This window comes from Leptodactylus fuscus, chromosome 9 (genome assembly GCF_031893055.1).
Source record: "Leptodactylus fuscus isolate aLepFus1 chromosome 9, aLepFus1.hap2, whole genome shotgun sequence".
Lineage (NCBI taxonomy): Eukaryota > Metazoa > Chordata > Amphibia > Anura > Leptodactylidae > Leptodactylus > Leptodactylus fuscus.
Window position 1 is genome coordinate 26229376 of NC_134273.1, and position 139323 is coordinate 26368698.

General features: G+C 43.6%; 1 protein-coding gene across 1 annotated transcript; it reads right to left on the reverse strand.

The window, feature by feature from the left end:
* Positions 1 to 4602: 4602 nt before the first annotated feature.
* XPR1 (xenotropic and polytropic retrovirus receptor 1) lies at positions 4603 to 104380 on the reverse strand. The gene is made up of 15 exons (XM_075287907.1): positions 103735 to 104380; positions 82696 to 82747; positions 20718 to 20819; positions 20327 to 20550; positions 18954 to 19103; positions 17618 to 17701; positions 15009 to 15090; positions 14730 to 14917; positions 13211 to 13390; positions 12373 to 12535; positions 11352 to 11546; positions 9592 to 9758; positions 9371 to 9510; positions 7473 to 7694; positions 4603 to 7381 (listed from the first exon to the last, which is right to left on the reverse strand). The coding sequence occupies exons 1-15, from the start codon at positions 103801 to 103803 to the stop codon at positions 7321 to 7323; spliced, it is 2079 nt and encodes a 692-aa protein (XP_075144008.1). The 5' UTR covers positions 103804 to 104380; the 3' UTR covers positions 4603 to 7320.
* Positions 104381 to 139323: the final 34943 nt, after the last annotated feature.

The window sequence follows — 139323 nt, forward strand, 5'->3', positions numbered from 1 at the left end:
TTATGGTCAATGGGGTCTCCATGGGATCCATTGGTGTCTCTTTTTTTCCGCATATTCCATTCTTGTGGACCCGCGATGGACCAGAAGAAGAGATCAAACAAAGCAGATGTGAACGTGGCCAGACTGATGGGAGATCCCACATAAGGACCCCATGTATAATAGGGTTATATTGTACATCAGAGATCTTCTTCAGGTCCTTCATGTACAAAGTTTCCATATACATAATAACAATGCCAGCTTGCAACAGAAGCAGCAGATTAATATGCAGAGGAGCCATAGGGAAGACAGATGTCCGGCTGACAAGCGAACGGCAGGGATTTTAGCATGTCCAGCTGCCATATTTTACTTGTCAATCTTTCTCATCATCACAGCAGCTACATGATTAATAATATTAGGGAATTGTAGTTCATGCAGACCTGGCCATAGATGTGAATGATACAGGGGAAAGGAAGGATCAGCACTGTGCTGGGAGGGCAGTGGGGCATCGGAGGGGCAGGGGAGTGGGATTTACGTTTTTACCACCTTAAGGCATAAATACTCGATTCTTTCATTACAAAATGTAACCAGGAGATTGGTCGGCATTTGTAATACCTGGACCGCACCAGAACCTTCTGTGACAGCAGAATTCTATTATATTGGGTTACAAAAAGCCCTAAAGTCCATCAATAACAAGCAGAAGTGTCACTTTGTTACTGGCACAGACTCGACTCAATTCATCATAAAGCAGAAAGACATTCACTGCTGCCCCCTGCTGGATGACACAGATCCCTGAACCAACATCCTACCATCCGGACACATTTTGGGTTTCCCATAGTTTGCTGCCTCAGTTTTTAGATCTATTAGTCAGATGTTTCTATAGTTACTGACGTATAGATTTTATACATTGTTATGACAAATCTAGAAAGTTTATGTAAAGACTCAATATTTCCTGCGCTGACCCTTATTTTTCAGCAATCTTCCCCGGTATGCTGGATCTGGGCCAAACCCTGACGGACGGTCACCCATTGACTAACCAGTGCTTGGAGGTTATTTGACTTTCTGTTTTTGTTTCTCCAATTTTTTTGAGGATTGACCACAAGTTCTCAACATATCAATGTTATTCTCACCGAACCACTTCGTTATGACTTTTCCCTTGTGACATATCGCTCCATCATGATGGATACAGCATTGTTCATCACCACATTGGATGGTTGGGACAAGCCCACTACCCCGGATAAGAAGCCGCCCCACACATGAACGGTCTCAGGTTGGCAATGACAGGGCTCATGAGAGCGCTCGGTGTTTCTTCTCCGTATAATCATTCATAGTATTACTGTCATTTTTCTAATAGGATGGAGAATGTTACCACTTCTGCACAAGTCAGAAAACATGGCTGATTGGCGTGATACATATAGCGTTCAGCAAGAATACCAGATATTTTCAGTGTATTTAAAAACTGGTATATATATATATATATATATATATATATATATATATATATATATATATACACACACACACACACACACACACAGATAAATTCCTCTACCTGCAGCCATAACTAGGCCAGTACATAGGATTTTCAATACTTAGTACAAAGTGTAGAAATCTCTATGCAGAGAGCTCCCCCTAGTGGAGGCTGTAAGAAAATCCCTTGAATTATTGTACCTGGAAGCAGAAGTTTAGTCCAAGGTCCTTTTCTCCCCTGGGCTCCATACAAGTCACATGGTTATTGTACGCCATCTATGGGGTGCAGTCTGCAATTTTCCCTAATAAGATATATATAACTAGGATTCCTATAGACAGAGGCGGCACAGAGATACTTCTACAGAAATATTGGGAGTGTTCTGTGTATGAGAACCGATGTGGTAGGAGACTTGATATGATAATACATGGAGAAATGTAGAAGTTGTTCACTTCCAAAAACTTCTGCATTAACCGAGAAAATGCTGGTGCAAGTAACTGCTAGAGAATAAATGGGCCTGTACATGAACAGTGAAGGACCATATCTTAGGTCGTGTATATTGTCATGTTGCCCATATGGGAGTGTTAGAGATCTGAGGACATGTGCGGTGAGATGTGAGGTTTAGCATTTTGCAGAAATTAGTATAGGCCAGAATAAAAGTCCTGGAGCTAGCACTGCACTCGACAGGCCTCTAAGGTTAAGATCACACAGAACTTCTTGCTGGTATATTCTTGAGGTTTGCAAACCCAATTGAAATGAATGAAAGTAGAATTCAACTACAGGCAAAAACAAGCATCATGATGCCCATTGGACCGAATGGGAGAGTTGGGAAGAATTTTTTGAGGCCGATTCTGCCTCCAAATCTGCTTGAAAAAAAAAAAAAAACTCTGTGTGAACTTACCCTAATGGAAAGTTGTCAGGTGAAAGTGATAAAGTTCCAGTAGGTTCTATAGCAGACGATTGCCAGCTTCTTCTTACCTTGTACACGACGGGAGAATATGTTATTTTATATCAGATATACAATGAGTTTGTTTCTTCTAACAACTATAACTGGGTTTTTTTTAAGACTTCTCCAACATAACATCAAAAACACTTACAAGATACCTAAACAGACCTGAATGGATGAAAAAAAAACAACAACAAAACAACACTTCTTCCCCATCTCCGCACCCGTCACCTGATCCCCTTTCACACCCTGCACTTTTATGTCTATTTCTCTCATATCCCTGCAGGGCAGCCTCTCCTCTGCTCAGACACCAGCTTCAATTTTAGATTTCTCAATACTCTGCTCTCAATCCCATGATTCCTCAGCACAGCATCATATAAGCAGCAAGAGCCAGAACCATCTCTACCTGCTGGAAGGACAATGGACTTATTCCTCACTCCATATTCTCCAAAATAATAGCTGTACAGTAAGGAAGGCTGAACTCTCTTATAACTGTGTGACAGGGGACTGTCTAATGATCAGCAGTATCTGTGATATGACCATGTGTCTTCCCTGTGGACAGCCAGTGTGGAGCAGTCTATGCAAGATCATCATAAAGGAAGTTCTACTGTGGCTTTTGGAGAGAACCCCAAGACATATAACATACAGCAGGGTACATTAAGATCATCTAGGTGAAGAGAAGGAGTCTATAGCAATTACTAAAGTAGCTAGTACTAACTAAATTCTATAAAGCTCTTTAGTAATTTTTTCCTTCATTATGTATCTACTCACCTGACTGTCACAGTAACGAGAGGTGACAAAGTGATAAAAGTGTTTCCCAATGACAAATCTAAGAGCTGTAACAACTCGGTCCTAGTAGTTCCTAACGCTCTAGGTCTCCATGGAGCGCTCATATTACCCTCATGTGAAGTGCGAGGTGCAGCACAGTATATGATCATTTATTCAGGGGTACATCAAGGTATTTTTCTAGAGTATATTTTGTATGTATTAGATCCAAATGATTCCATAAAATGTCTCATCTTTTATCTTTATCGGTAACATCTGGTTCACACATTAGACTTTCTGCGACAAATTCAGCCTCAGAATTTCTGCTTTAGGAATTTAAAGCAGTTTTTTCTTTTTTCGCCTGAGAAAAACTGCTGTGGAATTTGACAAATTCCGCAACAAATTTCCATTTCAATGGGAGTTCTCAGGTCAAAGCTGCCTGAAGAATAAAGGGGCATTCACACTATCGCCGCTGTCCTGCATGTATGACTTTGTGTCTGTGCAAAAAAAAAAAAAAAACAAAAACGTTTCCAGGCAGAGAGGCTGCATATGGACACCAGCAGTTACCTTTAAAAACCCATACAAATGAACGGGTTTTAAAGCTGACCATTAGCAAGCTGACCCCTGCCCAGTATCCCCGGGGTTTAGGACGGAAACCCTGGGGCGGACAGCGGCAGTAGTGTGAACACCCCCTAAGCAGGACACTTTTGTAAGATGGGGTAAAAAATAAATAAATCATCTACAGCAGAGCAGAGTCCATGTCATAGTCAATGCAATCTGCCCCTGAGGTGCTGAACATATACACCAACAGCCCCAAAAGGGACAGGTTTTATGCCCAAACACATTGTGAGAAGTAGCCGAGACTACAACTTCAATCTCACTTTATATTAGTTGTTATATAAAGGAATATGTATGTAACAACAAGGTATCACTTATCAACTTGAAAGGGGATTATAATTAGAGTGGGGGTCCTACCAACCAGTGGGAATATGTACTACCACCCTATGGAACTGATGGCGAGAGGATTTTCCTTGACTTGATATTGTCACTCCTTAGGGAGAGACCACCGTGTAGGTGTGTGGAGTCTTATAAAGCCATTTTCGCTCCACTGTGGGGGATTATGGGAAGAATATGCAAGTATGTTTCCCAGGATGTAAATAGGGAAACACTGCCCCTGTATGCTGTCCTCTATTGGAAGCAAGGGAGCGGCTTCCAATAGAGGGCATCATACAAAGGCAGTGTTTCCCTAACATATTTGCATGGAGCAGAAGTTTGCATGTTCATCCGCTATATACAACAGGGGAATCAGGACCCCTGTTCCCATGACCAATTGGGGGTCCTAGCTATTCGGCAATTATTCTCTACCTAGTAGTTAGAAATAACTTATGACTCAATTCCAATTCATTAAAAATGAAATAAATATATAAAATTGACACAGACAACACAGTAATTTCTTTTATCTTTTACCAAAAAAGACAAAAAAAAAATAAACACATAAAGCCACATAAATTTGATTTATACAATCTACAAACCAGAAGCACTTTGTGCCAAATGTTCCTACTGACCAGAAAGTACTCCACAGTATTAAAAAAAAAAAAAAAAGAAAAAAAAAAAAAGTACTCTTAATATCCATCAAAGGGAACAAAAATCTATCAGCACAGCCACAGAGAAGAGCAAGCAAGGACTGTCCCGTGTTCTTCAGAACAGGGTGGGAGAAAAGAAAGATGGAGGGTAGGGAGGCATGGCAAGGAGAAAGGTGGAAGAAAACAAGATGGGAGGAGATGTGGGGTGCGGGGACACGACATAGGAATGCACCAGAGAGGACAAGTCACAGTGCTGATACTGAAGACATCTATAGCAGGAGAGAGCTTCACAGTGGGGACAGAGAGCTGGAGAGGGGAGCAGGGAGGGACGGAGTGTGCTTTCATTCCCCTTTATTCCCTGACGTTCCACGTTCCTCTTCCAGACACGATTCCCTTGCTGCACGGACTTACATCACATCTTACACGAGAAGAACACATTGGTTACATCACAGCTACCAAGCATGAGCTAGGCCTGTGCCTGAGTCAGGGAGGGAGCTCCTTATAACGTTGACCAGAAGAGCCAGTAGTCCGTTCTCTCTCTCCGGATGTGTGCGACCAGTCCTGTCGCAAATCATGAAGCGCATCCACCACAGCACCGCCAAGGCCGAGAGCAAATATCCCAAAAGGTGCAGCCGGATGTTGAGTGGCAAGGTGGCCATCTTCCCCAACGGGCCGGCTATCCATCCAGGTATTCCTCCAATTCTAGCAGTATTTTCCAAGTAAACAGTAGTAATATTTTAGGGAATGTAACCAACAAAGCCTGAGAGGGCAATGTTCTTATACAATATAGAAATCTGGCAGTAAAGTAAGGAGTCCAGATCCTTGCATAAAACAACAAACCACGCGGCTGCCGTTCAATACAGTTGAATGACATATCGTCCTGGGTAAGAAGTTATATACTCGACGCAGAATAATCGATTACTTCTGTCGTTTATAGTGATTTCAATGGGACGAGATTCCCAATCCTTCTGAATGGATCATTTCCACAATGAACAGTCGTAAACAGGAAGGGCTGCTAAGAGTAACAGCCCCCTCTCCCTATACTCAGCGCCTGAGCTCCTTTCCTAAAAAAAAAAAAAATGAAAAAAAAAATACAAATTTTCCCTCCGTGACCTGGAAGGGAGAAACGAAGCATGCGCACGGACGAGAGAAGCCAAGCTGAACAGCAATGCACATATACAGCTACAGCAAGACAAAGCAGCGGTCACAACCCTCAGTATCTCTCAGCGCTACTCCCCCCATAGAGGAAGGAGAAGAGCAGAGAGAGGCAGACTCTTGTAGAGGTAAAATTGTCACCAAGCAGAGGTCTAGATCAAAAGATTGTCCTTGCACTAACTGGAGAAAGCAAAAAGGGTATGAGAGGGGGCAGCATTGTCAAACTTCCGAACCTGTCTCATGGAGAAGGTGAGAATGAACTCTTGAAAGCCAAGCGCTTGTTCCTACAATTGATGCATTTTTATTTATTTTTTTTACATTTCGCTGCCCCCTGCCAAAATAACTGCATTGTGCATTCACTGCAGTGCTAGATAAGGAGGGGGATGGGGTTTAAGACTGGTTCCCTATTGTCAGCCCTTGTGGGGAGGTCTGCTGGCAAATGTGGGTAGAACCCAGAAGGCAGCAATGAAACAGTTGACAGCAGTAAGAGCCTGCACGAACAGAAGTCACAGAAAATACTTGAGACATGCTTTGCATTTCAATATGCATTGCTTGCATGTCACTTGTCTGGCAGTAATAGAGAAGAACGGACTCTGCTCTAGGAGACCTGTAATCCATCCCCTCCCCCGGCTTTAGTTACTCAGCAGCAAAATAGTTAGGCACACTTCCCTAAGTGCAGGCTGTTGAGGCTATGAAAGGGAGCGCTCGGCTCTTACAAAGAGCAGAATACAGGCCCCATGGCAGGTCTGGCTTCTGTCGGATGAACACCACTAGGATTGCATGGCGGATCTGAACATGTCCAGCAGAATAGATCAAGAAATGGAAATAGAAGGTTGAAGAGAGCAACGGAAAAAAAACAACTTTGGTTTAAAACAATGGACTGATGACGGCTTAAGTTCTGTCACTCCCCCAGCCCCTTATTTTGGGACCCCTTCCAGCACTGCTGGGGGGGTGGGAACACAAAATATCAATGACGGCAAACAAACATGAATGGGGGGTGAAGGAAGGTACAATGAAGAGGAGGGGGATGTAAGACAAAGATGACCGGCTGTGACTAGAACAACAATTCCAGCACAGGTTGCTGTATGTGGCACCACAGCGAAAGAAATAAAAATCTCAAGTCTTTTGAAGTCAGGCAAGCAATAAGATTGGAGATTGGTGGAGAGGCGTTTTCGGCCCCCCCACCAACTCTTGACAGTCCTTTCCAGCTTGGTACACTTGGGTATAGAAAGGTCTGTCCTTGGCTTCTTTTGTTACCTCTGTCCATGAATTGTGGTGGGATCAAAATCTCGTAATGGGTTTAGTGGGCGTGCAGGAGGCCAGCCCCGTAATGAGGGGTACAAGAAGAGAATAAAAAGAAGCCCGAAAGTGGGGATGAAAGCCTGAAAGAGATGGTTGAAGAGTGGATTTTGGAAGCAGTAACTGCTTCATGTGTTGGCCTCATCGTCGGTGTCATCAATCAGGACCTTGGCATCTCGGCCCTTACTCCTAGGAGACACAAGAGGAAGAAGTTATCATATCGTTTCATCCGAATCCCCTCATAAAATGAGACAGCCATGACAGCTGTTGTTTCACTCACTGGGAGGACAGGCGAGGTCGACGCAAGGATATGCTCTGGCTTCGTTTCCAGGTCTTGCTCTTGGCTCGGTTCTTCACGCCGTCCTCTTGATCCATCATCTGCTCCAGCAGTGTTTGGTCGTCGGCATTCATAGGGGCCACAGAAATGTCTCGTACGGCTCGGAACTCACCACAGTTATTCAGATGCTCGTTCTCCAGTCGAAAGAAGTTCCATACAAAGCGACTAGGGGACAGAGAAAGGATGGGAAGACTCAGGTCACCATTAAAAAAACTGGACAACCACTCTAAATCCACAGCACCACCACCCACCCCATCTTGCTGCCAATGTGAATAGAGACATGGTCCATTGTCACCTCTTCTATTCACAATGGATGAATGATGGGGGTCCCTGACCCACATATTATTGAGATGGTAGGGCTTGCATCTATATATCCTGTGGACATGCCATAAATGACTGTGATGTCAATACATCATTCAATCTGTGCACCTCCTGCCTCTTCTCTACACCAATGATTGATGGCCGCCTAGGTAGAGGATACAGGCAGATACATCAGCGGCCATAAATCACTGGTCATGGAGGTGCGGGGAGTGTTAGGCTCATGGATAAAGTGTGCTCAGAACTGATCCCGCTGTAATAATTCTTATGCTGTTATGCAAATGGACAAGATTTTTTATTTTTTTTGCAAAGTTTGTTGACAGATATACACTCACCGGCCACTTTATTAGGTACGCCATGCTAGTAACGGGTTGGACCCCCTTTTGCCTTCAGAACTGCCTCAATTCTTCGTGGCATAGATTCAACAAGGTGCTGGAAGCATTCCTCAGAGATTTTGGTCCATATTGACATGATGGCATCACACAGTTGCCGCAGATTTGTCGGCTGCACATCCATGATGCGAATCTCCCGTTCCACCACATCCCAAAGATGCTCTATTGGATTGAGATCTGGTGACTGTGGAGGCCATTGGAGTACAGTGAACTCATTGTCATGTTCAAGAAAACTCAGGTAGGCTTTGGCGTTGCAACGATGCTCAATTGGTACCAAGGGGCCCAAAGAGTGCCAAGAAAATATCCCCCACACCATGACACCACCACCACCAGCCTGAACCGTTGATACAAGGCAGGATGGATCCATGCTTTCATGTTGTTGACGCCAAATTCTGACCCTACCATCCGAATGTCGCAGCAGAAATCGAGATTCATCAGACCAGGCAACGTTTTTCCAATCTTCAATTGTCCAATTTCGATGAGCTTGTGCAAATTGTAGCCTCAGTTTCCTGTTCTTAGCTGAAAGGAGTGGCACCCGGTGTGGTCTTCTGCTGCTGTAGCCCATCTGCCTCAAAGTTCGACGTACTGTGCGTTCAGAGATGCTCTTCTGGCTACCTTGGTTGTAACGGGTGGCTATTTGAGTCACTGTTGCCTTTCTATCAGCTCGAACCAGTCTGGCCATTCTCCTCTGGCATCAACAACGCATTTCCGCCCACAGAACTGCCGCTCACTGGATGTTTTTTCTTTTTCGGACCATTCTCTGTAAACCCTAGAGATGGTTGTGCGTGAAAATCCCAGTAGATCAGCAGTTTCTGAAATACTCAGACCAGCCCTTCTGGCACCAACAACCATGCCACGTTCAAAGGCACTCAAATCACCTTTCTTCCCCATACTGATGCTCGGTTTGAACTGCAGGAGATTGTCTTGACCATGTCTACATGCCTAAATGCACTGAGTTGCCGCCATGTGATTGGCTGATTAGAAATTAAGTGTTAACGAGCAGTTGGACAGGTGTACCTAATAAAGTGGCCGGTGAGTGTAAGTCAATGAAGATGAGTAAGATATACTTTATATCCCTCCATAATGGCCTGACGCTGCTCTAAACTGCCACAAACAAGAAATGGTTCTTACCGGAAGACTTCCAGAGGAGCCAGAACGGTGGATATAATATCTGAAGCATTGTCATGAAGATTTAACTGGGTCAGAGAGATCTGTATGGTCCACGCAAAGCGGAGAATAACGTCTTGAATGATCGCACAGTAGTAATACGCCTGGACAAAAACAAAGAGTCGATTTAATGAATGGAAAAGACATCATGAGACAAGGAAATGCGATAGTCACAGAGCTCGTACCTTCTGGGGGTACACAATCTCTTCTCGCAGGAAGGTGTTCTCCCCTGCGTTGCGGTCAAATAGACCCCAATCCATTTTCAGATCCCATATTAGAGTATAGCAAGAACTGATGAAGTAACTGATGATCCACAGGTAGAAAAACACCTGAGCGTCCGAGTGATTCAGAGCTATGGAAAAAATACAACATAGTTTATGTTAATCTCCAATACATTATAGTAGTCTAAGTGATAGAAATGTGAGTATCAAATGTCAGGATCAGGAAGTCCCTGGAGCTTTCTACAGCGAGGGAGGAACTAGCTGAAGGGTTTTAGTACCTATCAGTTTTAGGCTATTCAGTGAGTTTGGTAAAAGTCAGAGATATCAATTCAGAGGGTTCCAGCTGAGCAGGGAGTGAATGGAGGGCTTGGCAGGCACAGGCACCACAGCTTCAATCACATGGGGCACTTGAGGATGGCTACAAGGTCTTTGAAGTGAAACCACCAAAGTTTAACCTCAGTGCATAGAAGATTCAGAAGATGTTTTACGTTGGGAGCCCATGATCTCAGACCTCTGAAGTCCCTGAACAGTTTCACAATTGTAAAGGCCATTTCCACTGCTGGGTCTTCAAGGGCTATACAAAGCAAGGCAGTGGGGGGCAGTGTTTGTGCACACTGTCTTCTGATATATCACTTTACCACTTTTTGTTTTTCTTGCAAATATTCCTTTACAGTGCCTGTCACATCAATAACCCTTTATCTATAAGGGCGCACCATCATACTTTGATCACTAGAGGGCGGTATCCTACCAATGTTTGTGCAGTTTATACGCGTGTACCTCTGGTGCTTGTACCGCTTTACAGCCTCAGTATATGAACCTATTCTACTATAACTCAGGAGACTTTCTATACAGTTATGTACACCATTGCAAGACGTAGTAAGTGAAAACTGAATTACTAAGATTTCTGCCCTGGTTACTAATACACAATGGTGTGAGTGTTACGGGTTCACTTTCTTTTTCTTGTAACTTTGCATAGAATGTACTGGAGATACAGAAATTATTGTAAATAATGAATGACATGCTAAAGTAAAGATGTAGATTATTTTTTGTCCAGTGGCAAATAGTATAAATGCTGATTTAATTAGAGAATTTGAGAATGCATTTTTATGTCTAAAATGGTAGCGCTGTTGTGGTTATTAACCCCTAAGCTACATAGAATATAGTAATAACTAGAGATTTGGTGCGCTTAACCCCTTGGTTTTCGGCCGCTTACACGCTTCCTATGGCGGCGAGGTATTCGATTGAATACTACTCGCTCATCTCTAGTAATAACCGACCTGCATACCACCACCCAATAGATCAAGCTGAGGTTCTATCCCACCGCTTAAAGGCAACAGTTTTCAAAAATGGCAGACTAAGCCACCCCATTATATTGACTTGCTCATTATATTACTAGCCTCCCCTACAACAGTATGTGAGGGGTTTAGAACAGACTTTGTCAGACTCTCTTTAAAACTTGCACTGGACAGGAAGCAGAAACCTAAGCTGCTGTTTGGCTGGGGTCCTGGCACTTTCACTATCTACAAAAGGAACAAGGTCACAGTTCCGTTATTGAAAGATGTGTCCCGCACTTGTCCTGTGTATGAGTGCCGGACCCTTCATTGACATCAGCTCAGCTTTACTAGCGGATACCAACACGGGATCGGTTTTCCTTGCCCTGCCTAGTAATATTTATAACAGTAGAGAAGTGGTGAACTCCTATATAATAACAAGGTGACATTTACCTTTGTGTGTTTGGTAGAGAGCAGCAAACGTCACCATGAAGAAGGTAGTGGAATACTTCCCGGCATTCACCAGATGCGGGAAAGCTCTCTTGGTATCTCTGTAACGTCGCAGGCACTGGATAAAGCGCAGCCAGGCAGGGATACACTGAACCACAGCACGAACGCCATACGAATAGGTGTTACACGTTTGGGAGGCTGTTAATAAGGAGAAGAAAAAAAAGGTTTTACACGTTTAACAATGCTTAATATCCAAGATATATGCAAACTGCTGAGTATTTTATAGAGGATATCCCTACACTGAGCATTCATCACCTATGCATGGGTTAATAGATAGATCTCTGCCCCCGGGATATCCAATGTACACTAGAACAAAGGTCCTGAGCCCCTAGTTCACTTTGGACTGTATGACCACAGTGAGGAGATCTTTTAATAGGGTAGTGGTTGAGCCTAGATCTTGCCTCTCTATTCAGTCTGTATGGGGCTGGAGGAAACAGCTGAGCACTGTATACGCTGTTGAGGCCGACCGCTTCATAGACTTTGAATAGTATGGCAGGGTGCATGCTCAACCACTGCTGCATTCACAGTTCTCCTCAATGTGGTTCTGCAGAGACAAGAAGAGTCTTAGGAGTCCAGTTCTAGTGATCACTGGGGTTCCTGTAGACATTTATTACCCTGTGAGTAGGTGATACATGTCTATTGAGAGACAACCCCTTAAGTGCAAAGGAGAATGACTTTTGTGTTGCATCCCTCTCAGACAGCACAGAACTTCCTAGAATTAGAGATGAGCAAACACTATTCGAAACAGCCGTTTCGAGTAGCACGCTCTCATAGAAATGAATGGCCGCTTCCATAGTGTTCGCTCATCTCTGCCTAGAATAACGACGACTGATGTCTCTGGTCTGAAAAGTATTTATAGCACCGCTTAGATTCCCCTTCTTTAGAGTCAGCCTGTCCATCTCTTACCCCACCGGAAACCCCTCTAATGTAATCTCCCCATTTTGGATTGACAGCTTTGCTTTACCTGAAGTGATGAGTCCCTGTGGATTATCCCATTGCAGTTCAAAGCTGTAGAAGCAGATCATAAACTCCAGGTCCATGAGGATCACAGCCAAACTATTCAGCTGATCAGCGAGCCAGAAATCGGCAAAGCCCACCTTGTGGAAAGGGGCGGTGAACACACGAAACTAGGCGAAATGGAGAAAAATATACTTTATTAAACTAAGCAATTAAAAGAGTGGTGATATATGTAGACCAAGGTTTAGAGGGAACCAGTGCAAAGATTGGCAGGATGTCTACGTTGTCAGAATACAATGAGCAGCATGAGAGAACCAGATTTGCAAACAATCTGATATCAGTGGGATCATGGACGACTGGAGGGCACTAGCACCATCCTAAAGTGTATGGCCCTATGCTTAAGGTATAACTGTGGTACAAGGTTTGCTGAACATCATATGGTTAAGATCTCCAATTTATCACAAAGCCTATTTTTATTGCATCAGAGTAGGGCTGACAAACTGATCATAGATCAATAAGAGAGAGTAAATCTGGCCATGTGTTTTAAACAGCTGTCAGATGAAAAGTAGTTCAGCCGAAACTATTCCTCCCAACTATTCCCATACACACGCACTCCCTGAAATAATTGTGTGCAAGATAGATAGATAGATAGATAGATAGATAGATAGATAGATAGATAGATAGATAGATAGATAGATAGATAGATCTCCTATCTATCTCTATAGGATTGGACATGTTAAGATTCAACATACCCAATCCTTTTTTGCCACTAAATCTGTCATCAGGGCAGTGATGTCCCATCTAAATCTATATTATAGATCCTTGTGTGTGGAAAAGTAACTTACCAATAATTTAAGAAGCCAGAAGCGAGACTTGTAGTAGAAGGTTTTAGTGGGATTAATGAGGAAGAGCAGCATGAAGCCGTACAGGACCAGTGGATTCACCTGCATTGGCAACGAGATATGATGTCCGAAGACACAGGCGAAAAGGCTGAGGCACCACAGCATCCCAAGGAACCCTGCGAGCTGAAGGACACACAAGAACAAGGCTTAGGGAATAGCATATTCAACAGAAAAAAAACCTGCAAATAAAGGTCTAGTTAACAGCGGTCATATGAAAAATCCCAAGATTTAGTCATACATAAAGTCAGGTGCGACATCTTGCAAAATAATGTCAGTGTACAAAAGGACATATAGAGTGGGGAACCCTCACAGACTAACAGGGAACCCTTACAGCAGGGGTGCCCAATACGTCGATCGTGATCTACTGGTAGATCGCAAAGGATGTATGGGTCGATCGCGGATGCAGGGAGGGATCCCCGATGTCTGCTTCTTCAGAGTGCAGGCTGAGAATCATCTCTGGACACTGGCAGGCTGGGGCTGTGGCAGCCCCGCCTGCCAGTGTCTGTAGATGACTCTCAGCCTGCGCTGTGAAGAAGCAGACAGCAGGGATCCCTGGGCGGCCACAGAACGCCGCTGTCTTACTCTCGCGATCCGCACGGCCCCGCCCACATGCCCGGTCCTGCCCACAGACACGCCCGCCCCGCCCACAAGCCCATCCATAGACCCACCCCAGCCCCGCCCAAGTAGATCTTTTGCCTTGGTCAGCTAAAAAGTAGCTCACACACTGAAAAAGTGTGAGCACCCCTGCCTTAGAGGCTACACGAAGTACATTTCTTCCTATAGGTGATACATGTCTATTGAGAGACAATCCCTATACCTTTTATATTCCAGTCCCAGAGATGTCATCTTGTATGATGACATAACATATTACCAACGCATCTCAGAAATGGCCATTTTCCAGAAGGTGACTACTATCGTAGAGCTAATAATCTACAAATGTGTACAGACCACAGATGGCGTATACAGCCGCATTGCTATATAGCATCACACCCTGCACTCACATCATTGCTTTACATTAGGGACAGAAGTGGTCATACAGAAAGTACTGTGAAATTACTTCCTATATGTCCTATCTGTTCTATACAGTCAGCGACACGTCTGGAACATACAACAGGGAGAGACGAAAATGTCAAGAAATGTTACTGCCCGCCATGTCCCACCGTCCGTCATGAGAATTCTATGTCATGGTAAAGGGTAAAGTGAAATCAATGAGAACAGATTTCCAAGGATATGAGGCCACTTGAAGACTTGGCGATTTTCCGTTTTTCACTAATAATTTCACATCCGGTTCTGTCCGAGCAAGGTCAGACCGAACCAAATGAACACTTTTTCTGAACCCCATACGAAACAAATCTTCAGAAGTTCGCCCATCCTTAGAACTGACCTATCCTAAGGATGAGCCACGAATGTTAAAACCCCATAAAACAGTTAGACTGTGAACAGCAATAATATAGCTACTTACCTCAAATAGGTGCTGATGTGAGAGGTTGTTACGTGGGTTTAGCTCAAATATGAGGACGTGGTTGACCCCAGCTTGTCTCCAGCCATACGTGTTGATACCAAGGAGAAAAAGGAACTCCACTAGCAGAAAGCCGCCCCTGTAGATCCTCACCAAGGGCCACACCTCACCAACCTTATAATCCTCATAAACTGGGAGAAGAGAAATGATAGAGCAAATTATACAGAGTGTAAGCCGCATTGTATCAAACACATTCACTGTATATCACATTCATGCACTCACCTGTATACACAACTGCACAGTTCAAGACAATAAATATACCACAATATAGTCCCACTCTGAATGTTGTCCAGGCCGGGGCGGGCTGTGGAAATGAAGAGACTATCATCAGTGCTCATGTAGACACAAGGAGACAACATCACATAGGAAGAAAGTTATACTAGGATACATAAACTAGAGACAGGAAAGCCCCGAGAATGAGAACTTTACAAATCTCATCTGCGCTCTGCGGAAAGTCAATCTAAGCTACTTAATATTAATGTAGATTTTACCCTTTATAATGTATAGGATGAAATCCATGGCAATCTGCTCTATAGATAAAAGCTGCAGATTTCAGGCAGATACTTTACAAAGTTCTGCAAAGCTAGATCTGCAGCGTCCGTCTATATGTCCTGTGAGGATAGATCTTTATGGTGAGAATTTACCTGAATTTTTTTTTATTTTTTTTATTTTTTTAATCACTATACAAGACATCCCCAGGCACTTGGATTTTCTTACCTTCTCCTACAAGAAATCAGTCACATATAATTTCTTCATTGTTTTTAAGCACTAGCTGAAGAAAATGAACACTTACTTTTGGGTCTTATAGGAAGTGAACCCAGGGGTTCTGGGCTGCTTGTGACCCCGGGTCACAGGACTGCAACCAATAATGGTCCCCAGAATTGTTCTGCCTCCTCCTCAGTATTCTTAGGGCTCGTTCACAGGAAGCCAGTGGGGCAGAATTTGGACGCAGAATCCACCTCCATACAATAGTGGTCTATATAGACTGCTAGCGTTCGTTTGTCTGCTAGCGGTTTTTTGCCGCTAGCGCAAAAAAGAAGTGACATGACCTTTCTTGAGGCAATCAGGAAATCAATGCAAGTGAATGGGAGGCGGGAAAACCACTAGCGGTTTTTGGCAAAAATGGCCTCAAAAAACCGCCAGGCATTTTATCAAGGTCCATTAACTGTGCTGGAGGGAAAAACCGGCTAGCGGTTTTTCTCAGGACCAAATTCTGCCACGCTCTATTCATGTGTGAACTAGCCCTTAGGTAGTTACCTCTGCTATGGGGGCTGGCAGATTTTAGTAACGCAAGCCCCACCCTACAGGTGAACAGGAAACAGGAGGGAGGTGGCAGGGCGACTGGTCAGGGATCAGTTCCAGTCACCTAATCCAGGGTCAGAACCAGCCTGAGACTCCTGGGTACGCTACCATAAAGAACTGGAAGAACTCCCTAGAGAACTCCTTTAGTGTTTTGCACCTATATTTTTGTAGTGTTTTTACCTGAGCCCTTTAAAAGAAACCTGTGAAAAAAAAGCCCAGAAATCCCAACACCAGACCCAGAGAAAACTGCTTTTAGTCATATCACATCTGCACCTTGTAAAGGGAGCAATCTGGATCACCAGGGGCGGCTCTGTTGCTCCAAACTGCTGACCTCCACACTGCTCAAATACACCCTTCCTCCCCCTTTCCTTCTTTGAGCAACAGGGGCAGGGATCTATGCCGAAATCCAATTATACATAAAAAAAAAAAAAAAAAAAAAAAAGCTGCGCTGTGCGTTTCTGATTCAGGTTTGGTTGTGTCACTGCTGCAGATTTTGCCCTCTGTATTACAAAGAGTAAAAGCTGCAGTGAATTTCCGAGGCAAAATTGGAAAGCGGCAAAGATGATTTGTTTTCTACAACAAACAGAGAATATTTTCCCAGAATTCCACTTGTGAATATATTACTTTATGATTTATTAATCCAGTCTTACTGTTCAGAGTCACATTCTAATATGCAGGCTCCATGTAAATCCATTTATAACAATGTCGCATTGCAGAGTAAAGCTATATGCACATATATATGCAGACTATAGGCACAGGTGATGTTTTTGGTTTATTTTATTAATAAAGGACAGCTAAATGTCATCCTATTACTACACTATTAGCTGCAGAGCTCTGTAGCTCAGCACATTCAAGAGCTAGGGCTTCCCCTTCTCACTTACCACTGATTGACTGCCTTCTCCCTATGTACAGCACTGGGGGGGGGGGGGAAGCTGTCAATCAGCAGCCGGTGGGGGAGTGAAGCAAATAGCTCATGTATTAGCCTGAGACCACAGCGTGCTGCAACTAATAATGTTAGTCTGCTCTGACACCACCGTAGTCACACACATAAGACATACTACTAAAACCAGCAGGCCTGTCACTTGTACACGCTGCTTTTACTCAGAGCAGGCAGCATGAAGTTGGAGACAGCTACACTTTCAGAAGGTTTTCCAGGACTTGTTAACTGCTCTGCCAGTAGGGGTCTGACACTTGGGAACCCAAAAATCAGATGTTTGAAGTTGTAGTAGCGCTCCGAGGGCAACTTCTGCTTCATATGTCACGTGATGTCACGTTTATCTCATTCATATTAAAGGGCTGAACTGCAATACCAAGCACAGTTGCTATACAAATGTATTACAATGTGCTTTAGAAATAGTGAAGAGGCTGCAGCGGTCATGAATCTGCCTGGAAAACCCCTTTAAGCCTTATGTATTTTTTCCTAAGACATATAAATTAGACGCCATCTAAGTGACTTTTCCCTAGAGAGTAAAGTTATGGAAGACATTGTAAACTCAGGGGATGATATGGAGAAGTACAAGATGACTTACTTGGGCTGCTCCGAGTGGAGGGACGCGCAGACGTTTCATAGCTTTCTGTCTATCTCCATCTTCTAGCTCGTTGGTCACTACAGCCTGAGAAGAAACATGAATATTAAAAGTGGCTAAAAAGCTGAAATATTTTATACACTCTTCTATCTACAAACCAGTAACACATGAAGCATCACAGATCTACGTGTACTTTAGAAGGTTGTGCAGCGAGAAGACAAAATGGACTCGGGAACCCATTCTAGTGATAATTTCTTACATTGGGCACAAGGTGATCAGAAATTTATTAGCTGCCCTGTGATTTGGTGAGAAAAGGTTTATCTTAATGGGACCCTTAGGGTGATTTGGGGCACTGATCCACCCACAGCTCCTCATGGACCAGGGGTATCTTTAGAAGTCTTCTCCGCACCGCCGTTCGGTAGAAATCCCGATTTTCTTTGGTATGCAAATGAGTTCTCTCACAGCACTGGGGGTGGTCCCCAGCACTCAAACAGCACTGGAGGCATCAACATTGCTGCGAGAGAACTGTCCAGCGACGCCTCCATCTTCTTCTGGAATGCCCTCTCCCTGTGTCTTCTTCCGTCCTGGGTTTCAATCTTCAAGGCCTCTGGCAGAGCCGACTGCGCATGCCCGTGGCCACAAGAAAATGGCCGCATACACAGTAGGTATCCAATGATAGGATCCCTTTAATTTTACCTACAGATGAATCAAATGAGTGCTCCAGGTATCGGCGCTGCTCTTCAGTGAAGCCAGAGAAGTACACCCCAGCTTCACTGCGCATACACATGAGGAGTAATCCCCTGGCTTCATTCATGGGGGTTACAGCCTATAGGTGAGTAGAATGTTTTTGTTTTTTTTAATGCGGTGGCCGATTGCTTTATAACAGGGCTTATATAGACACTACACCCTTTGTCCATAAGGACCTGTGAGTGGTTTAATATCCCAAATTGCCCTGACAAGTTCACATTAACAATAAAACATAAGGGCCCGTTCACGCGGAGTAAATGCGCGTGTATTTTGGCAAAATACATGTGTAAAAAAAACACGTCAAAATACACGTGTAAAATGTCATTGAAGTCAATGGGAGTCTTATTTTTACACGTGCATTTTGCCAAAATACACGCGTGTTTACTTCGTGTGAACAGGCCCTTAAGAGTGTTAAATCTAGCAGTATGAGTACAGTACTGACGTATGATGCTGGTTATAGGAGATTCTTATGTTTTTTTGTCACTAACGATTAAGCACTGTGATGCAACGTATATGGCCCTCCAATCCCAGTATCGCAAAAGTTGTTTATCACCAGTTTTAGGCCTGTCGGTTAATGGTTTTTTAGAAATACCTCTGTCTCGGAGATCAACTGATTGATCTTTTTGCAGGTGTAGAATGGCGCCACTTCCACGTGAGCCACTCTCCAGTCTGCACCACGACCGGTGTCCAGGATCTTGTCATGTTTCTTTAGAATTTTGCGGAACCCTGTAAAGTTGAGATTCTAGAAGCAAAAGAAAAAAAAAAAGACCAGTATAATACATGAAATTAATAAAGACAGGTTATAGCGCTTTCTTCTTTTTAATAGGGGAATCCAGCACTACTATTGATGAGCTATCCAACTTTTTGTTATTATGCTATCTGCCAGCAGCAGACTTTACTCCATAAACACTGCCACACCTGTCTACAGATTGGGTGTGGTATTGCAGCACAACCAGATTCACCTCAATGGTGGTCTCACCAGGACTAACTAGACTGGAGTGGTGCAGCTTCTGGAACAAAATCGCCATCTTTTTAGAATCTGGTACAGCCCCTTTAAATAGCAGGGAGGCTTCAATTGTTAAATGGAAGACCTCGAAAATTACTGGTTAAAGGGGATGTCACATTGTACATGCAGGAGAGATGAGAACACTGATAAATAGTTTTATAGGAAAATATTCTTTCTACCTTGTACTACATTAAAGGAGTTATTACCCTATCCTTAAGATAAGTTATCAAAATTAGATCTGCGGGGGTCCCAGGTGACTGACCAGAGATAGCTGTCAATTATTAAGTATGGCCGCCCACTGGGCTACTAAGTGTCAAAAGGAGCAGGAATTAAAATTAGAGGTGCTGCCCACTTTCTATTAGTGATGGCCTATCTATATTAGATCTGTGTACAATACTTGGGACTCCCGCAGATCAGCTGCCATGGGACAGAACACCACCCAGTAATGTTGACATGTTGAGAGTCACACTGCTTACTTGCTATACAAAGTGCAGAGCGGGCTTCAGGTACATCAGCGCCGCCCAACAGACTTCAATGGGACAGCATTGCCGCACCTAAAGCCGTACAGTGAGTGAGAAATACAACCCCCGACAGGTAAAGACGACTGTGAGCTGTGCTGTCCCCAAAAAGCTGATCTGCATAGGGGTCCCAGGTGACGAACCCTCGCAGATGTTGTATTGATGGCCTATCCTACGATTAGGCCAGCAATAATAGTCAGTAACCACTTTAACTTAAATTCCTGCTCTTTTGATGCTTAGGAGTCCAGTGGGCGGTCCCACAGCTTGACTGAGAGCTATCCCTGTATGACTATCATACTACAAAAGCTCTCCAGCACTGCACTGACTACCAATTGGACTACTAAGAACTTTCCGCTTTAGTCAGGGGTCATGAGATCACATCAGGCCTTCTCCGTTCTACATGAGATAAGCCGTTGTTTCGATTTGGCGGCCATTTTGTACCTGGTAATTCTGCAGTAAGATTAGGCTGAGATAGAACTCGCTGAAAGCCAGTTTCAGGTCCCTAATGTTTCTGTGCTGGACTCTCTCCTCATGTGAGAGGGTGAATACGGCCTTTCTCCGCTGCCTGAGGGCCGGCAGTCGGCTGCTCTCCCTTTGTGCATCCAGTGATGACTGCAGTTCATTCTGTAAGGTCGCTGAGCGTCGCTGAGCTTCCGCCAACTTTTCTGCAAACAAACATAAAATAGTCACTGAAAATAATTCATCGCAAAGGGTTAATATCTGACTTAGAGATACGCAAGCAGTAGCGCAGGAAACTTGTAATAAAAAGGTCTTGGTGGTCAATATATTCCTTGGCTCGGACCCAATCTGCCAGGTATCGCCGTCCAGTTACCTGAATAAAATGTGTTGATTTTGGCAAGTTCCTTCTCACACGTCTGGAAGAATTTCTCTTCAAACTTGGCAAAATAACGTTTCACGGTGTCCTCGTCTGTAACTGCAAGACAAAATGGTGGAGGCCGGGAATGTCAGAGCGAGGTGATCAGTCAGCAGAACTGGAATAATACTTCAGCAGTGTCAGCACACTATTAAAAAGAATACCCATTAAAATCACCAATGTACGCAGGACTTTAGGAGATGTCCCTGGGACGACGAAACACATTTAGAATTGTAAAAAGAGGCGCCAAAGAAAAAACCTTTGATAGAACGCAGAGAAGATTTAAAATAAATAAAACAAAACCAATTATTATTAAAAAAAAAAAAAAAATCATTGACCGATTCCCAGTCTGATGGTGCCCCTCAAAGACTTCCCAATTCCTAGGAAGAGACCATTCAACGAAAACACTACCCGCAGCAGCGCCCCACATCAACTAGTAACGGGCCAAGTGGTATTGTCTGTGCTCCGACAGCAAAGAGGAAGCCAAGACTGATGGGAACCCGGGAAACCGAACCCAAGTGATGGGGATCTGAGAAGTTGCAAACTCTTTTGCCAAAAATTTCTCCCTGCCGGACAACCCCTTTAACATCTAACTGAAGCAGGAAAAGGTTTTGTCTCATTATGCCAATTCCTTTCCTTAACAGAGCACATGGGAAGGGGAGCCATCTGCTCAGAAGCCCTGACCCCTCCCCCCTGACTACATGTCTGTAGTCTGCTGCTGTATATTATCCATAATCAGATTGTAAGGTCATAGTTATTTTTGAATTTGTGTCCGGCCTGACAAAAGAGCGGCTAAATATGGAGTCAGCCCTACAACTGTGTACCCATGTGCGCGGCTCGGTTGGTGTAGGGTTCGGTGAAAATCACAGTGCGCCATCTGCTCCATTTGTACTGACCCGTACATTGACAACAGTCTTGTGCGTGAAGCCTTAAAGGAAATCTATTTAAAGTGCCTTCTATGATGGCTCCTAGAGGTAGTCACCGAGCAGACCTGACTGGTTATACAGGGATATGAAGATGGAGTATAAATCACTAAATAACTAGGCAGACTTGATATTCAGGAATTGTCATCCATATTGGATAACGCTCAGATTTCCAAGGAACAAGGGGCAACACGGTGGCTCAGTGGTTAGCACTGCAGCCTTGCAGCGTTGGAGTCCTGGGTTTGAATCCCACCAGGAACAACATCTGCAAGGAGTTTGTATGTTCTCCCCGTGTTTGTGTGGGTTTCCTCCCATTCTGCAAAGACATACTTGTAGAAAAAAAAAATTACATTGTGATCCCTATATGGGGCTCACAATCTACACAAAAAAAAAAAGTTTCCAAGGAACATAGTGAGTGAACTATAGAGAATAGAGGACTCATTAACTACGACTAGTACCAAGAGAACACGTGGGGTCTAGTAACCCAGTACTAAAGAGGCGGCATGTAAGTGCACAAGTATACCCTACATAATCACGGCTGCGATCGCGCTCCATCCATCACGCACCGCTGCCGTCTGCCACATTAGACAAGTGCGATTCTCACATGCGATGTGCTTGTGATCACAGCAGCCATGTCCTTCAGGCTGGTGCTCGAGGACCATCACAAATCACAGGTGAAATTATCTCCACAACCCCATAAAATATATCTACGAGAGCGCCAATGCTAGATGCATATCTCTGCCAACTCTGTCATGACTAGCGCTACTACTACTAGAGATGTCATGTTTCCTAGCAGCGCTGCAAGGCCATATAATAAAGGCTGGGGGTTCATGAAGGATGGACGGCCTTGAATATAGACATGTGCAGCATAACAATGGGGGGGGGGGGGGGGAGATAAAAATTTGGGTTCAAGAGCAACTAGATTGGCACATTCATATACATCGTAGCGCGTTATCAAGTAAAATAGGTTTTAAAGGATTTTTTTCACGGATAGTTTATTCTTAGGATGGATCATCAATATCTCATGTGACCAATGAACGCAACATCACTGGACTGTGCACCAAGTCCACTCATACAGCTGAACTGCGGGGGTGTCACGTGTTGGAAATGCACTGACCATTACTGAAATCTAGTAGGCTCAATGCCAAAGGTTAAAAGGGTTGTCCGGACTCCACCAGGCTAGCAACGAACAGAAAGCGGTCCTCCATTCAAGGGGTTATCTAGTTTTTTAAAATATATGGACAAACAACAGGATGCATCAATGCAAAACACTACCTAATATAAATCCTATTTAAATTCAGCACCATTTATCTGATTTATTTTCAGATCAATGACCTTAGTTGTGGCATTTCACTACCCCTCCCTGTTTGCAGTTCAACCAGCATATAAATCATCACAGCGGCAGGTGAGCTCAGATGTGGGAGTGATTGAATACCTGTGAGGAGAAGTGAGGGGTACATAGAGGGAGAGCAGGCAGAGGAGTAGTGGGAAATGTAGTTTATCTACAGTGATACACGGAGCAGCAAGTAGAATGAAGCCAAGGAAAGGCTTTTTAAAGGAACAGCGAGTATTTAGCACTGCTGTGGATGTATTTGCAGATAATTTTTGGAAGATGGATAAATTAAAGTATCCCATTGATTTTAATAGACATTGAGTAATACTTAATTTTCCCTGTGGTGGCGCTGCAAAGCACAGGTGATCACTTGGAAGTTCCCGCAGTAAGATGCCTTGTGATCGGCCTATTCAACAAAGTAGTTTAAAAATTAAAAAATGATCAAAACTGCTTTGCCACAGATGTAAAAAGTCTCTAAGCGCTTGTTCACACGGTGCAAGAGAGGGCAGATTTTGGCGCTGAATCCACGTCATAATCCGCCCCCTCACAATAGTGGTCTATGTAGACCGTTAGCTTACTTTTTACACTTGCATGTTGCCACTCACAGTAAAAAAAAGAAGTGAGCTGCCCTTTCTTCAGGCGGATTCAGCGGCTGATTCAGCCCTGGCGTCCACCTCGCAGCAGCACCCTCAGGACTAGGCCCATTCATTTCGGCCTACTCCGGAGCGGGAAGCCACGACTGTCGGAAGCCGAATCAGGACCAAAATACGCTATACTGCACCCCGTGTGAACGGGGCCTGAGGGCACGGCTGTACTAATGGCATTCACAGGCACTGTAAACATCAGATAAATGTCAGCCAAACCCGTCTACCATGTAATGTGTATGGGTCCTGCCAATTCTTCCCCCATAGCAGATGGCAGGACAGAAAGGATTGGTGCTTGTCTGACAGCAACCTGCTCTCCTCCACCTAGTGGCTGCACTAACACGCTTTGTCAGGCCAAACATGTATGTAAGGGACGGGGGTTAGGAATTATCTAAAGCAAATGGTCAAGTTTACTCTAGAGTCCAGTCCAGAGGCATCACGGAAACCCAACCAGGGGCAAAAATACCCTGGTAAGGAAGGAGACCACAATCCTTCATGCAACTTTATTCTGTATCCTTAGGACTTATTATTTGGCAGAGTTGCCCAAGGAATTCCAGGGGTGCCCCGAGTCAGAAAAGGTTGGGAGACAGCTCTGATGGATAGCCTCAGTAACTATGAACGGTCTGACACTGACTTACAGAGTAGCTCCCTATTGGTGGCACTAGAGAGGCAGCTTCTTCCTTCTGTAGGATGAGAAGAAAAAAAAATCTGTTTCCATATCAGAAAATAAATCACTGTCGCTGCACCAGGATCCCATTGTCATCACCAAGTGAGACGTTATTGGAGACATTTTATAAGTGCACCTCCCGTTCATTATTGTGGAAGTATAAAAGCTGCTAACCGTACCGTATTCCCCCGGAAATAACTGCAATCTCCTGAATATTTAGGAATAATCTGCTAACAATGCATCAGCAAAAGGAAGTGTCCCTATGTTCTAGTATTGTCGGGAGTAATGGGATTGTTCAGGAGTGTATAGGGACGTGGTAACTCCCAGTTAAGGCAGATCACATGGGTACATCTAAGATCCCTATGGTCATCATTTTTGGTACGGTCCATAGAAAAATAACTGTAGACACAGCCAGAGAGTTGAGGTGTTAGAGTAGAACGGGTCCAAGAAGATGGACGTCTAGTTAATGTTCCCCTTTAAGAAAACCGCACACTTCGGCATTAATGAATAGACAGAGAAGATGTATAACTGCAGCGGCAGTGGATGGATAATCCCCCTCCCCACCGACTAGCCCCGTAACACATGCCGCAGCTCACCAGCCGCTCTTTTATTGCTTTTTTAATATCCGGATGAGTCCATGGCTGCTCGCGATTATAATATACTGAAATAACAAGTGTACTCACAGGAACAGCGCTCGATAATTGGTCAGCCGGGCCCCGCCAAGCGGGAGGAGCTGGGGATCATGGGAGCGACCTCCATTAGGTCTCACATTGGGGGATCCAATTATCCACAAAGAGAAGGGAAATGACAGAATAATGTTCTGGCCACCATAGTATAGTGACACTGAAACAAACGCTACAAGCCTCAGAGAGTGTAAAAAACAAAACCTGCCAATGTCTGAAAGAAATCAATTACATTTCTATCCACGAGGACCTGTTACCATCAGAGCGAGCCAGGACCGTATAATAATCTGATCAATAGGCGGCCATCACATCACTGGCCATAGCAGAGAGGTGGAGGGGGGAGGGGATGTATCTTCACGAGTACTTTCGGAGGGTGGGGGTGCATACAATACAGTATATACTGGACATAGAGGAAGGTAGAAAATGACTAAGTACAAAAACATTACGCTAAATGCACCAAAAAAAAACACCTCAATTTTAGCTGCGGTTTGAGGTATCGTTTCTGGAGTCAATTCCAGTAAGCAAATACATCAAAAAGGAACAATCCATCCACTAACCTAAATTCTGGAAATTGATTTTTCACACCATTCTAAAGACTTGCCAAAAAAATTTCTGCTATGAATTTGCTCCCGATGATTTCCTCTGAATGCGGTAATATGCGTCCGACTATCTGCCGCTGTTTCTTTGTAAAGACGTCACTTTTTTTTCCCCCAGCGAGATGAATTTAAAATCTGCAATCCATGTGGATTACACAATGAAATCGCATATTCCAAGCGAAAATCTGTCGTGTGAACATGTTCTTACATTCCCTATTCCTTTTGAATTTATTTCTGGTTTTGTTTTAAGAATGTTTCCCACAAAACTGCATGTGTGATTGAAGACTAATAAATTAAAGGTGTTTTCCAGACTAAAAATATTGATGACGTATCCTAAGGACAGGCCACCAATAGGAGACTGGTGTGGGACCACTCCGTTCTCTGTGCAATGGCCAAACTTCTACAACTTAGCTTGTATTCTAGTGAATGGGAACGGAGCTGGACAATATGTAGAGAACAGCCCTGTCTGCTTCCTGCTCCATTCTCTGTGTATCAGCTGATCAATGGGGTGTCTGGTGTCAGACCCCCACAAATCTGATACTTAGGACACATCATGAACATTTATAGCCTTTAACAGTTTCTAATTTGCTTCTAGAAGGGAAAATGACTTATGGGGGGAATGGGACAGGAAAGTGCAAGAAATGTCATATTATAACCCCCCCCCCCCCCTTCCAAAAAAAATAAAAAAAATTACCGTATTCAGTTATTGAAACCCCTGCCGCCAGTCTCCATTTACCGGCCTGCAGTGATGGCATGGTGCACATGTGCAGGTGGTCACTACAACCAATGACAGGTCTCAACAATGATTCTAACATGGACAACACGTGATCGCTCAGGGCCAGTGATGGGTACAGCAGTCACGTGTGCACGTACAGCACGCCATCCCTGCAGCAGACCCGCTTTGACCATGGGAAGGGCGATGAATTGAACAACTAAAACAAATCCCGAGACTTTCATCCTAATGGTACATTCATTATCGAGGTCTTTACTGCTTTTGGAGAACAATAAGGTCTAACCGAAAATTTTTGGCCAGAGGCTAATTCTATTGGCGTAAATGTCACGATGTTGAACTCATTGATGCCGCCTTTTACAAAACCCCCTTTCTTTAGATTCCTCTTACTAAGGGTTTGCACACGAGAAATTATGCATGGGGAAAAAGAACAGAATCTTCTCTTCCATGTTCTATCATAATAGCCGTAACCTTTCATTTCTCATTGTGGCTTCTATTATTCCAAAAATATCCAGACTCCTACGTAAGTTCACACCCCAAGTATCTAAACCCTTAATATACAGAAACAAAACCCCATGAGGCCCTGGTTATTTAGCACTCCGGTGATTGACATTTGCAAATTACTCCCTTTCTTCAGAGGAAACCTGGGGAGAACTTTAAAGTTCACTTTGTTAATGGTCAGAGAAAAAGAGCCGGTTTGGCAAAAACAGTAGCAACGTCTGGCAGCGGCCGGGAGACGAATTCCAGGCCACCTACGTCCATCGTCCGAGGTTTCTGGGCTCGGTCTGAAAGAGTCAGACAAGACATGAGCCGGAACCTGGTGCAGATTGGATTACTTCTATGGACAGGATACCATTAGACAGGTAATGGAAAGGATCAGAGGACTAACCACTTCCTGAGCCCATGAGAGCGCTGAATGCTTTTACAATGAGATTTGGGTACAACATTGTTAGAAGGTTCTTATGCTAATAGAATTAGTAAATGAAGAAATATGAAGCCAAGTCAATAGAACCGGAGAGGCTTTCACTTCATCCTGAGGATTAAACACACTCAATACCCCGAGAACAAGTGTAAGAACAGAAATAACAGCAAGTGCCGAACAGTTCCATCATACGTTACAGCAAACACCACCAAGGACCAAATGTACCTGACCTTTCGGGATCAGACGTTGTGCGTATGAGGAATGAGGAGCAGCACTATTTCTGGCCACTATAGGAATAGTATCCTGAAAATGTTATCCGTTTCCCCCTGGCCAGGCCCTCTCTCTGATTCTCAGCTACTAGGTAGGCGCTATGCCGCCTCCTACAAACACAACTCACTTCTCATGGAGCCCAATATACAGATGTTCTGAAAAAGTGCTTGGGGTGAGATAGAAACTAACTATTAGCTGCAGCTTCTGTGTTTCCTTCTGTCTCACTTGATCCCTCCTCCCCCTTCTTTGACTACTATGGAGAGCTGTGATTTGATGCTTCATTTAGCTGCAGTCTCGCTTGGGTCTTCCACAATGGAGTTCAGCAGAGATTTCAGAGTGAATGTCAGTTTAGTAGAAAAGGAAGCCTGATAAATGGAGGAAGAAACACTTTTCCCTCGTAACATATATTACAAATTTTCTCAATCACTTTGAAGAAGATTTAGTAACCATTGAATCCAATAAAAATGCACAAAGTTTTTGTAGTTGTTCTTACAAGGATTTCATTTAATTGTAAGAAGTCTTGTAAGGAGTCACCTGGGTCAAAAGATGTTTTCCCCTTCTGAATCGGTTCCTGCATTGGCCAGTTATCACAGTTTTTCTCATTATGTAAATAAATGAGCTCTTTGGAGCAATTAGGGCGATATCCTTGCACCAAAGAGGCGGGCGAGCCTACTACGTTCCTAGGATTGACATGACCAGGCAGTGTATACCTAACCTTGCCTAGCCCTCAGCTCTGTTGCACTTGGCCTGACTCATATTCTTGGTGTATATGCTGTACCGCTGTGATACTTGCCTGGTCCGAGCAGCAGGGAATCAGTGGTGCTTTGTAGCATTTTTATTTATTTTTATATGTCTTGCTGAACAGCATTTAATAAGAGCACATATCCCCTGAAAACCCCTGTGACCCTAAACCAACAAATAATGACATAAAAGAATTCAATAACGCCAAAGGCCATAAAATGAGATTGATTATTTTTTTACAGCAGTCTGGACTATATAGCCTGCTGGCCCTCCACATAGCTAGTGAATACAATCTGTATAAAAATTGCTTTTATGTGAGTTTGGTCCAATCTACACTTGCAAACCTTATAGCTCCGAGAGAGAGGGTTGTTACCTGGCTTTCCCCGAGCCATCAGTTTTCTGCTCCAATGATGGCATAGAAAATCAGAAATGGGAATTAAAATGTGAACAGAGCCAATAAAACCTGAGTAAGCGCTCCTGTGGGTGTTGTAATGGTGGCCGATCTGGTAGAAGAGCCCAATACAGGGGGCTTCTGCCCTAGAAATTATGCCTGCCAAAGGGTTAACAAAGGAAAACAGACAATAGGGTTATGTGGTCCTTGTAGTTGCTAAAACAAAGAATAAATATGTTTGTATGTCTTTGCTGTATGTTGGATAGTCTATAGTTATGTGGATAATGGGGGAGAACACAACTGGTAAAATGGTAATAACTAACAATGAGCATCCCATAAACCTGCTGAACAAAAAAGTGTAAGACTCACATCTGTGTTTGGGGACTCCCCGAACTGTAACCTATCTGCATAAATAAAAGTGGTTACCTAAGGAGACCCGTGGATCCCATAGACTATAATGGGGTCCATGTGGTTTCTGCATGAAAAATGAGGAGAGAAAAGCGCTACTTGTAAGACTTCTCTCTGCGGGGAACCGAATGGCCCGAACACAGATGTGAACCGGACCCAAGATAGTTCATTTATATACACAGCATATTATATAACACTGGGTTATTGCACAGTCCCAGCAAGCAACCAAATTATGAAGCACTATTAGGTTGGTTTATAACGTCTTGTGCACCAGAAAAAAAGCTGCTGAATTTTTGCACCCCAGATATTACTTTGCTTATGGAACAGGGCCTTTGGTCCCATCAAATTTATCATAATTTATGGGAAAATATTACGAGAAACCTATTTATATTACATAGCGCCAAAGAGGCTCAGAATGTAAATTCCCTATAAGTATGCCTTGGGAGTGTGGGAGGAAACCCACACAATCACAGAGAATGCTGGCATAGGATTCCTCTGCATGGAGCTTATACAAACTGCTGGGAAGATTTCTGTTTAGGGACGAGGATCTTAGAGAACGAGTCCAATTTATCAAGTCATAAATGAGGAGCAAACTCCAGTGGGGCAGGGATTATGGAAAATGCCCGTCTTGACCAATCCGACCCTACATCCACTTCACCTACAAATGCCCCGACTAACATAATGAAGTACAGTAGATCACTGAAGGCTTGTCTGTCAGTAGATCCGGCCTCGTGGACATTATTTTGCAGGATAAAATATCATTAGTTCTGCACACTGCGAGGACATCAGAGGGAACCTGCTGCGAGGGGGCCATAAATCGCCAATTTAATGGTGTAACTGCTATTAGTTTAAGAAGTGTACCGTCCAGATTAAGCACTCATTATAAGTATCTGATGGAACGGGGAGAGCGTTCTCGCTCTGTACTTGGATTGAAGCCGCCGGCCTCTCTCTCCATCAGGTACCAATGTGATGGAAGGTGCTCGGCAGTCGGCAGCCTCGGGCCACGGAGGTAATTATCATCACAGCAGACGTGGTCTCGAGAATATTGGAAAATGAAAATGTGCTCTTTTTATTAAAGAAATAGGGAATGCGGTGGGAGCGCTGACTGATGACCGAGGTGGATGATTTACCGGGGCAAGGACACAAAGCCAAGCAGGCGTTTGTTCAGGGCGAGCAGGGAATCATTAGCACTACAGAGGTCCCTCGGGATAATGTCGAGTTTATAGGCAGAACAGCTGAGATTTAGCCAGCTATTAACTCGATGGATGGAACGCAGACTGAACCCCATCAATGTGGAATCTCCCAAACACCGAGACCAACACAGACAACCTGTAGTCTGGGATGAACAGCTCGTGCTTACAGATTGGGTTAACCAGGGCACCAAGCTTGACGGTTTGTAAGAAAATTAGTTGGAAATATGAGACTCTCCAATGATGCCATAAGAAGAGTGGTGTAATGCCGCCATGTGCACTACCTCTCCCAGCAGGCGCAGCCACCAGATCACCTTTACTATATGCTGTGTGGGTCCTGTTACTCCTCGCTGCTGTGCACTTCCTTGTGGCACTTAAAGGGCCAGCGCATGTCTCAGTAAACTTTCCCCTCTATAGGTACAAAGGTCTGCTTCACCTTCCGTGCCCTGCCTGAGCAAAGGTTCCTAGCTCATTCAGTTCCCGCCATATGGTGCACCCATTGCTGACTGCCTTTCTTTGTATCAGATTTTGTCCGTGTTTGCTGAGCTATATACACCTTGGATTAGCTGTTTCTGACCCACACAAATGTATTGCCCCGGGTGTTGGCCCCTGGCCAGCCATCACTTATGCCAGGACCACTCAAAGAGATAGCAACTTGGTGCTCTCCCTGTAGCAAAGTCCTCATCCCTGTGTAAGGGTTAAAAGGTAACAAGGAAAACACTTATGACTGGTTACCATCTGCATTTGGACCATTCCGTTCCCCTCTCCACAAAAAATGCAGAGAGAAGAGGGGCCACACGGTGGCTCAGTGGTTAGCACTGCAGCCTTGCAGCACTGGAGTCCTGGTGTTCAAATCCCGCCAAGGGCATAAAACCATCTGCAAGGAGTTTGTATGTTCTCCCCGTGTTTGCATGGATTTCCATTCCATATTAAAAAAAAAAAAAGACATACTGATAGGGAAAAAATGTACATTGTGAGCCCTATGTGGGGTTCACAATCTACATTAAAAAAAAAAAAAAAAAAAAAAAAAAAAATGCAGAGAGAAGAGTCCTGTAAGTAGCAGTTTTGTCTCTGCATTTTTCGTGTGGAAACTGAGCAGAAACCACACGGACCCCATTACAGTCTATGGGACCCCCCGTTTTTCTAAGGTAACCACTTTTTTATGCTGATTAGATTTCTGTTCGGGGAATCCCAAAGCGGACTCCCTGAACGCAAATGTGAACCAGACCTTAGAAGTGGCCCAAAGCCAAATTGGCTAGCCTAGTGGCCTGTAACTTCATACATTTCTTCCGGCTTCTGAGGTTTTCACCAATGTTCCAAAAATATACTCACAGGTTAAATTGGAATTTAGATAGCAAGTCCCAATGGGGAGAGGGACAAACTCTGTACAACACTGTGGAATAGGTTGATGCTATATATAAAATGTATATAGTAAACAAAAGACTGGATCTAAAACTACCCAAGACTGTAAGCACTAAAGGATGTAGGTTAGCCATTGCCGTGCTGGTTACATATCTATCCTCCTGCAAAGAAAGCACAACTGGTAAGCAGTCGCTGAAGTGTTGTCACTGTGTCAACAGGACTCCCTTTTTGCTGCATTGTATCGTGTGCAGGAGAGGCGACCAATCACAGCACTCACTGCTTGCGGTTACCATGTCACCCCAGAAACCTCTTGATTGTCACACAAAGGAAACCCCCCCCACCCTCAACCATATAACATTCTGCAATCAGAGCAGGCGACATTACAGACACCCCCACGCCCAGTATGAGCACTATCAGCTACCTGCTGTCACCTAGCAGTGGTGGGGCCGAGCATCTATAATCTACAAGCTAGCCAAGCGGGAAGGTGTTGATAGACTAATGCTTAGCAGGTCTCAGAGAAAAGACACGTGTCAATTGAGAAACCCAGCAGGATTCCAAATACGAGGAGATTAAATGGGAAAAAAATAAAAAAAATAAATCTTCAAGGTCACAGACCGTAGACTAGAAATCTACAATGATAGAGATTTGTAGGGATAGAAGTAATATATAAATGCCATGTATGGGGTTAAAATGCATTGTCTATGGGAATGATTGTGCCAATACACTGGCCCATCCTTGGTGCTTAAAACGTACGAAGCCCCGGCAGTCAATGGATCGGTCTGATGCGTCTTGGATCATGGCTAGTCTTAGGTTAAGCAGACCCGATATATCAGATTCTACTAGAAAGAGGTACAAGGTGGGAGGGGGTTCTAGGCACGGAGGTGACCCAACAACAAAAAAGCGTCAGCGGAAAAGGGTTAATAGACAAACTAGGATCAAGCTGAGAAGAGGTTAATGAAGTTGTGAGAAAAATGATAAAGAGCAGGCAACCTCCCCCCTCCCCCGAGTAAGCGGCAATCAGAGTTCTTATGCACATTATATGCAGCCGGGAGGGATTGGGGGGGGGGGGATTGTGAGATGGAATCTGTGACCCCACTGACACATTTCAAGCGTGTTTAAAATGGCAGCAAATAGCTGCTTTAGAGAAAATTGTATTTTTTGTTCCATAGAAAGACAGAAGGGAGCGGGGAAGGGGGGGGGGAGATTGTGCGTTGGAGTGAGTGGAAGCGATAATGCACAATCGCTAATCCTACAGCAGCACCTGCCAAACCCATCATGGTTTTTGTCTTTATAGAAACCATTACACCGTCCCCTGGAGAAGAGATTTCAGGACACTGAAGTGGAGCGAATCAGTGACCAGAAGCAGAAGTATACCGCCAAGGATGTGCAAGACAACCCCCCACCAACGAGAACCTGTGAGCATCAGCCATAACATTAAGAACAGCTGCAATCAGGTTACAGGTGAAAGAAGGTGTTAAAATTAATTTATTTCACTTGTAAAATTAAGTTAAATTACCAAAAATACCATCAAAACGCCAAGACATTTTTTCTGATGTAGTTTTAATTGTGGCAGCCTGCACTGTGTGAATACAAGTCAATAGTCGGTGCGAAGTTGATGTGTCGAAAGCAGAAAAATGGCCAAATTATTTCGGGGCAATTCGCACAATTGTGAGATTCACCAGAATTGTGAAATCGACGACAGCCCTGTGCCATAGTCTGATATACTGCATGCAGGCTTTACTCTCCCACCAAAAGCAATGGACAACAGTTTCTGTATGTGGCAGTGTATTCAACTTTCTTTGCTTCTTTCCAATTTAAAAAAAAAAACAAAAAAAAAAAACAAAAACGCCCACACACTTTTTTTTATTTTATTTTTAGGCAAAATTGCTCAACCCTAAGGCACGCAGAAAGATCAGAAGGGCCGAACTGTGTCAGAAAGACTGTGGAAAAATATAGAAGTCGAAAGTTTGAGTTGGAAGAACAATTGTGCAATTTAATTCAATATTTCAAAAACTTAGGATTGTGATTTTCATCAGAATTGTGAAATGGGTTTTAGCCCTGCCCTGGAGTCTAATATATTCCATGTAGCCACAGTTTCATCGCTGTAGTCAGCAGTTGTGCGGTAGGATAAGGAAACTGCATCAGGTATATCCAACTCCTTCTCCTGTCCCTGTGCTAAACTTTTAGTTTCTACAAAAACTTTGACAAAAAAAATATCTGATTTCATTTTAGGTAAAATTGACATACGAGGATGCAGGAAACTTTGGCAAGGGCCAAACTGGAGACAACTGGGTCAGAGTGTGGAAAAATCTAGGAGTCAAACGTTGAAATTTTTGATTTACCAATTCCACAGTCCTGCCCGGATATCCAGTATTTTCATTGTGGTGTTTCTCTGTTATTCCTCCTAGAATCTAATGGCCAAGGCCGGGGGTTTACATTTGCTCGGGAGTCTCTGTATAGTCCGTCGCAGAAATGGATGAAAATCGCCGGACAATTAAGTGCAAATCTGATTTTTTTTGTATCCGAAACCTGAAACATCCCATTATAGTCAATGGGGTCCATTGGGCAGCGTTGATGTCTGTTTTTGTGGTCCGTGTGCGTATTGTTCTGGTCTTCCAGAGCAGACACCTGGGCGCAGTGTGTGTGTGTGTGTGTGTGTGTGTGTGTGTGTGTGTGTGTGTGTGTGTGTGTGTGTATGTGTGTATATGTATATATATATATATATATATATATATATATTCATTTTAATAACTAAAAGACAATAGTCAATATTTATTTGACCACTAAACACAGAGGCTCGTGCAGAGCAGTCTGGCATTGATCCGACCATTATTTCTTGGCCCAATAAACCCTAAAGTAATTTTCCCAGGAGCTGCTGAGATGGAAATAAAATCTCGTCTTCTTTGATATAACGGGTAGTATGATATTTTTTAAACATACAATTTCTACAAAAATAAAGCCGGCGAGTAACGCACTGCACTGCACATAGGAATATAGGCGGAGGCCTTCCCTTACTGGTTTCCTGTTAAATAAACAGCGGCGCTGTAGACCAGATTGTACAGACGCTGACAGCCGGGCAAATGAACACATCTGTTGCTGCAGCCCCGCAATGTATACAAGACGTCTCCTATTAAAGGGAATCCGTCATGTATCGTGCATCAAATTAGCCAGGTACAAAAGCCAATTACCCTTCACCCCCTAGTACCGAATCGCTGTCCTCGCCCCCGTCTATCTATTAAAATAAGCGTAGAAGCCGAATTGTGGAGGTACGCGGCAGAAATAGCAACTAATTAGATATAAAGCGGGGGAAGGGAATGGACCATGACAGTAACTAAGGAAGGAAATGAGAACATTATTATTACTGAAATTCTAACGTTATGACCAAGTGAGCTATACGCTGTAATGCAGAAGATCCTATATACAGGGAATAGCCAGACCAGTCGTAGTGGAGAGCAAAAGGTGCCGCCACAATAGGGCTTAAATAATACGCACAAATTGTGTAGTTTGTTTTCCAAAGGGTAAACACACAATCTCCGGCATGAAAATTCAATTTTTTTAATTTTTAAATTGTATTTATTTTAAACAGCACGCCTGGGATCTTTGAATTTTTTTTATTTTTTTTGGTTAAATGCAAAATGTGAATGCATTTGGTAAAATATAATTTATGGTGCTATTGTTCCTTACAGCAGGTTAGCCTTCAGCAAGTCCAAAGTGGCTAACCCGTTGTGTGTATACTACGCATCTCCGACCTTACACACGCATTTCAGAAAAAAAAAAAAAAGAAACACTAGTGATTTATGGGATAAAACCACCACAACGTACCCCAAAAATTGTTTTTTATTTAGCCAGGAAGGGGGGTGGATACACAGAAAAATAAATGCTGTAAAAGATGCTGTTGAAACGCTATGCCAACACAGACATAACCAGCCATGCCAGGCCATACCTCCCCAACTACAAGCCATGGTGCCTATCATATATTTGGCAGAATTTGTGCTATTTTTCCACCTTACTCATATTAATGGATTAATCCGATTTCGACTTCTGCAATAACACAACAGTCTTTACTAAAAGGCATGGAGACGAGCGAGGACGTGACAAGCGAGGACTGTACAACAAGCACAAACTTGCATAGGAATAAAAATGAAAAGCAAACGGCAATTATATGGGAAGACCTTGAAGAGCTGAAGGGAGAGCGAGGTTAAAAGCATGAGGACGGTGAGGGCAATGACTGCAGGCTGCGCCGAGGTTACCGCCAGACCTTCCATCTACATATATAATGTATGGAAATCGAAGAAACAAAATCTACAGAGACGGAGAAGTACCAGATACCTGAGACATTACAGAACCATACTGGTACAGCCATGTCGGTAAATTTACTTGTACGTCATATTCTTTCCCATCAAATAATAGAAATGCAATAATTTTAATTTAAATTTTTATTTTTTTTTTGGGGGGGCACCAAATTTTTTCTGTCTTTTGAGTCAAAAAAGATTTAAAAGGAAAGAGAAATAGAGTAAGATTTTACATTTCTCCTTCCTGCATCAAAAACAGCAGTGGGTGGCGCTGATCCAAAAAATTGCAATGTTTTATAGGTTTACACTGCAGATATTTTTATAATTTTTAAAATAAAAATATTGGTGGTGGATCCAATATGGAGGGCAGACCCACAGATTTCCAGGGCCTATTTGAATGTGGATAACCAGCTCTTCGTATGGACTAAGCTACATGTGGCCACCTGTGCAAACTCCACTGCAAAAACGGACAAGAAGCCCCCTTCCCCATGATTAAGGTCTCAAAAATTGCAGGGGGGGTGGGGGGGAATAAAAGTGAACAAGTGAACCAGCAATTATACTTCTCAATGAAAGCAATTTGAAGGTAGATTTTAGCACAAGTGAGGGTGCAGGCCACTAAGGCGATTTTGAGACATGTTGTGGAATTTGCGTCCAGATTCTGCATTGTGGAAAGTCTGCTGCGATATTTTTTTTTTTTTCCTTATGAGTCTCATTCGCTGCAAAAAAATTAATAAAAATAAATTAGAGATGAGCAAATATATTCGATCGAATACCTCCGCCGCATAGCTCCCAGCACCAGGGAAGGTGGGAGGGCCAGTAAAAATTTGATGCCCCGGAAGTGTTTTTGCAGCGGGAGCTATGTGGCGGAGGTATTTATACTCGTTCATCTCTAATAATAATCCAATGCTGTGTTTATTAGCCACATATTTCACCCTTTGCAATGTATAGGGAGTAAATAACAGCAAAAAAAAAAAATGCACGTAAAATGCGGATTTTGACGCAAATTCTGCTGCAAATCTGCAACAGATGTTTTCCCTTTTCAGCTTACATCATCCATCAGTGTAAATGGACAGTGCTACGGTATATGAGGCAAGGCTACACCACGGAAAGAGAGATCACATTCATCGCGGCGAATACACCATCCGTTATATCATTCATCGGATCTGTCAGATTCCTCGAGTCCAGACGCTAAAAATATTTTTTCCCAATATTATCTCAATAGAAAGATGAAATAACCCGTTCAGCAAAAAAGCGAGCGCCTGAAAGAGAAAATATATCAAAGCGGAATGATTAAAACAATATGGCATAAATAATTAACGGATGGAAAGGCGCTCGCCGCCGCTAAAAGGAAAAGCTGTTTGCTTTGATGGACATTTGAGTTTCGGTCGCCGGGAAGGTGAGGAGAATTTCAATTAATTTTTTTTTTCCTTTGTACCAAAATGATAAATGAGAAAAGATTGCACCAGCTGTGCCGGGGTTAAATGTTACATTTAGAAAGCGATATTGTTAAATGGTTAGCCGGAGTATATCGCCACGCGGTCATTCCCACCAGATCCTTCACAATCCAAAAGGACAATTACGGACTGTATGAGTAAAGACATATTATATAGTAGAGCGTAAGAGACACCCAACACTTCATATAGACTGATGGGCGCCCCTGCCAAATCATTACATGAAGGGACTTCGAGGGCTCTAGTGAGCGTCACATCAACGAAAACCAAAATATGTATCCAAAACACTCACATACGGTAATCCAATTGTCTTCAGTGGGACACACCGCCATCTTCTCATCTTGTTGAGGTTTCGGCTTTGAAAATCATTGTGACTGGGTAGTCACATGCAGACAAACCCCAATGGGGTTCACCCTCACCAATTTATCCCATGTAACCCACAGTTATAGCCCAAGATTTCTGTTGCAGGTTCCAAAGCAGATGTCTCAGATATGGATTTCTCCCAACTTACAGTCGTTTCACATTCAACATTTTTCAGAAAAACTAAAATCATTTTTCAGCAGTTTCTTGAGCCAAGGCCAGAACTGGGTCTGATTTTGACCCAACGAACAAGAAATTTTCCAAGACTTACATACTGATGGAGATGTGATCCATAGGGGATTGAAGAGGCCTCCGCACTCACCTGAACACCTTGACCTCTTCAATTAGCTGATCTGTACATGTGCCAAGAACAGTGCCATACATCTCATATAAGTTCACTTGAAGGGTGACTGGATTTGTGCTGTAGCATGTGACTGATGAATGTGACATCGTCAGCACAAGGAACAGGCCGCAGCCTTTTCAAACAGCTGGTCAGAGAGGGTCCCTGGTCACATATTGATAACTTACCCGAAGGAGAATGGACATGTCATGTTTGGTGCAAATTATTCCTAACATCACTTGCACCCCTTTTGCTAATCTCATTTCTCATATGTTAAAGAGGTTCTTCAGGAACTATTTTTCTTGACTGGCTTCCTCCAGGGGTTTTCAGATAAGATAAGATAATCCTTTAATAGCCCCACCATGGGGAAATTGTGTGTTACAGCAGCATGGATAATACAGTAATATATTTCAAGAACACATACAAGCTCAGAATAGCAAATGGAGAAGATACTAAGAGTCATAGAAATCAAAAAGAAAGACTTCAGGATTATTTAGTTCTCTGTGTGGAGTGATCTTCGCTTAGCCTGATGTAGATTATACAGCCTGGTCGCAGTTGGGAGGAAGGATCTCCGATGGCTCCTTCTCATGATTGGAATGAAGCAGTCGGCCACTGTATGAGACTGTAATAGCACTGGCGCAGTGCTATTACAGTCTCATACATGGGATGGTTGTTATTATGGAGCTCACCACGGACAGTATCCTTCTGTCACCCACCATCTGTACTGGGTCCAGTGGGCTCCCCAACACAGAGTTGACCCTTCTAACCAGCCTGTCAAGTCTATTTCTGTCCCTGGCTGGTATGCTACTACCCCAGCAGGAACCCTGAAGAATATGGCTGACGCTACCACAGAGTTGAAAAAGGCCCTAAGCGATGGCCCCTGGACTCCACAGGCCCTCAGCCTCCTGAGCAGGTAGAGTCTGCTGTGACCCTTTCTGTGCAGCTCCTCTGGGTGATCAGCCCAGTCCAGCTTATTATTGAGGAGCACACCCAGTTACTTATAGGTCTTGACTACGTCATGCCTGATCCCTGGATGTCCACGGGATTCGGAGCACTTCTCCACTTACTAAAGTCCACCACCATCTCCTTGGTCTACCTAGCATTAATCCTGAGGTGGTTCCGCTGACTCCATTCTACAAAGATGCTGTACCCAAGGGTTCCAAGCTGGTTCAGACCCCAGGTCAAGTGGTCGGACCAGCACCCAAGCTCTGGGTCACCCCGCCTTGTCTCCCATTTTCACAACCTTGCAATAAAGCCAGCCCCCATAGCACAGGTAACTAGAGCGAGAGAAGGTGACGTGACCCTGGTCCTGGATCCGATCAGATAACCCTTAGGTATATCTTCTAAAAGGCCCTTTAAGAGAAATAATACTGTAATTCCCTCTTTCCGGAGCAGCACATTCACTGCCTTCGTATCAGGCCACATACGCTTTCTGAAATGTGTGAACAGAACAATGATCTGCAGGCTTCCCGGCAGCTATGACAACACGTGCCAAGATTCAGCTGGTCTCAACTAGACGGCATCAAGTCCAGCTCACCGGACAAGCCCCAGCCCTGGTATGGCGGATGCAGAGACAACAGATGACATGAGGAATACTGAAGCCCCCTCCTCTCTCCACATAAGAGCAAGCCTAATTGCCGAGATCAATGCACAAGTGCTTGCCGCAGTTTGGTGGGCGCGTGCTCCTGCATCTCTAAACGTATTCCATATTGACTGGCTGACTGGCCATGGGCGCTGATGATAATTACTGAAAATCTGCCACCTGGGGCAAGATGGAAAGAATAAACCTTCACATGATGTAGTCAGGACCTGTGGAAATATTGACGCTTGTTTCCATCCAACACTAATAATTCAGCAATGTGATGATAATATTAGTATAAGGGGTAGAGGAATGCTGGGAAAATCAGGGGCAAGATGGTCTACCCATAGGACGGCTCATCAATATCAGATTGGGAGGGGGAGGGGGGGGATCGAACCCCCGGCAGCCCCAGTGCTGAGCAGATTGAAGGGTCTGAGGCAGAGCCATACATTGTATAGTCAGGCATCTGGTACTCCAGCTCTTCCCCAAAGATGTCAAGGCACAATTGACCCCAATTTTGAGGAGACTTCTTAGAAGGATTTCCAGACTCAAGTATAACCAGTCTACAATTGGATTTGTATAATCTAGTCCATAATCATAAATTTCAGGCAAACTGTAGTGTCCTTCAAGGGGATCACTTACGGAGAGAGAACCATGTGTGTAGTGGAATGGACGGAAATACAATAGATAGCTTCCCCCATACACAGGCACTCTCAACTAAGACAAGTGGGAGTGCGGTCAAAATGGGGTGATCGCTTATCTCCTCAAAACCTAAAGAATTGGGCATCAGATACGTCCTCCGCTCTCCCATCATCTGAGTGATAGTTATCCAGAGCATCAGTCACAAAGACAGAGGACCATTTGATTCAGGTGACCCTACCTGCGGGGCTGGGTGGATAAGCGTCTCTACTATTCATAATATACCCCTGCGTCTCAGCCCAATACTTTGATATATGAACTAAATACATTTCTAGAAGAGGACAATGCTCAGATAAGAATTAGGTGAGGTTCCCAGATAAGACTTTTCTCAATCTGCCGAATAGACTCCGGGACAAGAGACAGCCGTGAGCAGTCGGGTGTATAATCGCATTAGGTCTCTGCTGGTGTTATACGCTTGCTCTTCTTACCATTATGACCAAAGAGGTGATACAAGGTCACTCGGGTAATTTATTGCTCTTCCTAAATCTGACATCTCTATTGGAGCTGATCTGCGCTCCCAGTAAAGCAGCGGGTCAGCATTGCGGCCTGCTCCCTGTACAGGCTGTCCTCAATAGGGCGATGAGTAATCTACAATCCGCAACACATACATAATAACGGGAACGCTCCTAAATTCCATGGAGGCTCTAATTTTAGTTTCCTTCTTCCTATGGTTAAAAGAAAAGAAAAAAAAAAACTCACATGGAGAAGGCAGATTTCCTGAATGAAGAGCATTACTAAATAGAGGTTATTCATCGCACAATAGGGGGGGGACAAGGACAGTGGAATAAGTAAAATTCGTGAGAAAACTCTTTCATCCCCGTACAGAATGAAGTATGCGGCACAGCCACTCACTGAAACCGAATTGTGGAATGGTAGGCAATCCATGTGCCTATATATTGCTCCATGACACAGTACCCCGTCCCTAAAAGTCATTATGTAATACAGCATGTGATTCTGCATTTATCCGAGGTGAGGTCACTGAATTTTTTAGGAAATAAAGGGTAAAATCAAAAGAAATTATGGAACCAAAGACTTCTACAGGAGCCACTCTCAGATTCCATGTAAGTCACAATAGTGTTCAGGGACTCAGTCTCCCATTGTACTTAAAGGGGCTCTATAATTGGGAAATGTTTAGCTAAGCACATCCTTGCATAGCCTCTATAAAAACTATTCCACACCTATCTTTTGTATGTAAATTGCCTTAGTAGTTTTTGAATAAGTCCGTTTGTATCCATATGCTAATTCGCCTTCTCCGTGCACCTGGAAGTGTCTGTGTGCACTGTCCGCTCTATGTGTATGAGTGCAGAGAGGCTGCTGTGCTGAGGACTCAAAAACTACTGAGGCAATTTACATACAAAAGGTACATGTGGAATAGCCTTTCTGAAGGGCATGCAAGTATGTGCTTAGCTAAAAATGACTTTTCCCAATGATACAGCCCCTTTAAATATACAGAGAGCTCCACCAATTTCGGGCAGGAACTGGGTGGCTCCATTATAATCTATGGGGTCTGCGGGATCCCGTGGGTAACCACTTTTTAAGCGGATAGAGTTTCTGCGGACCTAAAGAACGGAAACCCAAACGCTAGTGTGAACCTAGCGAAACAGCAATGTGCGCGTTATCAAAAATGAATAGCGGACCATACAAAAATCTATTTATTTTTGGGCCATATGCCCAAAGTGGATCAATTTTTTTTATTCTTTTTTATTTATTTTTTTTTTTACACTTTTTTCTCCATCTCCTATACTTTTCTGGTTTGTGGGTCTGTGAAAAAAAAAAAAAAAAAAAAAAAGAGAGATAAAGATAGAATTTATATGGTGTCTGCAATTTTCACATACCCATAGAGTTTTGAGCTCCATGGTACACGAAATGGACCAAAATAAGGCCTGGCATTCTTTTTTCCCTAAAGACATGAGATTTTAACATTTAACCTATGAGGCCCCCATGCACTACAATCTGGTCTGAAGACTGGGACTCCTTACATCACAGCCAACTGTGTTTGAGAAGGAAAATCCCTTTAATGCGTTGACTGCATTTTCCAGTCTGTGTTGCCCCACATGAAGTAGCAGAGGAGTAAGTTGATGCTCCTGAGCTACAATGTAAAATCTGTAACTGCGACTCCACTTACCAAAGGTTATTTATAATGCTGGTGGGTTCTTAATTTGCAGAGAGTCCATTGGACCCCCTGAGGCTCCAGGGCCTGGTAGCAATTGCTACCTTTAGACTTCCTAAAGATAAGCCCCTATGCAGCGAATCATCTGGCTGACTGTTTTTCCTACACCAGTCTCAATATAAAGATCGCTGTAGTAAAACCTGCCACAATTATTAGGAGGCGCATGCGCTCTGGGTATCTTCAGAAAAACAAATGGCTGACAGCTATGAGCCCAAACATGGTGTGAATGGAGCGACTGTCTCAAATAAATGTAAATGATCGGTCTATGCACAGATACACACTTCGCTTGACACAAGGGAGCTGAAATAATCGATGTGCAAAGGTGAAAGGGTTAACCGTCATCAGCATCAGGACCTATAGAGCTAAAGTGCAGGCTTCTGCCGGGAGACACGGATTCAGACACCGCCGAGAAAAATAATCCTCACAATTTGTTGCTCATTTTCCATCCTAGTGAAATTGATTTTTCCTGAGAAAGTATTCAGCCTGGAACAGCTGCGCCCGCGTAAAAATACAAATCAATGCTAAGCAGATACAGGTCTGGGACCCAGAAATAGCAGGCCGGGGTGCTGGGCAAGAAATGCATTAGTAATGCCGAGTCCAGGTCTGTGCCACATGAGGAGGCTGCCAGGACAGACGAAGCTTCAGATACTGCGGGAGCGGGGTCTGTGCCAGGTTTCTGCAACATTTTGGCTCTTTCTGCTACTTCAAGCATGAAATATGCTAAACAATGAATACAGAATTCCTGTATACCTGCATCGACAAAATCATAGCCTGCGAGGAAATTTACCAAAGGTGCCCACATAACCCATCTACACGGCAGTAAATAATGTTCCAGAACCACACACAGTGTTATTGCCCAGCTCCAGTACAATTTCTATGCTCCATGTTAAAAGGGAACCTGTTGGCTGGAAAACGCAGTGCAATCTGCAGGCAGCATGTTATAGAGCAGGAGGCGGTCTATGAGGGAATGGATTGACAGCCTCTCCTCTACGACTGTGCATACAGAGGTAGATGTCAATCACTGACTGGACTGCTTCCACCTTCACAGCAACGGAAGAGCAAGAACAGGTATATCAATATACATTAAACTGAATATTTCCCCACAAACCTATATATCACTCTTCTCAACTCCACCTTGTCCATGACAGCGAGGTGGATGGCACAAGTTAGGGTGGATGGGGGAAGGGAATAAATTTATGCCTAAAATACAATTTGGGCAACAAAAATTGCAACAGATAACTGTTATACATATACATAATACACCGGTCCCATGGAGTCCAAAAAAGACTTTAGCTTCATTCTAAAAGAAACCTTAAAGGAGTCGTGCCAAGTCTTCAAGTTATTCTTCTATTTATTCTTATCCAGCCACAGTAACCCACACCAATCACATGAATGGAGATCCTTTATATTACACTGGCATGTCTGCTGCCATCTCTATAGGATTGGGCAGATGGCTGCCACTCCGTTAGGACGGGGTGAAAAATGATCCCCATTTTGATCCCTTCCTAGGGTCCCAATGGTTGGACGCTGACCGATCAGACACTTGTCTGTTCTGTGGATAGGTAATGAGTAGGAAATTTGTTCAAGATTTGAGATGATAGGGTTCCTGCTCACACACTTTATTGGGACACACCAATAGAACTTTCTGGCAGCATGTGTGATTAAAAAGTAAGGTACAATGTCAGATTTGTATGTACTATCGCAAAGGCACTCGTGCAAAAAGAACTGATAAATTGATAAAACTGATAACCTTTTATTCCACAATATGCGGAAATCTTGAGCAGTCGCCACGAAGCCCGGGAAGTCCTGACGATACTAGGAAGAAATGGCAGCCTATATGCAGCACCTTGTCAGCTTGTTAGGAAGGGCTGGCCTGAGATATTGGCTGATTATTTCACAGCAGATACAGTAGCAGTGCTGGATAAACTGTGAAAGATCAGCGCTGGGACAGCTGAAGAAGACGCCTCGATGATGTGACAAGTTGTAGAAGATCAGCTGATGAAAAGCAATGGAGCACAGTGACACCGCACCGGGAGGATCAACAGAATAGTGCTGCAATGTAGCGTCCAAATCCACGGCCGGAGCGAGCGGTGCGTAAAGAGCAAGCAGAACAGATGAAGCAATATGGTGGTTACAGGGTTTACAATAGGACATGAGGATTACTTACCAGTCTCTCAGAAGGATCTCTAGACTATATGCTAATGGTACAATGCCCGCTGGTCAGAGGTCTTACAAATCAGGGCTGTAGTGTTGGTGTGGCCATTTTATCAAAGACAGACTAAGGCTGAGGCCCCACGTTGCGGAAACGCAGCTTTTTTGTTGCATATTTTGCTGCGGTTTTTTGAGCTAAAGGCAAAAATGGCTGTGAAAGGAATGGGAAATCTAGAGGAAGTTCTTACACTTCACCCGTCTGCTCAATCCACTTCTGGTTTAGGCTCAAAAAACTGCAGTAAAATCTGCAACAAAAAAGCAGTGTTTCCACAACATGGACACTTAGCCTTAAAGTGGTTTTCCAGACACAATTCTATTATTTATTTATTTTTTTTAAAGGTCTGTTAGTGTTATTAATGGGTTAAAAGTGCACCATATACTTTTAGCAGTGTTTTGAGTGGTTTCTAGGTGTCTGTGGTATGTTCTGCATTTGTTTACATGTGTACCTTCCAGTGTACCTGTCGTGCTTACCTCCTTGTCACTGCCCCCCCCCCCTCTCTCATTTTATTACACTCCCCCTCCATGTCTCACTAGCTAAACTACAGAGTTGAGGGGATATAGTCACTCCATAGGGAGAGACCCCTCAACCCTGTCTAAGCCTCTCACCTCTGCCAGGTCAGTCCTCTCTGCGCCAAGCTGATGAGATGCAAATACATTGAAACAGCTGTCCTTGGCTGAGAGACTGTATCTGGTAAAATCCCAACATCATTGCAAACAAAGGCCTCTGAGAAGGTCGGCATGATGTTAAAGGGAGCGCCCTCTATTGGATGTCTTGATTAAGACTCTGTCTTCCTAATTACATTATGGAAGACAGACTTGCACATTCTCAGTGAGCGCCCTCTATTGGTGTGCATACTTGAGGCACTGGCATCCTAATTACATCATGGAAGTCAGATTTGCATATTCTTCCTATGTAGCTAAACTACACTAAGCTATCCCATCCTAGCTATGCTAAGCTAGCTATCCTGCTCACCGATAACCCGGAGACGCTGCGCACAGACCGGAATGAACTGTGAGGCATGCGCAGTAGATGGATTTGCCAACTCTACTGCGCATGTCTAGAACTCACCTGCACCACCAAATCATATATTGAGATAAGACACAGTAAAGTGTAATCCTGCTGTCAAGAAAACCAACATCAATTCTGCAGGCGAATGAGCTTTTCAGGACTCCCCAGACGAGGCCGTGGCTACTCAGGGCACCTCAGACAAGGCCGTGGCTACTCAGGGCACCCCAGGCCCCAATGTGAAGCTCACAAAGGCAAACGTGGTTGTTGTGGCAGACAGGATTCCCAGTTGTTGACTACTATTACTATAACCGGAGGGTTTGACTAAAGACCAAGACATTCTCATTAGGAGCGTACATGATGACAATGACTTTCCCATGGGAAACCGATTACATGTCCCCTTGTGGATAATGCTTAAAAAGAACACTCCAGAATCGGAAAGTCAGTCTAATTGTGGTCGCAACTTTATGGCTTCAAAACAAAATAAAAAAATCTCCGTCCTAAACATGAGACTTTGGGACTTTGTGGAGAAGACGCTGAGATGTCACCTCATTAAAGAGGACCTTTCTCCTATCAGGACATGTCTGGTTGAATAAACACCGGAATTCCTCATAAAGCAACAATTCTGGAACATCTTTTCTTAGTACATTGGAGAACTCTGTGCTGTCCCCTCTGTTACTCATCCTGGAAATGTATAAATAAATGGAGACCACAAGAAACAGGATTTGCTTGGCGAGCTGCACGTGCCAGTTCTTCTTTCCCACTTGAGATGGGAGGTAGGAGTCATCATGTCCATCCGTCATACGGCCTGTGCGCAGCTCAGTCCCATTCAAGTGAATAGCTGATCGGCCCAGAGCCTGCCTGTCAAATCTTTAAAACTGATGACCTATCCTAAATGATCTAGTCTAAAACCCCTTTAAAGGCCTGTATGCTGTTCAACAGGCCACAAGAAGAGGGTGGTTGTCACTGGACAATCCTTTTAAGTTATTTAGTTTGTTTTCTTGGCCACAAGCTGTAGGTGTTAATGATCTATTAGACTTCTTATTCCTTAAGGTTGGGGGGGGGTTTAACCCCTTCAGTGTCCTCTCCCTGAATCGCACACATACTAATCTAACCTGGTTATGTATTCCAAGTAAACAGGACACAGCAGCAGGGTCTGAATGTGGGGAAGAACAGTAAATGTAGCTAACCTTTTCCTTCCCTGGCTCCAGAGTCCACAGAGCAATGATAACAGCTGCAGGTCACGGCCTGAGTCAGCACATCAGACGGGTTTGGATTATTTTCATATGGACACGTTCTGCATTGCTTCACCATATTATTCATAGCAACAGTGGGTATCTGGGTCAGCAGGTTCATGTTCACATGAATATAGGTACTGTGTGGTTATAGGTGCGATTTAAGGTCAGTTACATAGGGCTGCAATACAAGCAGTGACGTGTCCTACAAACCAAGCCAGGGCTATCTTAAAGACGCATCTTAAGTACCGTATATACTCGAGTATAAGATGAGTTTTTCAGCACAGTTTTTTTGCAGAAAAAGCCCCCCTCGGCTTATACTCAAGTCAAGCAAAAAAATATATATAATTTTTTTTATTATTATTATTATTATTATTTCTTTTTGGAAACATAAAATAAAAGTTCTAAATCCCTCCTTTCCCTAGAATACATATAAAAGTAGAAAATGACTGTGAAACACAAACACATTAGGTATCCCTGTGTCTGACAGTGCCCGGTCTACTGAGTACAGGGGATCTACAGTGCTCCTGTTCCGTCAGAAAGGGGTTAATAGGAGCACTGCAGATACCCTATAGTCAGCCAGGCTGAACTCCAAGCGGGAGAAAAAAAGTCCTCAAGCTCAGGGAAGGGGCAGACGGACAACCAAACACCCCCTCCCCTTCCCCAGCAACTACTGCACCCAAAAACTCCGACCATTTTAATTTTTGAAATTTTCCAGTAGCTGCTGCTGCTGCTGCCGCCGCCCCCAGCCCCCCCCCCCCCCCCCCCCCCCCCCCCCCGGCTTATACTCGAGTCAATAAGTTTTCCCATTTTTATGTGGTAAAATTAGGGGCCTCGGCTTATACTCGAGTACATACGGTACTTTGTATGGGGGGGGGGGGGGGTTCCCCTTCTATTTAAGAACACCTGTTCATGGGCTTTTTCAAGGAGGTTGTCAAGTATATACAAGTATATAAGGTTGATGTGAAGGTTAGAATCACACTAGCATTGGCTGTCCATTGTTCTGGTCCTCTGACCAGAACAAAGTACAGGCAGACTTGTAAAATAAAAGTTACATATACGGAGCTATGATAAAAAGATAAAAGCATGAAGGAGTTTTTGCCCAGAGATCTCAAGTGGACATTGGACTCAGAAACAAATGTGAATGCAGGCTTAGGCTCCTTTCAGACGACCATACTTAGCTCACCGGTATGTAACTCCCTTAATCATGGGATGTACGGAGGTCACAGTCATAAAAGTAGTAGGGCTCGCTCTCACGGGGGGCGGATTTTGGCACAGAGCGTGACGCGGGGAGCCGCGTCACTCTGGGGTCAAAACTCGCCTGCCACGACCGTCGCGGTTTCCCCCTCCAGAGTAGGCTCAAATGAATGGACCGACTCCGGAAGTTGCTGCCGCCAGGCAGAAGCCACAGTTCGGAGAGCCGCGGAATCCACCTGAATAAAGGGCAGCTGCTTCTTTTTTCCGCTAGTGGAAAAAAGAACGCTAGAGGTCTCCATAGACCACCATTGTATGGAGACGGATTTTGTGGCGAAATCCACTGTCAAAATCCGCCTCCTTGCCCTCATTATGAACTAGCCCTTACTGCTCTGTACTTAGTGCCAAGGTCAGGATTAGATCACATCCTGGGAAATCAGGAAAACCATTCCTAAGACTTGACATGAAAATGAAAGACGTGATGGACAATATTTTCTTTGTTATATTAGCTACAAAAAATGACACAAATGGTTCTCCAACTTGGCCTAAATCTTTATGATAACTATTAAGGTTGGTTGTGTCTTTTATAAGGAATTGGACCTTATTGCTCCCAGGCCCATTCTTACCAGGTCTCCACTGGTCTCAAACTCTCAGGCTAGGTTCACATCTGTGTTCAGTTTTCCTTTCGGGGTGTCCGCTTGGGTGGATCTCCTTGACTATAATGGAGTCTGTTGGGTGTCCAGTAGTGGTGGCGGACCATCAAGCTATCCGTGCAAGACATTTTCATTCGCTGATTTTATGCAGACACTGCAATGGAATCTCCTGCAGAGACTCAAATGCAAATGTGAATGTAGCCTTAGACTATCCAGTCCAGGGGTCCTCAAACTACAGCCTGTAGGCCACTTGCGGCCTGCCGAGGACATTTATCCACCGAGGACATTGCGTGTCCCGCACGCAATCGCCTGGATCGCTCATTAACGGGGAATCCGATTCCCCACTAGTGAGCAGATCGCTGCACACACAATTGAAAGCTGTCAGTGTAGGCCGCGGTTGCACGACCTATACTGACTGCAGAGAGTGACCTCTGCCCCGATGCAAGCGCGATGACGTTATCGCGCTTGCAGTCTGAAGGAGAAGGACGCACTTCATGGGTAAGTATAACAGAGTGAGTGTGTGATTGTATGTCTGTGTTTGTTGTACTGAGGAGCATATAATACATTGGGGGGGGGGGCGCGTATTGAGGAGCATATAATACAGTGGGGGGGGGGGGCGTATTGAGGAGCATATAACACAGTGGGGGGGGGGGCGTAATGAGGAGCATATAATACAGTGAGGTGGGGGGTTTGTACTGAGGAGCATATAATACGGTGGGGGGGTGTACTGAGGAGCATATAATACAGTGAGGGGGGTTACTGAGGAACATAATATAGTGGGGGGGGCATAATGAGGAGCATATGATACAGTGGGGTTGGGGGGCGTAATGAGGAGCATATAATACAGTGGGGTGGGGGAGGACGTACTGAGGAGCATATAATACAGTGATGTGGGGGATTGTATTGAGGGGCATATAATACTTTGGGGAGGGGGGGCGCTACTGTGGAGTATACAATCTTAATTTATTTATTTTTTAAACTATATTTCGGCCCTCCATTGGTTTGAGGGACAGTGAACTGGCCCCGTTTGAAAAGTTTGAGGACCCCTGATCTAGTCTATGGGCTTTATCCCACCTGTTATTTGCCTATATTTCTATTGCAAAAAAAAGTCAATTCTAGAGAACACTGTAGCATTCTTGCTTAGCTGCATCCCCCCAAAAAGTGTCTAGAACACATAAATGTGATGACCAGCTTGCCGATCAGTTTTTTTGGCACAAAACCACCCCCTCCCCCCACAACAACCCACAAAGGTGCAAATGAAACTTTTGTCCAATAAGACTGACTATTCTCATAATACAAAACGTCAAACCAGATGTCAGATATGGGAATAAGTAGTTGTGTCTATGCCCCGGTTATGGAGCGCTCAGCTGTACTGGAGTAAGATAATACTACTTGCCAATACATTGTACAACCAACTTCAGGAGAAAGATTAGATACGGCCCATTGTTCCCAGCACCATTATCAAGGCTGCAAATATACCATATCTATCCAAGCTTCAGAAAAGCAGCTCCAGTATAAACTGAGATAAGCTAAGTCTACACTCCTGGCTTCAATGTGCAGTTTGCTCAATGTCTTATATGGAAGAGCAAGAAAAAGCAATGCACACCCAGTCACACCAAACAGGGAAGGGGTCCAAACAGCGGAGAGACTGGGGCAGTATGTAACATAGGGAGCTCGGCATCTGCACAGTTAATACATAAAGACCACCAATTTTGGTAGGACTGGTCTACTGAGTATGGGGGCTTTACACTATAACTATACGGGGTGGGGGATAATTAGTTATTGTGACTGGTGGATTCATAAACATAAAAGAGATAAGACATGAAACAGAGGACACCCCATGGACCTCATTATCCTACTAATATTATAAATGTGAAAGTTTGTGTGTTTGGATGTTTGTTCCTCAATCACGCAAAAACGGCTGAATGGATTTGAATGAAATTCGGCACATAGATAGTTTGTAACCCTATTAACACATAGGCTACTTTTTATCCTGGTAAATGACATGGTTTTATGACTGTTATGAATTTATGTTCACAAACTATATTACACTGCTGTTGCAGCAGCTTATCTCAGCCTCTGATAAAGCCAGCTCTGTTATCTCTCTGTGTAAACACACACTAACCCTCAGTGAATTCTGTACATGCATTTGTATATTATCTGATCTGTTCCAGGCAGTGCTGACACACTGGATGGGAAAACATCTTTAATTCAATTGGCAGTTTGCTAATATTGAAAATGCCACGAAAAAGAAAATCTAATTTGTAGCAAACAATGAGAGCTATGAAGGAAGCCAGAAGTCACAGAGTTCTCCTCAAGCGGAGCTGAGGGGGATCATCGATGCCAACAACACACTCATTATAATGGTGTCCCAACGAGCTGCTGAGATGCTGGAACAATCACGGTCACAGCACAAGGAATAATTTCAGCAGCAGGCCAGCTTAAGACTGCCGAAACACACAGACGAAGTCGCTGGCAGAGGCTATTAGTCAATAACATGGACTCTATTTCATCAAGCCAGTGCACGTGAACTTACTGTAACATAAACCTTGATGAAAAAAAAAAAAAATAGGTCGTTTTCTGGCATTCCAGTTTAAAGTTAATTTCTCTACCAAAATGGGTCTGAGAAACAACCAAAAAATACATTGTAAAATGAAGTTTCCAGTTGATATCATCCTGTTCTTTCCATGACTTGTGTAAGCTTTGTCTATCTCTAGTCTAAGTTTCCAGGGAAGAAAAGTTTAAGATAAAAGCTACTGCAGCTAAAAGTAAGTGGATTTCTTCGGATTACTACCGAGTGGGATCCCTCGAGATAACAGAACACAAGCCAATAACTATAAATGTCTTCAAATTGCAGATATCAGGGATTACGCAAAAAAAAAAAAACTAAATCCCACTATTTCCCACTCCAGCCTGATCCTTTGTAATCCCTAGTATACACATTATCGCCAGCATCCGGGGGGGATATACACAGAGATATTTCCAAGGGAGTGGTTTTACCTCTAACAGGGTCACTTTCCCCATTTGTGTGACCCCATTTGACTCTGCAATGGAGTAAATGGCCCTCCCTTCCAATCGTAGCACCCACAACACCCTGATCTGAGCGTACGGGTCCCCCACAGCTGGCACAAGGAGATAACATCCCAAGAAAGGAACAGGCACTTTTGAAGATCAGACTGGGGAAAGGCTTTAGAAGGAGCGAGCTGCAAATAGAGATAAGAGAGACAGGCGCTCTTGGGAAGTGGTTAATCACGGGTGTGTGGGGGGGGGGGGGGTAGAGGAATTTGTGCGAGGAACAATCATCATATGCTGACAAAGTGCACAAACACAGCAACTTCTGCAAAGTGAGATCAAAGTCTGCCTGCCTCAGACAAAGCAGAGGACATGGAAAAAGAAGAAGACATTTCTATGAACACTATGTTGGTTAGTCTCCTATAATACAAGAAGTCCCACAGAGATTAAGGGCTAACCCAACTAAACAGACATACATAGGAACATCCTTGGGATCAAAGTGTATGGAGTGTATGAATGAACGAGTGATCTCACGATGGGAAGTAGCGGCCCTGAAGTTGGATCAAGATATTCAGATTATCAGATGGAGAGTGTTCTGCTAATATTTAATACATTAGATCCATATCAACCTATCACCAAGCCTGCTTTTGACATTATCTACCTGTGAATAGAAACCCTTAAAAATAGGTTGACTATAAAGTGGCCCTATTGCTGAAATCCACGCGAAGAAACCCTGGCAGCAAGTGCTCAATTTCTCTACAGCACCTCCGCAGGGGAAACAAAGAATTACACGGTTCTCATTGAAGTCACTGGGTTGATGGGACCTGGCGTACAACTCATGGCCGTATTCTAGGCTGAAACACTAAAAGTAAAATGAATAATGGGGGGAAAAAAAGGGCTGTGCTCCAAAGATGTGCCAAAATTACTCTCATCTACCCCAGAAAACGAATGAAGAAGCAATATTAAATTCCTCTCACTTTCTCTATAAATAGATCTAGATCGATACACAAATTACATTCAATATATATTGATTTATACTGTATGTACTATAATATATATCTCCGATAGTGCATTCATTTCAGGCATGTGTGACCGTATGTGGCCCTTTATACTATTTTATATACGTCACAGGTTTTTTTAACCATATAATATGAATTTATTACTTCTATTTGTATTTAATTGTGATGGCTGATATTAGTTGGTCACTTTCCTAGAAAGGTTTGCTATGGGCACTTATGTATTGCGTTCGGTCCTGTATTCTGAAGGATCAAAATATTGCTGTGGGAATAAAACCACATCTCTATAGACAGGTTCCCCTTAAAGCATTGGAAGTAAACTTTCTGACTGTACGGGTGCAGCTATTTTACAATCATTATAGTATGGACAGAAGAGGTTTCTATACTAATGTCACATGTATGACAGTGTTCACATGCTCAGACTCCACACCTGACGGGCTGCAGCGTGACGTTCGCCGTCTCCCTCTCTCAGCAGTGTATATATGGCAGGTCACTCGGTTCTCGTGCGGTCTCACATTTGTTGACTTCCTGACTAATAGTGACCTCATGTTTAGGTCAGAATGCAGCAGGCAAAGGTGAAAAACAAACGAACCAAGCAGCAGCCACATTACACGCATGCCGGCTGTGCCAGAGACGGGTCACTGGCAGATACAAGAGACACAACACTTGTCAGTGCCACATATCTGAGCGCTGAATCAGACAGTATTTATACCAGGGAGCAGAGTGCACGACTTCTGCTGTGCTACAAGGGTTCATGTAGCAGACAGCGGGAGCGCGACACCGACACACTTACTACAATGTGCCCAGTACCCACTATCAGTGCTGCTGCCGCCGCAACAATCTCAGATGGCTCCTCAATACTGTATACAAAATTATACATGGAAAAATGACCTTTAAAATTAAAACAAAGTCAAAGACGTCCTTACAAAGTGTAAGGGCTTGTTCACACTGAAGCAGACACCCGCCTGAAATTGCTCTTCATTTTCCGCTCCCCAGGGTGGAATACAGAACTCATCTGGACTCTGCGACAAGATCGATCAGGACACTCATTGTATCCATGGAATATATACACTCACCGGCCACTTTATTAGGTACACCATGCTAGTAACGGGTTGGACCCCCTTTTGCCTTCAGAACTGCCTCAATTCTTCGTGGCATAGATTCAACAAGGTGCTGGAAGCATTCCTCAGAGATTTTGGTCCATATTGACATGATGGCATCACACAGTTGCCGCAGATTTGTCGGCTGCACATCCATGATGCGAATCTCCCGTTCCACCACATCCCAAAGATGCTCTATTGGATTGAGATCTGGTGACTGTGGAGGCCATTGGAGTACAGTGAACTCATTGTCATGTTCAAGAAACCAGTCTGAGATGATTCCAGCTTTATGACATGGCATTGCATTATCCTGCTGAAAGTAGCCATCAGATGTTGGGTACATTGTGGTCATAAAGGGATGGACATGGTCAGCAACAATACTCAGGTAGGCTTTGGCGTTGCAACGATGCTCAATTGGTACCAAGGGGCCCAAAGAGTGCCAAGAAAATATTCCCCACACCATGACACCACCACCACCAGCCTGAACCGTTGATACAAGGCAGGATGGATCCATGCTTTCATGTTGTTGACGCCAAATTCTGACCCTACCATCCGAATGTCGCAGCAGAAAGCGAGACTCATCAGACCAGGCAACGTTTTTCCAATCTTCAATTGTCCAATTTCGATGAGCTTGTGCAAATTGTAGCCTCAGTTTCCTGTTCTTAGCTGAAAGGAGTGGCACCCGGTGTGGTCTTCTGCTGCTGTAGCCCATCTGCCTCAAAGTTCGACGTACTGTGCGTTCAGAGATGCTCTTCTGGCTACCTTGGTTGTAACGGGTGGCTATTTGAGTCACTGTTGCCTTTCTATCAGCTCGAACCAGTCTGGCCATTCTCCTCTGACCTCTAGCATCAACAACGCATTTCCACCCACAGAACTGCCGCTCACTGGATGTTTTTTCTTTTTCGGACCATTCTCTGTAAACCCTAGAGATGGTTGTGCGTGAAAATCCCAGTAGATCAGCAGTTTCTGAAATACTCAGACCAGCCCTTCTGGCACCAACAACCATGCCATGTTCAAAGGCACTCAAATCACCTTTCTTCCCCATACTGATGCTCGGTTTGAACTGCAGGAGATTGTCTTGACCATGTCTACATGCCTAAATGCACTGAGTTGCCGCCATGTGATTGGCTGATTAGAAATTAAGTGTTAACGAGCAGTTGGACAGGTGTACCTAATAAAGTGGCCGGTGAGTGTATATGTATGTGACATAGCTGAGCTCCCACAAGATCATTAGGATGGCTGTGCACACAGGACTTATAAAAGTTAGTAAAGAAGTGTAACTCGGGGGGGGCTCCCAAAAGATTAAATGGACGCAATTTGTCCATCAAACAGGGAATGATATACATGGCGTCACTGCAGAACAGGTATCTAAAATGGAACCCATCAGCAGGAAAATGCGGTGCGATCTGCAGCATGTTATAGAGCAGGAGGAGCCCAGCGCATTAATATATAGGGAAGGAAAGATCCAGTATAAGTGATGTTGTCCCAGCAGCAGCAGATACTGCCACGGGGTAACATCCCTGCAGCACATCCGTCCTGGAGACTATGAGAGGTTTCCTGTAGCTACAACCTGAGGGAAGATTGGTTACAGCAGTTACAGAAATGGGGCCGCTCTGCTGCAAATACATGGCAAAAAGCAAATAGAACCTAATACAAGTGTGCCGTCTGGTGCATTTAATGTCACTGAATCCAGATGTTATCAGAAGGGATAGACTAAAGCCTCATGCTCATGATGGAGAGCGAAGACTGATTTCTATGGGGGCTTCTGATCCGTTCTGTAGTAGTAACATGGAGCAGGACAGGACATGCTCTATAAACATGGGCATGGAGAATTAGATGCCCCCTTGGTGCTGTGCTAAAGCCTTGGGGTATGATCACACTACTGTTACTACAGTCTGTTGCTGGCATCTATCATAGCAAGAGAGCAATGACGGTAGTAGAGACAGATGTGGATGGAGCTTTGTCTGTTCCCTATGACTATAATGTAATAAAACAGGACATATGCTTTTTTCCATCACATTTGTTTACTTTAATGTCAGAAAATTTTAAAACATGAAAGAAAGCGTCCGTCATAGGTATTTATTTATGGGTTTGGTTTTTTTGTTTGTTTTTTTTACATGGAGGTGAATACAGACGGGCACCTGAAAGAGGGAGTTCTGTTTGTATGTGTCTATTGAAGACAAACATGGACAGCTGAGGGCTCCTAGGGCTAGTTCACACGTGAACTGCCTGCGCAGGTTTTGACACCGAGAGAACCGCTGCGAGCCGCGTCTCTCTCTGGTCAAAACCCGCCTGCCGCGACCATCGCGGTCGCGGCTTTCCCCTCCGCTGTCGGCTCAAATGAATGAGCTGACATAGGAGGGTGCTGCCGGGGGCGGAAGCCGCGCGGCTTCCGCCTGAAGATAGGGCAGGTCGCTTCTTTTCTCCGCTAGCAGCAGCCCGCCGCTAGCGGAAAAAAGAAGCCTGGCGGTCTGCATAGACCACCATTGTAAGGCGCGGTTTTTGACGCGAAATCCGCTGTCAAAAACCTCCCCTGGGCTCACGTGTGAACGAGCCCTAAAAACAGTTAGGCCCTTTGTTTTCCTGCATCTGAGCAGATAGTAGCACCTCACCCCCCATATCTCTAAAAATCCATCAGTAAGGCTGGTCTTACACTGCCGTAATGCAAGTCCTCAAATGGTCCGCAAATGAGGGTTTTCAATTGCGGACACATTATATTCAATGCGGGCGCTTACACCACCAGATATTTTATCCGTGGTGTGGCCGGGCCACAACAGTGGTCCACAATTTATAGAACATGTCTGTAATGGCCGTGAATTGCAGCACTGCATGGACTCGCCCATAGAACTCTATGGGTGAGTGCGGCAGGACACTGACGTCTGCGGAGTCTGTGTTGCCGATCAGCAGCAACTTGAGGACCGTACATTCAATACGGTCGTGTAAGACCAGCCTAATAGTGAACCATGAAATTCATTAGCATGGGCATTTAATAAACTGTGAAGCTGATGTGAAAGTGATAGGGCCCTCGGACCTACTGGGCCCCTGTACTGGACCACAGGATGAGAGCAAGTCATTTAAAAAAAGGTAGTGTGAAGCCAACCTAAGAAACCTACAAGCAGTCTGCAGACATTGCAGATACAGACCTCTGTGTGACGTAGCTTTACACTCTCCTCAGGTGCCATAAAGCCATGGCAGGAGAGCGGAGGATTGACGGTAACATTGGGCTCCTCTACAGGCAGAAGTGTTTGTTCTAGCAGTTGCTTGGTGCCTTTTGGCCTATGCCAAGTGCAGAGGAAAGACATAATGTGCTAGATAGGAGAACTCATTTGCATATATTGTAAACAGGGATTATCTACAGCCCAGTTACTCCTACAATTTACATGCTGAGAGCGCTGCTAATGAAACCTAATGGATGTCTACAATAACAGCCGCAATGAGCGCGCTAGCGATGTAATTGGACAAGCTTATGGAGTGCGCCTGAACTTTAAATAACACAACGCGCTTCATGCAGGAGCAAGAGTATGTTACACACTGCGAGGAAAGTCAGATTTATACACTGCAGAAATGGCGGGTGCCAGAGCTATGTAGGTGCCCCATTGGCTACAACTAGAGAAGCCCCAGGACTGAGTAGTTGGGTCCCTTCATGGAAGTGAATGGCGCATGTTGGGAGTTGTAGTTTCACAGCAGCTGGAGAGCCGAAGGTTTCCGACCTCTGTCCTAGCCATAGTCCTACTAAGTTTTCATTTTGTATGGATTCACATTAGGACTTCCATTCTAGTTTATAGGCAATGGAGGGGGAGGGGGGGGGGTATTAATAAGCAAAATGCACCAGAATTCTTAAATAATTTTGCTGAAAAAAAAACTGTATAAGATCACACGTGCCGAATATATTAAGTATTTTAGACACTTAGGATGTGCACAAAAAGGAGTATGGCTTATCAGTAAGTGGGTGCAGCCTAAGTTGCGAGACTATGCGCCAAAATCTGGGCACATTTCACTATTTTTCTGGCATAGACCAAGCCAACATGGATGCTTTAAGGCTATTACAAGTGTCGCTCAGCTTTCGGGCATGCGGGAGTCTGTAACACATGTTACTGTTTGTCTAAGACATTCTGCCACTTGCAATACCCTATAAACAAATCTGTAATAGACAGAAGTTATTTTAATGACGAACGTAGGCTGAAAGGTGATAGATACGAAGTGTCCTGTCTAGCCCACAGGGATTTACGGGGCCTAGTGATGGAATAAGACTCTCCCCTACTAATTCATTTGACCTAAAATGTAAAAACATAAAACCAAGCAGTCCATACACTTTAGACAGCCGTTGGCCGAACTTCTCCACACACGTGCACACTCGGCTTTAAGCCATTAAAAGAGTTTTCTGGTTCTAGGTCAGTTTAATACAGATTATCTATCCTCAAGTCAGGTCAGTGAGGGCTCGATAACCGGACCATGCATCTATCAGCTGATCTGGGTAGCCTGCAGCTTCGCACCCATTAGCAAGGGCAGCTCAGTATCCCCTGTATAGATGCAAGTTCAGCTCCTACTCATCTGAACATGAAGCGGTCACTATACAGGAAACTGAGACTTTTACATCCTGCTCCATCCTGGCGTAGGTTCTAGAAACAGCTGGGACATCAGACGGCCCCCACCAAAGCTGGACCCCCACTAAGGGGAGAGGATGACCCAGCTGCATAGAGAACATAGGGGTTCATCTCCAACTCTAAAGCTGGTGACTGTCTAGATGTGGGGTCCAAGGCTGGACAACAGAGACCTATGTGGAAACCTCTACAAGCTCCTGAGATTAGATTTATAACCATCTTATTGCTGACAGACTCCCTTGACCCACCTTGACACGGCCAAAGGGCACTGGAAAGGAGGAGACAAGATCTCCTGAGACATGCCAATGTATAAAGGAAATTTTATTTTAAGTTTTAAAAGTAAAATAAGACCCAATAAGATTAAAAAAAAGAGCAAATGAAGGTAAGAAGAGCTACCGTATATACAGGAGTATAAACTGAGTTTTTCAGCACAGTTTTTATTTATTTATTTTTTATTTATTGGTTGTTGTTTTGTTTTGTTTTTTTGGGGGGGGGTGTCTATGAGCAGCCGCAATAGTAATATATAGAATCTCCCATAAAATAGTGAAGAAAAGAAAGAGGCTTTAAAAAAATAAATAAAAGTTCTAAATCCCTCCTTTCCCTAGAATACATATAAAAGTAGAAAATGACTGTGACATACATTAGGTATCCCTGTGTCTGAGAGTGCCCGGTCTACTGAATATTGGGTATCTGCAGAGCTCCTGTTCCGTCGGGAAGGGGTTAATAGGAGCACTGCAGATCCCCTATATTCAGCCAGGCTGAATTCCAAGTGGGGGGAAAAAAAAAAAAAAAAAAAAACAGTCCTCAAGCTCAGGGAAGGGGCAGACAGACAACCAAAACACCCCCTCCCCTTCCCCAGCATCTACTGCACCCAAAAACTCCAACCATTTTAATTGAAATTTTCCAGTAGCTGCTGCATTCCCCCCCCTCGGCTTATACTCGAGTCAATAAGTTTTCCCAGTTTTTTTTGTGATAAAATTAGGGGCCTCAGCTTATATTTGATTCGGCTTATACTCGAGTATATACGGTAATTTTTTTTTTGAACTTTTAGTCTCTTTAAATGCTTCCTGCTGTAGAGGTTCTCAAACACATCCTCCGTGCTTTCCACACTTCTTGACCCCTATCCTGTTCATCAGATGACACTCCTACTCACTTGCACCCTACATATAAGGTGGTGATATCCAATTCCAAGTTTTCCTTCCACTCAGACAAGTCTCCACACGTTTCTTGACCTTTCTTAAGGAGGCCCTCGTGATGCTAATGCTGCTGTCTGGTGCGGCTCAGTAACTAATGAGCTCCGCACACCGAGCAGCCCCTGATGTGTGCCAGGGAGGAGGAGGAGGCTGCTGGCACGCTGTGATGGGGGATGGCGGCCCCTGGAGTTGTTAATAGCATGGAGCAATTAATCGGAACAAGGGATAATGGTCTGGAATTAAAACAAGGCTTCCTTGATCCTTACACACCGCTCACCTGGGAATCCTGCTCATTATCTGCAAGATTTGGGGATGTCTGCATTATCATTTTGCACACCAACCATCCCTGCAGCGTGTTCATGGTATGACCGTGATAAATGGAGAACTGACACAAAAGCTATATAGAAGGTCATCACTATACATACATATGGGGAAAACTGCTTACTTCACACCTATATAATCTAGGGCCTTGTAGTCTCAACTTCCTATGACAACAATTCTGGTTATTATAGAGACAATATAGGAAATTAGATCACACACACACAATGCTCATCTATTCCCTACCAATACAGCGCCGAGGCTCCACTGGTTCCCCACCATTCTTTGTTTACAAACCAGAATCATATGACTGCTGAAGCCAGGGATTGGCTGCAGCAGTCATGTGAGTATTGCAGGATCGGGGAGGGATTATATTAGATTTACTACAGATCAGGGCTGTGGAGTCCAGACAAAAAAAATACAGTCTTCAGCTTAAAATTAATATTGTATAATTAGATGAAGAGCTTATTACATATTTCCTTTAATAAGCGGTCAATCCCTGTTTTTTTTTTTACTGCTTCTGTCTGACCATGGCTGTCATGAGGGGCTGGACTCAATATCAGAGTCAGCAGTTCGGCCTGCAGACACCTCAGCCCTGCCACAGACCGTCCTCTCCCCCCCCCCCCCCCCCCCCCGTTTTTGGTTTTTCTTGTTAAATAAAACCCATATACCGCCCTATATGGCAAACCATGAAGAGGACATTATTTTATAGGGACCGGTTTTACTGTCATCTCGTTTCCTATTGCCCGACTTGGACTTCCTCATAAATGCCCGACTCCACAACGTTGCTGGTAATAGGTATCCTCATAGGGACAGATACTGAGATAATAAACTATGGCTAGGAACCATTTCACATCAGTCCTGAGAGGGTACAGGACTTCGGTTTGTGTAACGCTCTGTCCTTTCACCGTGTATGGCAATATTCATATTTCAGAGAGCAGAAAAGAACGTTTTGTCTTGAAGACAATAATGCAGATAAACAATGAAAGCTCCAAGATGAAGGAACATTTATTTACTGTTATACAGCAGGAGCAGATCAATGTCTTCAGTTATGTGCCTTGCCTATCAATGTGCCCTTAATGAGAGAGGGAAGGAATCTTCGGCTGGATATCTCTCATCCCCCAAATATCTTGTATGAAGGTAGAGTTGGGAGACCCCCATATTTACTCAGGTGGTTGGCATGCTGGACAATCTTCTTATGTGACCCATCCATATGTTAGGTTATGCTAGATTTCAACACAATTGAATTGTTTGCCAAGTAAACAGGGTCCACAATATAAGACGTCTTGTTTGCCAATTCCACAGGACACAATGCTGGCGGAACACCTTGCCCCTGAGCTGTACAGGTATAAGGGTAGGGGTCTCAGTATATACAGGTCACCTTGGTTATGTATATAGATAGATCTCCTGCCATTCAGGGTCATACTATTGTCCCAGCAAACAAACTGACCTCTAGTATTCCCTACAATCCCTTGTAACCTTCTCTGCCTCCTTTAGTGTGGAAGACAAAGTCGGTGAGAACTTATTTTATTTCATATTGTAATTCATCCTGAGAGATATGTATATAAATTCACTGAATGAACAGAGCCAAAAATCCAGACATGTAAAGGACCTGCTCCATAATTTTCAGCTCTTAAAGGAAGCCTGGACACAGCCACAAAAACTACAACTGTGTCTCTGGGCCCACTGACATATCTGTATCCATACTGTTATTCACAATTGTGGATAATACTGAGGTCATGTGTGTGAGGACTGAACTAACAGGCTGCAGCAGGAGCCTCTCCCCATCTGCCACATTTACAGTAGCACATAGATCATTAAATGGAACATGTGAAGAGGTTCTGGGACACTATAGTACCAACATGTCCTTTATGTGGACCAGTAGTTTAATGTCCCACTAATGTTTAAGGTCTATGGTAATCTTGTCGATAAAGGGTTTGTTTGTGGGGGGAGTGGCTCATCTGCCTCAAGATATGCCCCCAAAACCTGCGCCTATGTCCTTTGAAGCTAGAGAAGCACAACTCGACTTCACAGACCACAAGAAAATGGCCGCTTACTTACTTGCAAGTAGCTATTTTTCTTGAGGCCGCGTGCATGTGCAGTCGGCTCTGCCCAAGGCCTAGAAGTTTGACTCCCAGCCATTCCTGAAGAAGATGGAGGCGGCGCTGGGGAGTTCTCTCACATCATTGGGAATGCCCCCAGTGCTGTTTGAGCGCTGAGGCCCGCCCCCAGTGCTGCGAGAGAACTCATTTGCATACTGATGAAACCTGGGATTAATACCGAACGGCGGAGCGGAGAAGACATCTAAAGGTAGGAGAAAAATAGCCTTTCTTAAGGCTATTCCTACGTGTCAATGACAAAAAATTTGATTTTAATGTTAGAATCAAGAGATGAGCAAATATATTCAATCGAATACCTATGCCGCCTAGCTCCCGTTGCAAAAACACTTCCGGGGCTTCACATTTTTACTGCCCCTCCCACCTTCCCTGGCGCCGGGAGCTATGCAGCGGAGGTATTCGATCAAGCATATTCGCTCATCTCTATTAGAATCCCTTTCACACCAAAATGTCAGATAAGTGCAATATGCACTAGATATAGACTAGGACTAGACGGACTGGATCCTCCTCCCAGACACTCACAGCAATAGTAGCAGTATATAGATAGGGTGGACTTCCATTGTAATGAGATGGCTTTCATGCATCAGTCTCTCAAATATATCTAGTTTAATGGCCAGTGAATACATGTTGTCCCCGTCTGGCCTACAGAATAATACATTTGCTGAAATATTAAGTAAAAACAACCCTTCCAGCCATTCCACTTTAATGCTGGCGTGACGCTTATTCACAGGGGAAATTTATCCAAAAAAATTACCATATCTCATCCATTATTCACAATGATGTAATGCCAACAGACCAGAACAAATGCTAAATTGTGCACACTGTAGAAGTCAGCTCAAGCTTATTGTGCACCCAAAAGTTCTGCGGAGTGGCACCACGCCGTGTCTAATGTTATCCTAATACACAGCAGGAGAGCGGTCTGTAATATCCCCCCCGCCCCCACCAGCCATCGAAAAGACACATTAAAGTTTAACCTTGGCTTTACTTTACAGGTGGAAAGGGAATCATGTCCAGTATACCAGAGGATAGAAGAGTTCTCCAAGGATCAGATTAGGATGTAAGGCTCAATTACTCATGTACTGTATATTCAGCAGCCATGAGACCCTGCCCCTTTCTGATAGAAAACTGTGGTCCAGAATCTCCTGACATCAATAGGATATAAGGATGACAGATTAAAAAGAAAGTTCTCACTCCAGCACAACCTCCAACATCGTCTGGAACGACCTCTCTCCGCGTACTCTTCCGGCGCTGGCTTCAAACTTCTCCGCACGCGCAGTCGCAGAGCTGACTGCACATGCCCACCCCCATTTTTTTGTGGCCACTTACACTCACGGCAACAAGGCCCGATGGCAGGTCCAACTGCGCACGCGTAGAAGTTTGAAGCCAGCGCCGGAAGACGACACAGGGAGAGGCCATTCCAGACGAAGATAGAAGCGGCGCTGGAGAGTTCTCTCGCAGCTTTGGGGACGCCCCCAATGCTGTTTGAGCGCTGGGGACCTCCCCCAGTGCTGCAAGAGAACTCCTTTGCATGCAGAAGAGAATCGGGATTTCTACCAAACGGCAGAGCAGAGAAGACACCTAAAGGTAGGAGAAGAATAGTCTTTCTTAAGGCTATTCCTACATGTTAGTGAGATAAAAAAAGCAATTTAATGATAGAATCCCTTTAAAGCACAGCCTCTGGCTTCCGCCACGGAGTGTTATTCCAATCAGTGGCTGTTTTTTCAGCATGGATATTCAGCTGTGTGAACATGTCCTAAAGAAATATTCAGACAGTGCAGTTAAAAGAGCATCAGAAAATAATGTACATACATTTGCTTCTTCAATGTGCCTTACAGATTTTACCAGTGAAGCAAATTAAATTTATTTGACCTGTACCCACGTTTTTTAATGAGGCTGTAACTGCACCCACCCACCCCATCGTACCATGACTTGTGCAGTTCAGTGCACTCTAGTGTTCACAGTTATCAGCCACAGCGAGTATGGAAGAGGCCGACAGCCGCTCTCTTCACGGAGACTCTCTGTGCAGATAATAATTACATTACATTACGTGCCTCGTACCCCCAGAAGCCTGCACATCTCTATTACCAACTATTTCATGAGCTTAGTACATTAGGTGAAGTATTCCTTGAAGGGGTCAGTGTGCGAATACTAATGATCATGTACAAAACCCGCTCGGCCTCCACCGTCACATAGCAGAAACCTTGAGATTGTTGAGATGGAAACGGCTTAATGGCAGCAAGAAAGACACAGCCATTACCGGAGCCCTGGAGACACAGGTTAGACGGAGGTGATGGTGCCAGCACATCGAGGGGCTGGACGCAGCTACTGGCATTGTAACACAGTGTGCCTCCCCCTCCCCCATTTTCAGCTTGCGAGGTATTGATTTGGTATCATTTCCGAGGACTTTGGCGTTCTAAGCATGACATTTGCAGATCCCTCAAGGGGCCGCCACATAAAGGACACATTGACTGCTGATGCTTGGCAGGTTTTAATTATACAGGACGTAATGCTAATATAGGATAGACACAAAAAAAACAAACAAACAGGCACACGAAAAATGCAAAAAGAAACGTATGGCTGCTATTCCATCAGTCTATTGTACAGGGATAGATTTCTTTGGAAGAAGAGATTGCTGAGCTTTGGGCAGTCATTTCAGGTACGGAGCTTGATCTACCCCTGACTGCTTCGTGACTGCGAGCGGCCGAGGCCTGGGCGTAATGAATTCACATTAGAAAGTGAAAAACTGAACAGGTCTTAGGTCATCGGAAAAGATGCAGGATGTGAAGAGAAGGAAATCTACAGTCAGCAGGACGTATCACACATCACATGCCGCCATGTTATCATCTGTGGGCGAAAATGTGCCGCAGAGGTTACGTCGTCTGCTAAATATCAAAGAACATTACAATATTTCAGGAGTCATCCGCTATAATATTCTTTCATCATATGCAAGATGGCTCCAGGTTAAGCCTTAAAGGAGTTGTCCAGGATTAAGCAGCTCTCCACACGTGTCCACAGGCTGCGTCTGCTGCAGTTCACTACCGTATATATAAAAATGAGCTGAAGTACTAGACATCGCCCACGGACAGACACAGTCATATATACGGCATAGAAAATCAAGCAGATCCTTCTCTAATCCTGGACAATCCCTTTCAAGAGTCCCTGCCAATAGTACAAGTCATGGTTTGTACATTGTACAGATGCCCCAGAAGAGAAGAACTTGTCAGCCCAATAATGGATGTGCCGTCTCTGTACCACTAAGTCACGTATCTACGGTGGGAGGGGGTGGTGAGGGGCATAGTGAAAATATTGAGTCAAATGGTGCTTCTTCTGAAAAATGTCATTTTTCATCAATATGCACCATTTTTGCCTGTGGTTGTTGCCTGGTATGGTCACTATGTCACTAACCAGTGCTACAACAGCAAATAAGGGGTTTAGGGCTGTTCTCTGTAGGTATCAAATTAGATGCAAGCCCTACTATTAATAATGCCGTCACCCAAGTCTAGTACCAGTACTTACAATACTGCAGAGTCTCAGAATGTGAGGGAGAGATGCTGAAAGCTGTGGATAACACTGGGGAAGGTATAATGGGGGCAAGGAGACCTCAGTATGAGCGAGGATGGGGAGGGGGGATATGAGCTGTATGTGAGAGAGGGGGCTATAGTGAGCAGATTCTGTGAGAGGCAGAATGGGAGCATGGAGGCATTGGCACAAAGCAGGCAGGGCAGAAGAACAGGGGGGGGGGGGGTGATACTTTGATGAATGTGAGTTCACATGGGATTTTTCCTGGTTATGACTTATTATAGAAGAAAAAAAAAAGCAGGATAAGGAAAGATACAGTGCGTAGATAATAATTACTATTGAGGGGAAGGTCTATCAGACATTATAATGACAAAAAAAATACCAGTGTCCCTTTAACTGGGATGTCCACATTTTCATAAAAGGGGAGTAAATGTGGCTCCTGCCAGGTTTACATAAATCTGGTGTGAATGACAGCAGAAATGTCTGCCAACTCCTCATATACAGGGGGCGCGTATAATTAGGAAGCTTTTTTTAGACCTTGCTGCGCTTTTTGTAGTTTTCTTTGGAGAGTTTTTTTGTAAAAAAAACCGCTTCAAAAAACGCCAGGCTGCTTTCCCCTCCCCTAAAGTGAATGGGCCGAAAAAAAACGCGTTGCCTCCCATTCACTTCTATTGCTTTCTTCAGACGGAAAACGCCTGAAGAAAGGTCATGTTGCTTCTTTTTTCTGCTAGCAGTCTACATAGACAACTATTGTAAAGGGGTAGATTTGAAGCGAAATCTGCTGTCAAAATCAGCCTCTATGCCCCTGTGTGAACTAGCCCTTAGACCCCATGCACATGACCGAGTGTACCTCTGAGTTGAGGCAGAGTTTGGACGACATTCGGAGTGACATCAGAGTCCAATGTGCACGCACTTCTATGGAGACAGAACAGGACCTACTCTATTTTCACCAGAACAGAGCCCACCATCATACAAGCTCCTCGGACGTTTGCAGGGAACCCTATGTTCTTTTTCCATTTGGAAATGTATAAATTGATGATGTGTTACTATTCCCCTCGTCAACGCCAGGAGACCCTGCACACGGTCTATTCTGTGCAAATAACTGAAGACCAAACAGGAGTACGGCTACTGACAGGGGGCATAGTAACACTTACCGATATAGTCATACATTTCTATGAGAAATAACAGAGAAACCGCACAATGCAGAGTCCTAGCACCCATATTTCATGAATTATACAAGTATTTACTAAAGCAGACATGACAAGAGATGGGACATGTAGTGTTCATGTTGAGAATGGTGACAGTATCTCCGCCATGGTCGGTGGCCGCCTATTGGGACACAGCAGGTCGAAACAGAAAGCTAAAAAATTCCTGATGGTAAAATCCTGACGTACTATACACATGTACAGGAAACAATCATAGGATTTACTAGACTATGGATGCCATATAAATCCATGTACAGCGGCTGTATGAATAGCTGGCTAGACGCCGGCAGAACAACACATTCATAAGCACAAGGCTCCGCTGCCTACAGAGCAGAGGAACATTCAATTTATCACAAGGCACAATGCGCCACATCAATATCGCCATAAATACATGGCCTGTACGCCGCCAGCAGGCTCCAATAACTCCACCGCTGTAATGAAGTTAACTGGAGAATCAGTCAGAAGCAGCTGGAAAAGATGAGAGGCCATTAATAGAAAAGAAAAAGGTTTATGGACAAACTTGTAAAAATCAGTCTTGTGCTGGATAGAGAGTCAATGACTCCCATGTCTTGTCGCTCACTTATTACTGGCCTTAAGCAGGAAATGGAAGGTAATAGAATTAGGTCGGCGCTGCTTTCTATTACAACAATAGGACTGCTAAGAGGAAGCTCCCAATGATATATTATAGGTCTGATGATACTAAATAAGACAAGAACATGACACAGTATGACAGACAGAGAGAGTTCATGCCTCGGAGACACAGGATATATACTGTATATCCAGCAGATTATTGTACTAGTACTCCAAGGAGAACTGCAGAAAAGAAAATATATGGCTGTCTTCAAACGGCTCGCGTCTCGTAGTTCTTGCTGACAGCCCCTTACCACTGGGCCCCATTCTCTCCTCTTCAGACCAGCCCTGTGGAATGGATGAATAATACAGAGCTCTTGGTCAATGTCAAAAGGCGCCATTATCTTTCCATAGTTATCAGGACCATACACATCACATAGGAGCTGTCACCACTGACAAGTCTGCTTTATTATATACCTATATTCCACATGTGCATTATGCTGTTCCTCTCTTATTCCTATTAGAAATATAGAACATTGGGGAAGATTTATTAAGACTGGCAAGTTGTAATAAAGCCCCTGGAAGGCACAGGGCACGTCTGATATATGAAGAGGCTCCTTTAAGGGAGATCTGCACCACGGCGCCCCCACCCTGTCCAGTCAGTACTGACATTATAGGCCAGGTTGACATCTACACCCTCAGAAATCACCAGATAAAGTGCTGCAAGTCTTTTTGTCCGGTGGTTTCAATTTAAGACAATGGACTCCATTATAGTCAATGAGGTCTGACGGTCACTGTTGGTGTCCGATGTTCTAGTGGTCCATGAGTACATTGTTCTGGTCCTTTGACTGACACCAAGGTGCAGATATAGACACAGTGTAAGGCCGCATACAGACAAAGCTCTTGGGGGAATAGTAGGACCCAGTAGTCAATTTATTCCTATATATGTGGGAAGAATAGGAGGAAACGAACTATGCAACAGAACGATCCAGAATTGTCATTGTATGGAGATAAATGCTTAGTAAAATGGATATGTCAGGAGAGGTGCTGGAAGAACACACTGCTGAGGATGCATGGTTTTTGGGTTTGTTTTGATTTTTTTTTTTTTTTTAATGTTTTTAATGGAAAGAAGGGAATAAGTCGCAGCTAGACATATGTTGCTAAAAGGCTTTAATGCAAGAATTATGTGTGTGTGTGTATATATATATATATATATATATATATATATATATATATATATATATATAGTGTTATATGATTTTTTTATTTGGTATGGAAAAAACAAAAAACAAAAACACTTTCAACGCAAATCAAAACCAAGGTAATCTCATCCGCTAGACAGAATTCAATTGTCCTCAGTGGTATAACATGGAATAATAAAATACACTGTCTGTTTCATTATTCAACATGTTCAATATCGCTACCTAGGATTGTACTTTGTTGGCCTATTGTTAGAATAGACCATCAATATATTATCAATGCAACATACAGAGCAATCTGCTTCTACCTGCATATACTGTAATCTGCCAGGCCGGGTGGTAGTCCCAGTTGTGTCAGGTATCACCCCCTCCCCTCATACGATCAGATATTGATGGTCTATCGTGATGCTAGGCCATCTATCTATATAAATAATTAAAACAATACAGTCTGCCAGCAACTTGTATAGATGGAAAAATGTCCTTTTATTGGAAAAAGCAGTACACCATGTATCGGTCCACACAAATTAAATTAATTTATTTGATTTATTATCTCATCATCATGGAAAACCCCTTTAATGCAACATTTTTTTTTTGAGACAAGTCTCCAGAGCTGCAGAATGGTCCATTTTACCTCCAACAAACTCATGATACGAGCGATTTGTGCACAGGATTACCTAGACAGGATACATTTTTATCCACCCCCTCAGCTACCATAGAAAATGTTGATATAAGATACATGATAGCAAACCTAGGTCATGAGGATTTAACCACATGGAGCCATAGGCAGTTGGAGTGTTGCCATATGGCGCCTCCACAAAGTGCTGCATTTTAGCACAATGGAGTATTAAAACAGTGTAAACTTATTACAGAATCTAATAACGCTCAGAATTATCAGTCGGCCTCCGGCTATGCGATAACTCTGCTACATCTACAGACACCTTTCTTTGCCAAAATTTACAAAAAAACATGTTTGCTTCCCACACAAAGTACAAAAAGGTGCCTAAAACTAACATGTGCCGAGTAACACATAAAAGCCAATTTAGCACAAATTGAATCAAAATTCTGGAGCATTTTCATGGGCCAATTTAAGAGAATAAAACCCTTCACATTTTTTGGTGGATTTATATGAAATCATAAAAAGTATGTGGAGGCAGAGTATGGACACGTGTGTTACTCTGGTAGTAAATAGTAATATGGCCATTAGAAAGATGAACAACTAATATTATCTTTACTATTACTTTACTTTTTTGGAATTGAGACGCTCCATGTAGGGACAAGGGAACAGCCAAGTGAAGGTTCTCCGATCTACACTAACCACAAGTTATGCCGGAACCCCCAGTGATCAGCTGTAACCTTGTATGGACACCTGGAAGTAAGCGCTCATTCTCCCTGCAGTGCCTCCATAGGTTAAGTCTAGTATTACAATGTTAATGTAAATCAATGAGCTGTTATTACAATGTAGAACAGGACAAGGACTGCAGTGCGAGACCGCCTCCATCTACTCAGACATAGACTCCATCTACCCACAACAAAGGACCCTCCCTCTGTATATAAATAAGGACTTTGTATATCAAACAACCCCTTTAAAAAGGGAGGCAGATTTAGGGGGTTTCCACATCCAAAAGCATTTTCATACTGATGATTAATCCAAAGAACTGGCTGTTAGTACCTGATCTGTTGGGGAGTTAACACCCTGACCCTGCACAGATCAGCTGATATAGCAGTGGACAGGGAGTGGAGGTTACTCTGCTCCTGTAATAGAACCATAGTTACAGGCCAGGCAATCCGGTACGGCAGATCTGTTCCTTTTACTTGAATAGGCACCAAGCTGTCCACTGCTATAGCTTCTGGCACCCTGGTGAACAGATCTGCACAGGGTCCAGGTGCATTTTGGGTAAAGAAAAAAAAATCCCTTTAAGCATTTTAGTCTCTATTTGAGGTGTAGGCCATGGTTTGGTATGACCCAAGTCAAACTGCATCTAAAGGTTGTCACGACAAAAAAAAAAAAATTCAAAGGAAGCCAACCAAGATGCAGCATATAGTTAGAGAAAGGGGCCAAAAAATGAGCAGCATAATAGTTATTAATAAAGAAAAAACACAAATTAGAATAATTAACCCTTCTCAATCCTTTATGTTGTGAATGGAGGTTACATAAGCTGACATCACCCACAATGTACACAAATATGCCCTTTAATAATGAACCAAACATTTAGCAGGAGCCTCATGGTCCGTTCTGTTCTTACTGCTGTATACACGGAGTACAAGCTATAAAATGTAATAATAATAATCATCGAAATTCATGACCAATGAGTGCAGCAAAGGGCAAGCAGAACAGCCCGACCATCCTGATGAGCACCCATCAGTACCATAGAAAGTAGAGTATTATCCTACAGTCTAAGCAAGCCTATTTCTGGTAGGTGATATAAAATGCAACACTTGGGTTCTTGTGCAATGTCAAACCAATCATGCATGAAGATTACCTTTAATGTATACAGGCATGGCAACATCTAAGTGCTTTCTATTCATGGGTTCCCATAAAGATGGGCTGGCTATCATTCTGAAGAAAAGACATTTTAATGCAAACCTGTCAGCTTAGTTTTGCTGCCCTATTTGAGAGCAGGATATCATAGAGGGAGAGTGGTACAGCTTCATGATATATAGGGTTATATGATAGAGGAGAGAAGCCGAGCTCTGTGATATATAGGGTTATAGGATAGAGGAGAGAAGCTGAGCTCTGTGATATATAGGGTTATAGGATAGAGGAGAGAAGCTGAGCTCTGTGATATATAGGGTTATATGATAGAGGAGAAAAGCTGAGCTCTGTGATATATAGGGTTATAGGATAGAGGAGAGAAGCTGAGCTCTGTGATATATAGGGTTATATGATAGAGGAGAGAAGCTGAGCTCTGTGATATATAGGGTTATAGGATAGAGGAGAGAAGCTGAGCTCTGTGATATATAGGAGTATAGGATAGAGGAGAGAAGCTGAGCTCTGTGATATATAGGGTTATAGGATAGAGGAGAGAAGCTGAGCACTGTGATATATAGGGTTATATGATAGAGGAGAGAAGCTGAGCACTGTGGTATATAGGGTTGTATGATAGAGGAGAGAAGCTGAGCTCTGTGATATATAGGAGTATAGGATAGAGGAGAGAAGCTGAGCTCTGTGATATATAGGGTTATATGATAGAGGAGAGAAGCTGAGCTCTGTGATATATAGGGTTATATGATAGAGGAGAGAAGCTGAGCTGTGTGATATATAGGAGTATAGGATAGAGGAGAGAAGCTGAGCTCTGTGATATATAGGGTTATATGATAGAGGAGAGAAGCTGAGCTCTGTGATATATAGGGTTATATGATAGAGGAGAGAAGCTGAGCTCTGTGATATATAGGAGTATAGGATAGAGGAGAGAAGCTGAGCTCTGTGATATATAGGAGTATAGGATAGAGGAGAGAAGCTGAGCTCTGTGATATATAGGAGTATAGGATAGAGGAGAGAAGCTGAGCTCTGTGATATATAGGAGTATAGGATAGAGGAGAGAAGCTGAGCTCTGTGATATATAGGTGTATAGGATTTGAATTGGGATTTTTAAGTAAACAGTAAATCCTGACAGAACTCCTAGGACGGTTGGTCAGTCCTGATACTCCGCCCACAAAGGAAAACTGACAGCTTTTAAACAATGATACAGGGAGATCTGTCAATTACCCTGTGGGTGTGCGGGGCTATCAGGACTCTCACTGTCTCTCCTAGGAGTCCTCTCAAGATTTATATTCCTTTTTACTAAAAAAAAAACAAAAAAAAAAAAACAAACCCTGTTCCATATCCTATGACCATATATATTACAGAGCTCAGCTTTTCTCCCTCTATGGTAGGGGGCTTTCACATGGGGCAATAAAACATCTGTGAGAGTCACTTTAAATAACCAGATCACAACCGAGGCTCTCTAAGGAAGACATCTACACAGACTCTTATACCCAAGATGGCTTCTTCAGCACGGAAGCCACCCACCAATATAAAAGAACTGCTTATCAGCCATCTTTTTAATAACGCCAATGACTTTCCTTATCTGCAGGATGATGTATGGCCTCAGGACAGATGTGTAACATTTACCGTATATTTCTGGCAGCCAGGCAGCAATCCATATGGTTTTCAATTTAGAAGACAATTCTGTATGCGGAGAAAGTACTGATCCGAAACGTTATTGAGCTTGTGAGCAAACGTGACTAATACAAACAAATAAGGAGAGGCGGCCACAGACGCCGGCTAATAGTCCCTTGTAGTATATAGCAATACTATGAAGGAGAGGAGTCACATCCTACAAATAACAGACATGCTGCACAAGATCACATTCACCATAACCTGGCCATATACCTGACATAGCGATCTGTCTGCCAAAGGCCATTCCTAGATAGCGGTTGACGAAAAGTTATTCCTCCCATTCCCCCACCATACACATACAGGTACAGTCAAGCACAGCTAGAGGGGAACAGGCCACTACCAGACACTGACAACCACTTGTCTCCTGAGATGATGAATCCCAATCCTGATTTCCCACCTCCATAATACATCAGAGAGTCAGCTCGTAGCACCCGAATCAATAGGTTCAGCAGATGTCTATTTGTAGTGTTTGTTTGGGCAGCATATCCTTCAATCCCACCAGGGCCAAAACTGGCCAGGCCAGAGGTTGAGACTTAGGTGTCTACTACAGCCAGTGCCAGGCCTCAGCAGTCACCTAAGCCACCGCACATCCAACCCAACCAATGCTATCACCAAAAGGAACAGGAGACCTAGCGCCCTAATGGAGGACCAGGGGTAGGTTAGTATCTGTCTTGTTTCTTTATGGGTAAAAAATATGCAAATCTATTCTCCAGGCAAACACTCTCCCTGATGTGTACGATTGTCCCCTGACCCTTGTTTCTTTATGTTAAGAAATAGAAGTACAGCGACTAAACCAGGCTCTGTCCGGGTCACGTCCGCTCCCTGGAGCGCTGCTCTTGCAGCTCAGATTCCAATCACCCAGCGCAACAAATGCCTCATTTCCATAAGACCTCAATGGTGCTTTTCTCCAAATCTATAACAATGACACATGTAACAAATGCAGGTACCATATATACTCGAATATAAGCTGACCCGAATATAAGCCGAGACCCCTAATTTTACCACAAAAAACTGGGAAAACTTATTGACTCGAGTATAAGCCGAGGGGGGGGGGGGGGGAGTGCAGCAGCTACTGGAAAATTTAAAAAATTAAAATGGTTGGAGTTTTTGGGTGCAGTAGTTGCTGGAGAAGGGGAGGGGGTGTTTTGGTTGTCTGTCTGCCCCTTCCCTGAGCTTGAGGACTGGGTTTTTTTCCCCCACTTGTAATTCAGCCTGGCTGAATATAGGGGATCTGCAGTGCTCCTATTAACCCCTTCCAGACGGAACAGGAGCACTGCAGATACCCTATATATATTCAGTAGACCGGGCACTGTCAGACACAGGGATACCTAATGTGTATGTGTCTCACAGTCATTTTCTACTTTTATATGTATTCTAGGGAAAGGAGGGATTTAGAACTTTTACTTTATTTTTTTTGTTATATATATATATATTTTTTTAAAGCTTCTTTTTCTTTCACTATTTTATGGGAGATTCTATACATTACTATTGCGGCTGGTCATAGACCCCCCCCCCCCCTCCCAAAAAAGAAAAAAAAAAAACTTTTTTTTTTTTTTTTTTGCTTGACTCGAGTATAAGCCGAGGGGGGCTTTTTCAGCACAAAAACTGCTGAAAAATTTGGCTTATACTCGAGTATATACAATATCTCTCTCTCATTCATATGCTGTCAGACTGGGCCTAACAAATAACCAGTTTCCCCTTAATGACTCCTAAACAATCAGGTTGGAATAAATCATTACAATGAGGCTTTTTTTTTTTTCTTTTTAACCAGTTGCAAAACCAGCAGCTGAAGACAATAGGACAATGTGACATGACCTGTCGCTGTGATGTGCTGAGGACACAAACAGTAGCCTGACCTCACTACTGGGGCAGGTAGAGAATAGATATGACCTGAGCTGCCATTGCCTAAATACTTCAGCCTTGTACACATAAGGGAACACCTTACTGAACTATCTGCACTATACACAGAGACAAGACACAACACACTACAACCATGACTCAGGATTTTTGTGTTTAGGTCAAATCTGATCCCAACTTTTTTGGGGGACCCAAAAGTTTCCAGAAAAATTGTTATTGAAGCGTGTATTTATTTTTTTGTACAAAATTCCTTCAATCTCCTACAAAGTCCTCTCCTTTAGCGGCAATACACTTGTCAAATCTAGTCGTCCATTGTTCAAAACATTTTTTAAACTCATCTACTTTAAGGTGTGCAGGCACCTCCGTCATTTTCCTCTTCACCTCCTCCCCATCGGCGAAACGCTTCCCCTTGAGGTTCCTCTTCATTCGTGGGAATAAAAAAAAAAAAAGTAACCGGGAGCCATATTGGGTGAATAGGGTGGGGCAAGACAGCCATGCCGTTTCTTGCCATGAAAGTGGTCACCGAAATGGCGGTGTGTGCTGGGGCATTGTCGTAGTGGAAAAACCAATCACCAGACTGCCACATTTCGGGCCTTTTTCGCCGCACACTGTTGCACAACCTCTTGAGAACCCCCAAGTAGAAAACCTGGTTGACGGTCTGAGGTGTTGGAACGAATTTCGAGTGCACAATCAATTTGCATCGAAAAAAACAAATGACCATTGTCTTAACTTGATGAGCGACGGCTGGACAAAACAGCTCTTGCAAGAAAATTCACTGCGGGTAGCCGAAACCTTCCGCATCACTGCCGCTTGGCACACTGACTGAGAAGGCGTGGTTGAACAAATAACTAGCTGCAGAATCGCGTACTACGAAAACTGCGCGCAGCCTCATTCTGGAAACCTTTGGGTCCCCCCTCGTATTTTAAAGAGGGGAGTAAAAGAATATGTGGTACTATACAAGTAAGAGAAATAAATGACTGTGTGAACAGCAGCAAAGACCATTAGGGTCCTCGCACATGGATCTGGAAAATATATCAGTGGTATTTCCCAGCCTGAATCCTATCTAGAGACCCCGAGTCTAAGAATCATCTACTGTACGATGCTAAGAGTCACTGCCTCCCCATGGGACTCCTAGCACAATAGATGACTATGATGCTGGGAGTCCAGGTCTTTAGACAGGATTCGGTCTGGGAAATACAACCGATATATGGTACAGAAAATATGGTCCTTAACGGTGTAGGGACCCTTAGCCCATACTCCAGTATGAAACTAACCCACCTCTTACAGTCCCTTACCATTCATTGGAATAAAGGGCCAGACAAGTGGTCTATTCTGTGTTTACCCCCAGGGTGGAGGTCAGGGAATAGTTGAGCTGCCACCATACTTAGGAGACAATGCCCTGGTTACTTGTGAACCCCAATGGAGACTAGTACAGAGGTGAGTGTATTCTTTGTTATAGCACTGAATATACAGACACATAGCCAAAAACACACTACACAGAAATTGTAGTTCTTAAAGGGAATGTACGCCACACTGTCTGCCTGTAAATATTTATGTTATCAATGAAATAACAATTGTGGAACATCTTCTCTTAAAACGTTGCATTGTTCAATCTAATATTCCTATTAGAAGCCTATACACAGGGCCGCACCTCTAATGAGGCGACGTGAGGCAGCTTGGGAGTGGGCGGCAGCCATGGGACTTTTTTTTTTATGTAAACAGTATTAAAGTTAAAGGACCTTTGATGATCTCAGTGATGATGTCATCAAAGGTCCTTTTGAAATTCGGCACCTATCCAGGGTCTGCGTGAGGAGGAGGGGAGGGCTGCCGATCGCCGTTTGTAAAAATTTCCCTGCACACATCAGCTTGCTGTGCCGCCCCTCCCCCTTAACATCGGAGTGTGAGGGGAGAAGTCTCTTGCAATGTCACTGCTTACTCCACTGCCAGGCAGAGCTGCACAGGAGTTTCCTCCATGTCCTGTGCAACCAGCAATTCAGCCAAAGGTAAGTATATATTCTTGGGTAAAATATGTGTATATGTGTTTACATTATGTGTCTTATATACTGTGTGAGTCCTGTATGTGTGTATATTGTATATGACTGTATGTGTGAGTGTAGATGGGTATATGTGTAGGTATATACAACTATCTATCTCCTATCCATCTATCTACCTATTATCTATTGTCTATCTCTATCTCTCATATCTATCTATGTATGTATCTATTATCTATCTGTCTCCTATCTATTATCTATCTCTATCTCTCATATCTATCTATGTATTTATTTATCTATCTCCTATCTATCTCTCTATCTATTGTCTATCTATCTCATATCTATCTATGTATGTTTGGGTATGGTGTCTTTTGATCGACCGCCCCAGGCAGCAGAGGGGCTAGGTTCACCACTGCCTATGCATCAATTAACAACTGGGTGTTACCAGCTTTCTTGTCAACAGGGCGTGTCTCTACACAGTCCGATAATGACAGCACTGATTGGACAGCCTCAGACTATGAAGGGACACGCCTCCAACTGGTTGTCAACTTACTCATAAATTTCCAGGAGGGATAACAAGAGGAACAGCACAATGTAGAGAACTTAGAAAAGATGTTGAAAAAGTGTTCTTTCATGTAGAATACATTTATGTAGTCAGACAGACACGTCAGTAGAACAGAGATGTGGGGATGTAGTTGGTGCTTTGGCAACAACATAACAGCACAATGGAAAAAAAACAAACAGGTGCCCTAAAGAGACTCTTGTTCTGTTTGCCGGCCAAGGTTTCTATGATCTTGAGCCATTTTCACCAGATTCTTTTAAAAAGACTCTTTACATGTTGCCCTTCCAGGCTCATAAGAAAGCCTATAAATGCAATATCAGTGTGTGGTAACGCATTAATAACGCATGAAAGGGCACGTGACATGAGCTTAAATACACATGAAATTTAATGTGTGCGGTTTCTTTAATGGTGCCCGAGCGCCAGATTGAGTCCTTGGGGTCACCACTTCTGTGATAAAGAAGACGGTTGTTTTCTCAATACAATAAAGTGAATACAGTCTCAGCTATAACGTATTTTTAGTGCAGGTTTTACTGTTCACGATGATCAGTTTAGCCTTATTCCTTGGAATAATAATAAAAAAATCATCTCCAGGCCGATGCTAACAGAATTACGGCTCACAGTTTGATATAGCAACACATTTGCTCAGGCGAGCGAACCCTCATCTGCTGAGATTTAGCCTGGCGAGGGGGTTTGCACTGTATCTTTGGTTGCCATATTTAGCTGTTCTACTTGAAAGGTGAATTTTCCACATTTACAGGATAAACAAAGGCGACATTGTGAAATATTAATAAATATTAGCTGTCCACTTCTCCGACCTGTCAACGTCTCTCATCTGTAAAGATTGATGTTCTTTCAGCGATGTCCAGAACACCTTGGGAGTGGGAGTGAGAAAGAAGGGGGGATTGGAGGGGGACAAAAAAAAAAACGCAGAAGACAGAAAATCGCCAGTGGACCCCGGGCAGTGAGGCAGATAATCACAATGAATAATTTACAGGCACGCTTTCATCCTGGACGCCCTGAATCCTAAGGAGTCTGGGGAGAAGGCTGCACATCTGCTAAATGAGCAGAAGAATTGAAGAGGAGGGGGGAGCAGAGTCCTGCTGGTGGTACCTATAGATACACGATATAGGTGAACCAGATATCTAGGAATAGAAACTAAAAAATAGACATTTTACAGACGGTAAATAAGGAAAATTTAGTGATGGAAACTTGTAACCTCGATCAGCTTTTCCTCCATCACCGAGAGGAGTAAACATCAAAGATTCCCTGGTGCAACAGATGTAAAATCCGATTCCAAACAATGCCGCTTCCTCCGCTAAGAGACTGGATACTGTAGACTTTCCAGTAATGCATTCACATTGCACCAGGGGATGTTTGAGGAACGTTCCCACATGGTATAAACTGGGCAGCAGACTACAAAGATGCCGACTGCCTGTTTATAAAGGAGCAGAGGAGCTATGCGGCCGCACAGAACGGCGAAGGTGGTCGAAACCGGCAGAAAAAGGTTCATAATAACCAAGATCTGGGAATAAGAAAACAAGACGGTAATAAATGAGGCTAAAAAGCAACAAAGACGGGAGTCAAGAGACCGACAGGGAGGTTTGTAATTGGCATCCTAGAGCTATAGTACCAGCTCCACCCGGTGCTACACACAAGCGCCATCCTCAGGCATGTGAAGCCGGCGTTGTGAAGAGCGGGGACAGCTTGTGCTCAGGGCGAGATACTTCTCACATGCCTACGAACCTGCCACTATTACAGCACAGCTGTGATCTACCGTCTGCCGACCCCATGCTAATAACCGCCAGGAGAGGGAAGGTGCGAGGGGAACCAGAACAGACTTTCAGCAATACCGGGGACACTAAGTCTCCATTAAACTCACAATGCTCTGTGTTTACAGTCAAGTATTAAAGGGGCAGATAATACGGTATATAAAAAAGTATATAAAAAGCAAACGGTAGATGTACCACCACCATGTGTAATACTACTATAAGAAACAATGTGGGTAAGCAGCACGTATAAGGCCCTGTTCACATATCGATTTGAGTTTACATTAGAGGAACACATTAGGATGATCTCACAAGGCGTACCTCAGATGAAAGGCTGTGCCGTATCCCATAGTATAGGCATACATAGGCGAATGTCACCCAGGGGCGAAAAATATACAAAGCATTATTTATTTTCTGCTGTTTTTCTGTATACACTAATGTATATTGGCTCAGCACGCGGCATATGTCGGCGGTATGGCAGCCTACAGTCATGTCTGAGGTAAACGCCAACGCAAGAAGAAGGTGTGAACCAAGCCTAACAAAGCCTGTAGTGGTAATCGCTCTGTATATTCAGCATAAACCACTGGACCTATGCAAAATAGTCTTGTAAAAATCCACAAAAAGGTTCCCCTTACACACTATTTTCTCTGTTTTAAACCACAATGGAGCGTATAGCCCCTTTGACCCGCACATTGCGCTCCTTTCAAGAAACTGGATTTTACACGCCTTAAAATGAATCAACTTGATTCACTTCAAGGCGTGTTAAATCCAGTTTTTTTAAAGGAGCGCAATACGTGGGGCAGAGGGGCTATACGCTCCATTGTTGTTTATTGTCTGGCACGGTCAGTCCAAGCGATAACCAGTTGCCCCTATCGTTTGCAGCCCTCGCCAAAAAGGCATTCCCCCTATATACAATCTGCTCAAACATTCTATTTGGATAAAGCAAGTTCTCCCCAGGTCCTCAGAGGAGGGTTCCAGGACGAACACGCAAACTCTTGGCAGTTGGAGCGCAACTCTTCTTTTTCCTCAACTACTTCCATTTTTTCTGTTTTTACAGAGAACCTGTCAGGTCGGTATGGGACACTACAACCACTCACAGGTCCTTACAGAATGGGGGTTTACTGTCCCAAATCGCCCCATATTAAATCCATTTGTGCCCACATTCTGATAAATAAACCTTTCCACTTACTAGGAGAAGAGTCCGCCGAGTCTCATCAGACTCCTCTCTGGTGCTCCTGTTGTACAGTGAGGCCGAGGACATACACCCCAGCATCACTGTGCAAGTAGTGGAGGTACAGAACATGCGCACTGAAGCAGAGATGTAGTCTTCTGGCCTACGCAGAGGGAGTCCATGGCAGAGAGAGTATAAAGCTTTTTTATTGTTATTGCAGTCACATATGGCGTAACAACAGAGCAATTGGGGAAGCGAAACCCCAGGTCTATAAGAAGCTGTGGGTGATTTAGTGTTCCAAATCCCAAAGAAGTTCTGTTTAAATACTTAAGACAAATCACAGACAACCCCCCCCCCCCCCCCCCCCAAGACACAAAACCAATGGTAAAAAAAAAAGCATCATAAGGCTGTGTGTGAATCCAGCCAAGGTGTAGTGGAAGGGGATTCTTAGGTAAGTTTACACGGCATATTTAGATCCGCCATAGGCAGAAAGATTTCCTACTACCCCCTTTCACTTCAGTTGGGCATCATGGTTTTTGGTTTCTTTTTTTAATTTCCCGCTGACTTTTTCAGCTACCAGGAAAAGCAACCATTGAAATGAATGGGAGGAGGATTTATTTCCTGGCAGATTCCACTGTGTGAACGTTCCCTTAATCTTTTCATAAAAGCATAGTAACGCTGTAATGTAATCCTTGGCTTTTTGTTTTGCACAATGTTTCAGCGGGGTATACAATGCATTCTTGTTGCCATGGAAACATATGAATAAATGTAATTAGACTTTCTCAGGTTCTACAGTAATATAAATGTGATATTTAGTCTGCAAATGTACATAAGGGACAAATGTACAAAACAATATCCCCCTGAACGAGAGGGGCCGATGATATGTTATGGCCCACACAGTGACACTCCTTATACTGGGGCCTCACTACTCTGTAACATACATACATAGTATATATAGTGTATACATAGTTACTATAGTATGTACTGTACATAGTATATACATAGTTACTATAGTATGTACATAGTATATACATAGTAACATGGGATCGGGCATGCCAGGATTCTCAGCTTCCACATACCGGAATAGTCTACAGCATAGTTTCATAATAAGGTTATACGAGGCCTTAAAGGGAAATTACCTATTGCTTAAACCATGTTTTTATATTAAACAATTTTTAACAAATTTGAGGTAATATCGTTTTTCACATTCCACGTTAATATCTTAAATTAAAAAAAAAACAACAAATTGTAAAAATCTTGTGGCTCCAACTCTTACCACTAAGCTTAAAATAGATTCTCCCTGTTTTCAACAGATGAACCAAAAGGGGCCATAGACACAATGCTGCAAGGCAGACCCTGCTGACTTCTATGGGAGAGATTTTTTTAGGCATGTCCTGTGACCTCTGCAGAGGTCATTGTGTAGATAAGCTGTGAAATTACCAATTGTGCCTGGTGGATTCTGTGTCATTCATATATATATATATATATATATATATATATATATATATATATATATATATATATATATATATATATATATATATATATAATAAAAGTGGAGATCATTGGTGTCAGGTGGCAGCTGCAAAGAAATCTCTGACAGAAAACAAGATGTGTCAGCATATTATTTGGCTTAGCGGCCAGAGTCAGAACTGCGGTATTTTTAGAATTTTTTTTAAAAAAAATACAGATTATAAAGAACATTTTTAAAAACCTAACCAAAAATTCTTTAAATATAAAAAAAAAAACCTGATTAAAAAATAGGCCACTTTCTGGCAACATATTCCCTTTCAGTATTGTGTACAATCCCTGGATAGCACTATGAATTACTCATTTTAATACATACAAATAATACTACAATGGGTCAGTGTGTATATTGGGCAGTGTGTGTGTATAAATATATACACACAGACAGATAGATAGATAGATAGATAGATAGATAGATAGATAGATAGATAGATAGATAGATAGATAGGACTTGTTTTCTAAAGCTGCAGACTGACTGACAATGAGGACAAGATTGTCACCTGTTTCCTCCTCTAGATTTCATGTTCCTTAAAGACTCAAATCCGCACACAAGAAACAAGCGTAAAGCAATCCAAGTGGATCAGTCCCAAACACAGAAAAGATATTTCTCCTTTAAATAGAGATCCTGACAACATTACAACAGGAAATGACCTTTCTCTGCCGCTCCAGCCGGCGACAGCTGAAGATTACTAGGCACCTTCTTGAAATGTTCTCCACTTTTGTATACAATTGTGGAGCGGTAAAAGCTAGACGGGGCACACACCTAAATATAGACGGACAACTACCAGCGACTGAATGACAAACTGCACTCAGAGGACAAATAGTCGCATCTGTAGGGTGACATCTATATAGTGCGAGATGGCAGATGGGTGGCATGTTGATTTATGGGGAACGGTCAAGCTTCACAACACTGAATTTATGGGTTTATGGACACAGGTCAAAGTTAATAAAGTAAGATTTATCTTCTTCCAATCGATGAACCAAAGATGAGTAAGTGTCTTACCTTCTATAGAGGGGGCCTGGTCTTGGGCTGCATATAACATCTCCTTGAACGCCTTAGAAAAGAAAAAAAATATATGTATATCAGTAAAATCGTGCAGGAATAAAGCTACACAAACATTCACAGAATTAAAAAAAAAAAAAAAAAAAAAAAAAAAAATTACTACAAAAGTATACAACATGAATCATACATGAAGCCACTCACAAGAACACGGGGCTTGAGCATGCGCAGTAGCGCTCAGAAGGGAGTGCTACTGCGCATGCCCGAGATTACAGACACTGGAGGAGGTTACTCAAACAGAGGAGGACGACCTCTACAAGCTACAGAGGGGGCGTTATCAAGGTATGACGCTGGGGGTGCACAGAGGCTTGGGGGAACACCTAGGGTGCACGGAGAGGCTTATTTACATATCGAGTAGCAGCACCTGAATAGGCTTTTTAAAGGCTATTCAGGCATATGAATATCTCAAATCACAAAATACAAATGATAGAGCCCCTTTAAAGGGTTTTTTAGGAACTTTAATATTAATTGTGTTCCTACAATTTATTTATTTTTTTTTATCTGCAGAGGCTTAATGGTTGCATTAATAGGACTGGGAAAATATGACCACTGGGACGCTCATCGATCCTGAGAGCGGGGCTCTGGTTCACATGTCCTGAGCAGCAGGGTCCATGTTCGGCTTGTCACTCTGTCAGGATTGGAGAAGCATAGCCCCAATCAGTGGGGGTCTGAGAGGTCAGAAACCCGCCACTTAGTTGTCCCTATAAAATAACTTGGCACACACAAAAAAAAATTATACAAAAGACAAAACATATATTATATTTACTGGTACTTCTCTTCTAGTCTGGTGCATTAACACTAGAGCCTGTTTCTTTATGCGGTCCATGCACTCACCATATACCTGATGGAAGGTCTCAGCATCTCAGTGTGAATACTAGACTCTGGATCAGAGCAAGAGACAGTATTTGGGTAGCCTGAGGATGTAGTAAAAGCAATGAGAACCTACTAGAATGGCTTTTGTGATACAGCAGGCACCTTATGTCATCCTGGACAGCAGTACAAGCGGCTACAGTGGCCACCTGATGGACCTCTACAGATCTAGACTGAGAAGGAACGTACGCAAGGCTGCATAGATACAATTTCGCACTGGTTTTGGTCATCACAGAGAGCAAAAATAAGGATTTCGGGCTTATTGCTTAATATAATGCAAGATTACAGAGGTCATCCAATGTACATAAATGTAACCATGCTTATGTTTTTTTGCACACCAAGGACCCAGAGATGAATGTCAGGTATCTTACACAAGATCTGGACAATAGATTGGCAGCCAGTCAATAGGTAATGGATGGAATTGATGGTTTCTATATATACGAAACCTGAGCTGGCCACTAACATCCAACAATCTACATCCAGGAGCGATCATGTCCTATGAAAAGGGTAGAATTTTATTTCACCTATATTATAGTCATTGTTTTTCCTAATCTTGGTGTTCTAAGTGTAACCCAACAATGTGGCTTCCTGAGACAAATCTACAGTCTAAAAGGGTTTTGGGAAGACGTGAAAGTAATGCTGTGTAACCCATACAGCGATCTGAGAGGGTAAAAAACCCTAAAATGGATATAATGGAGAACGTATTGGTGTTCAATCTCAAAAACACCCACACAGTAGTAACAACAGTCGTGATCCTCAACACAGGTGGAGATCTCAGGGACCTCACTGGTGACTTTTCATGGTCTTTATGATACAGAATAGGTTACAAACTCCTACCAGAAATATTCTCTTAAAGTGTCACGACCAGGTCCCAAGATCACACAGATCCTGTGACAATATGTATTATTGGAGCCATTCCCTTTTATTAGGATACAATTCCTGCAGTGCTCTATATAACACAACTAGAGACTGACGCTAGGTTCACACACAGACCACTACAATCATGGTTACATCCCAACGGACCCCACAAACTATAATGAGGTCCATTGAGGGTCCATTGCTTTTAAAATGAAAGCAGCAGATGAGAAAGCCGCTTGTGCAGGACTTCTTCATTCACCGATTTCAGGCGGACATTGCAACATAGACTCCGACACAAATGGGAACGTAGCCTAAGAATAAAAGTAAGATGATCCAATAAAACAAATTAGTATTGGTCCTGAAGGACGACGTCACCATCACTGTTCAGGATTGGCCAGTGCAAAGAGAAATAACAGATCAATAGGACACTGATGTCGGGGACCTGCAGACATTGGAACAACATCCCCATCCCCAGACTCTTCCAATGAGGCTCAGAGAATATCCCGCACCGTCCCTCAGCGTTATCCTCATACAAGGCTTGCAAAACACTCCGGCTCCGAGAGAAACCGGACAAATTAACCTGTCATTTCCTTTCTGCTTGTAACCCAGCGCCAGGCAGCTCCTCGCTGACAGCGAGCAGAACAAAAACAAGAAGTCATTAAAAGGACTAGAAAGTGACGCGGATCAGTGACAGGGCAGGAAACTATTATGGCTGGAGCAGAAGAGCGCTAGATCCACTGAACAACCCGCTATAATGAATAGAGGGGAAAAATGAATAAAAATGGGAAAAGAAACTTGTGGTTACACCGTTACTTTAATTTAGATTTTTGGTGTTTTTTTCAGTGATAAATTAAAGAATTATAGACAGGTTATTAGTATATTATACACTACACAGAGAAGGTGAAAATGAAGCAAATTGTTGTAAATGAATAAACGGGTTTTTAAAATTAGACGTTGGTTAAAAATATATATATATATATATATATATATATATATATATATATATATATATATATATATATAATTTATTATTAAAAAATAAATAAATTGCCCCAACAGTTTCATTCTATTCTACCACATAATTTGGGAGGCTGCAGGCATCTGAATTGGTAACCCATCCTTTATCCACATGACAGCTTATCATCACATACAAGGAGACAAAGGATTTGGGCTAATGCTGTTACAGGCAGGCAGCATAGCCGACTGTTTACACAAGCGGAGGCAGCGGCAGCCTTTAACCTCCAAAGCTAACAATCTAAATGTAATCTACACAGGTGACGTGTCCAAGGTCTCGGATCTAAAAAGAAAACTGAACATAAAAGGGGGAAAACAGCAGCCCCCTCCCCTATACGCTCATAATACATCAACAAGATGGATGCACCAGACAAGGACTTGGAATATGTCTATACAGGATCACATCACAAACGGTTATCTAGAAAGGGGGCGTCCAATTCCCTAGGTAGCCGTTTAGGAAATTAAGAAACTGCTGATGGTTCCCCTGTAACAGATCAGGAGGGTCAAGGTCAATGCGCAATGATTCTTCATGATAAAACTCTCATCGTATGGCGGCCATAGTTGTGCGGCTATAGGAATGATAGGACCGCTGTCTGGGTCATAATCCAGTAAATGTGACCATATGGATAAGGATTGCTATTAACCCCTTGGAACACAACATAAGGGTGGGCTCACATGTGACGGGTTTTATTGTAGAAAGGTCTGTGACCATCCCATTCATTTACCACCATAACAACTCTATTTAGACTAATGGAACGGACTTAGGATTGCAGAAATGTCTGCTACAAAGCCGGTCGTGTTACCGTACCCTAAAATATACATCATTAAATGCCGTACCTAAAGTCTACCTGTCATACGCTTACTGTGCCCACTTGAGAGGGGAAGGAAGTTGCCATGTGCCACCAACAAGAATTCATTTTAAGGGAACCTGTCAGGACTTTTTAATACACTAAACCACCTACAGGTTCTCATGGACCGGTGATTTAGTGCCCAAGCCTTGCCCCAACACTGTAGTGCACCCGGGATTCACTGGGCACACATGCACGCTCAGGTCGGGGTGTACTCCTCCAGCCTTAATGCACAAATACACAGCACAGGCACTGGGAATACAGAAGTCGGGAAAGTTGGAAAATGTGGGGGTATATTTTGGTCAATGCAGTATGTATTTGCCTGATCTCATAGATAACCTAATATCATATGGCCTAGGTGATGTTGGAGACTCATTTTTAATGCTCCTGGGTTTCTAATATACCGATTGTCACCCCACATGTCCCCGCTTTCAATTTATTCAGTGCTCCCACGCTTCAGCATTTAAGCATATCATAAAACAGGAGGCTTCATACACAATCCCACACACCCTGCTTTTCACGGAGACAGCCAAAGTCAATTAGCCAATACTGCCTATTAGTTATGCGCCTTGGCAAATGACTAACTCTGTGTTAATGAATATAAATGGATAAGGATGAAAATGATGCATAGGGTGAAGTCCCATCCACAGGATAGCTGACAAGTGTCTGATCGCTGCAATCTTATCACAGGGACTACTGACCACAAGAACAGGAATCCCCAGCTACCTAAATAAGCATTTAGAGATTATACATACACGCACACATACTCGAGAGAGATTGTGTGTATGTGTATACTCGAGAGAGAGAGAGAGAGTGTGTGTGTGTGTATGTGTATACTCGAGAGTGTGTGTGTGTATGTGTATACTCGAGAGATTGTGTGTGGGCAGGGTAGTATTCACAACCTGTATTCTCACTAATTGTTAAAGGGTTAAAATACTGATGACCTATCCTAAGGATAGGTTATCAATATCAGATTGGTAGCGGTCCGACACCCCCACTGATCTGCTGTTCTCAAAGGCTCATATACAGAGAATAGAGCAGAAAGCGGTCAGCTCTGTTCTGTGGATCAGCTCCCATTCATTTCAATGGTAACTGAGCACCATTAACTCAGTTCTGCCCTACATAAAGGACAGTGCTGTCTGCTTCCTGCTCTATTCTCTGTATATGAGCCTCTGTGAAAAGCTAAGTGGGGGTGCTGGGTGTCAGACCCCACCACCACCAATCAACTATAGATAACCTATTCTTAGGAAAGACCATCGGCAGCAGGGTGACTCAGTGGTTAGCACTGTAGCCTTGCAGCGCTGGAGTCCTGGGTTCAAATCCTGCCAAGGATATCTGCAAGGAATTTATATGTTCTCCTCGTGCTTATGTGGGTTTATTCCCACACTCCAAAGCCATACAGATAGGGAAGAAGAAAAGAAAAAAAAAAAATCATCAGTATTTGTATTATTTGTATCCCGGAAAAGCCCTTTAAGGTTCACAGCTCCACTACATTCATAACGTATTATATGGAAGTTATGATTCTGGGAAATCCCCTTTAACCCATTACTCAAAAAAAATAAACTCTCATATGCCCTTGTTACTAAAGACCTTAGTTGCAGTAAGTTGAACTAATACTTACAGCTCAGCCTTCAGCCCATGTGCAGAACAAGAGGTGAGCCCACTGATGTCGGAGGATCCTGTTCGCAGCGTGTGGGGAGAGGAGAATCACTAATCCTTTTTTATGTGGCTTCAGATGAACCAGGAAGATGGATAACAAAATTTTGTTTATGTTATCAGCCCCTTAGCAGAACCACCAAGGATTCATCCGGGAGAGCCCAGGATCCCACGGGAGAGCTCAAGATGCCTTGGGATTGGGGGGGGCCACACGGTGGCTCAGTGGTTAGCACTGCAGCCTTGCAGCGCTGGAGTCCTGGTGTTCAAATCCCGCCAAGGGCAAAAAACCATCTGCAAGGAGTTTGTATGTTCTCCCCGTGTTTGCATGGATTTCCATCCCATATTCCAAAAAGACATACTGATAGGGAAAAATGTACATTGTGAGCTCTATGTGGGGCTCACAATCTACATTTTAAAAAAAAAAAAGATGCCTTGGGATTCCGCAGGGTACCCAGAGATTCACCGGGAACCAACTTGCCTCGGGGAAGCACAGAATTTATTGGGATTTTGAGGGAGAGACAGACACTCCTCAGAATCCAAAAAGCTTTGGGAAAGCCCAAGATTGGGAATGACTGGAATTCATTGGGATATATCTGGAGAGCCCAGCATGCATTACAATTAATCGGGAGAGCCCCACATTCCTTGAGATTCAACAAGAACCAGGGAAGCCCAGGAATTTATCAACAAAGTTCGGAGTACATCAGGATCCATGATTCCTCAGGAGAACCCAGGATTCATTGGTATTCCTCAGAGTGAATTGGGATCCATCATAACCTGGGATATCTCTGGAGGGACCGGGACACATCAAGATGCAAGATTCCTAAGGAGAGCCCAGGATTCCTCAGGATTCATTACAAGAAACCAGGATTCCTCAAGATACCACAAGTTCCAGAATGAATCAGATGAGCTAGGGATTCATCAACAGGGCCCAGAATATATCAATATCCAGGATTCATCGGAGAACATAGGATTCCTCAACGTCCTTGTGACTCCTAGAGAAGGCCAAGGATTAAATTGGGAGTGCTTGCGATGTCCCAGGATGCAGGGCCAGATATTCTTTGGGATTTATCAGGACGGCCTAGGATGCTGCGAGATAGCACCAGATTCCTCGATATTCAACAAGATCCAGGATTCATTGGGATTCCTTGAGATGTGTTAGGAGAGCCCAGAATGCATCAAGAATCCTCAGGATTTGCTGGGAGATATAGGGTAGAGATATATGAATCAGGATACAGGATTCATCAGGTTGAACCCAGAATAGGCCAGAATTAGTTGAGATTCCAGGATTGCCCAGGATCCAGTATTTATTGGGAAAGGCATGGATTCCTCAAAATAAATTTGGAGCTCCTGGAATGTATTAGGATCCAGGATTCATTGGGAGGACCCCCAGATTCCTATGGATTCATTGGGAGAATATGGGATTTAACAGGAGAGGCCAAGATTCTTCGTAGGAACTACGAGAGCTAATCATCATAATCCAGAACGCATCAGGTTAGCACGGCATTCATTGGGAGAACCCAGGATTCCTATGGATTCATCTGGAGATCCCTAGATGCATGAGGACAACCTAAGATTTTTGAAGATTTAACAGGTCAGCCTAGGATTAATCATAATTCAGCAGAATCCAGGATGCATTAGGATAGTCTGAGATGCCTCGGGATTCAACAGGAGATGCCTGGGATTCATCGGGACAGTTTGGCTGTAACTCAACTGAATTCATTGGGATTAAACGGAATCTACAATGGATTATGATAACCCAGAATTTGTCTGGATTCAATGGGGAAGGGGGGTCCAGTATTTTTCAGGATTTGTGAGGAAACAGCAAATATTCTACTAATAAAGCCTATGTCTGCAGGCTGCAATCTGTAGCTCATGACTACAACTACCACCAGTGAACAGTTTTAGTGTACGCTGGTTATACATAGACAATAGGTAGCCATTTCACATTTCCTCAATGCCACAGTGGTCACATTACATATCAGCAGATATATCTCAGTACTTGATGCTGATTTATTGAGCGGAGCGCTCCCCACACACGGATAAACATCTCTAACAAACAGCTTGCCTTATGAACATTTCCATCACAAACAAAGCCATAGATGGAGAAAGGAGACTTAGCAGTACGCTTATAGCCCATCACCTCCGATCAATACGCCATCCCCGGGGACCACCGCCTCTTACATGGAATCATTGCTGGCTTCTTGGATCAATCATTCCACGTATCTTCTTGCTCGCCCTTTGTATCTGTCTGTCAATCACTCCTCTAATTCGATGGGATTTTATGTATATAGCGCCACACCTTCTGCTGGGTATATTTTTCAAGTAACTAGATGACAAGATTCAGTTTCGAGTTCCTATTTTACCCGACCATCTAAAAAAACACGAATTTATAAAAACAACATCCAATATATAAGGAAGTTAATTTGTTAGATACAGCTTTCGGCCGGCAGAGCTATTTCATGTGAACCCATCCTAAGGCGAGCCATCTGGGAGACCGTGATGGACACTTTTTTTTTTTTTTTTTTTTGTAGGATGCTAACAAAAAGCAGCGCCCTGCTCCATTGAGCGGCTAATTCGGCTGCAGAACCCGCGGCGTGAAACTATTTCTGATAAACCCCATTCTTTCTGAGCCATCACTGTGTCAGGGCGATCAGCAAGTAAAACCGCGCCGCCGCAGGTTACACAGCAGTGTGGAGAAGAATCCAACATGGAAGACAATTTTTTTTTTTTATGGCTGTCAAAGAGCTGTTTTTGAGACAAAGAAATTCTCCGGGACCTTTCACATGCAAACAGTTTGTCAATAAAATAAGACAAAGTCCTAATTTTGTCAGTTTTCGTGGATGGCTATTCATTTACAGAGTGAAACGATCCGTGTCTATTTTTTTTTATTTATTTTTAGGTCGGAAATGTAGAAGACCACACTTCTGTGTCTGACGCAAAAAATCGTCTATTGTAAGAAAAAAAATTCATCGTTACTATGTAAATGGATGGCTATTAGAGATGAGCGAACACTGTTCGAAACAGCTGTTTTGAATAGCATGCTCCCTTAGAAATGAATGGAAGCGGCCGGCACGCACACTTTGCCGGTGTCCAGCTGCTTAACCCCCCGCGTGTTGGCTACATCCATTCATTTCTATGGGAGCGTGCTATTCGAAACAGCTGTTTCGAACAGTGTTCGCTCATCTCTAATGGCTATCCTTTATGATTCATTTTTGTATCTTCTCCACTTATTAAGCCGTTCTCCTGCTCAATGCGTTGTTTACATTATTATGTCTCTTATTCAGCCTCACATATGGAGAAGGAAGGAGGGGGAGGAGGCTAGTTCTAGTTAATAGATTGCCTCGTTCTGTGCACTGGTAGCCTCTTATGTACAACCTAGTAGTGTTTAAAGAGCAGCACTTATCTGAGTGTCTTTTCTAGCAGCCTCTACACCCCACTCCCCTCTTCAAAACTAATATGAATAAAATAACTCCGCCTGAAAATTGAATTAGAAAACATATTTCTTACATAAGATACATGACAAAGTTTCTTACATTAACCTGTACTATTCACTCGTGCAAAGTTGTTACCCTTTAAACATTTTTCCAAAAATAATTAAGAATTTTGCAGAAATTTTACAGATTTTGTCTAACCATCTTAGCGGCGACAGTCTGTTGTTTTGATCCATTGCCAATGGACACGACCATGAATGCAGGAACTTTCCATGGTCTGGCACTTGTCAGATACCCAGCCATGATGTCCTTATTGTGCACAGTTTATCAGGCAGGGACACTACATGTATAAGAAGATAATCCAGCCTCAAAGAAAACATGATTGTGTTTCAGAGGACAGAAAGCTCCCGTATTCATCGTCGTATCCATTGGCAATCAATCAAGACAACAGATGTCACTACCGAGATAATTAGAGAAAATCTTCAAAATTTCTGCAAAATTTGTAATTGTATTTGCTAAAATGTTTAACTTTTCATTACCTACAAATCTGAATCTGGTTCTATTCATGGTGAGACCACTTTTATGGTGTATGGCCCGCTATAGGAATTCTTATTCACATCTTGTAGCATTTCCAGCAACAGGTTTAGCTGATCTGCAGCATTGTCAGGGTGTGCCGCTCCGTACGTATGGCACTTACATGTAATACTGCAATGCAGTTTTCCATTACCACAAAAACATCCTTTCAGTCGCAGTATACGCTCATAGGCAGACATTGTGCATTCACTGGTGTTCTGTCAAGTGGCCATATGTGAATTCAACCGTAGGACAGTCACATACACCTGACGGCTTATACTTGACCCCACAGGTCAAGTGGCAGAATTTTGGCTTTGTAGAAGCAGATAAACAATATACAGCACTCTCCTACTAATAAAGCGGCCTTGGCTCCAAAGTAACCATAAAAGTGACCGTCATTGAGGACTTTATTCATTGGAGCCTTTCAAAAAAAAAAATAGTCAAGACCTTGGATTATGTAAAATACCCACAAGTGACATTGACAAACATACATAAGGCCTCATCTGCATTTCTGCACGTTAACTCCTTATTGTGTGTACGGGGTAGGTGCACAATACACCACCAAGGTTAGTCTATGGGGGGTGGTCAGACCCCTGATATTGGGCATGGATGCAGAATTCTGCACATTATACTATACTGTTCAGTCTTCTGCAGCAAACCAAACTTCAGTAGGCAGTTCTGGTCCATGAGCTTATTTTTAGCCAAAGCCGGGGGGAGCTGCCAAAAGCAAGCTGCCGAAAATAACCACAGCACAACCCAGAAAAAACCTGCAGCAAATCCACATCCAAAAGCTCATTCCCCTGCATTGGGTGGGGAGGAAACATCTACATTTCAGGTTATAAAAGATCTTTGCAAGACCAACAGTATATTGGATATTTTTTCAAACCAACCCTTAAAAAGACTTAAAAAGGAGCACTAAACCTAAAATTGAGTCAGAAATGTACAGAGGAGACTCACAGTTTGTCTGTCTACGGGGTTTTTCTGTAAGTTCCTAAAATAGTAGAAATCCTGCTGTGAATACGGGACAAAGGGGTTTACCTGGGCGTTAAATATTAATGACCCATCATTAGGGTCGATCAGCAATATCTGATTGGTGGAGGTCCAACACACGGCACCCCCAATATTATCTGCAGAGGCTGGTGAGGACATGTACATTTGTCACATGGCCCGTTTGAAGCTCAATCCCCGAAGAATTAGTTATTTTTGTTGTTTCTTTTGGACAGACACAAAAGTAGGATATACTATGTTTTTGTGTCTGAGGGCAGGTTCACACCAGCACCCGGTCTCCGCTTTGCAGGTTTCCGTCTTCTGCCCAAGAAAGTGGACAGGAGACGGAAACTGGCAGTCACTTAAACCCATACATTTGAATGTGTTTGCAAAGTGTCCGCCCATAAGCGTCTTCTGGTCTCCGCAGCAAAACTGTTTTTTGGGTTTGTTTGTTTTTTTTTTAATCAGACACAAAGTCGGACATGCAGGACTTTGTGTCCGGTTAAAAAAACAAAACAAAACAAAAAAACGGTTTCGCTGCAGAGACCAGGAGACACTCACGGGCGGACACTGACTGTCGGTTTTCCGTCTCCTGTCCAGTTTTTCAAGCAGGAGACGGAAACCCACAGAACCCGCTCTAAGTTTAAGAACCCATTCACTGATAGGTTTCCTTTCAGACTCCCCAAACGGAAACCTAATTGGCATAAAAAAGCGGTTACCTTAGGAAACCAACAGACCCCATAGACTATAATGAGGTCTCCGCACGAAAAAATGTGGAGAGAGAAAAGTGCTGCTTGTAGGACTTCTCTCTCCGTATTTTTTATGTAGAGAGGGGAACGGAATGGCCCGAATGCAAATGTGAACCGAACCTTAAAAGAAAAAAGAAAAAACATACAGAGCAGGGTGGGTTTTTTTTTTTTTTTTAACATTGATCTCTATGTAAACGGATAGCCATTCTTTTGCATCTGTTTAATGGACCGGTTAAACGGATGTAAAAATCGTGATGTCAATGGGCCTAAATGACAAAGCAGCAAATATACAAATGTACTTGCCATGTACAATACAAGGTAGAAATTCAGAGGTACAGGGAGAACTTTATTTTATCTATTTTAATAGCTCTTAAAAAAAAAAAATTACAAAATGTTTTGGGGGAAACAGATCCTAATTTACCCAACGGATACAGAATTACTGCTGCCAAAGGCTGCAAAAAAAAACAAAATAACAAACAAACAAAAAAATTACTGCATTATATTTTGGTACTGAAGAGCGCATGGAGACCAAAAAAGGCAGAGTATAAAATCTAAGCCTAAAGAATAGATGAAAGGAAAGGTCAAACGGCCTTGAAAGCAACAAAGGACAGGCCCTCCCTCCGACACAGCAGCGAGCCAAGATCGTGCCGGCAGCGCACTGAACTTCTGGCAACTTCCCAGCAATTAAAATGAAGTATCCAATAAATCAGCATCGCTATTAAAGCCGCACCTTTCTGAACATAGACCAATAATAGACAATGCATATTTCACATATCTGCACAATACACCTGAAATTAAGAGAGAAAACAAAGGCGAGAATCCGCGAGTAGTTTTACAAGGCGCTTAGAGCGCGGTGCCCGGGATGTCACACTGGCCTGACATTCACCAGAGAATATCATTACCATGTGGGGAGACTGGGGGAAGCCTGGTTATTATCTGTGACCCCGGCTGGCATTAATGGCTCCTGCATGGGGAAGGGGCAGCATTAGAGACAAAGCTGGATGCTGAGCTGCTCACTGATGTCTCCCTTCTCCGATACAGATCTCATTAACCAAACATGACAGCTAGGATGAGGAAGGCGAGCCGGCCATTTATGCAGCACTCGGGGTAATGCTGTTTGTTTATTCCGAGCTGGGTCATCCCTTTAGATGCTTCCTAATGTCGGAATAATCTCAAGTTAATCAGAAAGAAATATTTAGAAAAGAGTTCACATGATCTCATCATCCAAGGATCACGTTCTACATATCTATCCCAGCATCGGGACATTATCTGCAGTCCTATAAGCTGACATATATAGGCCCAGGACGCTGTCCTCTGCTGTGTGTCAATGAGTCACCTGGAATCACCATGTAACATCTATACCTGGGATAAGATATCTCCCTACAGAGAGAGGATAGTGGATGCGGGGGCTAGTCCTCGTACATCTAACCGCATGCTATTAAATCACAAGAGCTCAGGGCTTTTTAGGCTATTAGACTGTATATGAAGAGTGTTTTCCTATTAATCTCCGTGTTGGGGGGGGGAGGTTGTCAGAGGTGAAATGCAGAAGTGATACATAAAACGTCCAAATTATTTCTTTCCACTACATTAGCAATATGAGCGATACCATAAAATAGTAGATTTATATACATAGAAAATTAATATATACACACACACACATATATATATATATATATATATATATATATATATATATATATAAATTACATACCCATATTACTGTAATAGCCAGGCAACTATAAAAAGGAGTTTGTATGTTCTCCCTGTGTTTGTGTGGATTTCCTCCCATACTGCAAAGACATACGGATAGGGGGAAAAAAAACGTACAATGTGATCCCTATATGGGGCTCACAATCTGCATTTAAAAAAGGAGAGAAAAAAAATGGGATTTTATACAAGATGGACACAAACTGAGCCCATAAGACCCAATTTACTATAAAGAGGTCCAATGGATTAAAAAAAAAGTTAGACTGCCAGGACTTTTTACTGACATGTATTTCCATGTGCCGCATTCCTCAAAAATGGAGCATTATGTGTAATCTTGCACAAACGCATCTCAAGATGAAAATTTGGATCAAATAGGCTGCTTTTCGGTGCCTTTTTAAAAACTACACATTATAGCTGCATCATCCTAGGATACGCCGCCTTCCCTATGAAAAAAAAAGTGATGAAGTTTATGTGTCACAAAAACAGACACAAAAGAAATAGAAAAGCCGCGTACGCAGCAAAAAAAAACATTAACCAAGGTGTAAGATAAAAAGAAAGAAAAAAAAAAAAAGCTTGATAATCCCCACCCATTATTTACTTGGCATCTGTCCTGCCCCGACCATATACCACCTAAACGTTCACCTATATGGCATTTTTGAACACTGAGGTCGGTTTACCATGGCATAAACGTGACAAACATCGTTGGTGCAATTTAGGACACCTTTGATGTTTCCAGCTTGGCCTAAAATTTTGGTGTGGATTCTCAGAAAGAGAGATTGTAGCTTACGCTGGGTTCACACCAGCGTCTGGACTCCGTTATCAGGTTTCCGTCTTCTGCATGCAGAAGACAGAAACCTGTCATGCCAAGTCCGGCCGTGAGCGCCGCTGAGCGTTTTATGCTTTCTGTGGCCAAACCATTTTTCTTTTAAATCGGACACAGAGTACTGCATGTCCAACTCTGTGTCCGGTTAAAAAACGCTCACCGGCGCAAACCCATCAAATGAATGGGTTTGGAAAGATACCGACAGATTTCCGTCTCCTGCCCCTGTTTTGTGCAGGAAACTGAAACCTGCAGAACGGAGACCGGCGCAGATGTGAACGAGCCCTGAAGGGTAAGTTCACACAGGGTGAAGCGGAGGCCGCCTCAGGTTCTGGACCAAAATACGGGTAGCCGCGACTGAAAGCCAATGCACTGCACCGACATCCAGTCACGCACTCCGCTCCGGATTAGGTCCAATCAATTGGCGTAGTCCAGAGGAGGGAATGTCTTCAAGCCGAATCGTGAGGCGAATCAGTCTGAAGAATGAGCATCTCCCGGCTCCCATTGCTGTCTTTTTGGTCAGAATTTTGAGGGGAATACGGCCTCAAAATCCTGACCAAAAAAAACCCCATGTGAACTTACCCGCAATGTATCACAATAACCCAAAAATGCCCCAAAATGGAGTTGTAAATTTCTGACTCAAAGTAAGCTAAATTAGAGGTGGTATAAATGTAGACTAGACCGTCTAAACAAACTCCAGATTTATCCTCCAGCACCAGCCACTGATAAATTTGGTGTATTTTTAGACTGCCTGGATAATTTTACACTGTCTATTAGTAAATCTGGACTTGGGGCTTCTATAAGTCGTGTTTTTCACTTTATAAGTGACTGATATATATTCCTCATTGAGCCCCATAATCTGGAACGTGAAAAACGTTACAACAATTGCGACAAAACACAAATACACATTTACTCTTTTTTTTTTTTTAATGGAAAATACAGACCTGTGAAGTGGAAACCTACGTAAGAAAATTAAAAATTAAAAAAAAACCAAGCCCTAGAGTACACTCTGTCTCCAAAAACTAGTCAGTGACCCACAAAGAGCAGCACAAATCAAAAATAGCTGCAGATTTTTGATGCAGAAAGCACTAGGTGTGAAACCAAACTAAGACAAAGGCCAGACAACAAAGTGAAGCACAAAAAAAATAAAAAAAATAATAATATGATGGAAAAACACAGCGAAAAAGTAAAGCATTTGCATTTTTCATTTTCTACCCCCCCATAAAAGTCTATAAGAAAAACAGTGTTTTTGTAGATGAAATTAATTGCCGTATTATCCACAGCGCTTTTTTCTGCAACATGTATCCTCAGCCTAAAAGCCCCATAAGTCTGGGGCCCCCTGTGACGGAAACAACGCGGCGTTTTACAGTCCTTGCAAAGTGGATGGCATCCTAGTGAGGCAATCTGTAAGTGGTCACTAATAGAGATGAGTGAGTACTATTCGAAATAGCCCGCACCCATAGGAATGAATGGACGTAGACGGCACGCAGGGTGTTAAGCGGCCGGCAACCGGCAAAGTATGTGTGCCGGCCGCTTCCATTCATTCGTATGGGTGCGTGCTATTCGAAACGGCCGTTTTGAATAGTACTCGCTCATCTCTAGTCACTAACTTTTCAGACAATTTTTAGTCTCATTTCATACTGAATGTGATTCTGGACCAAAATGTAATGCGCTTCAATTAAAATTTGGCTGCTTTCTGCCTGAAACACCCTTCTAAATTCCCTCCCTTCTAGCTAATTAACAGTTCAATTTATTACCAAGGAAGTCTGTCAATAGATACACTCACTGAGACGAGCAAGACAGAACGGAATGTCTCTCTTCAAAAAGTGAATGGAGAGGGAAGGGGATGATTCTCCTCACAACCTGCACAGACATTTCTGCAAGCTATGCTGTGTGCAAAAGACTGAGGGATTCAGCAAAACCCACAACTTACAATGTAAGAAAAGTCTATGTACTTAGATCTACTTCTGGCTTCTATTGTGATTATAGATGGGATATTACTCACAGACAGTAAGCAGCTTTATTGACTGTGTACACAGATTGTTCTTGTGTTTTATCTTCCTGCATGAATGTATTTGCTCTTTGTTTACAGCCCAGTCCTCCTATATTATTGTCACTTGGGCTTTTCTCAGGTATTTATTTGCTATGGTACAGTTACTCCTGGCAGTATAGCATAACATTCTCAGCAATGGATAGGGGCGGGGGCAGACTCCTCTTTACGTCCCTTGCAGATGACTGTGGGCTAGGTCAGTGTGCTAAGCGGGTTTTTCCCACATAGCACTCTGACCCATTCATTTCTGTCGGCCCACCCCACAGTGTGCGGACTGGTTGTCTGAGACACAAAACTCAGGACAGATCCTATCCCATGAGCCATCTGTGCCGTACAATCACGGCCAGTGACCAGGACACAGACCTGTGCCATTAGCCTTACAGTACACGGCCCCTGGCAGAGAGACAAATGCAAACTGTGTTTCAGCCATAATGTGATTATTAGCAGCAGAAAAACTGATAGGACATCATGGATGAATGTGTGAACAGTCATAGAACATGACTGCCCGTCTGACCCTGCACATATTTCAACTTCTCATGAAAACTCAGGTAGCCTTTTCCTACATGTACCTGGTCTGCTGCGGCCTAGCCTTGCACCTGGGTCAGTTGTGACCTGTACTGAGCCCGCAGCAAGAAAAACCTACAGCAGGTGCATGGATAGGATTTAACCTCCATCCACTATACTGGTACTGTGGATCACAGCCTATAAGGAGCCCTGGGTTTGAGTCCAGTAAGGACAACATGTGCAAGGAGTTTGTAAGTTCTCCCGTGTTTATGTGGATTTCCTCCGGGTACTCCTGTTTCCTCCCCCACTTCAAAAACATACTGATAGGGAATTTAGATTGTGAGCCCCATATGGAAAGTTCAGACAAGATCTGTAAAGTGCTGCGGAATATGTTGGCGTAATAAAAGTTAGGCAAAATTAAACATGGTTAGAGAAAAGTACCTGCATGAGACGGTGATAAATCTGGCGCACGTAGTCTAGCTCTAAGCTGACCGCATTTCAGACAGTATTAATAAACCTGCCCCATGGTGTGTGAAGAGAGCCTCGGTGTACTACGTTTTATCTCAAATATTAATTTCATTTACCGCCACAATGTCTACAGTAAAGATGCGGCGCAGCACGATACACTCGCCTATTGATTTACCATTTATCATCCTAACTACAATGGACATAAATGTAATAAACTCTGCTATTAAACAGAAAAGATACAATATTTGCTTATATTAGGACATGACAGATCGGAACAAAACAATAATTCTATACGTGGCGACTACTTCCAATCCCCAAACAGTACGACCACGTGCCTGACAATGACGAGCAACAAAAAAGACATTTCCCTAACAAGTCCATTCTTTGCACTGAGCCCCGCGCTCCTCATTACTCAGCCTTGTCTTTGTACAAGGCCTCATCATGTCTATGGTTATTAGAGGAAGGGATTGTGTGCGCACAGCTGCTTACAAAGACCCCGCCGCTGGCCCATTCACTGGTAACTATGGCACACACTGGCATCTGGGCGCACATGCTGTATATCTACAGGACAGTAATGTGTACGTCTCATTACACGGGTGGTCAATCCATTCGCTCCAACCTGTGGCTTTCTAGCAAGTGCAAGACTACACCCTAGAGCTGCGGGGAGTTGTAGTTGGCGAGTACAGAGCACTACAGTAAAAGATCTTCAATGTTTCTAGGTGATGATTTATGGAAAGAAACAAAGATGGATGTGTGTTCAGTGTCTGTTCCTCTTGCTGTATCCTTTGGTATAGACTTGTACTGATCCCTGATATAGACATCATATAGTGTCAGGCATCGCCACCCTGAATATCAGTATTTAGAGACTCTTCCTGATGGCCCCGCACCTCCTACCTGATGTGAACAAGCAAACAAAAGACTCCTATTGATGCCCATTCTCCGCTACTACACAGAGATGGACGGCTGCCAGTGACAAAGGGTTCTCGAAAACGTTCCAGGTCGCTAGTAACAAGGACAAGGGGTACAGGAACGCAGAGAGGTGGGAATGTATGCCCTTAAAACAACCCAATGCATGCACTCAACATATACAACCAGGCACCCAGCTCTCCAAGGATCCTGAATGGCAGCTCAGTCTCATCATGCTGCAGTCTACCAGTCTACGCCTGGACCACAAAAGCTAGTTGGCAATGGCAGCCAGTGGTTCCCACCCAGTCTTAAAACATCCAACCAAAAAGTGATATTTTTGGTCTGAGCGTTGATATAGACTGTAACAATGTATAGTAGTTATATGTGCAGGATACCCTCCTCTGCCTCCTCTATAGGTGCACTATACCCTCCTCTATAGGTGCATGATACCCTCCTCTGCCTCCTCTATAGGTGCACTATACCCTCCTCTATAGGTGCACTATACCCTCCTCTATAGGTGCACTATACCCTCCTCTATAGGTGCACTATACCCTCCTCTATAGGTGCACTATACCCTCCTCTATAGGTGCACTATACCCTCCTCTATAGGTGCACTATACCCTCCTCTATAGGTGCATAATATTTATCTCCTTTTAGGGTATATTCACACACAGCAGATTTGTGGTAGAAATTTGTGATGGAAAATCAGCTCTATACATGTGAAAAAAATTTTTGGCGGCAAACACCTGGCTTTCTGCAAGCCGTATTCATATGAATGGAAAAGTCACAATCTCTGCAACAAGTCTGGCGTGTGTGAATAGGCCCCAACATGCCACACGGGCAAACAGCTGATCAAACTGCAATTTAGTAGCCATAACATGAATCTTTATCTCCAACACCACCATGTTTTCATGCCACCAACAACCTTTAACAAATAAGATACTGTAGTAAGACTCATGGGCGACAGTGGTCAGGGCACGCTGGGTGTTGCAGTTTTGCACAGGTTGGATTCTCCATCTGAGTCAATAGTCTTTGTTTGAGCAGTGGTAAAGCTTTCAATCCTCAGGCTGCTGTTACAATGACATATACAGCCCCCAGAGAGGAGACCATCAAAAAAACATTAAGAAGTGGCGTTTTAGGTGGGTGGTCTTCTTGAAGAAAATGGGCAGTATATATATTATAATGAAACCTTTTTAGGACAACCACCCAAAATGTCATTATAAAGTGGTGAGAATGAAAAGGACATTGGTAGGGAGGTGGTCTTCTCAAAGGGGGAATCTATTGGGAAGGTTTCGCTGTATATGAATAAAGTATAAGTCCAAGCAATCTGGTTTGGAACAACTGGATGGTCTTCTCAAAGTGGGGGTCTTTTGGGAAGGTTTGACAGCATCTTATAGAACTTGCACTTTCAGAAATTTCTTACATACAATATACCTAGCTTCCATTACAAGGAGACATGAGGATATCAGATAAGTCAGCGCTGGTCACGTACAGAGCCAAATATTAGGGAATCCTATAAATGTACCTTCCAGGTCACCAGCCCGGTGTGGAGCAGTCCTGCTCCCATCATACTAAACACCCTCCTGTCACATCTAATCCTCTCCATTGTGACATGTGACATACGGCCAGACTTCCTGACACAAGGACCTGTAGACTGTCTTACACACCATGCTGCTGAGGCTTTTAGGAAAGCGCTGATTCAGCAGAGCCAGCACAAAGCAGATGCCCCTGGCAGGGGGGCTTGCAGGGCAGCGTGCTGTTACACCTCTCTTCTCCCACCTTGTCTACATTGGCCGATTAGGTGCCATGATAATCGGATTTTAGGTAATCTCGGCGTGTCCTTCTCACTGGGTGTAATTACATTACACCTCTACTAGGAGATAGATTTCCTGCAAGTAATAGACTAAGGTAAGCAAACGGCTTCATATTTATACTAAGTGAGCACAGTGCCAAATTGTAGAGGAAACCGAATAAGCGGCGCCCAAACAGACCCCCATCATTCATGTCACGTAGCTACAAACAAAGGTGACAATGGGGATATCAGTGCGCTCTGACACTATTGCAGATGGCGGCTATATGAAGGTCGCATCAGATTTAACCACAGGTCTATGGTCCTGTATGTTTGGGTGCAGTATGGAGGCTTATATATAGTGAGATGAGCAGTGGTTGTTACATACTACATATATTGTATACATGTATCAATTTCATCATGACCAACAATGTACAAGCGGTTACAATAGAAGGCTCCATTTATCAGAATTGTGTTCCTTTTACATGCCAGGACAGGTCTGAGCGATTGTCACAAGTGGCTGGTGACACATTCGGGCACCTTGGCATTTCACAACTTGCTTGCCACTTGAATACATGAGAAATAATTCACAGACAGATCTCCCATTGAATGCTAGGAACAGGAAGAAGTGAAAACAACCCGATCATCTCATGGTTTTATATCAGGGGAACTACATGTACCACAATGTCAGACATGTCCCAGGTAACAGATACAGATCAATGTGTTCATCCCTATTCTTTATGCTTTCTACCAGGAGTACTACAAGTGACACAATGTCAATGTACCCCTGGTTATACAGAGACAGATCAATATCCTCATCCCTATTCTCTAAGCTTTCTATAAGGGGAACTAGAAGAACCAGAATATCAGACATGCAGGGGGTTGTGGTTATACAAAAGCCTTAAAGCCCTGGGTTACAAAAGGTGCAGATCAATGTGCTCCTTATACCATCAGAGGAACTACAAGAACCAGAATAACATGTATATATAATAACATGCTAGGAGTAGTTGTCCCACTAGAGCCTCTGAGTCCCAAGGTAAACAGGTGCAGACCAATCCCTATTCCATATACCAGAGGAACTACAAGAACCAGAACATCAGACATGCAGGGGTTTGTGGTTATACAAAAGCCTTAAAGCCTGGGTTACAAAAGGAGCAGATCAATGTGCTCATCCCTAATCCTTATACCATCAGAGGAACTACAAGAACCAGAATAACATAACATGTATATAATAACATGCTGGGAGTAGTTGTCCCACAAGAGCCCTTCAGTCCCAAGCTAAACAGGTGCAGATCAATGTGCCCATCCCTATTCCTTATACCAGAGGAACTACAAGAACCAGAAAGTCAGACACGCAGGGAGTATTGCCCCTCATCGGTCTCTCAGGGGCTCATCTGTACCACATGGTTTACAACTGGTAGAACTACAAGTACCAGAAACAGACATGCTGGGACTAGTTGTCCCACAACCCACAATGTCTTCATCATATTAATTTCTATCAGAGGGACTACAAGTACCAGAATGTCGGCCATGCTGGGACTGTTGGTTCCTCCTGAATTCATGGCACAGATTACTGGGCTCCTCTCTAGACTTCATGGCTATGAGAGGGACTACAAGTGCCAGCATCTCCTCCATACTGTGAGTGTTGGTCCCTCCTGACCCCACAGGTGCCTATTCCTGGGCTCCTCCATGGCTCTCTGTCAGGAGGTCGGCATGCTGGCAGTTGTAGTCCCCTCAGGTAGATCTCCGTACCTCATATTGGATGTACTGCTTCCTCCACTCCGGGGTGATATGAGCAGACAGATGCTCGGCGAACTTCATCCTGAGCCTGGGCCCTCAAGGGCCCGCTCCCGGCCCTCAAGGACCGCCGGCTGTTTCTTCTTCTTCCGCAGCCGCCGCCGCTACCGGTGCTTCCCGGGAACTGCTCCGGCTCATGTGTCCCGCACTGTCCGGTAGCTTCCCGGGCTGTGGCGGAGTGTTGTGGAAGCCTCTTGTGAGCCCGGGAATGTTCCGTGGTGTCGCTGAGTGTAGCGGTCCTGCTGCCCGTGACGCCGCTGTCTGCTCCTCTGGCTGTCTCACAGCATCTCCCAGCTCTGCCTCCTCACTGGCCCCGCCGCCATCTTGCCAAAACTCCCACGGCGTCTGCGCAGTTCCCTCCTCCACACAACGTCAGTGTCATGGTAACCACCTCTCCTTCGCAGTAGACGGGAGCCGGCACAGAGTGGGCGTGGCTAATTCTGCAGCAATGCTTCACACAGAATGAAAGAGATTTACATAGGGGCGGAGATTGTGACGTGGCCACGCCTACTTCTTGTGACTGGCAAACCATTTGCTGCGGCGCTGTGAGGGCGTGGCTGCCGCAGTCCCCGCCTCCTTGTTTTGAAACCTGTTTTTTTTTTTTTGGCTGGGCTGAGTTTGAGCCTTGTTGTTTATCCAGACTGTGGAGCTGGCGGGTGTCATGTATGAGCTGTGCAGTCATAGTGACATGGATGAGGGGATGTGACACCTAATGGGGGGTAATAGATACTGATCCCCCCAAATAATGCACAATAACAACTAGGACTCATGAAGACCCCCACGATAACGCGCTATCAAGCTATGAACCCCTTCTTCAGAATCAGACGGACTGTCGTGATATGACAAAGGGGTACAAAGGCCCCAAATCACGTCACCACAGATATTTTAAAGTCTTGGTATTATCTCTTTTGAAGAAGGGGTACATAGACCCCAAAACACATCATCCGCAGACTTTATTGATAGTATTATAGTAAGTGATCTTTAATGGGTACCTGAGTTTTCATGAAAATTGGAACTATGTGCAGAGTTTTGCTGTTCCGTCTGTTCTATGACTGTATAAGCCTTCATACGTGATTTCCTATCACTTCTTCTGTGGTTAATATCCCCATGATGGCTGCAGCACATTTTGTATTTGTCTATGAGGCTGTGGGCATGCACAATAAGAAGCAGTCTGCCCTACTTCGCTGTCCATTACTGATACTACTGATTTCCTTATAGGTAATTCTGCCAGGAGTAACTGTACAACAAACAAATAGTTGAGAAAAGCCCAAGTGAAAGTAATATATGAGATCCAGGGACACTGGATTGCAAATACATAGCAAATACACACAGACAAGCAGCTAAAACACAGAATAATAATATAAAAAAAAATCTATGTAAAGCTGCTGCTGTCTGTGAATAATATCCCATCTGTAATCACACCAGCAGCCAGAGGTAGATACAAGTACATAGAAGACTATGTTCTTGCATTGTAAGATGTAAGGGAGCGTTCACACTACCGTCGGTGTCCGAAATGTAGTGTCCGCTCCTAGTGTCCGCTCAAAATCTGTCACGGACATTAGGAGCGGACACTAGCTGTGTCCGTGACACCTGTCATTTATTTCAATGGGCATCGGGTGCGTTCTTTTGCACTCCGTGCCCGTCCTTCCCTGTCCTCAAGTGAAGATGTCCGACTTCACAAGCGGACAGAAGAACCCTGTATGCAGGGTTTTTCTGTCCGCTTGTGAAGTCAGACATCTTCACTTGCGGACAGGGAAGGACAGGCACGGAGTGCAAAAGAACGCACCCGATGCCCATTGAGATGAATGACAGGTGTCACGGACACAGCTAGTGTCCGTGACAGATTTTTTGCGGACACTACATGTCGGACACCGACGGTAGTGTGAACGTCCCCTAAGAGTTGCAGAATTTCCATTCCTTTGCACAGAGCAACAATCCCTCCCATCTGCATTCACTTACTGTGATCCCATCTTGCATATCTAATGTATTTATAGATAGACCTTAGATCACAACAAGAAGGGACCTGTAAATTAGCTAGAAAGTAGACACCCAGTGGCAGGGACTTGAGAGCTCATTCACATGGCGGAAAAGCTTTCCACCGTGTGTTTTTTTGGGGGCGCGGTTAGCCGCAATGGCGCAAAATCCTGCTCCTGATTAGGCCCGAATGAATGGGCCTTAACAAGAGCGTGTCTCGATCTGCTACTAGCTAGCGGGGGGGGGAAAAAGAGAGCGGATTTTGAGGCGTATTTCGTGTCAAAATCCGCCTGTAAAAACCTCAGTGTAAACATACAGTTAGGCTCTATTCACACAGAGTAACGCCAGGCGTCATTTGTGTGTAATTTGTGTGTCTTTTACGGCCGTCATAAAACATTTACATAGAGTTCTATAGGAAAAGACGTCTGTAATTTACGGCCGTCATTTACGGCCGTCATTACAATGACGGCCGTAAATGACGGCCGTAAATTACGGACGTCTTTTCCTATAGAACTCTATGTAAACGAGAGAGGGTTTTTTTCAGGTAGGAGGCATACATATTTTTAATTAAAGTGCATTACATTTTGGGCCAGAATCACAAGATTTATGAAATGATAGTGTTTGCTATTAGAGATGAGCGAGTACTATTCGAAACGACCGTTTCGAATAGCACGCACCCATAGGAATGAATGGAAGCGGCCGGCACGCAGACTTTGCCGGCGGCCAGTCGCTTAACCCCGGCTGCGTCCATTCATTCCTATGGGTGCGTGCTATTCGAAACGGGAGTTTTGAATAGTACTCGCTCATCTCTATTTGCTATGTGTGCTTAATCCAGTAATTGATTGACCTTGTGGATGGGATATAAAGTGAAGTGCAACGTTATTACCGTTTATGTCAATTTGCTTATAAGCACTTTGGAGCAATAAGGGTGTTGCCATTTACCTCTTAGGTGACGGTAACACCCTCATTATTCCAAAGAAATCATTTGCATGTTGATAAAAACAGCAGTCTCAAAAATGGGGGCAGCAATTCTCAAGGGGAAGACACAGTTTGATTCTGGTGACCCTAACTTATCTATCTGCAGCTGGGTTCTGGTGACAGACCTCCTTTAAAGTTGTTGTCCACAAATTTCAGAAGCCAGATAGGAGGCAAAAAATTAATCACCTGTCACCAGGACTCCAGTGTCCACCACCACTGTCTGATCCAACGCACGCAAAGGAGTTGCTCCTGGAAATTCTGCACCACATCTGACTGATGAGGCCAATCAGCAGGTGGACACAGGACACAGTAAAATTATTACTGCATATAAACTCAGTGGAATAACACTGGGGAAAACAGAACACAAGAAGGACTTAGGTATTCTGGTTACAAGTAAGCTAAGCAGCAGTACTCAGTGTCAAGCAGCTGCAAATAAAACAAATTTGAGAGTATATAAAAGAGAGATAAAAAACTGAGATCCCAATGTAATATATCATATATGCAGTGCCTTGCAAAAGTATTCATACCCTTCAACTTTTTCATATTTTGTCCCCTTACGGCTCATTCACATCTGCGCTCGGTCTCCGTCTGTCAGTTTTCCGTCTTCTGCAGACAGAAGACGGAAACCCGACAGTGTCCGGCTGTGAGCGCCAGTGATCGTTTTGGGCTCTTCACGGGGAAACCGTTTTTTTTTTTAAACCGGACACAAAGTCCTGCATGTCCGACTTTGTGTCCGGTTAAAAAAAAAACGGTTTCGCCGCGGAGAGCACAAAACGCTCACGGCCGGACACTTTTCAAACCCATTCAAATGAATGGGTTTGAAAGAGTCCTGCAGGTTTCCATCTCCTGCTCAGTTTTGTGCAGGAAACGGAGACCTGCATGAACGGAGACGGGGTGCAGATGTGAACAAGCCCTGAGACTTTCGCCCATTCTTCTTTGCAAAATAGCTCAAACTCTGCCAAATTGGATGGAGACGTCTGTGAACAGCAATTTTCAGGTCTTGCCACAGACGCTCAATGGGATTGAGGTCTGGGCCATTCTAACACATGAATATTCTTTGATCTAAACCATTCCTTTGTAGCTCTGTCCGTATGTGTAGGGTCCTTGTCTTGCTGGAAGGTGACTCTCCTTCCTAATCTCAAATCTTTTGCAGCTTCCAACAGATTTTTTTTTCCAAGATTGTTCTGTATTTAGCTCCTTCCATCTTCCTATCAACTCTGACCAGCTTCCTTCTCCCTGTTGAAGAAAATCCTCCCCCAGCATAATGCTGCCCCGCCATGAGTCTCAGTGGGGAGGAATGAGCAGGGTTACTTTTCTACCACACATAGCACTTTGCATTTAGGTCAACAATTTCAACTTTGGTCTCATCTGACCTGAACACCTTCTTCTACATGTTTGCTGTGTGCCCTATATGGTTTGTGGCAAACTGCATATGGCACTTCTTAGGTTTTTCTTTCAACAATGGTTTTGTTCATATTTGTGGAGGGCACAACTTATAGTTGTCCTGTGGACAGATTCTCCCACCTGAGCTGTGGATTTCTGCAGCTCCTCCAGACTGACCATGGGCCTCTTGGATTATTCTCTGACCAGTTTAGGTCTTGGTAGATTTGCAGTTATAGAATACTTTTTCCATTTTTGGATGGTGGATTGAACAGTGCTCCTTGTGATGTCAAAGCTTAGGATATGTTTTTATAACCTAACCCTGTTTTAAACTTCTCCACAACTTTATCTCAGACCTGTCTGGTTAGTTCCTTGGTCTTGATGGTGCTGTTTGTTCTCAAGTGTTCTCTAACAAACCACTGAGGCCTTCACAGAACAGTTGTATTTATACTGTGACTAAATTACACACATCTGGACATCTATTAACTCATTAAGTGACTTCTAAAGGCAATTGTGTGCACTGTATTTTGTTTAGGGGTATCAGAGTACTGGGGGCTGAATACTTTTGCATGTTACACTTTTTGAAAACCATGTATCATTTTCCTTCCACTTCACAATTCTCTGCTACTTTGTATTGGTTATCATTTAAAATCACAGTAAAATATATTTCGGTTTGTAGTTGTAAAGTGAAAAAGTTCATGGGGTATGAATACTTTTGTAAGCCACTGTATCTGTTATTTATGAAATATTGGGATATACCAATGGCAGTACCCCTTTAAGATGTCTGCTTTCCTCTTACTGTAGGATTAAGAACATAATTCAGATCTATTAAACTTATTGTTTGTGGATCACAGTGGAAAAATACCAGTGCTTGCCTGGCATCAAAATGCCCATGAGAGGCCATAACTTTCCCTGGAACTCTTAGTAAGCTCCACACAATGAAAAAGTATTCTACAGGAAGTTTTGGAATAAGAACTGGGTGGCTCCTATAAATCGCCCATTTACTACTTTACCCATGTAGTACAAGAAATCCGGCCAACATCCCAAATATTTTATCAGATTAAGAGACCATGTAATAAATTGAAATTACATTTCAAACCAAATACTGTATGTCATGACTGCGAGAAGCCCTCCAAGCAAAACTGCAACCTTGAGCCATGCTCATTGCAGGGCCCAAGGGTGTGGATTAAAAGAGTAGCAAAGAGAGTGGCCCTGTGTCATTCCTTGTCCTCTTTGGCCCTGCACAAGGCTTAGGGTATGTTCACAAAGAGGAATTTGCCGCAGATTTAGGGGTGGATTTCGCCCAGGTCTGGTGCAGATTCCACCTAGATTTTGCCTCCGGGAGGCAGAGATGAAAAAAAAAGCACCCTGCTCGATCTTGTTGTGGAGTCCGGCACATCAGTGTCCACACCACTGTGGCGAAAATACACTCTTTTGGCCTGTATATGATTTGAGGCCCAGGAGAGGTAAGGGAACATTAAAAAAAAAAACATTGTTACTTACCTCTTCGAGCTCCAGACAGGCTTAGGGCCTACTTGTGTGATGTCCCTGACGTCACATGACTGGAGCCCGCGTCCCAGGTCATGTGACGTCCAGACGTCATTGAAGATGGCCGACACCACTGAGGAGTGCAGCGGAGCCAGGGAGAGGTAACAGTGTTTTTTTTATGTTGGTATCCCCCCTCGGTCTCAGATTATTATACTCTGGGCCCCAAAGTATAATAATTGGTCATGGGTGTCCACGGTGGGGCATAATACTGTGTACAGGGGCCACTATGGAGCATAATACAGTGTGCAGGTGCCACTATGGGTCATAATAGTGCATGCAGGGGCCACTATGGGGAATAATACTGTGTGCCGGGGCCACTATGGGGCATAATAGTGGGTGCAAGGGCCACTATGGGGCATAATAGTGGGTGCAAGGGCCACTATGGGGCATAATAGTGTGTGCAGGGGCCACTATGGGGTATAACGCTGTGTGCAGGGGCCACTATGGGGGATAATACTGTGTGCAGGGGCCACTATGGGGCATAATACTGTGTGCAGGGGCCACTATGGGACATAATACTGTGTGCAAGGGCCACTATGGGGCATAATACTGTGTGCAGGGGCCACTATGGGGCATAATACTGTGTGCAGGGGCCACTATGGGGCATCATACTGTGTGCAGGGGTGATTATGGGGCATAATAGTGCGTGCAGGAATGCGGGTGGGAGGTCAGTCGGGGTCTTCAGCGTCAGTCGGGAGGCCCCGTGTCGAAAGTTTGCCATGGGGCCCTACCATTCCTAATTCCGTCACTGGCTCTTGCTATTGAGTTCCTATACAGATTATTAGTAATGGACACCTTGTAATCAGCTTTTTATTTGGGGAGACTTCTAAAAAAATTACATTTTTAAAGTGAACAGCCCCTTTAAATTAAAGATGGCGACCCTGCACTTGGATTGAAGTTTGTAGTTCTTAATTTCAAAGTACATTAGCCTTTCTACAAGCAGGAAGAAGATATGCGTTGTGTATACTGATGTCTTCTGAACATATTTTAGCTATACGTCTGGTTTAATGTTTCTAGTACAAACTTTTTTTTTTTAAAAAAAAACAGTTTTTAATCGATCCGTTTAGCCTGAATGTGACCGCACCAACTTCTATAAACTGGCTTCTGTTGTCACATAACAAGTCGCATAGAGAACAGCTTGTATTAGGCAGAATAAAACGTTTACCACACCCTGTGGTTCTGTTATAGGTAAATACGCTGAATTTAGCATTTGTCATAATGAATGTTTTTGGGTAATTATATTGGGACAAATATCCCAATTAAGATGCAACGACCAATTAAAATTGTTGTTTAGTCTTATGTAAATAAGGATAAAGGGCCCCCATACAGATCATCTGTTCAGGGTTGCTTCAAATCTCAGTGCGCGGAGTCACTGCCTCACTGTATAGTGGCCAGATGTTGTTACTGCAACTCTTCTCCCATTGGTGTCAGTGGGAGTAAAGCTGTAGTAACTGCACCTGACAACTATGCAAAAAAACAATGTACTGTAAAGTGTGGGGATCAGAAGCAACCAGTGATCAGCTGATCTGTGTGAGGGCTGGCTAAAAAAAATATTTATAACCTATCCTAGCCTCTCAAGCTCAGATAGAACATAGAATTGATTTGACATGCACCTAAGCCTTCAACAGACCTTTTATTAAGCAATACTACAGTATATATATGATGACTAACTCTATATCTGACCATTATGTGACTTATATTTTGCAATGTTATAGTACTTTTTAACCATAAGCATGCTACATCTGTAGTTGGTATTCCACTTTGAGATGGTGGGTAAAGATGGCTGACAAACACTGTGCATATTAAGTACAGGAGAATGTGCTCTATGATTGTCTATAAGGACTGTGCAGGACATATACAGAGAGGTACTATCCTGTACTGATGTAAACAAAGTACTTCGGCACAGCTCCCAACTGTCCCGCATTCCGCGGGACAGTCCTGATTTTAAACTCCTGTCCCTCAGTTCTGCACGGCTTACCACATGTCCTGCTCTGACCCTGAAGTGTTTTGCTTATTAACAAACTTTCCTCCAATCACCATCCGCTCTTATAACAGATAAAAGGTTGTAACCGGGATTAGAGCAAGGGTAATCGGGAGAAAGCTTGTACTACTTTACTAAGACATCAGACGGTCACGTGACTAGGTAGGTATGTCTTAGTATCCCGTGCAGGGAGGAAGAGATGGAGAGATGTGTAGTCTAAGGTACAGGCTGGGGGGATGTGAGATACAGGTGGACTGTGTGTGAGGGGAGATGTGGGGTTCAGGGTGTAATGCAGGGTGTACTGTGTGTGGGGGAGAAATGTGGCATGCAGGTTGTACTGTGTGTGATGGGGAGATGTAAGATGCAAGTTGTACTGTGTGTGTTGGGGGGAGAAATTTGAGGTTCAGGGTGTACTGTGGGGTGCAGAGTGTACTGTGTGTAAGGGGGAGATGTGGGGTTCAGGGTGTACTGTGGGGTACAGGGTGTACTTTGGAGGGATGTGGGGTGAAAGGTTGACTGTAGGGTGAGAGATGTGGGATATAGGGTGTAGTGTGGGGGATGTAGGGTGCAAGGTTGACTGTGGGGGGAGAGATGTGTTTTGGTTGCATGGTTTACTGTGGGGGAAGAGATATGGGGTGCAGTGTGTACTGTGAGGGGGGAGATGTGGGGTGCATGGGTGTACTGTGAGGTGCTTGGCTGTACTTTGAGGGGAGAGATGTGGTGTGCAGGGTGTACCCAACGAGAAATAGGTGGGAATTGGTGGAGTCAATTTAGAAGTGGTTGGAGCTAAATTTGCCGCAGCCCGCCCCCACTTTGTCCCTCTTTCTGTCCTTTAAAAGTTGGGAGGTATGCCTTAGTTGTGATAAAAGCTAACCCCAGAATCTGTCTCACTTTTCTCTCCTCCCCTCTCCATAGACTTGAGTCTTGGGACTTGCAGCCTGTATACAGATAGAACAATGATTTTTCTAGTGAAATTCATTTTAACAGAAGAGAACAGCCTGATAGGAGATCAGAAACAGGCATTTTCCTCTAACAAGATGTAAAGTTTCTTATAATCACTTGTATATTGATTTATGCAAAGTTTGCAGAACATTTTCGAGCAAGTTAGGCCCAAAACAAATCTATGGGCTGAACCATCAAAACAAAATGAATTTTCAGAGGTTTGTCCACCTCTATGAGACCATATAAATGAAGGAATTGCAAGTTATACTGGATCTTTTCCCCCGATCTGATCTCAGCTCCTGCTCTATACCATGCTGCCTACATAAAGGTGTGGACGTACAATGTCACAGGTTCCCTATAGGTATCAATTTACACTGTTCATTTCAATAGTTGCACAATTCACTTTACATTGTATCAGACCTTTATCCTACGTCAACATTGATGCGCAGCTTAATTTACACCAATGTATAAAATAATGGAGAAATGAAAACTTTCCCACCTTTCACGTGTTTGATGTATAGACTTTATATGTAATAATACTTTCATTTGCAAGACTTAATCAGTTCCATTAAATATAGTGAAGGTTTCCTTATCACTGGTTATTATGATGTGAATTATTAAAATCCAATTATACTTGTTACCAAGGTGATTGACATTACTTGACAGGAAGAAATCTTACTTTTTTCTTCTTATTCATGAAATATGGATGTTCTTGCTAAGAGGTGTAGTACAAAATCTTCCTCTTCAACTGTACATTGTTTCTGGAAGTGGTTTCAAATGATGGAAATACAAGTTTATAAAGGGAGTCTGTCACCAGAACCCAGCATATCAACTCAGCCCTGCAGATAGATAGGTTAGGGTCACCAGAACCCAGCATATCAACTCAGCCCTGCAGATAGATAGGTTAGGGTCACCAGAACCCAGCATATCACCCCAACCCCGCAGATAGATAGGTTAGGGTCACCAGAACCAGCATATCAACCCAGCCCTGCAGATAGATAGGTTATTGTCACCAGAACCAGCATATCACCCCAACCCCGCAGATAGATAGGTTAGGGTCACCAGAACCAGCATATCAACCCAGCCCTGCAGATAGATAGGTTATTGTCACCAGAACCAGCATATCACCCCAGCCCTGCAGATAGATAGGTTAGTGTCACCAGAACCAGCATATCACCCCAGCCCTGCAGATAGATAGGTTAGTGTCACCAGAACCAGCATATCACCCCAGCCCTGCAGATAGATAGGTTAGTGTCACCAGAACCAGCATATCACCCCAGCCCTGCAGATAGATAGGTTAGGGTCACCAGAACCAGCATAATACTCCAGTCCTGCAGATAGATAGGTTAGGATCACCAGAACCCAACAAATCAACTCAACCCAGCATTATATAGGTTAGGTTTCCTCTTGTCAATGGCTACCTCCAATCCTACGATACTGTTATTTTATCAATATGGAAATTAGCTCTTTGGATCAATGAGAGTGTTGTCAGTTACCCCTTTTGGAGCAACACCAATGTCCTCATTGTTCCAAAGAGCTGATTGTATATTGTTAAGAAAGGAGTTATATCGGCAACAGGTGACCCTAACCTATCTATCTGTGGAGCTGGATTCTGGTGACAGACTCTCTTTACTTGGCCCATAAACAGCATGCAGATTCTCCTCTTCATACTGTGTTTCTCTGAAAATAAGACAGCGTCTTATATTATTTTTTGCCCCGAAAGATAGATTAAGACTCTCTCACTAGTGCCATCTTGTGCAGATAGCTCCCTTAAAGTCAATGTGTGATTCTCTTGGGGGTGCAATTCATTTTGGGGTTCATTTGCACATACAGTACCTCCCAACATTTTAATACCAATTCACTGGACTTTTTGACCTCTCAAATAGTTGACAATACTAGATAGGCAATGTGTAAAGGGGATGAATGACCAAGAAAACAAAGTTTTAATCTTCCTGGTGCTGTCATCTTAAGAGCCTACTTTTGTAGTGTCCCGGGCTTCCTGCACTACATGCTCCCCATCCACTCTTCAGTGACAGATCTAGTGTTTGTCCGGGAGACCACTACAGGTGTCACTGGATCAGAGGGAAGTGGTTCGGGGGCATTTGCTACAGAGAACTCAGGACACTGCTCAATTAAAGGGGTTGTCTGTATCCCAAATGCTTCTCCCCTGCTCTCTGTGCAGAGATTTATCAAACATAAGATGCCCCCAGCGCCCTCGCTTATGTCTCTGGCAAAATGAGCAGTAGGTCAGTATGTAGTCAACGAAAGAAAGCTGTAAGGAAAAATGTAGATAGCTGCAAGATTTACAGTATTCTCATAGCCCATGTCTGTATGGAAGGGACTGCTGCGCTATACAGGAGATTATTACTCCGCTCCCACCTCTACAATCAGTGAAAAGTCACTAAAGTGCATTGTAATCACATTTCATTGTGTAGAACTGGCATCTGAACTAGATTATGTGACGGTATGATAAAGGTATGCTCTACAGTATTTGCTCCTGCCATGTCTGAAAAGTTCTCTCTCTCTATCTCTCTCTCTCTCTATATATATATTGGGAGGGGGCCAAACGTATGTGCCGCTAATCTGTTAAGACCCTACAAAGAACCTGGATGCCAGTGCAGCACTTATAGGTCACTTAAGAGTCCATTGCTGAAAGGTACAAATGGGCCACATCTGACAGGCATAAGGAGAGGTTGTGCAAGGGTGACCCAAGCTGAACTTTTGCTCATCTTTGCTTTTGGCTTTAGTTACATTCCTGCCCATCACACCTCAAAAGCATCTTGAGGTATATTGTATAAGTCCATTCTCTTCAAGGTATGTTTCATTGGACAATATCACAAAAAAGACTGGGTGAATGAGTATTTAGTAAGGTATTTAATGTAATCTGTCACACTGAGGCAATTGTATCACATCATGAACACCAGAAGGTAGAGGGGGCTCCTTGGAGTCCAGCTATAGTAGACGTACATTGACAAGCATCCACTACAGCATCCAACGTGAGACTACCATCATTTTCTAGACAATCATCTTGGCTATCTCATACATAAATTTGACTTGCAACTATTTAGCATTTGATGCTAAATAGTTCCAAGTCAAATGTAGATATGAGATAGCCAAGGTGATTGTCTATAAAATGATGGTAGTCTCACATCTGAAGCTCTAGTGGATGGTGAGATATGGAGCCTGAAAGTCAGAACTTCAAAACATTGTTACCCTTTTGCTTGTCAGTGTATTACAAAATGTCCAATCCTGTGTTATCCAAAGAGATGGCAATTACAGAACAGAAGTAATTCTACTATTTGTAGGTGAGAAAATATAATTCATGTATAAGTATTGGTTACAGTTCTATACCTCGCTGATTCTGGGTCCATATGGTACCTTGAATGACAGAGCCACAGTAGAGAGTTTATCGATGTCACATTTGATCCTTAGATCTACAGTACACCTTGTGTCTTGACATGCGCATCATTATCATTAACACAATGGGCACCTTAAGCTATAGTGAACCCTCTGTCTTATCCAGCCATAGCTTAACAAGCATAGAGCGTGTTCATCAAGACCACAACCAGTCTTTGTAAGCCTAGGAACCACAAATTACATAAAACTGGCATTGAATCTGTTACATGTATATTCCTTCTCTTTTGCCCACTCCCCTATTTACTGTCGGCAGGAGAAGAGGGGATAGATGGAAGAGAGTAACGTATGACTACACAGGGATTATTGGTAGTCTGCAACCATGGAGACACCTAGGAGCTATAGAGATATTTTTAATCTGGAATAATTGCATTTTTTTGCTTTAGAGTAAAAGAAATAGTAACAAACATGTGCAAACCTTTAATTTAGTATTTCAATGTGCGGTAAGGTCCCAGTTCACTCTTACTCCCTCCTAGCTATCTATAGAATGATCATGTGCTGCCGTGAAGTTTGCGTTCTAATTTCCATTCCAAATAAAACCACAATCGGGTTTGGAAATGTTGATTCTGGATGACTTATGGCGACTCGTATAAAAATACCGTGACATAAAGTCATGCTTGGTTCAAAGCCTTGGTTGATGGAAGGTGTTAGTAACTCATAAATAACACATATCATAGGGAAGTGCTGAAACCATCGTGGACAGAATCAGCTGCCGTCTGCTTCATCGAGCACAACTGTTGGCTTTGCACTGACAATATATAATTAATGATGTTGTGGGGGTCTTAGTTTTCCTTCCCTTTCTGAAACATCATGCACAAACATCCAATGTTGGGGTCAACAAGGTCTAGCTGCCATTTTCCTAGTAGAGGTTATAAGCCATTAAGGCTGAATTCACACATTGCAGCCACGATGCAGCACAAACCGCGCCAACAAACAACTGGGTAAAATCTTTGAATTGATGACAGTTCAGAGTAGTTTGATGGGTAAGCTGAAGCCCCACGGCAGAAACAGCGGTGTTTTACAGTCCCTGCCAAGTGGATTGGATTCTAGCGAATCCCATCCACACATTCCAAAAAAATACCTGCAACAGAAATGCGTTGGAACGTTTTTGCAAACAGAGCATATCAGTTATACCTATGATAACATTGGCGGTTTTTGTATAGATATAATTAAAGCAGAAAGTCCGCAGGGGAAAACTGCGCTGACTTTCTTTGAAAAATACTGCAGGAAAAACTGTCATGCGTTTCTGCCGTGGTTTTTCCTGCAGTGCTTTTTGGTTGCAGCCCCAATTAGCCATGAATGGGGTGCTTACTGTAGACACATATTCCCAGTCCGCAGGATAGGGTGTCCCAGTGGAAAGACACCCAGTGGTCTTCCATTTATACTGCATTTAAACTTTGCAACCACTAGTAATAAGGCCGGGATCACGTGGGGCATATTAGGCTACCGAATTTCCATCGGGGAAATGGAGCAGTTTGCTTTTCTGAAAGCTGATGCAAAAAAATATAGCTGCCTGAAATCGTATGTTTTTGCTGTGGCTCACCAGCTTATCAGGTTCTTCTTCTGCTTTCAACCCTTGCACTACAAAAGTTAAAAGTCGCTGATAAAACATGCACCATTAACAGGTAAGCTATGGGTTAAAAAATGAGCTGTCCGGGCCCACTGGGCTTAGGAAGTCTTGCTGATCAGGGTAAACATACACCATGCTGGTCTAGGTATGGGTAAGGTAGACAGCAGAAGCGTAACTTGGTGCTCCTCAACCCCAATGTAAAATCTGTAACGGCCTTGTGACATTTTTAATAGTAGTATATTATATATTAGTATATTTTCTGTGGCAGATGAACCTTTAGAGCTCTTTCAGGGTTCAGAGCCAAATCAAATAAATTGATGGCATCTATCCAAAGATGCATAAATGCTCATGACAAGAACATAGTTATCCCTCTAAAGACTATTGTGCACAATTTTGGTTTCAAGAAGGATATACAGTCCTATGAAAAAGTTTGGGCACCCCTATTAATCTTAATCATTTTTAGTTCTAAATATTTTGGTGTTTGCAGCAGCCATTTCAGTTTGATATATCTAATAACTGATGGACACAGTAATATTTCAGGATTGAAATGAGGTTTATTGTACTAACAGAAAATGTGCAATATGCATCAAACCAAAATTTGACCGGTGCAAAAGTATGGGCACCTCAACAGAAAAGTGACATTAATATTTAGTAGATCCTCCTTTTGCAAAGATAACAGCCTCTAGTCGCTTCCTGTAGCTCTTAATCAGTTCCTGGATCCTGGATGAAGGTATTTTGGACCATTCCTCTTTACAAAACAATTCAAGTTCCGTTCAGTTTGATGGTGGCCGAGCATGGACAGCCCGCTTCAAATCATCCCACAGATGTTCAATGATATTCAGGTCTGGGGACTGGGATGGCCATTCCAGAACATTGTAATTGTTCCTCTGCATGAATGCAGAGTCGATTTGGAGTGGTGTTTCGGATCATTGTCTTGCTGAAATATCCATCCCCGGCGTAACTTCAACTTCGTCACTGATTCTTGAACATTATTCTCAAGAATCTGCTGATACTGAGTGGAATCCATGCGACCCTCAACTTTAACAAGATTCCTGGTGCCGGCATTGGCCACACAGCCCCAAAGCATGATGGAACCTCCACCAAATTTTACAGTGGGTAGCAAGTGTTTTTCGTGGAATGCTGTTTTTTTTTGGATGCCATGCATAACGCCTTTTTGTATGACCAAACAACTCAATCTTGATGTGAACGAGCCCTGACCACGAGAGGAATGGGTGGACTGGAGGATTAACACATAGGATGGATTAACATGCTTGAGGTTACTCAGACATCTACGAGGAGACCTCATAACAATGTACAAATACATGAAATATGTGACAGCACAAAGAATCTTCTAATGATCTTTTTCCATCTAGGCCAGTGACAGTGACAAGGAGACATCCTCTATGCCTTGGGCAGAGAACATTTCAACAGCTTGGTAGGAATTCATCTCCTTCTCCTTCTTCTTCTTCCTATGGAACTAACTGTGATGGTGGATTCTTTGGGTCTGGATGCCTTTATTTAACTGAAAAATATTGCAGGTTACGGGTTTTAGATTTTTGGTAAAGACAAGTTGGTCTAGGGTTTAATACTGGTTGTCATAATTGTAGTTGGGAAGGAATTTTTTTTCCCCTGACATGGGGTAATTGGCATCAGCCTCATGGGGTTTCTTTGCCTTCCTCTGGATCAACACCGTAGGGTTATGGGTTGGACTTGATGGACCTCTGTCTTCATCCAACCTCATCTACTACGTAACTTTGATCCCCTGTAGTTATGTTCCTGGTAGACAGGGAGCCAACTGCAATCCTGTTGCTATAAGGCTACATAGGCCTCAAACCAGCTCTGACCTCAAAAGGTGCCATATGTTGCAGAAAAGCTGTATTTTTTTGTTGGAGATTTTACTACTGAAAAAAATCTGCGAGGAAATAACGTTTTCCACAATGTGTTGCTTTAGCTTATACGATTTGTGAGTATGTCCTCTATAATGGGCACTATCATGATGACACAATTATGCAACCTCATAAAATGTGATAAAATCTGAGAATTGTCTGATCTCTAGACTGGGCAGTATCATGACACAGTTATGCAATCTCATAAAATCTCTTGTATTACTCTTCCTAACCTCGCCCATGCCTGAGAGAATAACACGAGGCATTTGTCTTGGCACGATCACTGTGCACCAGTATGCGGAGCTAGACGTCAGTCCCTGGTGGAACAGAGCGTATGGATGGTGCAGAGAGAAACAATACTGGAGTTGACTTTGTATGTAATAATAAATAGTCTGACGTGTTACTTATCAGCATATCCTTTACTGTATCCACTTTGTATATGGGGCACATCAGAGGTCAGTGATAGAAATGATGGGACAGGATGGATATCTGATCAGTGGGACCACAGCTGTCTACAGATGTATATCAGTCTGCACAACAAAGTTATAACAGCAAGGATGTATCAGACTCAGCAAGAATTCATAGGAATCGGAACTGAAAACTGTGAGCTTAAAGGGGTATTCTCATTTCAGCTTTTCATATCTGAACTTGGAATATAAGTCTTTGTGGCCAGGATTCTGGAATTAAGATAAAATAAAATAATCCTTTAATAATCCCACAGTGGGGAAATATCAGTATGTTACAGCAGCATAGTAATACAGATACAGGATAATACACAGTAATATATTACGGAAGCAGACACACATAAGCTGAGAAGAGAAGATATACTAGGAGTCCATAGCAGCTAAGGAGCAGAAGAAGAAAGAAGGAAGACTTCATTGTCATAATCATTAGTTTTCTGTGCGGGGTGATCTTCGCTTGGTCTGATGTAGATTATACAGCCTGGTCGCGGTTGGAAGGAAGGACCTGACGGTCACTTACAGTGCTGCCAAGTGCCATCAAGGTCCCATACATAGGGTGGGATTTGTTCTCCCACATGTAGGTCACCACAGACAGTATCCTTCTGTCACCCACCACCTGTACTGGGTCCAGGGGGCTCCCCAGGACAGAGCTGGCCCTCCTGATCAGCCTGTCAAGTCTATTTCTGTCCCTGGTTGATATACTGCTCCCCAAGCAGGCTACACCGAAAAAGATAGCTGAAGCAACCACAGAGTTGAAAAAGGCCGTAAGAAGTGGCCCCTGGACTCCGAAGATCCTCAGCCTCCTGAGCAGGTAGAGTCTGCTGTGACCCTTTCTGTGCAGCGCCTCCACGTGATCGGCCCAGTCTAATTTATTATTGAGGAGCACACCCAGATACTTATAAGTCTTTACTATGTCAATGCATGTTCCTTGGATCTCCACCGGGATTGGAGCAATTCTCCGTTTACTAGAGTCCACCACCATCTCCTTGGTCTTCCCAGCATTAACCCTGAGCTGGTTCTGCTGGCACCATTCAACAAAATCCCAGTTTAAGTCTCTGTATTCCCTATCATCGCCATCAGTGATAAGGCCTACTATTGCAGAGTCATCGGAGGACTTCTGTAAGTAACAGTTGGAAGAGTTGTGCCTAAAGTCAGCAGTGTACAGTGTGAAGAGAAATGGGGCAAGAACTGTACCTTGTGGTGCCCCCGTACTACAGATCACAGTGTCAGACACAGTCCTGGGCTCTCACACACTGAGGGCGGTTTGTCAGGTAGTCTAGGATCCAGTTGGACAGGTGATGGTCCACACCACCAAGATTCAGCTTCTCCCTCAATAGCCCTGGCTGAATGGTGTTGAACGCACTGGAAAAATGAAAGAACATTATCCTCACAGAGTTCCCGGGTTTCTCCAGGTGAGAGAGAGCTCTGTGAAGAAGGTGGATGATGGCGTTATCTACCCCAATGCCCGGCCGATAGGCAAACTGGAAGACGTCCAGAGTGGAGCTCACTAGGGGGCGTAGGTGTGTCAGGACCAGTCTCTCTAAGACCTTCATTAGGTGAGATGTCAGTGCTACAGGTCGTCATTACTGTTGAAAATGCCTGCTGTTGTCAGCCATCATAGGTTTAAAGAGGACCTTTCACCACCTTCACCATCTCCAGTTCCTTACATCACTTAATAGGCGCTGCTCCACTGATTCCTGCACAACTGGAATTTTTTCTCTAGCTCCCACCATTCCTGAGCAATCAATGTTGTTCGTTATGGTGCCTGATATACCATCTGGTCTCTGTACTGTAAGGAGGGGCGTGTCAGGCAGGAGTAGACTAGGGGTGTGACTCTGAGCTCTGACACTGGCTGCCTCTGATTGGAGCTTTGTATTACGCCCCCTGCCTGACACCGCCCACCTGACATTAAAGAGCTTAAATAGCAAATCAGGCACCAAAACTACCTGAACTTGTTGCTCGGGAACTGTGGGGGCTAGAGAAAAAATTCTAACTGCGACAGAATCAGTGGACCATTGCCTATTTAAAGATGCTAAGAACTTGAATTGGTGGATGTGGTGAAAAGTCCTCTTTAACTTAAAGCTCCTGGCCCCCAATGCAAAATCTGTAATGGGGACCCTGTCTGTCATATGCTCTTAGAATAGTGGTATATTTTATGTCAGTCCAAGGGCTGGTATAGACTGCTACCACTGCACCCCCTATAACTACATGCCTCACCTCAGCACAAGGACTGTACTTTCATTTATTCCACTATAGGAGTCCCCTTCCTCTACATAAGCTCCTACACAGATGACAAAAGATAGTCCTACTACGTATTCTATAAACCCCCTAGGTTTTGGATTACAGGATAAAAAAAATTCTACTTTACAAAAATATTCTACAGTGTAAACAGCACAGAAGTCCATGTCAGCCTGTAGCTATTCCCCAAAACAAAGAAAGCATTGCAGCTCAGAAAACATTGTGATTTGATAGGCACTGTCAGAAGCGCCTTGTCGCAGGTCAGACTGAAAGCTTCTGCCATGGCCGAGTCAATCAAACAAGACTTGTGTTACAGACTGAGAAATAGAAAGAGGAAAATCACTGGGGATCTGCGACACAAAGCTCACGGTATTACATAGACGGCGCGGATACCGAGGCTGGCAGCTTGTGTTCTGTCATTACAGCTTCACAAACATATCACAGAATCCAGCCACAAAGATGAACAATATGGATGACTAATGAGAAGATGATTAGACGCTATATTTGTATGTATATATCCTGCATGGATATACATTTATCCTGTTTTATGCAAAAATTAAGTCATCATAGATGATGGAAATATCTTGTCATTACACAAGTGCATAAAGCAAAAGAAATAGTACAACGTGTAAAAATAAATACAGCGTATAGTATGTGTATGTGCACTATTAATATCTGCTCATAGAATACAACACGGGATGTCATTTACTAATTCTCTGTAAAAGACTATGTCCCACATTCCACTTAAAATCAGCGGAAAGACAACCCCTTTAAAGATCCCTATAGAACACCAGGGACGTAACTATTTTTTTTTTTTTAAATAGGCCATTATAGACCCCCGTGTACAATGATCAGAGGCCTAGGAGAGGTGAGGGAACATAAAAAAACTGTTTTACTTACCTCTCTGGGCTCTGGGCTGACTTTAGGCCTACTTCATGACGTCACATGGCCGGGGCCTGCGTCCTTATGCGTCGCGACGCAGGCTCGGGTCAAGTGACGTCATTGAAAATGGCTGACATCAGCAGGGACTACACCGGAACCAGGGAAAGGTAAGTAACAGTGTTTTTTATGTTTGCACCCTCCGCTGGGTCTCCAATTATTATACTCTGGGGTCTGAAAATACTCCAGAGTATAATAATTGTTCATGGGTGTCCCAATGGGGCATAATACTGTGTGCAGGGGCCACTATGGGGCATAATAGTGTGTGCAGGGGCCACTATGGGGCATAATAGTGTGTGCAGGGGCCACTATGGGGGATAATACTGTGTGCAGGGACCACTATGGGGACATAATAGTGTGTGCAGGGGCCACCATGGGGCATAATAATGTGTGCAGTCGGGGTCTTCGACGTCGGTCGCAGGGGGCATGTCAAAAGTTGACAATGGGCCCTCGCCATTCCTAGTTACGCCACTGTAGATTAATATTGTTAGCTTTGGAGGCATCTTGAACCTGGCAGACTCCATGTAACAATTAGGTAGGGACAATATGGCTGTGTCTATGCCTTTAACTGAAGCGTTACAGCTGTAAACTGATAATAAACCACTGACATACCCCTCCAAGTCGATTGCTAAGTTCTCCTATGAGCCATCCCATTAATTGATTTGAGATCAGAATAATCTGTCTGCTGCTTGGTTGTTTTGTGCTGTGTAAAAAGATATTTCTCAGAAGTCCTGTGTTTTTTTTCTTCCTACCAGTTCCTGTAAGTAAAGGGGATCTGGTTTATAGGATACAGACATGGAAATCGTGACTTAATGATATTAGTGAGGACATCAGGGCATTAACTTGGTAGATCATGGGCATTGTATTGTCGTAACTGTAGGAATGCTGGGAACATAGCTGGGTGTGCCCTGTCAAGGCCTTGGGTGCGCACACAGACTGCAGAGCCGGCCGCACACCAGGCCACCAGGGCTGGCACTCACTTATTGATGATATACTGGTAACTTGTTATGGGTCACACATTTTTGTACGTCAACCCCCAAAACCATTCCACCAATAATGGTAGCAGAAGCCATAAACAATATGGCCATATTCACAGACAGCACCCCTTCCTGCTCATTATAGGTCATGTAATGTCCAGCCAATAATATCCAACATGACTTTCGCCAGACTAAAGTTAGCCATTGGCCAGCCATAAGCAATCGTTCACGACATCTACATGTCAGATCATTGGCGATTTTATAATGCGTATGGCCACTTCTACGATATGTCCGCAAGGGATTTTCCTCCATGTAACTGCACTTACAGTAACAGTAAATGGGTGCCATATCCATTTATTTTGTAAATTTTTACCTTCGATTTCACCCTTTGCAATGACTGAGATCAAAAACGCCAAAGATGTTTTTTTGCAATGTGTGTTGAGAAGCGTTCATACTTTCCTATTGACGAACAGCAAACATCTGTCCACACGGTTTTAGCCAAAAAAAAAAAGCCTAAATAACACGATTTTCTTCAGGCTTAGCACAAGTCTCGCTGCTCTCTGTAAACTCACTCAAGTCGTACAGTTCTGGCATCAAAACGACATCTTGTGTTTGATATGAAGTTAATAGAAAATGTCATTGTTTTACTATTTCCTGCTTTTGTAAGAATTTAATGATATATTTCCTACACCGCATGTAGTGTAAAACAGCGGCAGGCGACCTACGGCTTGTAAACTGTGGTGAAACTGCAAGGTGTAGAGGAGCTGAGCGCGGTTATAGGAACATTGGTTACCTGTGGTTTTCACAAGATAAAACAACTTCTACTGAATAAGTGAACACGTCACCTATATTTGCAATAGACATGTGTGCACATTCAACCGCAGCTCCATTCATCTCCTCCGGATCATGTACTTGTGGTTGGGGAATAAGGATCAGGGTGTTGTGGCCTGGCAAACAGTGGGGGTTTTAGAGGTCAGACTCTGGGGGGCCTTAGCCTTAAGGGGTTTTCTGTTCCCAAATGGAGTATTCATACTGGTGACTTATCCACAAGTGAGCACTTCAGTATATGATCCGTGGGAGTCCGACACCCCGACCCCGCACAGATCATCAGTTCTGACACCTCCATATACCAGAGGCTGATACAGTGTAAGGGGAGCGTGTGCAGATCGCTCCTGGTAAAGTAATAGAAGCGACAATGCAATTCCCACTATACAGTGTATTGGGTTACAGAACTTCTCCCATTTCTTGGACCTATATAGCCATTTGAATAGACTCCTAGACATCACACAGCCATCATTCACAGTCATATGAATAAACTCTTTCAATAGGCTTCAATGAACCTGTACAGCGTTTTTCACTGTTGTGTGAATAAAGCCTTATGGGTCCATGGTCAGAACAATTTTGCAATCGATAGAGATAATATTTTTGTCTATGGTACTAAATATATTAGTATTGTCATAGGACATTGTGATGTTATAAGTATCGTTTCATCTATGGCAGGTAGATACGCTGTATCAGGTCAGAAGCTTATAAACGTCTCACGTGATGGTATCAGAACAGAGGTGCAGCGGACGCCTCCCTGGTGCTGATCTGCAGCACTCCCCCCCCCCCCCCCCCCGTCTAATAACTCTTCAATATTAACACTTACTGGCAAGAAGCCTGACTATGTAAGAGGTTAAGGGAACTGTGTGACTCATATATGAAGCACCCAATGTGTATTAGTAAGCTGGCAGATCATGTGACAGGCAGGAAGAACACGCTATGTAATTTTCCATCTGCAACAGGGGACATTGTTACCTGTGGTTACTGTCTGGATAGTCAGTGGTTTTAAAATGTACCTCCAGTATGATGTGTATGTATGTATTAAAGGGGTTGTCCAGGGTCTGAAGCTATATTGGTATCAGATTGGTCGGGGTCCGACACCTGAACTGCTCAACTGCTGCTGGAAGCCATATACAAAGTATACGGCCAGATTTCTGTGGAAATCAGTATCAAAATGTTCAGATCCTTAAATTCTGAAATCAGAATTGTCTTGTTTGCTCCCATTTGATGTTTGTGTCACTTTAATCTCTTATATTATTACTAGGTAATTGTATCACACTCACATCTACTATAAGTAAAGATTAATAGTGGATAATTCCCCGAGAACCAGTATATACGGCAGCGGAGTATTTGCTTCCAGGCCATTTAGAATGAATGATTATTTCCCTATGGCGGGAGCCACAATTAGAATTCATTCCTTAAGACGCGCCATGGCTAATAATGAGCTGTAATATACTGTGGGGAATCTTCTGCTTCCATATTCTTCAGACAATTAAAAAACTGCTAAATTGTATGACCCAAAATGTAGATGTATGTGCATAAGTCACTTTGTGCTAAATTTGAAGGCAGTAGCTGAATACAGAGAACGAGTACATGTCTTAAAGTAGCTCCCGACAAAATGTTTTCTTCTCTGGGCTGTAAGGCCTCATTCACACTTCTGGAATGTATCAGCATTAATGAAAAAAATGCAGATCTCTGAATAAACACATTGAAATGAATTGGTATGTATGGTGTCTGCAATTAATACAGAGAATATATCCATTGTAGTAGTGTTTCTTTAAAAGTGATTTATCTGGAACTTTAAAAATGATGTCTATTCTTAGACCAGATATAGTTCTGACTATATGACTCAGGTTGATGGGGTCACCGTGCTCCTCTATTGTTTACGAGGCACAGCTCTGTACTTCTAGTAGTGACTTAGTAATACATGTCAGTCCGATATACTTGCTACTACAGTATATAGATTGGGTCACTGATCTCGCCATAGTGCTTTGTCCCTTGCAATCTGTTGATCATAAGGGGCCCTGAGCATCGTTTACCCACCAATGATATGGATGGGGTGGTTGGTAGGGTTACTGAATGTTGCACACCCATGAATCCTATGGCAGATTATTATAAAAATCACCTAATAGTCCAACATAATATCCTGTATAGCAATTACACCTGTACAGTATTTCCTTTGGTGCTCCAGGGCCCAATGTGGCCCAATCTTAGGGCCCGATGTGACAGTCTTTACCAAACTTTGAAAATGTGTAGGCCCAATGTCAGGGTCTGTATTACTCCTATGGTTTGTTGGACTCAGAAGAACATAAGTCTCAGCACCAACATCCAGACATAGACGCCAATGTCGTGACCCTTTCACTGCCAAGCACGTAGCTCTACGTCCTCCCAGGGTGTCAATTGTGTAGCCGAGGATGTAGCTGCTACGTCCTTAATTCTAATGCCCATATCTCTGGTCTCCTTTGGGCTATAAAGATAATTTTAGATTCATTTTAAAGATGAGAATCTCATCTTTAAAATGGTACCAAGTTCTTCATGTTAACACTTACTGTGCCAAAGCGATTCACTGTTGAAAACGTTATTGGGGATTGAGATCTCATTGAAGATCACAATTCCCGACAGCTTTTTTAACAGCAATTCACTAAAAATCTGTAAGGGCTATTATGAAGAGCTTGGTATCATTTTGAAGACTAGATTCTCATCTTTAAAACGAATCTAAAATTATCTTCATAGGCCAAACGAGTCCTGAGATACAGGACTTTAAAGTGTCCCCCCCTCCTGTCTCAGGAAGCATTAGTGAAACAGGAAGGGGGGAGGAGGAGCAGCCCTGCAGCATGCAGAGAGACAGAGACAGAGAAGCATTTTCTCTGTCTTTGTGCACAACCTGTATGTGACCCCACACCCTGGTTCGCGCTGTCCCCTCAATCTTGCACGAACCATCTGCAGCGCAGCCCGTGGCCCCCCACGGCCATTTCGTTGTGGCCGGCGCGGGCTCCTCACATAGCATCGTGGGCCGGGGCCCCACGGCCCCGCTGCTGCACCTCCAGCACTCCCGTTTCCCCCCAACCGCGCCTCCCGGCCCTCCCCTTACCCCCAACCGCGCCTCCCGGCCCTCCCCTTTCCCCCCACCCGCGCCCCCAGCCACCTTGCCCCCTTTAGAGATTACCTCCCCCCCCACCACCCACCCGTGACCCTGGTTACCCTCCCCCCCTTCCACATGTGCAATCTGGCCCCCTACTTACCTTCTGCCCTCAGAAAATGGCCGCTTCCAATACTGTGCAAGGTATCTTTGCTGTGTTACAAAAACAAGGTATTATTAAGGTATGAGAGCACAAAGGGATTGGGTAGGAATGGGTAGGATCAATGGGGGCATGGTTGGGGTTGCAGATATGCTTGTGCAAGATTAGAAAACATGGTCCCTTTTCTCAGAAAGTGAAATCACGTCCATTGGTCACATATCCATGCTGTACTTCCAATGCTGCAACATTGCCATGTGACCAATGGACATGAAGTCACTGCCTCAGAAGAAGAAAGCTGCCATGTTTGCTAATCCTGTATAACTCTTTTCATACATTTTTTTCTGCAGCCCAATTTTCCCCCACTTTGCGTCCTCTATAAGGATGTATGCCCAAGTGTCTAGGTGGCAGGCGCTTATGAAACCTCTACACTTGGCCCACTAATGTGTTGCAACGGCTGTGACGGAGAGGGTGTATAAATTCTCAGTGCCAACATTGTGGTGAGATGATTCCAGCTCATCCCATCATATCTAGAATGCTGATTGTGAATATATGAGACAGATGCAAAGAAGTTTTTACCTGATTTATGCCATGGGATGTGATACATGAATTACCATCTGGCCCTATTAACCTTATAATTAAAGCTAAAAAGGGAAATTTGTAAAAGCCATACATCAAAACCAATCTGATTCCTGTTTTCTTTCTCCATATGCAGTACATTTGTGTCAACCCTTATGATTTAACGAACGTGCTAATGAAAGGAGCAGGCTATGGAAAAATCGGCTCTGCTAGATTAAAGGGGACACGTAGCTTTTAGTGTGTTTTTTGTTTTTTTTTATAAGGTGCATCATGCTGAAACTGTGTTGTTTTAGGCATTCGTTTATTAATTTTTTTTGGGTGGTGCGGGTGGAACTCATACTTTCAAACCGTCCTGGATTCCACGGGACATTCACGGATTCGGTGGCCTGCCCCTGGTCCCAGGTTTCTGACATACATGTAATCCAGGACAGGTCTGGGGTATGCTTCAGTCCAATTGTGGGTCATAGGTTTATTACTGTCCCATAAACGCATGAATCTTGCACTTCAGGGCAGATCCAGGGAGTGAGAGGAGGCGCCTGGGTCTGTAAGTCACATGTATAGCTAGTTTATTGTTACTCTTTAGTGAAGAGCTCGGACGAGCAGGATTTTGTTTCACCTCGTTTTTTTTGCCTGGAGTTAAGGCTGTCTTTTATTTTTCTCATTTTATGACTGAAGTCAAGGATTATCTCTGACTGATTGGATCCGCACCACTGCTACTACCGAGCTACCTCCCCCACTATATATATATATATATATATATATATATATACATATATATATATATATTTAATTATATTTCATTAAAGAAAAATCAATTCCATCACCATTTTGCAAAAAAGAATGGTGACTTTTTATTGGAAGTAGCAAATATATATTATTATCTAGAAAAACAAATGAATTGCTGCGATCGTGATTGACAGCTCTTACAGAACACAAGAAAGGAATACTTAACCTAATTTGACAGCAAATTGAAGTGACATGGTGGGGGAGAAAATGAGGGTTTCCATAGTAACAAGAATCATTAATATTCTTGATCTCTAATTTCGTAAAAAAATAAACATATTTTGTTATATTTCACAGAATTGTTACATCCATGTACAGTATATATTCTCTAAATTCTACTATTCTCACTATTACTTTATAGTATGTGCTGGGTATACACAGAGATGCCCTTTGCCCCAGGGACCATGGAAAGGTCTCGGCCCTGACTGATTAATAATTTATTTAATTATCCCACCAATCTCATTCCCAGAGGAGGTCGATGCAAAACCGGTTATTTCACGATCCCACGGTGAGAGCGGAGGCTGCAGAATAATTCAGAGGAATCGACGTATACATAAGTCAATACAAGAAGCTTTTGACTGAACAGTAAATATCATGTAACGTGTTATTGGATAGACGTGTGAATCCATTATAACAGATGATAAGTCCACATTAAGCCAAATTATTGAGAAATATCTGTAAGGGAGCCTTCACACAGAGTAAACGCGCGTGTATTTTTGCAAAATACACGTGTAAAAGGCTGAATTCACATACAGCTGATTTGTTGCAAAAAAATCTGCAACTGACAAATTTATTTGAGTAAGGTTTGTAGAAATCCATGTGCTTATCAATGAGACAGCTCCATCACAGGGAAAGAAAACTCAGTCAGTCACATATAATAATCATTTTAATTTGTATAGTGTCGACATATTCTGTAGCACTTTACATATCAGAAGGGACATGAACAGGCAGTATGAGACGTTACAGTGTAACCAAATAATTAACGTATCAAACAATAGGCGTGAGGGCCCCGCTCCAAAGAGCTTACAATCTATGAGGAGATAGGGAGACACAATCCGTCATAATCCGCCCCCTCACAATGGTGATCTATGTAGACCGCCAGCAACATGCCGCTCACGGAAAAAAGAAGTGAGCTGCCCTTTCTTCAGGCGGACTCCGCGGCTGGTTCAGCCCCGGCGTCCACCTCGCAGCAGCATCCTCTGGACTAGGCTCGTTCATTTGAGCCTACTCCGGAGGTAGAAGCAGTGCCGCACCTCCCATGAGGCGACCTTAAGCGACCGCTTCAGGCGGTGCTATGCCGGGCCCCCGTGGGGGGTGGCATTTTTGCTGACCTAAGCCAGTCCAGGACAAGCTGCCCTGGACTGGCTTAGCGTCACCGTCTCGGCAGCCCGGCACAGGAAGCGAGCGGTGGATTGGGGGGGCCCTGTGGACGCAGCACTGCTCCACCGGCCTCCCCTCATGCTCAGGCAGAGAGCAGGTTCTCTCCCTGCCTGCTCTCTGCCTGCTAACGCTGCCCCGTCCACTCTGCCCCCTTCGCTCCGCCCCCTCCGCCCCTCCCCCGCTTTCTGTCGTCCACCTCAGGCGGCATAAAAGCTAGGTTCACCCCTGGGTAGAAGCCGCGACTGTCAGAAGCCACAACAGTCGTGGCAGGCGCATTTTGGCCCTATTGTGACGCAGCTTCCCGCGTCACTCTCAGGACCAAAATCTGACAATCCGCTCCCTGTGTGAACAGGGCCTTAAAAGCAAATACCCACCTATACACATAATAAAAAGCAAATACCCACCTATACATATAATGAAAAACAAATACCCACCTATACACACACTAAGGGTCTATTCACACTGAGGAAAATGGTGAGGAATTTAGTGTGGAATTTCAGCGCTGGGAAAAAATCCTCCCATTGACTTCAATGGGTTCCTTTTTTTCAGCGCTGAAATTCTACACCAAATTCCTCACCATTTTCCTCAGTGTGACCCTAAGGCCCGACAGACCGGAAATGCCACGATTTGCTCCAAAAGCCTGCTGTCATTTGCACCTTGTTCGTGTAACTTTAGCCTTAGACTAAGGCCTTATGCACACAATCAAAAACACTCAGCACTTATATACACAAGAAAGAGCAAAATATACAAGATTCATAAAAAAGAGCAGGTTTGAGGACATACGATGAAGATTTCACAGGCGCTGTGGTTGTCCGTTAGTGCAGCTGTGTCAGGTGCCCCAGATCAGGTCCCAGGGGTAGGAGAGGTAATGAACCATTCATGTCCCATCCTAAATATAGATCAGCAATATTTCATTCCTGTAAAACTCCTTCACTACATGCAGATTTATTTGTGGGTTTTATAGGTTGCAATGAGGAGCAAAGCAGATGCACTGCAGTGCACAACACATAGATCTGTGACAGAAACCCAAGGCTCAGAACGGCCTTTCAGCCATGGAAAAGCATGGATTTAAATCCATTGTGTGAACAGAGCCTTGAAAGGATTAGTAAAATATTCTATCTACGTTATTGCTAATGTGTTCCACTGAGCTCTTCCAAATGCAAGTCTGGATGGAAAATCTGCAACATTTCTGCACGGTATGTTCAAATGCTAAATTTGATGCTGAATTTGCCAAGGAGAATATTTCACCTTCCGGAATTTAAAGTGGATTCTGCTTGCCAAAAAACAACACAGAATTTGATGCTGAATTTGAAGCTGAATTTGACTCGGAATTTGGAGAAGAGTACGGGTCCATTCACACAGTTTTTTGGCAAGGATTTTGGCGCTGAATCCATGTCAGAATCCACATGGAAGAAACGCCTCCCCATAGAGTTCTATGGGTTCCACTAGCTTTTTTCCCCGCTAGCAATGGGAGGCTTTTTTTCCACGTGGATTCTGACGCAGATTCAGCGTCAAAATCAGCGCCAAAAAACTCCATGTAAATGGACCCTTATACTTCAGTCACTTTCCTTAGCTGAGCTTGGTGGCAGGCTTCATATCCGCACTGCAGTATAATTCTCATACATTCATATATTTTCCATATTCACCTTTAAGACCCTATCATGCTGTTGATCCCCTGTAAACATACATTAGGCGTACTGTATATAGATTGTCCAATGTGCGGCTGTATCTGGATGCTTTGTCTGGCTGCCATTCGTGAAGCCTATCACTATAGCAATGAGTCTGATTCCTGGACCATTGTTCATTGAATGTTCCATACAGTAAAATGTTACTTTTCTCAAGCTGTCAGATAATAGCGCACAAAGCGATTGCGGGGGAGTTAAGAGGAACAGAATGTTAACCTGTTCACAGCGATAGGAATGTAATTAGCAGAAATCTATATAACATGGAAGCTACAGATGGCGCTTTTATAAGATGATTTCACTACCTATTTATATAGTGATGCTCCTATATGCCAGGCTTTATCCTGTTCATGGTCACCCATGGCCGAGGCAAACATAGAGAGCAGAACAGTGTGTGCAAAAAAAGAGTATTCTCCTCCCTGCTGTCTGATCATCATTGATCTACTGAGATATGGTGGACATGGATGGAAGTTTGGCCTATGGGATATATGGAAACGGCCAAGCCAGACACAATATCCCTAAACAAGCCCCCACCGCAGGTCTAGAGACGATCCAATGATGTCCGCCAGCTACGTCACATTAAACACTCTGCCCTACTACATTAACAGGAGAAAAGCATTAGTCGTATGCTATTATTTAATAGGATTTTCAGAACTTAAACATTGATAACGTATCCTTAGGTCACCAATATCAGATCTGCAGGGGTCCGACAAGCGGCACCCCCACTGATCAGCCACTTGAAGAGGCTGCAAGTGTCCAATTACATACAGAGGTATACAGAAAATCCTGCCATGTTCTCGATATCTCGACAAGAAGCATCTCTTCTAGGGAATAATAGCTCTGTAATACAGCTCAGTATGGGGGCAACATATAGCGGCATTTGCATTGCTTACCACTATGTAATTTTGATCTACAGGGATTTCATACAGGTTCCAAGCCCACGGCTCTGCCATGTTCATGAGATCTAAGTCTTAAGACTGATTTGCACTTAGTACAAATTTTTATAGCTATTTCTATATAAAATGCAGAATTTATAACAAAACACTTTGATTTGATAGCTGGGTTCCCTAGCATTTTTAGTCTGTCTTGTAGGTTCACACTAGCAATCGAGTTTCCATTCTTGGGGAACCGAAAAACGGAAACCAGTTACCTATAATGGGGTCTGCAGGGTTTCCCGCCCAAAATCGGAGTCCTGGTGGATAGAGATGCAACCCCGCTTCCTCAATGGGAGCACGAAATCTAACCACAGATCAGCACCCAACAATCTGATTGAAGTGAATGGGAGTGGGGGTCTGCATACATCAGGGATGCGTCTGCTTTTACCTTGGTTACAACACACCTCAGTCTCAGCAGGGATCTCAGAATTAAAACTCCCACCCAACCAATCATTAATTTATATTATATTAATAAATATTTTTTTGTGATGTAACCCCTTTAAAGTTTCCTAAACCATTGCAGACATCATGCCCCCCCATTCAATTAAGAATAATAAAAGACCTCCGTGTATCAGTGCTAGATGTCGTCTTGGGCCTGGGTAGTTGATGGAGGTCTGTGAAGCAGCAGCACGACATGAGTGTAAGTAGCAGCCCTGTATGCAGCCGCACGCTCCTCTAGGGAGGGGTCTTGGCCTTATCGAGCTAATAATTCCTTCCAGCTGATGCCGGTAAACATTGGTCTTTTCGTGATGCCACGATGTCTTGTGATAGTGGCATATAAATGTGCGCCGTCTCTGCTTGTCCTACTGAATAGCATTATGTGAGCGGGTTCGTAGCAATGCACTAAATCGGATGTTCCCGTCTTTCTCGCTCCGTCTGACATTTACAAGGGTAACAGAACATATTTCTTTGTTGTGAGCTTAGTGTGCATGTTGCGGAGGTGGATAGAGAATCTATTGTCTGGCAAGCATGGAACATATGCGGCATAAATCTCTAGCAGGGTGGCATTGCCATGTCACAATTAATACTGACACTGACAAGGTGCACGTATTAATCCTGAAAGCTGAATACCAGGGGAAAAGGCTCCTTCACAACCATCTTAAGACACACAAGATGTATAGGATGCGAAATACAGCAGGTGGATTTTATGCTAATTTATTCTCCTTCTTCATGTTTGAGATGACAAAAATAATTTCCGGCACAATTCCAAAAACCTGGCGACTCTGACTTATGTACAGACATAAGCTGCAAATGGTGTTACCCTAATAATGAGTAGGGGACCATTTACATAGGCGGACCGTCTGTCTGTAACAAACGCCGGCTGACATTATGCAAGAAGATAGACACTTGTTTTATTGTTATCATCCCAATAATTCTTATGAACAACCATTTGGGAGATCCTTTAACTCCTTAATGACCAATGTAAGACATTGGTTACAAGGGACTGTATGGAGAGGGCATCTACAGCATCAAAACAGGGCTGGCACCCTGGGCACCACCATATTGTAATGACTGCCATCCCCCGGAACATCATCCGAAGAAAAGTTTTACTCCATTTCATGCACTTTGGGTTCGGTCTGAAGAAACAGAATTTTTTTAGATACTTTACAATCTGTTTTTTTTCTGTGTTCTGTTCTGTCTAACAGCAAAAACAGCACAGCATGCCACACTATATCTGCATTGAGAATAACAGAAATCTCGACGGGACCCTGATGAACCCCATTATGATTAATTGGGTTCTGTAATACAACATTCTGCAAAGAGATGTAGGGCTTCCCCATCCCACTCAGTAGTGACTGACACATTGTATATCTGCATTTATACTGCAGCTCATCAATCACTGCTGGTAGGGTGGCAGGCAAACGGGGGGGGGGGGGGAGTCATAACTATGAGCCGCGCAAATTTTTTTTGATAGTTCCTATTAGCACAATTTCACACTATTTCTTTTTCAGACAATTTTTGTCTAGAAATTTATGAATACACTGACTAGGTCTTAACAGTTGGTGGTATCTTTCTACATGCTTTGACCTGAGTGCTGACAGGTCCTTTTTCAGACCGGTTGCACACAACCATGTGCTAGCCACCGGCCATGAATGAATGTCATGTGTGTGCCACCTGTGGTTCTGCCACCCCATTAATTCAATGAATAAGAGCGACGGACACAAAACCGGACAGGAATAGGCACTGTCCTGAGTTTTGCAGACTGTCCGCTCTGAACACGGGACCGAGTAATTCAAGATCATGTGCATGGGCCAACAGAAATGAATAGAAAAACCCAGATAGCACACTGAACCATGCCATGGTCACGGTGGGCAAAGGGCCTAAGACTAAGGCACCTTGTAGCGGGACGCAGCAAACAATCATTGTGAGAAAAACCATGGCTGAAACACAACACGGTTTTTCCCACAGCGCTTTTCACAGAGGCCACAGAGTTTTCCTCTGCAACGGTTTTGGAAATCGCAACATTTCAGTTGTGCAAATTTTTCAGCAATGTGTGGATGGGATTCGCTAGAAATAGAAGTGAAAATAGTTTATTATGTGACAAAATGAAATAAGTGAAAAAAATTTGGTGACCTTTGCCCTTTGCCTTCCATCAATTCTTCTTGGGTACACTTGCAGACAGTCTTTGAAGCGACTCACCATCTTGAAGAACTAAGAACAGATCTGTGGATGCAGGCTTGTCCCATTCCTTCTTTGGGTGAATTCACACTGAGTAAACGCTAGCTTATTCTGAACGTAAAACACGTTCAGAATAAGCGGCGTCTAAAGCAGCTCCATTCATTTCTATGGGAGCGGGGATACGAGCGCTCCCCATAGAAATGAATGGGCTGCTTCTTTCACTCCGTGCAGTCCCATTGAAGTGAATGGGGAGTGCCGGCGTATACGGCAAGCTCTGCTCATGCCGGAGCGTACACGCCGGCACTCCCCATTCACTTCAATGGGACTGCACGGAGTGAAAGAAGCAGCCCATTCATTTCTATGGGGAGCGCTCGTATCCCCGCTCCCATAGAAATGAATGGAGCTGCTTTAGACGCCGCTTATTCTGAACGTGTTTTACGTTCAGAATAAGCTAGCGTTTACTCAGTGTGAATGCACCCTTTCTCTTCATGTAATCCAAGACAGACTGGATAATGTTGAGATTAGGACTCTGTGGGAGCCATCACTTCCAGGACTCCTCCTCCAAAGGTCACCAAATATTGATGGGACTAAGCACAGCTCCCAACCGTCCCACATCCCGTGGGACAGTCTTGATTTTAGACTGCTGTCCCACGGTCCTGCACAGTTTACCGCATGTCCTGCTCTGCCCATGAAGTGTTTTGCTTATTAACAAACTTTCCCCCGATTACCATCCGGTCTTATAACAGTTAAAAGGTTGTAACTGGGATAAGAGTGGGTGTTGATCGGGGGAAAGTTTGAGTACTGCACTCAGAAAGACCCGTGTGACATCAGAAGGTCACATGACTAGGTAGGCATGTCTTAGTAGCCCATGCCGTCCAGGAAGAGATGGAGAGATGTCTAGTCTAAGGTAATAGGGTAGGGGGGATGTTAGATGCAGGGTGGACTGTGTGTGAGGGGGAGATGTAGAGGGTGTACTGTGGGGGGATGTGGGGTGCAAGGTTGACTGTGGGTGGGGGGATAGATATGGGGGGATAGATGTGGGGAGCAGTGTGTATTGTGTGGGAGGAGATGTGGGGAACATGGGTGTACTGTGGGGTGAGAGATGTGGGGTGCATGGGTGTACTGTGGGGTGAGAGATGTGGGGTACATGGGTGTACTGTGGGGTGAGAGATGTGGGGTGCATGGGTGTACTGTGTGGGGTGAGAGATGTGGTGTGCAGGGTGTACCCAACGAGAAATGGATGGGAAAGCGTGGAGTCAATTTAGAAGTGGGTGGCGCTAAATTTTCTGCAGCCCGCCCACATTTTGTCCCTCTTTCTGTCCTTTAAAAGTTGGAAGGTATGGATATAGATTTTTCTTGTTTACATTCACTTCATTGTGCTAATTGACACAAACTATTACCACTTCTATTTCCTAAAGCTTTCTTACTTCCCAGGCTTTGTTCACACTTGCCTAAAACTTTTGCACTGTCCATCACACAGTGCTTTGCTGTTTTCAGAACATTAAAGGGATTCTACCACTAAACCAACATTTTTTCTAATTACCACGTCGGAATAGCCTTAAGAAAGGCTATTCATCTCCTATCATGCTCAGTCGCCTCCGGTCCGCCGTTTCGTAGAAATACCGTTTTTACCAGTAGGCAAATGAGTTCTCTCGCCCTGATGGGGGCGTCCCCACAGCTGCCAGAGAACTCTCTCTAGCGACGCCTCCATCTTCAACAGCAACTGGGGTCACACTCCACTCAGTACACAGTACGCTCCTGTAGTTCTATGGAGAACTACAGGAGCGTAATGTGCATGCGCGCAAGAGCGGAGTGTGACCCCAGCCGGAAGAAGACGCGGTTGCTGTTGAAGATGGAGGCATCACTGGAGAGAGTTCTCTGGCAGCAGTGGGGACGCCCCCATTGCCGTTTGAGTGCTGAGGCCCGCCCCCATTGCTGCGAGAGAACTCATTTGCATACCGCTTAAAACCAGTATTTCTAAGGAGCGGCACCGTGGAGACCACGTCTAAAGGTAAGAGACGAATAGCCTTTCTAAAGGCTATTCTGACGTCTAAAGCACAAAAAAACCCGATTTAGTGGAAGAATCCCTTTAAGGTATTAAGATTGAAAGCAAAGTTTTAATTGTTTAGGAATGAGCTATTGGCACCAATGCCAAGTGTGAACAAGGCCATAGAATACAAACACTGGAGATGACCTTTACCCTGTACAAATGATGGCAAATGTAATAGCAATAAATATCAACCTTATATAACGTTAATGTCTTTGGCAAATATGAGCTCCACCAGCGCCATGCCCTTGCTGCGTTTGATAGATGGATATTTCATTTTACAGCCTTATTAGCAGCTAATTGGCTGAGTAAGCGATGTCTCCCCGTGTCATGCTCACCGGAGTGATGGGATGATTAGGGTAATGGGGCAGGACGGGACGGCGAGCACACTAAGTCATACACTACTTTTCTGCTGGAAACCTTGGTTTCTCGGCTCCAGGCACTCAGGCTCCAGCTACAATTGTGTGCGGCCAACGACTGTAATTTACTATACTCTTATAGTCTTAGTGGTGTCTCTTTTAGGATTAGGATGAGACCGCTGCAGGTTCTTACTTGAGTGAAACAAATGCTGGAAAATGTATATAATTTCTATATACATTGTCAGTATTATGTACACGTTCCTGAAGTAACAACTAGGTGTTACAGAGCAAACAGGCCTAAAATAAGCAACAAAAAGGAACAAATTCTATTCAGCCGTATCTTTTGTTGTATTGGTTTCTACAAAATCTGGTTGATAATAAAGGCGGCTTTATTGCCTAAATGCAAATGTACAAAATTGACATTGAAAATCATGACATAACTAGGTAGATTTACCATTAAGACTGGGGCCTCGCATTGCGAAAACGCCGCAATTTGGCCACAGTGGAAATGTCGTGTCAACAAACGCAGTGTTTTATAATACCTGAAAACTGGATGGGATCCTGGTTAATCCAATCTACACGTTGCAGAAAGATATCCGAAGTGGAAATGCTGCTGTTTCAAAAATTGTTGTTTTTGTAAATGGCAGCATGTCAATCAGTGGCGTAATGATCACGGTTGCAGGGGGTCCAGTGAGAAATGGGTCCTGCAGACACCTGGAGATGGTCTGGGCCCCAGACCACTATGATAGTGATCGGGGAAAGCCTGTGCGATCTACTTTCCTGTCTGCATGACTCATGCAGAGACCATGCGGAA

Bases quoted from the DNA above. Each gene is read 5' to 3' on its own strand.
- XPR1 (XM_075287907.1), bottom strand. From the start codon at position 103,803: ATGAAGTTCGCCGAGCATCTGTCTGCTCATATCACCCCGGAGTGGAGG. The intron at 20,551-20,717 runs GTAACTGGACGG...GTTTGTTTGCAG, and splicing joins AATCAACACATTTTATTCAG to AAAAGTTGGCGGAAGCTCAG. The intron at 7,695-9,370 runs GTAAGAACCATT...TCTGTCCCCTAG, and splicing joins GCTCCTCTGGAAGTCTTCCG to TCGCTTTGTATGGAACTTCT.